At 41.7% G+C, this 105,040-nt stretch overlaps 4 protein-coding genes and 1 long non-coding RNA gene across 8 annotated transcripts; 3 read left to right on the plus strand and 2 right to left on the minus strand.

Annotated features, from left to right (window-relative positions):
- Positions 1-2,864: 2,864 nt before the first annotated feature.
- On the minus strand, positions 2,865-56,694 carry KPNA1 (karyopherin subunit alpha 1). The gene is made up of 14 exons (XM_084501201.1): positions 56,577-56,694; positions 44,864-44,997; positions 42,746-42,853; positions 40,806-40,905; positions 40,126-40,220; positions 38,865-38,996; positions 29,564-29,652; positions 27,395-27,494; positions 26,132-26,295; positions 25,224-25,302; positions 22,662-22,787; positions 10,985-11,112; positions 10,002-10,180; positions 2,865-6,249 (listed from the first exon to the last, which is right to left on the minus strand). The coding sequence occupies exons 2-14, from the start codon at positions 44,990-44,992 to the stop codon at positions 6,062-6,064; spliced, it is 1,617 nt and encodes a 538-aa protein (XP_084357327.1). The 5' UTR covers positions 44,993-44,997; positions 56,577-56,694; the 3' UTR covers positions 2,865-6,061.
- Positions 56,695-58,620: 1,926 nt separating this feature from the next.
- Positions 58,621-73,538, plus strand: FBXO40 (F-box protein 40). 2 transcript variants are annotated; one of them, XM_084501391.1, is made up of 3 exons: positions 58,621-58,744; positions 65,071-66,969; positions 69,470-73,538. In XM_084501391.1, exons 1-3 carry the CDS (start codon positions 58,736-58,738, stop codon positions 69,665-69,667), a joined length of 2,106 nt encoding a protein of 701 aa, XP_084357517.1. In that variant the 5' UTR covers positions 58,621-58,735; the 3' UTR covers positions 69,668-73,538. The 2 variants fall into 2 exon arrangements, with proteins under 2 accessions (XP_084357517.1, XP_084357518.1); XM_084501392.1 differs by having other exon boundaries at positions 58,639-58,744; positions 65,076-66,969.
- Positions 73,539-76,260: 2,722 nt separating this feature from the next.
- TAPBPL (TAP binding protein like) lies at positions 76,261-84,004 on the plus strand. The gene is made up of 7 exons (XM_084501438.1): positions 76,261-76,411; positions 76,528-76,770; positions 77,511-77,792; positions 78,401-78,742; positions 78,923-79,246; positions 79,962-80,054; positions 80,404-84,004. Exons 1-7 carry the CDS (start codon positions 76,363-76,365, stop codon positions 80,421-80,423), a joined length of 1,353 nt encoding a protein of 450 aa, XP_084357564.1. The 5' UTR covers positions 76,261-76,362; the 3' UTR covers positions 80,424-84,004.
- Positions 84,005-88,570: 4,566 nt separating this feature from the next.
- Positions 88,571-91,603, minus strand: LOC311425500. Of its 2 annotated transcripts, XR_014686352.1 has the most exons (3): positions 91,411-91,603; positions 89,613-90,688; positions 88,571-89,231 (listed from the first exon to the last, which is right to left on the minus strand). It is a non-coding gene; the product is annotated as an uncharacterized lncRNA (long non-coding RNA). The 2 variants fall into 2 exon arrangements; XR_014686353.1 differs by having other exon boundaries at positions 88,571-90,688.
- SCNN1A (sodium channel epithelial 1 subunit alpha) lies at positions 91,408-100,203 on the plus strand. 2 transcript variants are annotated; one of them, XM_084501416.1, is made up of 13 exons: positions 91,408-91,516; positions 92,056-92,429; positions 92,851-93,106; positions 93,943-94,130; positions 94,907-95,007; positions 95,678-95,841; positions 96,179-96,277; positions 96,448-96,565; positions 96,852-96,930; positions 97,242-97,299; positions 97,427-97,482; positions 97,998-98,073; positions 98,294-100,203. In XM_084501416.1, exons 2-13 carry the CDS (start codon positions 92,080-92,082, stop codon positions 98,615-98,617), a joined length of 1,869 nt encoding a protein of 622 aa, XP_084357542.1. In that variant the 5' UTR covers positions 91,408-91,516; positions 92,056-92,079; the 3' UTR covers positions 98,618-100,203. The 2 variants fall into 2 exon arrangements, with proteins under 2 accessions (XP_084357542.1, XP_084357541.1); XM_084501415.1 differs by lacking the exon at positions 91,408-91,516 and adding an exon at positions 91,687-91,848.
- Positions 100,204-105,040: the final 4,837 nt, after the last annotated feature.

The raw sequence follows: 105,040 nt of genomic DNA on the forward strand, positions 1-105,040 counted from the left end.
TCTTTGAACAGGGCTAGAAGGTACCTCATCTAGTTTTGTATATAAAACCATTCGGACTCATCCAGCTGGTAAAGCATTTCAAATAAAAATATGTAAAATACCACTCAGAAAGCAGTGCCCAGAGCAGCAATGATCAATAGTTTTACATTTTGCTCAAATACCTATAAGCTTTATGCCCACGTACTCGAAAATTCAAACCCTGGTCCATTAGTTTGACAGAAGCTCCATTTAGTAGTCACATCACATAAGGGTCATAGAATGAATATAAAGACCATATATGACTCATAGAAAGGGTCATAGAATATGACACATAAGGGTCATAGAATGGCTCGGGTTGGAAAAGACCTCAAAGATCACCTAGTTCCACCCCCCTGCCATGGGCAGGGACACCTCCCACTAGGTCAGGTTGCTCCAAGCTCCATCCAACCTGGTGCTGAACACCTCCTGGGGCATCCACAGCTTCTCTGGGCAGCCTGTGCCAGTGCCTCACCACCCTGAGTGAAGAACTTCCTCCTAACATCCAATCTAAATCTCTTCTTTTAGTTTAAAGCCAATCCCCCCTTCTTGTCCTGTCATTGTCTGCCTGAGCAGAATTGCAGAGTACCCCAGAGCTTTTTCCCTGCTGAACATCCCCAGCTCTCAGGCTTTCTTCATAGGAGAGATATATCCTTACGTCCTTTCCTTACATGCCTGGTTATCACCACCATTTCTGGATCTACCATAAAACCTGTTTATCACTGCACCCGTTTGTTTTCTTTCAGCTTCCATATAGCTTCACGGTCTCAAAAACCTGAGCATGGGCTTTGTGCCTTCTCCAGCTCACTCCCAACCATGGCAGTATTTTTTTTTATTTTTTATTTTTGCAAGTAGCATACTAGAAAAATCTGAGAGGGACCATGAAAGTAACCACCTCTTTCCTAGTGTTTCCTAACTTCTAAGAAAGCACTTCTGAACAGTGTTTTAAAAACTTCATCTTTCTGCCTAAATAGCCAGCCTAGCTGACTAGAGAACACCCCACATCACCTGATTAGGTCGTAGCTTTAGCCTACACTATTATAACAGTGCCTGATGAAATGGAATATATTAAGCCCTTAGAAAAATGTTTCCTTTCTCCCCTTTGGCTTGGTCTGCAACACCATTTACATTTATTCTAAGTAGTAAAATTACTAATCCTACACCATATGCCTTATCGCTGTACCTCTTCCAGATGCAACAGATACTTCCCAATGCAATGATCGACCTCACAACTTGAATGCTGCCTCAAAAGACCATGCAGGAGCCCTATGGACACTGTAATAGTAGTACACGGATACACTGTTTATTTTCTAAGACAGGCATCTGAAAAAAAAATTAAAAAAAATTAATGACTGCTAGCTAAAATTGGCATGTGAAAGTACTAATGACATGTTATGCCAATCCCAGAAGAAAATAAAACATACTGGAAGACATGGGGAAGTACTTAAAGCTGGCACAGAGCTGAAAACTGCCCAATGGTAAGATAGCTGTCCCCGCAAATCCTTAGGAAAGCACAGAGGTGCCACACAGGTGCATCATCAGGAGCATCATCACTTTCAGAACTGGGTGGTGGGATTTGGTTCTTAACAATCTTAGCGCTGATGTTACAGAAATGCAGGGTCAAGAACACACGTCTTCCTGGGTCAACGTCTTCCTGTCTTCCCCTAAGATTAACAGAAGGGACTTTGACCAACAGTATTTAGTTGGCTTCAAAGAACCAACACAGAAATATAAGAATGGGTTGAAGTCTCTAGGCAGTAAATGATTGTTTGCCTCCGTGGTGTATTCTCAGGAGCCCCAAACACTGGTCCTGGCTTAGCTGCTGAAATTTTGTTAACTTTCTGCCCCACTATCTTCTGTATCTTCCTGAATCCAAAAGAAGAACCCTGTGTGCAACATTCTACTGGGATCTTTACCAACAGAAAGAATTAAAATTTCTGTTTGCTGCCCCAACAAACACATAACATTTAAAGACATTACAGGTCTGCAGACAGGACGGCTAGATAAAAATACCAGACAATCCTGCATCTTCCTTGCCCTAATGCCCAATGTAAAGTTTGTCACTGTTAAAACCTGACAGTTCCTTAGTGATGCTCCAAGAACAACTCAGAAATTCTTGGTTTTCACGCATCTTCTCACCTTAGCAGCTCACAAGGCTTCTGGAAGTTGCCTAGATGGGGTCTCCACAAGCAGAAACAAATGCATTAACTTCCATTTATACAGTAAGGGTAGCAGAAAAAATGTGAAATCCCTTTTCTTGCATTATACACTGCATAGCAGAGCTAAGAGAAGGACCAAAGATATCAAACAGTTTCCTGGCATATCCTCTGCTTATTAGACGGTGCTGCCTCCTAGCTGTACACAAAACAAGAATAGATCACTGCAAACTGTGGAGGAGGCTACAGGCATTCTCTGAGTTAGTTCCGTCTGAACTGCAACATACTCTTTAGGAAAGCAGAGAATACTGGTTGAAATGTTTCTAACAGCGAACATAATACTTGTTATTCTCGTATCAGTCTAACAGTTATTCTTGAGGGTAAAAAGCGCCTTGTTTCTCATCTGAATTGAACCTCACACCTTTTAACAGTTATTGTTGCTCCCAGTTTCGTGTCTCTTTTTAAGTGAAAATAGCAACACTGAGAATGCTCCTGTAAAAAAAAAAAAGTTTCAACAAAGCTGAACATGAAGTTCACATAATTCCCCATTTCTACTAAAAGATTTCTTTTTATACCTATGAGAATTACACTAGCCACACAGAATCATGTCAGGTAACCAGTATTCAAGTGATAATGTATAATGAACCTCAGATTTTTTCAGAGCACTTTTCCTTCAAAACAGAGTCCTTCGCATGTGGCCTGAATGTCATTTATTAGATGGGTAATGTAACACCACACATTTGGCTCTATCAAATGCAAACAGTCTGATTGCCCTTGGTTTACCAAGTAATTCTGATCAGTCTCTATCAGTAAACTGTTCCTTTCATAATTCATGTGTCTTCTCCCCTCCATACTCATGTAATTTGCAGCGTTTGTTAGAAGTAGTATTTCTTTTCAAGTCATTAATAAGGCTAAGTAAAGCAAGGACAAGAACTGGTTGCTGGAAGATCCTGATGAAAATACACTCAATTAAGCACCATTTAAAATTAAATTGAGACCTATGAGTTAGCCACATTTTAATCCATTTAATGTGTGCCATGTTGACTTCTGTATTGTTTTAGTTTTCAATCAAAATATTACGCAGTACCAGTCAAATGCTTTACACAGTCTAAGTATATATGACAACAATATTACCTGTGTCAAACCAAGCCTGTCACTTCAAACAAACATACCAAGTTTAAAGATTTATACTTATCTGCTCTGAATTCACATATCCACTGCAAAAGTAACAAACACTGGCTAGGCTCCTTACACAGGAAGGCACACCATTCAGCTTAAATGGACTCTTTTTTAATTCACTCATTTAGAGGCAACTGTCTTTTTTTTTTTCTTGGGGGCAGGGGAGGGAAACGCCAATGCACCACATTGTTTTCACTAGCCTGGAAGAGAAAACACTTATATATATATATAGATATATAGATATATAGATATGTATATATATACACACCTACATATTTGTGTGTATATATATACACAGGTGTGTGTGTATATATATGTATATATACACACAAGTGTATATATACACAGAATATACATATATGAATATACAGAATATATGCACACACACTTTGCTCAGATTTGTTTACAAAATATGTAGCATTTTTATACCATCCAATAAGAGGTAAATGATTTTAAACAAATCTTATAGAAATGACATGTTATTGGAAATTTACACGTAAAAAAATCCAGCACAAAAAAATCCAAAAGCTAAAACAAGATTTTGCTACTAATCAGTGCTTCTATCACCCTTCAAGAAAAGAGAAACACAGTTATTTATATGTGATGTAAAGGCAACATTGAGGGTTTTTTTGTTTTTAAATTAACCACCAAATTTAACCCCCTAAAATTACAAAGAATCAAAGTCCATTTACAGATCAAGTGCAGTAAACTAAATGTTCCTTCAGCACAAAGCAGCACTAGAGAAAATAATTGGGAGAGGGAAGGTGGAGGCCATCTGGCTTAGCTAGGGAGGCAGCAGGTGGCTTCTGCAGTGGCCACACAGGTCAGAGTCTCCATCCTGAAGCACAGACAGAACTGAAGACTGTATTTAAATAATGGTCACACAGAGCTGATGTTCAGGCCTTTGCCTAGCTTCTTTCAGCAGTTTGACAAGTGACATTATTTTATTTTATTTTATTATTTATTTATTTTTTTTTAACTCTGAATCCAATGGGCTGGTTTTGCTTTTGCAGTGGCTTGTCACTGAGAGGAGTCATAAAGAGGATCTTGCAGACAGTTCTGCCACTAACATTTACCACAGGTACACGACGCTGCAGATGTTAGTGGCATTTTTGAAATGCTTACACTGGACAAATGTGTGTTCCAAACGTCCCAAATGGCTTGCAAGAACATAGCCCGATGCCAGGGGGAGCAGACAGCCTGGAGAATCCATTGCATTTACAGAAATGGAACTGCCACTTTCAATCACATGGCACCTCCCGATGTGTGACGAGTTTGGTGTCAATGTCAGCTGAACTCAGTGAGGAGTGGCAGGCCTTTGCATCAGATGTCTGTGATCCAAGCAGCTTGCGGAGCCAAGAACATGCTGCTAGCAGAAGAGCAGTCTACAGCTGTGGATAACAGCTGTCATGCAGTCAGCAATGCCTTATAGATGTCACCTGTAGGAACCACGTGTTCCATGCTAATTCACCTGAAGTCCCGTAAACAGCAGAAGGAAAAATGAAATGAAAGGGGCAGGCAGACCTGGGTGTAACATTACTATCTTTTGAATGTAGTGTCATTTTATTTGTTAAATAAAGGGCTTGACCACGAGGACTCTTATCACGTGAGTTGAAGAGGAAGCTCATTTCATGAAAACCAAAGGAGATCTAACACTCCTTACGCTAAGTTTTACAAATTACGATTTTGTTTTCAGAGTGTAATTTTTCAGAAGAGAAATCTGTTCAAGTCAAGCTCTGTATAAATGTAAAGAGGCAGATAGGATTTTTTCCAACCATAATTCTAATACCAAGGACCAGACTCTGAAATATGAAGTCAGGAAGGGCTGGATTTTAAGGTAGGCATGGCCAGATCATACTGTGCTGGCAAGAAAAAGTGGGGGTAGTTTCTCCATTCTAGAAGCTGGTTTGGAAAGTCATTTCTGGGGGTGTGGTAAGAGTGACTTAAATTCACAGGTGATTTTTTTTTTTGTGGATGGAGAGGAAAGACTGGGAAGGTGTACAAATCTCCACAGTGGTCTGCAATCCAGCTTGAGAGCTCAGTGTTGAGAAGGGGAAGGACCAGGTGTGTTCAGTATTCTTAAGAATCAGAAACCACGTCCATTTGGAGCCTGTTGTTGCAGGGGACAGAGAACTCATTCCATTATTTGTAACGTTCTGTATGCCAATAACTCCAGCTGGCACATATAGCAAAGTAGATGCACTGCATGTGAAGATTTAACACATCTCACACAGCCATCCAAGAGGCATCCAGGGAAAAAAAAGAAAAAAAAAGTATGGGAAATTAATTCAGCTATGTTCTCAAAGTCTGAATGTCTCCCTGGGCTGCAGGCACACACTGCAGTAAATACGTGAGAAAGGCAGCCTTACCTTGGATGCCAGGAGTGTGGGGGCTAGTGGAGGAGGAATTACTTTCCTGTAACAGGAGTAGGGAATATCTCAAAGTATAGAAAGGTGCCTCAACTCCACAAAGATGACAGTGGAGAGATTCAGAATCTAGAGAAAAAGGGTGATTCTGGCAACCCCTTGCCAAGAAGGGGGCATCCTGCCACGGAGCCAAGAGTTTTCCGGACGTATGTAAGAGCATGTGCACAAGGCAAGCGAATGAGCGCAAACAGGATTATGGAAAACATTGAGAGAATCACTCCACGGGTGGCTTGTGGCTCAACAACAGGATTGGCTAGGTAGAGGAGCACACAGCACGGGGGCACCTCAGAGCTGGAAGCCTTCCATGGGAGCCTCACACTGCTGGAAGATGTACTGTTGCTGGCCAAGATCCACCTGTGGGGCAATGCTGCTGTCTTCATCCTCTGTTCCAAAGTAGTGCTCAATCAGATCAAAGGCCTTCTGATAAATCTCTTGATTCTCATGGCTTTGGAGGAATTCAATCTTGTCCAGGCCTGCAGAGAAAAGAAGCACATGAAAGTTACAGCTTGGCAAAAGCATTATGGCCATGATCAATTTCAATCTGTTGTGAACATCACATTCCATGGCAATTCTCTCCCACCTTCAGAAAAGAAAGATCCCACTATGGAGACCTTTACAACACTCACACTCTCCACAGCCAAGGAAAATCAGGTTGAACTACAGAATTCCTTTGCAAATGCACAATGTTCCATAATTTGTCTGCCTCTCCCCTCCCACTCCAAAAATCTAATAAATCAATGAATGTGTGAAAAAATAGGCCTCAAGACTTTTCCTGAATAGAGTTTTAGAACCATGTTTCCTGAAAGTGTGTTCTTAGCACTTTTGTTTACAAGGACCATGACCATACAGTCACTTAACTGCAAGTTAGAAGTCATTTTTGGTAATCATCTAGTCCAACTTGCAGCTCGGAGCAGCACTACTAGCAATAGCAGATTAAGTTAGCTGTGCCTTTGTCTAGTAATGTCTTCAAAATCTCCAACAATGGAGACTCCACTACCTACTACACATCATGGGTGTATACAATGCAGTTAAACTTGTACAATCACATTAAGCATGTCGGCAAACTCAAGCCTCATAGTCAGAAAATACGGCAAACGGAACTATCCTTGGTATGTAGGAATGAGGCTATAATGAAATCCAAGTTGTAGCCACCCTAGTAAATCTTTAGTACATGGGGTACTGTAGAGCTTTTCTTGTTCAACTCCTTTTACTGTGCATGGATACTAGAGGAAACAATTATCTGGCACTGTATTGATGTTTCTGCAACACTGATAAAAAGTTCTGTTTATACCTGTGGCTTTTGTTAAATAGGATACATATCAGAGGCTATCCCAAGTTAAGATCATGGTACTGTGAAGAGAACTACTGATCTCACAGCAACTCGTGACAGAAGACAAAGGGACACAAAAATGAATAAAGGAAGGGAGCATCTATCCCATAAGGAGAAGTTGAGACAGGTGGGACTGCTTAGCCCATAGAAGAGAAGGCTCAGGAGCAGGTGGGGCCAGCATCTTATTAAGATATGTAAATATCTGAAAGGAGATGGGAGACAGAGGGATGTGGCCAACCTCTTTTCAGTAGTTTGTGGGGGCAGGACAAGGGGTAATGGCCACAAGATGGAGCACAGGAAGTTCCGCACCAGCATCTGAAAGAACTTCTTCACGGTGAGGGTGATGGAGCACTGCAACAGGCTGCCCAGGGAAGTTGTGGAGTCTCCTTCTCTGGAGATATTCAAGGCCCATCTGGACACCCACCTGGGCAGCCTGCTCTAAGGAACTTGCTTTGGCAGGGGAATGGACCCGATGGTCTTTCGAGGTCCCTTCCAACCCCTACAATTCTGTGATTCTGTGAAGAGTAAGCCAGGCCCTTTTCAGCAATACCTAGTGACAGGAGAAGAGGTAATGGACATAAACTGAAACCCAGAAGGTTCTGTGTGAACACCAGGAAAACTTTTTTTTTTTTTTTTTTTACTGTGAGAGTGACTGAGCACCCGCACAGGTTGCCCAAAGAGGCTGTGGAATCCCTATGCTGTAAATACTCAAAAGCTGCCTGGACATGGTCCTGGGCAATTGGCTGGATAAGATGACCTTCAGAGGTCCCTTCCAACCACGGCCATTCTGTGATTCTGTGAAGTCGTAGGAGTCATGGGCAAGTGCTGACAGAATACAATTCATAAAACACTTGGAAATATATGAGGCCCCACAGTCACTCAAGAAGCAGCAGTGCTGTCCCAATTCTCTGAATGCAGCAGCCACTAATCAAGGCTTCCCAAACCATAAATGAAACCTTTATGCTAGGAACTGCCACACCTCATTCGAGAACCTAAAACATCTCCAAATTAGAATACCCGCTTACTTTTCATGGAAAATCAAACAAACAAACTAGAACCAGACACCAAAAAAAATCTTATTTTGATGCAGCTCTTTCCTGGAAGTGACATATTAATCAAGAAACAATATTCCATGCTACTATCCTCTCCTATACTGCTCTTGACAACCCATTTTTATTTTTTCTTAAAGCTTCAGTGCTGGGCAGCACGGAAACAAGCATAACAAGTCAACTACGTTAACAAACGTCTAAGATGACTGCCTTCAACTTTACCTCTACAGGACTACTCAAGACAAATCCTCTTGAACCTCAGAGTATTTAAGGATATCTCACTAAGGGCTACTCATATTAAATAAAAAAAAAGACCCAGACAAACAATTCCATCTGATACTACTACTTTTAAGGCAATGAACAATTAATACATTACAACTGACACAAAACCTACTTAGCCAATCCACAGAATAATTCTCACCGTAACGCTATGCAAGCTACATTGCATACCGAGATAAAAGACTTATGCTAAGGTTGAGGGAAGAGAATTGGATTTGAACAGAATTCTGGAATTATGTAGGACTTAACATATGCTTAGGGAAAAAGCCAATGACAGGGAAAGGGTAGGATAAATGCAGATCACAGAGAAACAAACATGACAAAGTAGAGAAACTGAGGCAATATTAAGACATTGGTTGCATATGAGTATGCTCATCGAGCCAAAGCCCTGTACCTCATCATCCATAGTCCGCCCTACCTTTTTGTTAAATTCTGTTTTTAGTTTCTCACTGTTCTAGTTTGTTAGTAATAGACAATAAATTATATAAATCACCTTATTCTGAGTCTGTTTTGCCCATGATGATAAATGTTCAGCAATCAACCTGTCCTTATCTCAACCATTGAGCCCTTTCCATTCTGTTTTCTCCCCCTTTCCCTTCGAAGGGTGGGAGTGAGAGAGCAGTTGTGGTGGAGTTCAGCTGCCCAACTGGGTAAAACCACCACAACCATATAGATTAAATATGAATTGTGTGTCATTTCAGTATTTTTGAAAGTTTAAGGGCAGCTGTGAGTTTAGAGACAGAATGTCCCATCAGAGCAGTATGCAAAGAGGACAGAGGATCAAGATTCATAAAGTGGAGAGCAAGCATACTTGCTGTGTCCTCTGTTCTTAAAAAAAAGAGCTATACAGAAGAGAGGAGCTGTCACTGCCTGAACAATGCCTTAGGGAAAAATCCCACAGCAAGGCAAGAGTGTTAAACAGTGAGCAATTTACAGGCTCTCCACCTTCAGACTTCTAGACAGACTGCTAGATAGTTTTACCCTTTCTGACATAAGATTGTGCTTTTCTCAATGATACTTAATTCTACTGAGAAAAGCTGCTGAGGTGAAGAGAGAGATACCACATCAGACAGAAAACGGCCAGACCGAATTGAGAAGACCCCAGGCCTGTTAACAAGGAAACTAACCTTAGGAGTAGACATACCTCAGAACCAGGACTAAATGATGGCAGTGCATGCCATAACTACAGCAAAGCAAAGCCAAAACAAGAATTTGCTGCTGCTGGCAGAATTCTGCAGGGCAGCAGAAAGGGAAAGGAAAGGCCTGAAACCTGAGAAACAGAGCAGAGCTCCTGAACTTTTATCTGCTGCAGAGAAAAGATACTAGGGCTGAATGACATCCAGGTTTCTGCAATGTGAAAAAGAAAGAAATAAAATATTCACACACTATCTCCAACTACATACAGACAAAGGTAATGTGAAAAGCACACTGGTAAACGATTTGTCGAAGAACAGTTAATTTTCAGGTAAAAGTGGTAAGGAAATTAATACAATCTGGTCTTCTGAAACTCTAACAGATCCATGATCACTGCTTTAATCCCTGCCATCCACAGATGTTTTGCTCATACCATATGCTTCCTCAATAAGAGCGCAGTAAGGATTAATGCCAGTGCCACTGCATTTGGATTCCTGCTCTCCAAGCCTCAGGATGTTCTCCAGCCCATTCAGTGCTACTTGCACAATCTTTGAGTCCATTACTGTAAGGAGGTCACAGAGTGGTTTGATGCATCCCAATTCTACTAAATACCTGAAAAACACCACATAGACAACAGTTAATTGTTTGTAAAGGTAGAACCGACATAGCCATTTAAACATTTAGTGTGAAGTATAAAGAACCAAAACAAACATAAAATATCAACTTGATTGCAGAAACTGGAAAAATTACAGACATCTATATGTATCCAGTCAATTCTGCTGAAAGACTGAAAATATCTTTAAAATATATTATCTGTCTACACATTTCTATGTGTAGAAAGATAATGAAATAATCATCTAATTTTGTAACTTTTATTTATAAATTTATAAGTTTATAATGTATGTTATCAGCTGAACTATATTAAATTATAATTTAAAGTATTAACTTTGTATAGAGTTATATATAAGCATAATATACTAGTATAAGTTAAACAGAAAGAACAATGAACGTGAAGCCCTTGTCTTAGGGGCTTGGGAGTACGTCTTTCAGCCATGACTCTCTAGGTTGCATTTTGTTACACTCTGTAACAACCACTGTGAAAAAGTTTAACAAGTTTAATTTGTGGTTTGTTTGCTTTTTTTCCACATAAGAGGAATGGTTCAATTAATGAAGTAAGTATTACAGCTGAAATTCTTGATTTCTCCATACAGGAATGAATGGCTCATTCATAACTCAATCTAAAGATGTCATCTCTCTGGAGACAAACTCTGTAAGCATACAGAATTTTACATACAGACTGTCAAAACTGTACCAACTCTTTACAGAAACATTTTTGAGTTTCTATGTTACTAGCTTGGTTTCTTGCAAAAACACTAATTCACTCAATTTCATTGAAACATTTGTACTATTTCATACTTGATCTGTTCAGCAGAGCCTCCAGATGTTGCATTTGTGATTGCCCATGCAGCTTCCTTCCTCGTCCGAAATTCAGCTGTTTGCAAAATATTTATTAGAGCTGGAAAGATATGGGCATCGATGACTGTCTGCAAAAGAGAAATGACATGTCAAGGTTATAATAAAAATTAGAAATAAATTCCTTGTCCTGAGCCATTTAATGCCTATGCTCAACACCACACATTAAACAATGAAATATTACTTCTCAACAGGCAAAAATCAGTTTACAGCTTTACATTCAAAACCCTAATTATCACCAGTTAGTGTTTATCCCAAAGTAATTCATAACATGTTCAAACTGAACTATCACTATATCTAACATGCAACTTAATTATACCTTGACAGCAGGAGAATGCCGTATTTCCCTTATTTTCCGGGTAATGAACTACTAAGATCTTTCCCCCTAAACGGGGAAAAAAAAGTTCATAAACCTGTTCATCAAATACTGTATTTTGGCAAGATTAGGCAACAGAGAAAAGAAAGAACGTACTGCAAGAACTAAGAACTCCCCAAAATAATATGTTCTTTCCTGGTGAAAAGATAAAGCAACAGATGGTTCAGTAATATGGTTAACTGCATAGCCCATCAAATAGATACAAGTCAAATGAGTACTTAATCAGCAGCACAAAGTTTCTAGTAACAGCCCCTGGAAAAAACCTTTTGCAATAAAAAAATAAAACTGGTTCAGTTACACACCTACCACAAAGATCTGAAACACTTTCTTTCATAAGGGTAACTGAAAGAAACAAGAGCCTAGGGTTGCGTTTTTAAATCAACCATTTAATAAGGACATTATCACTGAACTGGTAACAGCAAACTCAGACAAATAAATCCTTTGCAAGGAGCTCTACAGACAGAAACAGACCACATCCAGCATAAAGTTACAGGCAATTCACTGGCTGGACAATTACCCAGTGAAAAAAAAAACAACCTGTTGACATTTCTTTTATCCTTCCTGTTTATCTGGGCAGCCAAGCTGCATGAATTCGTAAATCCATACTGTGCATTAGTTTTATCAACAGCCTCTTTTACCACAGAATCTGCAATTCCATAAAGGCGATTTGTGGCCCTCAACTAAAAAGAGTGTACGAATTTAAAAGCTATCACAAAATAAAACTCAACAGGAATTGGAAAAGAAAAAACCTTTTCTTACATTTTTCTGCTTTCTAGCATTGAGAGGTTTCATATTTGCATTAGATTGAGGGGAAACATTCACTAAGAGTGACAAGATTCAACATGAACCCTTTTATAATTTTCTGCATCGCTTAGAGGTACAGGGCACCATAGCCAAACTTCACCCTCCCAAAGGAGAGCAACTTAAATAAATAGCAATAGTGGAATATAAGAAACCCAACACTGGGGTTCAATAACTCTCAGGTATGTCTCTTGGCTTCACTGATCATAATGCAACTTTTCTGGAGTCTAGGGCAACATATAGGCTCTCTATAGGTACCTCAAGGGAGGCTGTAGCGAGGTGGGGGTTGGCCTGTTCTCCCACGTGCCTGGTGACAGGACGAGGGGGAATGGGCTTAAGTTGAGCCAGGGGAGTTTTAGGTTAGACGTTAGGAAGAACTTCTTCACTGAAAGGGTTGTGAGGCACTGGAACAGGCTGCCCAGGGAAGTGGTGGAGTCACCATCCCTGGAAGTCTTCAAAAGACGTTTAGACGTAGAGCTTAGGGAAATGGTTTAGTGGGGACTGCTAGTGTTAGGTCAGAGGTTGGACTCGATGATCTTGAGGTCTCTTCCAACCTAGAAATTCTGTGATTCTGTGATATTTTGAAGGAACACATGTACAACTGCAAAGATTGGTACAATAATATTTTAAGAAACCCCTTGTCTTTGCTGCACTTTTTGAAAAGTATCACCTCTTAAGTCCCTCTTCCCAAATGAGAATTTTTACAAGAGGATTATTTACTTATAAAGCATCTTCTCAGAACAAGCTTCTTTAGTAATCAGAGAAAGTTACACAGTAGCACCCAACTAAATCAGCACATCTTAGCCATCAGACCGCAAGTATTTTAACTTTGATCACTAAAAGAAAAATATACCTTAAAATATTTCAATTTAGACCTGTAGGAGGTGAATAGTAGGGAGAATTCAAGAACAAGGGGTACTAGCAATGGGACAGTAACAAGTGGGAAGAATCACAGAAGATCTTAATTCTTTTCCTCCAGGCTTAAAAATTTTGATCTTTTCAATGAAAAGCCTGGTGGATAAAAGCACTCTCCTCAGAGTGGCAAAATATGCCTTTGAACTTTTTCAGAAGGAAATGAATCCAGAAGTCTTGGGTGAATGATCAAATTTCTAAGCTATTGCATAAATGATTACAGGCACCTTGTTCACTTCCCTGCTGTACCACAAATTCAGCCATCCTTACCCAAGAACATGCTAAAAGACCACAACGATTACTACAGCCTTTGGTAAGGTACTTCATGCAAGGAGACTGGCTTGAGAGAAGACCAGCTGTCATTAGACTTTTAACTTTCCCACTGCTTGACATGCGTTAAGTGCTGTCACCACCTCACTCCTGAACAAGTCCCAATTAAACGCATTTAACTACCCCTCTATAGTACAGCACGGTTTTTCAACTAGCAGTCTATTGACAGTTGAAAATCACAGGCCTTGTATTTGTAAAATAAACATTAACTAGATCAGAAAATAGCTTGCTTTGAACTTAATATCTTCACTGAACTTTGCAAGTTCAGTTAAGCTCCAGTGGGGAGAAAACAATAAAACATAATAAAGAGAACAATAAAACGTTGAAGAAAAAGTGCTAGCAGCACTTTTTATTTTAAACTCCATGTTTACAGCCTTTCTTAGTGATTATTCTTGAAATCAAACTAGACTACACATGGACTCCTAGCTCTGACATCTTACGTTAGAATAATTACTATAGAAATAAGTCATGTGTTCCTTTCAATTAAATTTACTTGCACAATAAAATAGTAAGCCACTGAAACAGATTGCTGCTGTGTTTTGTTTTGTTTTTCCCCTTGAAGAAAAGCAAACTTGAGGCAGAGCAACACCCTAAAGGACTGTGGTAAGGTGAGATCCTAAAAGTGATGATTTAAATATTGATTTGAATGATTTTATTTTTTTTTAACCTTATTACCACAGTATGGGCATCTGACTTGTAAATGTGCTGAAAACTCAAGTAATGTGGTGAATATAAAGAATGTTCAAGATTATATCTTTCAAATAAAATGAACACTGTTAAGGGATTTCAGTTTAATAACTTTAAAAAAAATGATAAAAGTAAAAGATGAAAAAATTTCATGGTGTAAACTAAAGACTGACATACGAACATCTCGCTCTGCCAGCTGTTCGAGTGTTCTGCTATTCCCTGAAAAATTATAGGTGCCTTGGCCATTCATGTAGGCAAATGTCTCATACTAGCTATAATGTAAAAGATATTAAAACATTCTTTCTGAGCAGCTGATGTACGGTAATTTTTTTTTTATCTATGCCTTCTAAAGGTGACTGAAATTTTTAAAGGAGTCTGATGACAGCAGGTTAACAGGGTAACAATTTTAAAGAAACACTCCAAGAACCATGTCATTTTTAGCAGTTCACATAGATTTTTCAATCCAAATCACTGTTACAATCACATGTAAGAAAAATATTTTAACATCCTGCTCCAACAGCAATCAAAAGCAGATGTACATGGAAGTGCGAACTCTTCGTGTATTTCAAGTTTTTAAATTCAGTTACAGCAGTGAGTTTTAGTTTGACTACACCTGTAGGAAAAGATATGTGCTCATTTGCGCAGCACCTACTTATTACTCTGCTGTCTCTGCCTTTGATGATCTTGCTCAAAAGCGAAGAATAATTCTTCCCCTTCTTCTTCTTTCTTCAAAGAAGAATTCATCTTCTCAAATGCTGTTCATGTTTCTACAGCATTCTCTAGGTTTCTCTACCTGTCCCTTAGTCTATACAGTTGCACCTCATATAGAATCAAGTTGACATTTTATGGTTCTCCTTACCACCAGTTTCATTTCCCATCATGTCCTCTGAAAACTGATGTATGTTCGGGGCAACACTGAAGATCTATACCAGAACCAGAATAACTTTTTGTTTGCTTGTTCTTTTTATCCCTTTCCTTAAGATTTTAAATATTTATGTTGATTTTAGGCTGCTACTGGGCACTGTAGTAGCATTTTCAAAAATGTTATAAATTGGTTTTATGCCCAAGAGCTAATGCAGAGCCCATCCTTTTAAAAATGAAACTAACACCAAAATTTATGCCCAATTGCATCCCTTCATGTTTGTTGGAACTGAACTCTGTTTTGACTTATCATTGAGTCTTTCTGAAAATCAAACTGAATTTGAATCAAAAACTGAATTTTCAAATTTAATTTGAAATTGAATTGTAATACCCAGTCCTTTAGCAAATCTGGCCCTCGCTTTTGAAGTATTTTGTTTGTTTGTTTTAAAACAGATGGCATTCCTGCAGCTCTGACGCTCCAAGAGGGTTGTCTGTCTCTTCGAAGCACTTCATCCTTTTTATTTCTTTTAATCAAGCTTATTCACTTCATAATATTTGATTTTAAAGAGCTGAGACAGATGAAAACGAATGTTCAGAATTTTATTACATCACCATGCATGCTGAATCTAACTACAATATAGTCATGGTTAGGGAGCAGCTCTTCAGCAGCAGTGTATTAAATTAGTACATGAACTGGCCAATACCAAATTAATTTGCTCCTCTTCTTTGGGTTCCCACAAATAAATCACTTATGGTATGCAAAAACACACATATAGTGTACAAGTGTCTACACATGAATCACCACATGCCTGTGATAGCAACAAAGTCTTACACTGTGATTGTGTTCTGCTCCTGCAAGCTCTCTTATTACCTTTAGCAACTCAAGATTACAGTCACCACCTTATCTGGAAGCTGTGAGTATTCCTACTACTACATTCTCCTCCTCCAGGCTGGGAATTTTAGTTCACAGGGGTTTCTCTGTAACTTGTGATCCAGTTATGCTGTTTACAGATTCAATTTACAACTGCTTTCTAAATGACCTAGCAAATATTTGTAAGGCAAAGCCACTTCAGATGATGGCATATGAGTACAAACCTGCTGCCATATGAGTCAAGAAGGAAGCACTTCAGATCTCATTTCTAATGGGCTTACGTTGTTGACACTGACACTAAATCCATATACTCCAAGCTGTGTATAAAGTAAACTTTATACTAGTTTACACAGGTTGCTATTGCTCTCAGGAAGAACCTGCACTATAATGAACAGCACTGTGTTAAGCTGTCTCCAGATTTTAGGGTCTGCCCTCCAAAAAATATAGTAATATGTACTGATGAGGTTTTCGGACAGAAAAAAAAATCAAAGGTATCCTAGCTGTGCTACCCTCAATATGGTGTGATGTACGGATGCACCACATGTGGAAGCCTAACAACAGTTTTACTTAAACACAAACTTAAACCTCAAAATCACTCGTCTGACTTTTGCTGGTCCACAGACAAAGAAACGTGACATTTACAGCAACACCATACTTTGCTCCTATTTGAGAGGCTTTTTAAAGCCCTGCCACCACAAACAGCATATGAGGATTTGAGACCATCTGTGCAAACTAAGGCATGAACCAAACACATTTTATACTTAAATAATTTGATAGTTTGCCTGTGTAAACTGCAACTCTGCATGTGAACTGTGGTATTCTTTTCCCACGTCCTCAGCCTTACTCTGGCCTTTTTGGAGAAGACCTGACAATTCTCAGCTTGTATCTTTACCCAGTTTGTAAAAATGCATTTCATTCTAGAGTTTCTAGAACTGATAGGCAATGTAGCATTTGCTACACTTGCTTATAGCACATTTCATCAAGGATAGGAAACCCTAAAGAAGAAATGAACGGCACAGATCCTGTTGCTACCACATGTAGCCGTATTCAGGTTTCCAGATGTTCTTGTGAGAATTTAAGGTATATCAGAAAAGAAGTGATAAGTTTCTTAACCTGTCAACAGGAGAGAACTCCTATGATGTCTTCACTGTCAGATATGGAAGATTGTATCTGGTGTACTGCCTTTCATAGCTTTTCAACAGGTTGCGTTTTCTGAGGCATCTGATAGCCTTTCATACCCTTCAGAAGGGTCGACAGTCAGGATTTAGCTTCAGTTGTGCAGTTCTCCTTCTGATTCCCAGGAAGATGTAGTTCCCCTTCTCCCTGACTGGGGAAGCTATCCACTGAAGTACAGCAAAGCTGTATACAAACTAGGAAATTAACAAACAAAAACTATACTTAGTGACAATCATGACTGCATCAGGATATACACATCCATCCCAAACCTTAAAAGCACAGAAATAAAGAGGGGAAAGACTGCTGTATTCCATCACTTTTCCATTGCCTAAACACTGTTGATAACACACTCTGAAAGGCTTTCACTTCCACATTTGGTGGGGGAAAAACAAAAAAACACTCCTGTGTTTTAAACATTAGATACAAACAAAGTTCAGCACACATTTCATGCATGTTAACTTACATTGCTTACCAGTAGGAAGAGTTTACTTGATTGTGTTTGAGTGCGAATCTAACAGTGATAGGCTCCTGTCTTATCTTTTAGAAATGGCAGTGAAAGCCTTTGGAGTGTGCTAACAACATTATAGGCAGTATGAAAGTGGAAATGAATATAGAAGTCCTTCCCTCTAACTTTATATTTCTATACTTCTGAGTGGGTGGATGGAGGAAGTGTAACCCAATGCAATCTTAAACAACACTAAATATAGCTCTGTCTGTTAATATTGGTTGGGTAAATATGCATTAGATTTATTGAAATATTTCATTTTCTTCTTGGAGCGCTGAAGCAATGCTTAGATTATGGTTTGAGCACTACCCAGAACTTCCATGGTATTCAAACATCCTGATGGCTCTGGAGCAACAACCCACTCATTAGATCAGCTTGTAACTTGTAATAATGTACTTACTATGCAAAGCAGATATTTAACTTTTAGGAAATACATTACCATGGAGTGATTTTTTTTTTACTTGATTTCTGGCTAAAGATTGTGCGTGGTCAAAATCCAGTTAATACAGCACAGACTGGAATAGATCTGGTTACAGTCTGTAATCTGCAGTAGGAACTACTGAGCAATTTGGAAGGTCTGGGGAGGAAGGAAAATAAATGACTTAGTTCAGAGCTGCATCTAGTATTTAGAATTCCTTCTGTAATGAAGGGCAATTCTCAAGAACTGACATTTTAATTCACTGCGATGTGTGACGTTACCTTTAAAGTTCATTTCTGCAGAGTAAAAAATGCAACATGGATGAAATAGGTCCATCCATGCACTTAGTAAATTGGATATTCTTCACAGATGGGAATTATCCCTTGTCCCCTCAGCTAGTGAAAACAAAACAGGCTTCTACTCTCTATGCTACATTTTAGCATAGGACCATGTTCAAGAAGAACTTTACCAAAAGCATAGTCCAACTTCAGAAACTATTTTGAAGCATTTTTCAGCTCAAGCATTTACAATGATTGGCATGGAGTAGGAGTTATCTGAAAGAATAGCTCAAAGAAGGAAGTTTGTGAGAAAAGCAGACGTATCCGCTCCAGAATTGAAAGGAGGTTTTATTACACCTTGAATCTCACATGACAAAATCTGTAGTCAGAGTAGACTCTAAAGAATTGGAGCTTTTCTGGAACCATTTTATACATATGTGATGCGACTTGCAGCATCTGATAATCACTGCAATTACACTTGCAATTGATAATAATAATTTCTAAGAAACAGCAGCTTCAAGATCTCCAATCAAACAGGTTGCAAACATTTTCAAGCATCCTTTACTTCACAACTTCACTCTAACAAGCCTCTTTCTTCAGTTCCAAAAACCTAAGCCTCGTGATGGATGTGATTTGCAAAATGTCCCAATTACCCAGATAGTTAACACCTGCTCCAGATAAGAAGCACTGTGTGTTTTTTTAAATCTCAGTTTTACAGCTGACAATATAGATTGTATTGGTAATGCACTTGGGAGAGTCAGTATTTCGCTACATAGCACGTGTGTGCTTAGAGTTCAGAAGTAGCTCAATTGCTCTGAATCGGTCCTAGGGGATTCTTGAATGAGGAACTACAACTTTCACTTTTGAGAATTTTCTTCTCTTTTTTTTTTTTTTTTTTTTTTGAATTGAATGCAAACATTCATTGAAAAACAGGCTTCCAACTTCACTTGTGACGTAGCCAAAGGCAGGCTATACTTAAAGCTGAATTCCTTTAAATCCAAATGCATTTTGGTGATGTGATAGACTCTGTATTTTCTTCCTGACACAAGAATACCGAGAAAGAGCTTCTTCCCAGACAACAATAACTATTTTTCTTTGCAAAGCAAAAGGGTTCTTCTGTACTTGTAAAGGACCACCAGCTAAAATTTAAGGTGCAATATTAATGGCTAATAGCATTAATTTCCCCATCTTTGCCTTCCCCACCTCCTTTTCCCAAGGCATAAGCCAATTCTATTCTGTTCTCAGTAGAAAGAGGTCTCACCTAAACTGGTGATGAGGCGTTTTGAAACCTTTACAAACTACTGAACACACGCAATTTTGTTTAGCTAGACCACCTAACAAATTTGTTTAGCTAGACTAGGCAAATTTTGTTAACTTTAACAAAAGAAATACTACATTATCACTTTTTTTCAAATAAAGTTGAGACAGCAACTGAAGACTCAGAGGTTTGTGAAGGGTATAGTTAAGATTCCACCTACACCTTTACTTTTAGATGTCTGAGCAGTGCGTATCAGGTGTAGAAATAGTGTCTGTCCTTGTTAGCACAGTAACTCCTTCACTTGAACAGAATGATGTGATAAATTGAATACTTACGTAGAAGGCACAAAAGCAAGTGGATTATTGAAATAGCTTCTAGGTGTACAAGAACAAATTACCTCTAGAACTCTTCACAATTTTATCTTCAGTAGATCATGAATACGAAAACAAAGATCCTGAGGTTTTGAAAAAATGCTCTAATAACGAACTTCACTTTCTATTGCCATTTTAGATACTTGTTTCTTTATGGAATGACTTTGTTTCTGATTTTCTCAAGATCATCTTTTTCATAGTTTGCAACACTCCTACATGGTTCTGTATCTTAAAGGACCTCTAACAGAGTTGGGAAATACGAAATTAAATAAATGTGCTGGGCTGGACTGTTCCACAGAACTCTTAGGCTTAAAACTCTTAGGCTCCCCAGAGCCTCTTAAGCTTCCTGGGAAAAGCAAGAATAGCCTACTAGATAGAAAGAAGTATGAGCAATATTTTCTAAGGTAGTAACAGTATGGATAAGGCAGCCAAAAGATCCTTCACTGCAAGAAAAGCAAAGGCAAAAACATTTTTACCTTATTACAAGTGGTAGTAACTACCTTCTCAGCACTGCTAATTGTACAGCAATTAGAATTGCTGATACAAGAAAAAACAGGGATGCAGTTGCTGATTTTATACAGTGCTTTATCTTATATATTCACCTAGTCCACAGATCTAATATGCAAGCGACAGCAAAGCTAGAATTGAAATTCTTGGAGCTCTCCCAACATTAGATCAAGTGACCAAATCCTTCTGAATCTGACAAAAAAACATGATCTTCAGTGGAAAGAGTAAAATCTTGACTGAGAAATGTAAACACAGCTTTAAGAGGTTTGTTTGCTCTCAGTTCCATCTTAGTCACATCCTTGCATCAAATGAAAAAGACGTAGCTTTTCAGCTCATAAGTTGTATTTTCTTGCCTACTTATTTTCTAAGATGAGTACCTCTTAAGTTAGATAAATATTCACACTTAATTACAGAAAGTTTAGCAGACTCTTATCTTCCTGAAAAGTCTCATCTTCATTTCCTATTTTTTTCTGAAAGGTAGATGAAGACCTCTTCAAGATGTTACGACTTTATGTTGCCCCTTCAGCAGATGAATATTGTTTGTAAGGTAGAAGGCTTAACTAAACTGCTGCAAAAACCACCTGCAAAGCACGTATCAGGGCTTCATCAGGGAAAACAATGCAGCTTTTTTCACAATCTCCTGCAAGATTTCTGCAAAAAGAATTCCATCCCTTTGGTGAAGAAGCTTGACCACTTCATGCTAATTCTGATGATACAGAATGAATAATCAAGAGCCATCAGATATAAGAATAACAAGTGTTAGACTGCCTTCTAAGGAAAAGGATATGACAAAAATATCTCTCAGTCACTTCTGCCAACGTAATATGGACTTGGATTGCTTTCTGCCTGGTTACTACGCAGTGACAAAAATACTTCCAAAGCCTAATATTTCTGCTATTCTTTTCTATTCCTCAAAGACTAGATGCCTTCAATTGGACTTCCACACACCCTCTGCAATCCCTGAGAATACTCTCTATATCCTGTGAGGGAGAAGAGCACTGAGAAATGGAACTTCAGAAAAATTAAGTTTGATTTATGCAAGGAACCTTCATTCAACCAGCTTGATGGGAACCTAGTACATTTATCAGATGCAGCCTGGTTTCACTACAATCTTGTTTTTCCATCAGTTCAAAGAATCATAGAATCATTCAGGCTGGAAAAGACCTCTAAGATCATCTAGTCCAACTTTTAACCTAGTACTGAGAAGTCCACCACGAAACCATGCTACTAAGTTCTACATCTACACCCTTCTTGAAGACCTCCAGGAGTGGTGACTCAACTACTTCCCTGGGCAATGCTGGAAAAAAATAAGGAAAGATGTTCTCCTTGAAAGCCAAACAAAAAATTTCTTAGCATGGCTGTTCTTAAAAACTTCACACCCAGGGAAAACAAAAACGTGTTGAACAGTTTCTTCATTTCCTAGTCTAAGAAAAAAAAAAAAAAAAACCTGTAGAGGAGATGGTCAATCTCTCACTGGGAGACAAGTCCCAGGACTTCCTCCTGATGGCTGAACCTAAGTCCAGATTCCGAACAAATATGTGGTCTTTTGGAGGCCTTATTGTAAAGATTGACATAAGGGACTGACTGAGACTTTCATTCGCTTGTGTGTGCTACCCCTTAACATGACAGGATTGCAACATTTGGTACAGCCAGGAAGGACAAACCCCACAGCAACATGTTAGACATCCTCTACTACTGCTCAGTTTAATAAAAAGCATGTTTTTGATTTGGCTAAGCACAACTGCCAATTTTAGCAATTATAAAAATATATAATTACGACTAAAAGTATTTACAATGTAGTTGGTCCATATCTGGTGGTGAAATCAAGAAACATCTAAAGTTATTTGATTCTCAAAGTTTGTAGCTTCCTTGTTTCCTATTTGAGGATTCCTATACCATAATTGTCAAAGGCATGAAGCGAATAATTTAAAGCAAGGTTTTTTTGAGCTTAGTCCACTTTTGTCATTCGTTAGCATGACTATCGCCCCCTCCCCTCCCTCCCATAATCTGTGGACGGTTATGAAATTAAATAATTCTAAATTGCATCTGAGGGATGACTGAGGCATTGAAATATTCTAATTATCCCCAAAATCTGTAATATACTTCTGCTTATAAATAATTATATATTCATATAATTGTGTATATACAATGCAAAAAATAGTTTGTGTTGCATATACACAACATAATTTGTATAGTTTGTGTTGTACCACCTGATATGTTCTTTCTAGCCTGCAAGACAAAGATTACCAATCATAGCTGAAAAGGTTACCTGGATCTGGGCTCTGTTTCCAGCTGTTATATTAGATATTGTCCAGCAGGCTTCCTTTTTGATAGATTCTTTAGGGCTGCTTAGCAAATGCAGTAAGCTCTGCAGGGCAGAACAATTCAGAATTACCTGAATACAAAGGAAAAAAAAAATCAAATCTTAGAGGAAATTTAGAATAGAGAATTACATGAAATAAGGAATGTGTTATCTTCAAAAGCTAGGAAGTATATGCCATCGAGATAATTTCCCCAAAAGCTTTACTTTTTGCTCTATTTTTTAAAATAAATGTTTGCATTTTATATGCAGGAAAGCTAATGAGAAAAACAACTGAGTAGTTCAAATAAGACAACACATCTTCATTATCACCGGAACATACCAAGATACTAACACCATTATGATCAACAAAAATTAGACACCAGTATTTTCCTATATTCTGGTCTTCTGTGCTTCTGCACATCTGGAAGCTCCAGCTACTTCTGTTTCCTACATCAGCTGGCAAAGCGGAGCAGACAATTGCCAGTGTTGTGCCCAATGACATGAGTGGGCAATTCTTGATGCAAAAAAAAAAAAAAAAAAAGTAAAAAATTGGAACTTCACAGAAGAGAAGGTTGTGGGTTTTTTTTTAAATGTTAATTAAATTGCCATATTCTAAGAGTCAAAAATCTGAAGAGCCTACCAAGAAACGCAGTAATTTTGCCTTGAATAGCAAAAGCAGGCAGCTTACAAAGACCATGTGATGCAAAATCTTATTGAGAAATTCTTCAGCCTGCTTGTGAAGGTGAAAAGGATGAGACAGTCCAGCTAAGTAATGGTGATAATTTCTAATCTTGAAATATGTGGATTCCCTTGCTTATCACTCTCCCCCTTTCCACCTACTACCTCCTCTCAGACTCTTTACATATTCTTATAACTTTCCATTGCAAATTAAGAATTTAAAAAAAAAAAAAAAAAAAAAAAAAAGGTTATGGTTTAGGATTTTCTTATATATACATGCCGGGACAAGAGAGGTTTATTTTTTTCTTCATACATGCCATCTTTCAAGCACTGGCAATTATTAATTGTTGCAAGTGAGACATTAGGTAAAAGCAGGCCTGTGTTTTGAGGCTGTACACAAACCTTCTTTAGGCAACTGGTAGAAACGTATTGACTGTTAAAAGCTGGGCTCTTCCTTCTCCCTCCAAGATCTGTTTACATGCAGAGATTTTAGTGTGTTCTGGACCCCTCTTTAGCATGCAACATTGTCTGCATGCAGGATCATCAAGCTATCTTCCTTTAAATATTCTTTAGAATTTTAGGAACACTTACGTATGCTCTTCTTAAAAAAAAAAAAACAAACAAAAAAAAAAAAAAAAAAAAAAAAAAACCAGCATGCAAAGGAGTTGAAACATGTTTTTGAACTGAACTCTAAGATTTCAGTTTATGAAATGCACTATTTAATTATCTCTATTACACATGATTTAGTGATCCCTTGGGGTTTTACTTAGAAAAACAACACTATGAAATCACAAAGCACATCTCATGAGCAATCTGCAAAATAGCCACTGAGAAAATACAAAAATGCCAATGCAGTCTAGCTACCCAACAATCGAAGTAACAATAAAAAAACATGTTGACCTCCTCTAGCACTAGTGACAAGATATTCAAACATTATCTTGCTGCTGACTAACTTACCCTTGTCTCTGACTTCACTGTCAGAGAGCAATAAAATTCAAAAGGATACACTTATACAAGCCAAGAAATAAGCACTGAACAAGCCTCAAGGTGAGGAAATTGAATTTTAACTTCAGCATAATTTACATAGAAGAAGCAGTTCAATGCTTTGCATAGGAAATCTCATGCTTTATGCATCTACACTTGACTGAAAGCATCTTTTTCCAGACTCTTCCAATCATCTCACACATTTAGTTTCTATCACTATCTCCTGGATGTCCATGTCACTTCCTCACTGCACACACCACCTCATTTGCAGCTACCACCACTTCTTGATCCCACTTCTGTCATCAGCGTTAACAAAGCAGCCCACCACAGCAAGCCTGTTTGAGTAGTACGTCTGAGGCATCAGGTTCCTGGCTCCCAGTTTAATCCCAACACAGTGGTGGGAGCCACTGCCTAATACTTCTCCAAGAATGTACCCAGATTGTGTGACATGCTATCCAAAATCTGACCACTCTTTTTTGGTATATTCATCACAGAATATGTTGACACTGTTACTGGTGTCAAACACAACAGGACCTCGATAGCCCCACCATGCTACATCATTCAGCATAAAATTCAGCACAAGAGGAAGACTAGCTTTAAACAAAACAGAAAGGAAAAGAAAAATATCAAAGAGCATTGGACAGCTACATCAGAATCCCAGACACAATTATGTAAGAATTAACAGCAGTTCAGGATTGAAGAGAAAACCTAAGAAAACTAATACATATTTTGAAACAACTAGTGTCAATGTTTTCACTTTCAAACTTCAAAAGAAACAGGACAACGTGCTTGTGAGTAGGTTATATCAGTTTAATCACTACTGAAAAGATGAACAGGGGTACAACACAAGAGAAAGTGAATCCATACCTGGGTCTGGATATCATCTCCTGTGACTATGTTCCCAACAGCTCGTAAGGCAGGAGACACTACTTTGTAGTCGTTGTGCCTAGAATTACCAAAGAAAGACTGAAGTGTTAACCATCCTGAATTATTATCATCTTTACCTCCTCAAGGAAGGAATATGAGCTAGGGGAAAACCTCCTTGCTAAGTCTGACTTAACTCGTCACCTGAAACAACACACATTTTGATTTTGAACTAATGGTAACTGTTTCTAGGGTTACATATCATTTAGCAGCATAAAAATTCAAATATGAGATTAAAAAAATACAAATACCTCAGAATATAGGCATCTTTGGGAAAAAAAATCAACTATGTAACATACTTAATGTAGCGTGCACAAAGGCAAATAATGAGACAGAGGAATACAGCCCTCTGTAAACAATCATTTAACCATATTCTGCCATCATATGCATTCGCCCCTGAACTGCATCTTCCCATCACCATCGTTAAAATCAGGACTGGAAGGAAAAACTAAAGATTTTTTTCTGAAATGAAAACACTTCTTTACAAAAAAACATTATCTTACATAACACATTCTATTCATTAATTCAATGACAGATTTGCTTTAATCTAACAAGCCTTAATTGCATTTTTAATTTACATCATTGAAATCTATTGTTTCTTGGTTTTAGGTAAATGTTACAAAAATGCATCTGTCAGATGTGGGAAAATCTCTTTAGAAAGAACAGAACTAGGCCAGAAGAAGTTACATTCTGTTACTCATGAGTGGAGACAGGTAAAATTATAAAACTCAAATCTTGCTTTTTAGAAAATTATTAAATTTCAGGATATATCTAATTATACTTCCTGTTGAAGCAACCTTGATTTTAGGGAAAGAAGTGATTAATGCATTTGCTTAGAATGAATTTCTTACATTAGCAGTTCCACAAGTCTTCTGCAGACTCCTGCATCAATCACAGCCTGGATTTTATCGTTGGGGCCATCAGACAAATAGGACAAAGCCCAGCAGGCATCAGCTAATACATCTGTATCATTAACAAAGAGCAGCCAGGAAAGCACACTGAGACAAGGTGAAACCTGTAGAACATTAAAAATAGATACGTACGTTACACAATTGAAAGGGCAAGAATATTTATTAATGTCAGTTAATTCTGTACATGGCAATAGAACTATTCACTGGCATCAAAAGAAGCATGGCCAGCAGGTCAAAGGAGGTGATTCTCCCCCTCTACTCTGCTCTCATGAGACCCCACCTGTAGTGCTACATTCAGCTCCCAGCATAAGGAGGACATGGAGGTATTAGAACATGTCCAGAGGAGGACCACAAAGATGATCAAGGGTCTGGAGCGGCTGGAGCACCTCTCTTATAAAGACAGGCGGAAGGGGCTGAGGTTGTTCAGCCTGGAGACAAGGCTCTGGGAAGAACACATAGCAACTTTACAGTACCTAAAGGGGATCCTACAGGAAAGCTAGGGATGGACTCTTTATCAGGGATTATAGTGATAAGACAAGAGAGAATGGTTTTAAACTAAAGAAGGGAAGATTTACATAAGATAATAGGAAGTTTTTCACTATGAGGCCAGAAAAACTGTGGACATCCCATCCCTGGAAGTGTTTAAGGCTAGGCTGGATGGGGCTTTGAGCAACCTGGTCTAGTAGAAGGTGTCCCTGCCCATAGCAGGGATGATCTTTAAGGTCCCTTCCAACTCAAATGGTTCTAATATAGCAAGCTCATGTACTAGGAAAATTGCAGACCTCTGTAGCACTTCTGTGCAGGGCTGTAGCTACACAAATATGGAGGAACGAGTCAGCAGAAAAGCACTATGAAAGTTCTTCAGCCTCTACAGTACAGTATCTGGCAACTTTAACTCATAGTTGTCCACTAAGGCATGTCATACTTTGCACTAAAGCAGCCATGTTGCAGAGTTTTTTGTTCTACTGTGTAATGGGCATCTCTGATATAGGAACAACAACAAATTCACTAGGAGGCAGCAATATCAAAACAGTGGTGTTGTGAATATCTGCCAAAAAGACTAAAACCAGTAGTTGGTAAGAAGCCAATACATTGTATCAAAGCAACTCTGAAATGTTTCTGGTATAGTTTAAGCTTCACCACCTTTATTGATTATTTGGACACCACCACCTCACAACATATTTCCTTTCAGATATTTCTTACCTTGGCAAAATCTGGAGGAGGATTTTTTCCTCTGCAGAGGTTGGATAGAGCCCATACAGCATTTCGGGTCATGGTGAGACGGTTCTGTTTTGAAAGCAATCTAAAACAAACAAAAATTCCAAGTTTTACTTTTTCAAAATCAAAGCCAGGCAACCCAGGAGGGTCAGCTGCCTGATTCATTCACGTGAACTCAGGCTTACATTTTAACTGATGGAAGGGAAAAATACGCTGGATTTTTTTTGTATAAAAATGCATCCTGAGGAAAATTATGCTTGATGGCTGGATACTAATCTACATGCCAGACATGTGAATACTAGTATCCTGGCAAGAACAAATACTATTACACTAAAATCACGTTCATTTAACTTTCTAGATATTGACATGGCAGATCAACAGTCAAGAGGCATAGGAATTGTGACAAAATTACTCTATGTGGAAGTATGTGTAGATAGTTTTGAAAAATACTCTTGTTGAACAGTCATTTACGTGTCAGTCTCAGTCAATCAGCTCTACTATAGACTTTTCTTTGTTAAGCTTACTAGTGACTGAGAATAGAACTTAGAGAACACATACAACCACCTTTAATGTTTCCCAGACGTTTCCAACAGTCACTTATCTCACAGCAACCACAGTTCACAGACTTTCTGTGCATAGTGGTTCCAGTCCCAGCGTAAGTCTTGCCCACTACGTTCTTGTAAGACCAAAAATTCTACAGGTCATGCCAAACCAGTACCTTTCTGCAGTTTTTACAGGGTGATATTCACATACCATCTGCAGGGTTCACCTTCTGCTCCGTAAGACACAGGAATGCCAACAGTGTGTTGTACTGTAATACTGACATCTTTACGGTATCTGCATACCAAAGTCACCCTCTTATGTTAGGACTTCCACATTGATCGAAGTCGCTCCAGTCTCTGGTACACTGTGCATCCCCTCATCTGAGATCACTCCTGCACAACTATGTCTGTGCAGTTGGTTAATTAAGGCAAACAGTGGGAAGCCTTTAAATGAGGCATTTCCCTGACAGCTTAGAAATTACTAGTCATAGTGTTCTTTGGCCTAGGAGGAATGCACTAAGGCAAGGCCTAATTTTTCCACAACTGTAACAAGTTGTTTTCTTTTTCTGATAGCTATCCTATACCATGCCTATGCCTTTGTGACAACAGGGTAGAACCCCAGAGAAAATTCTGATTAGGCATCAGAACACTGTCCTTTCACCATGCCACAGTCAAATACTGCAACAGGTTGCTCTGTGTGGTTATAGAATCTATGTATGATTTTCCAAATTCAACTACTGTCCTGGTTTTAGCTGGGACAGAATTAAGTTTCTTCTCAGAGGCTTGTATGATGCTGTGGTTTAGATTTTTAATGAAAATAGCACCAATAACACACCAATGTTTTCAGTTGTTGCAGAGCAGTGCAATGACCATTTGTGCTGCCCTGCCAGCAAGGAGGCTGGGAGAGCACAAAAAGCTGGGAGGAGACACAGCCAAACCCAAACTGACCAAGCACATGTTTTGTACCAGATAGAATCATGCTCAGCAATAAAAGCCAGGGTAAAGGGGGGGGGGGGGGGGAACAACACTTGGAATAATGGCTTTTGTCATTCCAAGAAACCGTTATTCATGATGAGCCCTCTTTTCCTGGAAGTGGCTAAACACCTGCCTGCTGATGGGTAATGAATGAACTCCCTGTTTTGCCCTGATTGCGTGTGGCTTTTACTTTATGAACTGTCCTTATCTCAACCCATGAGTTCTTACACTTTTACCTTTTGAATTCTCTCCCCCATCCCAGCTGGGGATAGTGAGAGAGCAGCTGCATGACTCCTAACTGCCTGCAGGCTTAAACCATGACTAGTTAAGTGGCTGAGCAACCAAATCTGAGTTCGCCTACTAAGAGGAGAGGATGTGACTAGATGACTTCCAGAGGTCATTTTAAATTATTCTATAATTCTGTAATAGTCCCAGGCACCCACACACACTGTAGAATAAAATAGCTTCAGTTTAGCCACTCCTAACACATCTCCTTTTAGGTACATTAAAAAAGAAGCCCCCATAAAGAAAACTGATTAGTCCACCACAATAAATAATTGTTTTTCAAGGCAAAGCAAACTTCAGTCTCATCAGGCACTTGAGCAAAATTCTGAAGAACATATTAAAACAGACTTACTGCAGTAAAGGGGGCAGGATATTACAGTCCAGTACATAGTCTCTGCACATAGTACTGTCTCCAGCAATGTTGCCAAGAGCCCACACTGCCTGCAATGAAGAACAGAAGAGTAATTGTTTTTATTTTCACAATTCAACCTATTCAGTATATGTATTAGAGTGGGAGATACTCTGTTCTCACTACTAGACCCTAGACACTGTACAACAGGGGAATGCATTCTGGTTAGGAGTTCCATATATATGCACCCAAGCTCAATATATGATTCAGGAATAATAATGCAGATCTAAGAGGAGTACCGAACCAGTCAACAAGTATGTCTCCAAAGACTCTGCAGGCAGACATAACCTTACTCTACCCACAACATGAGAACTTATCTCCTCAGGCTCAGTAACACACTAATTCTACACATCCCCTGCTTCAGAGCTGGTTCAAAGCACAGGTCAAGCAAGTTTTGATCTACTCAGAGATGTGTACAACAGCTTATATTAGTATTTCCTAAGAAGCCATTAAAGCGTGCTTTGTTTACACAGTCACATTAAGAACGCTGATACCAAGAAAGATGAAAATGATGATTTAGATGCAAGATAAAATACTCAAAAAGTTCAGATGGTCATTGTTATATTTTAAGAGAGCTACAGAAGACAGAACCAGTGTTGGCTATTAGACATATGCAGGATAGAATACAAGGACATCTATTTCCTCCCTTGGGCATCAGTATTACTCTAAGCCCTCATCTTGAGGAACAAGATCAAAAATAAGAGAAAATAGATTTCACGCTTCTTTAGTTATCTGTTATAATATGAAGAGAATGAATGATTTCATTAGATTTACAACATTTGGGTCAAATGGTGCTTTTGATATCACTGTCAACTACTACACAAGAGCTATAACAAAAAAACAGGAAGTAGTCTATACAAGTATAAAAGACTTTTACAAATTCCATGTGATTTACAGACATTTTGCCACACAAGAAAGTATATGAAACATTTACGTTTTTTTTGTTTTTTTGGTTTTTTTTTTTGTTTTTTTTTAAGTAAACAGAGGGCTAAATGTCATATCAAACAGAGACATTTATCTGTTTATTAGGTAAGATCTATGCAAAGTCTATACAGCCACTGGAAATACTTCCAATTGAAGTTGCTGCATATTGAGGACTAAAGCAATCCTGTTTATCACGTGCTACAGCAGCATGTCTTTGATAAATTTCTCTTCAGTTGACAGCTATTTATTTCAGTAAAAAGCAGTGTGTAAACATTTAACTGAACATACCTAGATTCCCCACCAAAAAAAAAAAAAATACATTTTTTCTGTCTCTACTTGAAATAAAATATTCCTCTAAACAAATAGAATAAGCCCTATTTGTTATCTAAAAGAAATTCTCAGATAATCTAAAATAAACTTAAGTATGTCAGTTGGTTAACTGCATTAAATTTCTATAGTAACAAGTTTTTAAAAGATGGCAAAAAAGAGGTGCGACTTTAAAATACAAGTGACTCCTCTTCCAGCCTAGAAAATTCTCCTCCAGCCACTCTACAGGTCAAAAAACCACTAGCAGATCTCTGTAAAATTAATAAAGCTGAAGCAAAGTAATAAAATGTATATAAAAGAATCTGTATCTGCATTTTGTCAGCTGCTAGATGCAAAATACAAAAACTGTTCCTCTGTACTATAGATAGATAGACTGATAGAAGTCTCCACACTGCAAGTTGTTACAGACTAGGAGACTGTTGTGGAGAAGGATTAGTTTGCTTTGTTCTCCTAATGTTTCTCAGGCTTCTGTTGTCAGCCACAGTCAGAGAGTACCAGGCTATATGGTCCTATGCTGTGAAATTGTACTGTTACTACTATTCTGGAATGTCCCTCTAAATCTAATCTTCAAAAGAAAGCTTATTTTTCATTTCAATTCTTATTATTTTACAACTGTTGTCACAACAGTTTGTCTGAAATTAAAGTATAATGTTACGTCTGGCAGCCTTGTGGCTCAAGATGGGAGCTACCAGAAAAGAAAAAAAAAAAACCTTAAGAGACAGACCATATGCTAGCTCCGCCAAAGTTTCATTTGTATTATAACTGTAAGCAGCCATGCTCGTTGCTCACTGCAATACTTGTATTTCTGCAGTGATGAGAAACCCTAGGCAGGAATCAATTTCAGATTTCAGCAGGTTCTATACAACCTTGTCAATCACAGTAAAAGCAGGGAGGGGCGGATTTTGCAATAATCTCCTTGTATTGAACATGTGGGTAACTGTAAAACAATGCAGCCTCCTTGTCTGGACACCCTTACACCCACTGAAAACTGATTTCACTCATCTGTAGACTGCCATTATAGTAGTTTCTACTTCCAGGATTGGATTAAATGGCTATTACTGTTGTCAAGCATCTATTCTGACACTAAATGACAGACTGGTTCTGCAACAGCAGATCTCACATCAGAAAATCTGGCAAGTGAAGTCCTAAAACTTCTCTACTGTTTTCCTACTCTTGAGTGTGTAGGGCAAATAAGTCTGACTGAATAGTCTGACACCACAGGATTTGGTAACAGAGGATGTTGAAAAAATCTCATGCTAACCTCCAGTAGTTCTGAGTCTTACACTGATGCAAAGTATCTTTAGTATAACTACAGAGTACAGTCCAACAAGGAGAATATCTTTCCTCAAGGCACCATTTCAAGCCTTCAGATAAATGAGGCACATAAATCAAGCTCATTTAAACTCATCTTATCAGACACTGCTACAAACACAAAGCTTCACTGTGGTTTCCACGAAGACATGTGAACACTGACAAGTGTCTTCAGCTTTTCTGTCTGATTAACATTCAGTGATTTCCATTGATGCACACTCCTCAAGATGCAAATGGCTTGACTGCCCTAACACTTCTGGCTTCATTCTCAAAATCGCAAATATTTTTATCTTCTCTTCTAGATAGCTGTCAAAGTAAGAGGGTATTTAATTCCAGCAAACTTCAGAGTTCATTAAATTTATCAAAATGTCAAGCTTAACAAAATTAATTTCAGTACTTTCCACTAGCCACATCCAGACTTGAATACTAAAAGAACCCATAATTTTAAGATTTGCAGTCTTTTGAACCAATATCAAGTTGTATACAAACTGAGCAAATGCTCCCTTGACAGTATGGATTTTTGTAGAACTGTGTAAGTTTTGATTTATTGCTAGTGATCAAGTGCGTTTTTTTGCAAGCCTCCAGTATATTTTACTCTAGTAAAATACTCTTCACTCTTTAGTCAACTCTAGTGGCTTCTCATGCAATGCTGGACAACCCCTATAGTCAGCAACAGTAAAATGCAAGTTTTCTAGAGTAACAGTGAGCTATATGGTGCATTCTGTGAATAAGCTTGCTTTCTGACAACTCTCCACTTCTCACAGAATAGCTGAGGTTGGAAACAATTTCTGGAAATCATCGGGTCCAACCCCCCTGCCCAGCAGGGTCACCTAGAGCACATTGCACAGGATGGCATCAAGGCGGGTTTTGAGTATCTTCAGAGAAGGAGACTCCACAACCTCTCTGGGCAACCTGTTCCAGAGCTCTGTCACCCTCGCAGCAAAGAATTGTTTTCTCATATTTAGCTGGAACTTTCTGCGTGCCCATTGCCTCTTGTCCTGTTGCTGGGCACCACTGAAAAAGTCTGGCCCAATGCTCTTGACACCATCCCTCTGGATATTTGCACACTTCGATAAGATCCCCCTCAGCCTTCTCTTCTGCAGGCTAAGCAGGCCCAGCTCTCTCAGCCTGCTCTCACATGACAGACACTCGAGTCCCCTCATCATCTTAGTAGCCTTCTGCTGGACTCATTTCAGTAGCTCCATGTCCCTCTTGTACTGGGGAGCCCAGAACTGGATACAACACTCCAAGTGTGGCCTCACCAGGGCTGAGCAGAGTGGGAGGATCACCTCCCTTGACCTGCTGGTAATATTCTTCCTAATGCAGCCCAGGATCCCATTGGCTTTCTTGGCCACAAGGGCACACTGCTGGCTCGTGGTCAGCCTGCTGTCCAGCAGGACTCCCAGGTCCTTCTCCACAGAGCTGCTTTCCAGCAGGTCAGCCCCCAGCCTGTACTGGTGCTTGTGGTTATTCCTCCCTAAGTACAGGACTCTCCACTTAACTTCGTTGAACTTCATGAGGCTCTGTTCAACTCTCCAGTCTGTCCTGGTCTCTTTGAATGGCAACACAGCCTCCTGCTGTATCAGCCACTCCTCCGTTTTGTGTCATCAACAAACCTGCTGAGGGTGCACTCTGTTCACTGTCACCTACTCACTGATGAATAAGCTGAACAAGACTGGACCCAGCACTGACCCCTGGAGGACACTGCTAGCTACTGGCCCCCAACTAGACTACACCGCAAAGAAAAACCATCTGAGCTCTGCCATCCAGACAGTTCTTGACCCACCTCACTGTCCACTCATATATCCCACACCTCTTGAGTGTGCCTATGAGGGTGTTATGGGAGACAGTGTTGAAAGCCTTGCTGAAGTCATGGTAGACAACATTCATTGCTCTCCCCCCATCTACCCAGACAGTTGTTCCATCCACAGCAGGATGGATTTCCCTGGATTCTGAAGGCTCTCAACCACGTATTTCATTACATGTTTGAATACTGAAACCAAGAGCTAAGCCAACCACCAACTGTGCATGAAGCCTGTGCCTTTCTGTGGAGAAGAAATGTTATGAATCAACACTGTTCACTTTTGGCTGCTGACATGGGGAAACAGATCTAACAATGCTAGGATGAAAACATTGAAGATTAGCTTACATACAAATGCAATCGGACTAGTGCACACATGGAAGGATACTAGAGGGCCAAGAAATTACTTCTGCTATGCCCCAACAAAGAAAACACATTTCTTTCAGCCCCTAGGCTGATCATACTTATTACTGGAATATGATGAAAATAACTAGAGAAAGTATCTAATTCTCATGCCTCAACTGTTGTTTTGTTGTTATTTTTCCCAATTTTGATTATTAAGACCTAGTTAGTAGGGCTGCTGATGTATAAGCCAGAGAACAGATCTTGGATACCAGACTCACAGGTCAACTCTGCCAAACAGTAGTTATTGAAAGAAGTGATACAACTAGAAATGGAAAAATATTGAGGGAAAAACAAACTGGTTGTTTTAGCAGAAAACACATACATTCCCAAAGGATAGTAGGGCAGCTGAGCATGTTCCTGCCACCAGCTACCCTTCAGGTGCAAAGCAGAATGACAAATCTGTCACTGAAAGATGATCTCAGGAACCTCAGACATGGAGCATAATGCTTTGTATGGTTTTTGAAGGAAATGCTACGTTCATCAAGGGAACCCAAGCTGACAACTGGGTTTTACATATGCCTGCAGTAAAGGACTTTCAGGATCGAACTGCAGTTAAGACTGCACTGAAACTACATCAACCTTAAAAGCATGCCTAAAGGGCTTTGATGAAGTCCTTAAATACTAATAACTTCAGGCTGGCATCTCTAAATTTCTAAATGCATTTTGAAGGAAAAATAAATTGTGAGAAGTAGAAGAAGGTTAGGAGATATGCAATTGACTAAATCTCAAAAAAAAACAGCATACTGAAAATGGAGAGGGGGTGAAAAGGGATAAGGGTGGGGGAAAAGGAGAGAGAGAGAGAAAGATGTAGTCAAGAAGTTTTTATAAATAATGGAGATGAAGCATCTGCAATAAAACTGTTTTCTTTGGAAGGAAAAGTTTGACCACTAATTAAGGGGAATGTCCAAGAAAGGCTGTTATACAACCTGAACAAGGAAATCCAAGAGTTTAAAGGATGGTAGAGTAATTAAATGTCAGCCTACATAGCTTAATGGGAAACAGATCTTGTAAAAAGATACAAGCTACGATTTCATTAAAATACATATTGTTTAATAAATAAAGTTATAAAGATCCCTCACTGACTTCTGTAAGACCAACCATTTAGTATCACACCAAACTCTGACACTAGCATATGCAAAAACAGTGCAATACATTAGATCTGGCCTACAAATATGAAAAGACTGCTGAAAGAATCATGATTAGATAAGGTGAACTGGTATGTTTTTCTGAACAACTGCTAAGGGAAGTTTCAAATAAAAGAAAAATTCAATGGTGTGAGCCTATTGATGACAAAATCAGTTGATAACGATTAGCCATTAAGACAAATTAAATCACAAAATGAGTTATTTTCAATTTATACTATGATACATATTCAAAACAGTATTACTACTTAGATTTCCTTCTACAGAATTACTATATCACTTAGTGTAAAGAATGATTTACTAAACACAGCCTTCAATATTAATTTTTCTCTTCCTACTTTACTATATGGCTGTATGCATGACTTCTGGCTTGCATGCCCTAAACACAGTTTTATTCTCTGTGTTTTCCTATAAGTCTATAGTTTGTTGCAAGAGTGGATTGCAAAATAATCATCTGCACAGTTCTCCTGTGAGACAATATAAGAATCACGGGATGATTACAGGGGAGAGAATTATGGCCAAAATGGTCAATCCTTCAATTTTGGAAATCTAGCCTGAGATATCCAGAACCAGATCCATTCAAAAAAAAAAATCTAATTGCAAAAGTCACTTGCAAATGTGCCAAGTTACACGTAACTACAAAAAGAAATTAAATATTTTACACAGAGCATTCAAAAAAGACATAACTAGTATCCACTCACTGAAAACTTTTTCAGCATTAGACACTATGTGGCAGATACATTTATCTCAGAAATCTGATCTGCAACCTCCTTAATCATAAGAATCTCTGCCTTTTTCCATCTACTACAATGTGTTCTAACTTTAACAAAAAGTGCACAGTGTAACAATTAAAAGCTTCCTTTACTACTCACTGATCTGTAACTAGGGCAATGATCCATACACATGCAAAATGAGATGTAAGTTATTAAGAAAAACAGTGTGCAGTTGTGTACTTAGTGCTCTTCTGTAATGCAGAAGTACAAGAGCTAACATGTATATGCCTAATGCCTTTATTTTTTATTTTATTATATGTTACAGTGAAGGATTCTTTTTTCTTTTTAAAAGCTGTCAGAAAGAACAGGTTTTTGTTCTTTTTCTTAGCTGACCTGAATTAAACCAAAAGTCAACAGTTAAGCAGGGCTGCAACCTCTACACCTGCAGCACAGAAATCCATTATGAAAAGGTGTAGGTAACATTGCAGCATTAGCTTCTCTAGCAGTTCACTACAAAAAGCAATTTTGTACTTGTAGTCAGAGACTTACTGATGACAGACAGATCATGGACTCAACACCTGAACTGTGCAGAATAATATTTTCCGGTAGCTATAACTGATTCTGCCTGCAATCTGAACTTTAATATATCAGTTTATTAGAGTCAGAGAGGAACTTAACTGTGACCCCCCCAAGTTCTTCTGTTAATTCACACATATCTGAAGGCTGAAAGCTGCACAATTCATTCTAAAGCAGGTTGGATCTTCCCACATGCTCTCTGAACATCAGCAAGGATGACACTAACAACCTAATAAAAAGTTAGCTCTTACACAAGAGACCATTAGAAGTAAAAAATGTAGTAGCCCTTACTACACTCAGTGCACCAACCATTCCGCAGGAACAGCACTTTACAAGTGATGGCTGAATTTGTAAAGTAATGCCACCCCCCTAAAAACAGGCTCTAAAAATTAGTTTTTCTATCATATAGCTAAGTCTGCACTGATTTTCACACAGGCAGAATATGGCATCTCTACCATTTCAGGAAGCTCCCCATCACATTTCTAGTTTCTGAAAAAAAAGAAAAAAAAAAAAGGTGTTTCCTCAAAGAAAGATTAAAAAATGACAAAAAATACTTATTTCCTTGAACATAATTTTCTGGGGCAACCAAACTTTTTTTAAACACCTTTGCCAAAATTATTCAGCCTGAGACAGGCCATTGCCAACTGAAAGTTACAGAGTGGAAAGCTACAAGCAGCTGGAAAAACGTGTCTGTCTTGTGTAAAATGTTAGGCAACCTTAAGTACAGGTGGCACACTCTGTGCCAGCTGTAAGATAGAACAGCAAATTACACAAAGCGATCCAATACTTATGAGTTGGACTCTTCCAATCATGCATCTCAATACAGCCAAATGCAAGGTCAGACATCTATGAAGACAGAATAGAGGGCACACTCACAGGATGGAGAACTGAGCCCTGGAAGTCAGTGACTCTGCAAAGAACAATGGATCACACTGGATAATCAGCTTAACCTGAGCTCACAGCAAGCCTCTGTGGCAAAAGAGCCCTCAAAGACATCTTGGATATTTACGCAGGGAAGAATCAAGTCGAAGTTAATATTAGGTACCACCTCTGCAAACAGCATTGATGGAGCAACACTACTTGGAATAACCAGTGCTCGTTATTTCACCACCGCAAAAAGATACTGAAACAAAGAAACGTTCAGAAAAGGATCACACACACACAAAAAAAGAAATATCCTTAATAAGAATTCAGATTTTAACTTAATTTGCCCAAGAAAAGCTTAAACTATCATCTATTATAAGCTATAGGAAAGAAAACAGAGCTAACACCTGGACCCAAAGCTAGACAAATTTATAGAGATATATATATGTAAAAGCTACAATTATGAATTGCTGAAAATCTGTTCTTCAATATGATTAATATTTCACCATCTTAAGTACTTAAAGCAAGATTAGATGTCTTTTAAAAATCCTACATAGTTCAAACATGAGTTATGGCCCTCAAGTGGAAATTACTTAGTCAAGTGTTTGGTTTGTGCTTTATACTAACCCCTTTGGGCCTTAAAGGATATTAATCTAATTTGTAAGGAAGGCATTCAAGCTGAATTTATGAATAAAGATCACATCTATTCTTTCATGTCAGCCCGACTCCCACAGTAAAAACCATCAGCTTAGTAAACTACATTGCTTCACCACCTTTTTCTGACAACATCCAACCGACCTACAGCATGCTTAATTACACTTTTGACTTCTTTTCCTACATTTCATGAGAACTGATTCCCGTAATGTTTTATCTTCAGGAGTAACACACATATCTTTCCAACTCTAAAGTGATTTTAAACAAGGTTTCTTGAATTCCTCAGTAAGCTGAAAAACACTGACTCGGTAGAGATCAAAATGCATTACCACATTGGCTGTAGTTAAACATATTTCCAGAAAAACAAAAAAGTAACACTTGCATCTTAAACTCAGGCTAGGTAGAAACGGACTCTTGTGCAAAACTGCCAAACAATATACTTTCCTCTAAAGCGACAAGACTTTTATTAGTCTTGTACACCTCTTTGTTTAAAAGAAGAAAAAAACAACACAATTCTTAATCTCTACCTGTTCCTGTACATCTTCAAACTCAGAACTAAGCAGCTCTATGAAGATGGGGACGGCTCCTGCTTGGATCACTATTCGAGTTTGAAGGGAATTTCCCGAGGCAATATTTGTCAACACCCATGCAGCTTCAAACTGGAAAACAAAGTACAGAGAAAGTTTACTGGGACCTTTCTGTGCCACACCAAAAACTAACACTGTGTTGCTTTGTTTTTCGGTTTTTGTTTTTTTTTTAAGTCCATATTTTGCTGGATATTCCATTGTGCTACAGGCTTCTACTGTATTGTCAAAGACTCAGACAGTTTCATGTTCACTAGCATAGAAGAGTTTCCACATTCAATCCATCATACAAACAGCATGTGGGGAAAAATACTTTGGATACATGCTTTTACTTACTGTCTACATACTCCTCAGAAATAGCTAGCAGACCTTCAGAATTCTGCTGGTCTTAATTTGAAAAGTAATTCCTATAATTTATATCTTTATTTTGTAAGAAACGAAAAAAAGGAGAAGTCTTTTTTGCATATTTCCACATACCAAAATTTGGATATTGCATGGCATTAACAAAGTGTTGCCTTATGCCTTTTCAAAGAATATCGCATTAACCATGCCTTTTGAAAGAACACAGATTTAACTTACATATTGTATTTAGCAGTTAACTATTAATACTTTCTTTCATTAGAGGATCAATTTCCTCCCATTTTATACTAGTCCAGAAGAAACATTACTTACCAGAAAAAATGGAGAGCTGGAAAAAAGACAAAGTTCCAAGAAGTAGGTCCAAAACAAATTAACCACAATTGTAGCAGACACAATTTAGTTTTTCAAACCAAAGCAAGCAAGTTGCAGGGTTTCTATGTTTATATTTTAATTTTAACCTTTTTAGAATTTAATGAAAAATTTAAGTCATAATTCTGAAATTTAAAACGGTTTTCAGTTGGTACAAAAGGTTAACAATACAGTTTAGTTTAATAGCTTTTCCTTCTTTGAGGCCACATTTCAAACGATTTTTGTTACACAAGAAAGTCAGTGTAAACACTCCATATTAGCCACCACACAACATAACTCAAGACTTCTTTCTCCTGTCCCTATCAGAGGCCTAGAAATGGAATTTGTCTTGAAGAAACCCTCAATATAAAATAGCTGTGTTATCCTTGTGAAGAACAAGAGAAGTATAGCTCATTAAGCAAAGTACTGACATTTTCTACTTGATTTACATCACCAAATGTCTTCATAATACAGAAAGATAGATATATTCGTATACCTGTAATGTACAGTTTTCTTTCCGTTTGAGGAACTCCACAAACCTTGCCACCACTCCTGGTGTGCTTATGACTTCGTCTATTGGGGGATTTGGTTCTATTTAAAATAAAATGCAAAGTTAAATATATTCATTTCTTTGCTGGGAATTTCCCAAATTACTGCATCAAAATATCAAACAGCATGTTGACTGTTCTTTCCTGAATGTTAGTTTTCTGTAACACCGCCTTGCCTATATTAAAAGGCAATAGATTCATATCTATCACCTAAGGAATTCTCTGGCTTGAATTTTGAAATAATAAGGTAACACAATTCAAAACAGTAATTCATTCAGTAATGTAGGCACATGAACTTAACAGCAGCAGATCTGCAACGTCACTTTGCCACACACATGCAGAGCTCAACTTCTAGAAAGCAGCATATGCAAGCCATAGAGACGCTGCCCACAACACTTTAACTTACATTACAGATCAGAGATCACATCTGCATCACTTAATAGTTTTAAAGATTTCAAGAGCAAAAGCAACTATTAAATACATCTAGTTAGCATTTTGGAAAACAATACTGTTTGGATGAAATTCTTCATCCAGACATTACTGTATGAAACAATCTTAATTGCTATCAAAGTCAAAATATATGCCGTGGACTGTTTTACATTTTTCTGCAAGTAATTTCAGCCCTTACCTTTAGAAAGAAGTTTTCGGAATTTCTGAGTGGCTGAAAGCTGCTGTTCTGGACTATTGGAGAAAATCATTTCAATCATATCAGCCGTAATGACAGCACTCTACAATTCAGGTGGGGGAGAGAATGAAAGCAACAAAGAGAAAAAGAAAATTGGGGATTAGTGAAGGAAAGGTTAGAATATTTGCTAAAATGGTAACAAGTTTCTCTCTTATTGAGCAAATACCTAGATAAGAACCAGTATGGACAATAAATGAGTCATCATACATGTGCAGCTACCATAACTAGAAACACTTCCAAGTAGTCTTTCTTCCTGGAAGCCCAGATTCAGATTTTACTCAAGTTATGACACAAAAAATCTTCTCACAATCTCTCACAGGTATTCTCTCCCCTTTTCTCTTATCTCCCTTTCTCTAGAATAACTGTAAAATTGTCAGCTTTAACAAAAAGTAGTTTAAATTAGAATAGCAATTACTGTTACGCAAGAAGAACACTGATTATGCTATTGTTTGGGTATCTGCAACATGTACATCATGAGCCATTCTCTTACACCAAAATGTACAGGAACTGTCATTTTAGAAACATTGACAAAACGAATGCTTGTCATCATAATCAAATAGAGTATTAAGTTTTTCACAATACTGATGGTTTCCACTAATATGGCTAAACTTAATCAGTGACCTTTCTTATGCCAGTTAGAATCTGACATCATTTCATTTGACCCATTCAAATCCATGAAAGGGAAGTTGTTCTTCTTCCACTTTCTGATTCAAATCCTTCTATAGATCACATCCAACCCCCTAGCACATAGGAAGATAGATGACAGTAATGAAAACACTTGAGCTTTGTCTGTACTTTTACAACCCAGTAATAAAACAGAATAAATCTAGATTTTTGTCACACGAAACAGTTTACAGAGAGTAGGGAAACAAAATATGCAGTACTTTTAGATCTTTCATTTTTCATCCCCAACTCTTACGACCCTGAAATTATTTATATTTAAAATGCTAATCTGTATAAGATTGGCTTTCCTTACTTTTTACTATCTATTTAGTTTGTATTTTCATACAAATAATTAAATGGTATGTAGGACTCATCTGATGTATTAAGATTGTCTTGAAGAATAAAACAATATATTCTATTAGTTATCTACCACATTATAGGCATTTCTCTTGAGTAATTTTCAAAACTGGTCTAACCACCAGCAGTAATCAAAAGCAGCCTGATTTCCATCAAAGCATACTCTGAACACAAAAACAAATACGAAGATCAAACTTTACAGTCCACACTGAGTCCTATTTTTCTTTATCCTCCCTATTACAGCCTGAATCCCTTACCATTTTCCTTTACAGGGAGAAGACTGCAGTACAGAAATGAAAAAAGCAGAAAAAAACAAATTTCTACTAAAACAATGCTTTCCTGCAGGATGAAATTCCAGCTTTGAAAGGAGTTCAAGGACACTTGCAGATAGCTAAACAGGTCTAGCTATGTTTCCAACATTCTGGTTTAAATTTCTGCCACTTGAATGTTTGCTAACGGAGATTTCCAGCCAGCCTCTTTTTACTTTCCAGATTGCAAGAACACATTGACTCATTGGTATTTCCACGTTTCAAGCATTACGAGTTTCATATTTAAAAAAAATACACAGCTCTGGGCAGAAGTTGATAAAATCACCCATAATGGTCAACATCAAAACCAAGAAGTGATCAGCCTGATTGGAACAATGCTATTTCATTTTCTTGAAGGCATATCCACTGAGCAACCACTCGCTCTACCCATAACATAATCTGTTTCAGGTCAGTTCACTGATACAGGTGTTTGCAAGTTGTCCGTCCATACGCTCTTCGAGTTTTCCACGATTTTGTGCAATTCTGCTCCCCTCAAGTCACTGCATGACAGACCTGCTCAGTTTCAATTAACAATAATCCTGTCTCAACACTTACAGAAGTCATTTCCATGTTGTTCATTTGAGCCTCATGGAAGCCACCATCTGACATAACTTCCTCCTCCGCTTCCTCCTCAGCTGTTGCAACATTTCGCCGTTTGAACAACTAAAGAGAAAAAATATTTAATAAAAGCAGTGCTGAACTGAGGGCCAACATAAACATGACATGTCATATTATGCATAATAAAAACTATATACAGTATCACCTGAAAAGAAGCCCACTCACTGCCCACTCTCCACGTTCCAGCTATCTCTAGCTTCCAGGCAATTACTTTCTTGCCCACCCCAAGTTTAGCAGGGGAGGCTCATATTAAAAAACCTGAAAAATTGTTGTGTATAACAAATACCTGTAGAACAGCTACTGAGACTGGGATAATTGAGTTACTGTGGAAAAGAGAAGACTCTGGGCGATAATCACTTGAGAGTAGTCTAAAGATATGATATTGGGATGAACAGAATTTGGTTGCTATCACATAAAGGAGGTAGACAGAGTTGTCAGGAGAAAGAGAGGCTACGGCTTCTCAATTCAGCTGTCTCACTGGAAGAAACATTATGACAAACGACAAGATGGATTGAGGAGTGCTGCATGGCCTGTCAGGTTCCTCCTCTGCGTTCAGGAAACAAGACTCCAGCACTGAGCCACGTCAGATTTGCACCACTAAAGAGGGAAGCCAAGACAGAGCCCTGACACCAACCTGCTGCTTATTTCTCTCAGTCTTCTCTGGAGAAAAAAAAAAAAAAAAAAAAAAAAGTATGCAAAGCTGGTACGTCTACACCAGCCCCAGTTCAGTGATAGGCATCCTTGTGAAGTGCTGTTCCTTCCAGGCTAATGGACAATGTGCCCACCCAAGCTTTTCAAACACTGCTCATACACAAACCTAAGCCAAATTTTACATGTTGGCAGTTTATGCAAAAATTCAGATGCTTGAGATTGTTTTTGTGGGATATAAAGCCAAATGAAAAAAAAAAAAAAGGACTTTGAACAAGCTTCAATAAAGGTCAAAAGATTCTCCCCACAGAGGCTGAAAATGCAAAATCAATGCTAAGACAATAAAACAAAGAATATATTAAAAATATCAGAATACAAAACTGAGTACAAACGAAAACAAGCAAGTCAAAGAGTAAAGCAGGTTCCCTCACATAATTAAACCACAGCTCTAACTAGCAGGTGCAATGTTAGCTCTGTCATCCTCAATGCCAGTCAAGCATCCCACTGACACTCCCATGTGCCAAATACATAAAAATAGAAGTACCTGCACATTAGGTTTGAAACTGTTGCAGTGGTAAAGGAACATAACAAAAGACTGCTTGCAGCTCCACTTCCACTGCACTCTGTCCAGATAGGACCTACAATTTTCTTTAAGAGAATAAAAGTACTACTACACTTTATTTAGCCAACCTGTGGTAATCAGGTACAAGGGAGGTCAGAAGCACAGATAAGAGATTCCTAAAATGACTTCTTCATTTTCCTAATTTAGTATCAGCTTTACAGATAAAACTGAGTACATTCTGTACTACCAGTGGTCTGGAAATACTGCTTGCTGTTCCTAATTAAAACCTCCAACAAGAAATCTTGCAATTCCCTCTCAGAATTCTTCCTGAACTAGAGACTTTCCTTGAAAGTGCCTGGTATTGACACTATGAAAAGGATGTTGAATGGAACAGATTACAGAGTTGACCAATCATTCCAAACCTAAGCACATCACTATCTTTAACTCAACACGGATAAAAAAAATTTTTCATTTCACCTTACCGCTGTTTAAATGAAGATTAGAGCCACCACAACTCAGCTAGCAGAAAATAAAAGTGAAAAAAAAAAAAAGGATTCCTCAACTACCTCCAGCACAAGATCAGACAGCTTTCCAGAAATCACCGTTATTTCCAAGCTGCTCTGGTCAATCTTACACTTGAGTGGATGATGAGCACCCTCACATTTTGTACTTCCTGAAGAAGAGGCAGTACAGTCTGCAAGTGACCAATTTCAGACTGACCACATATGAACTTGACAGGGCAAGAACAATCAAGCAAAGCAGCTTTGAGAGAAGCAAAAAAGTAGACAGTGCAAGACACAAATGTTTAACAACTGGTTATGGTTATCACAACTGTAGTACAGTACCTGCTCCTCTCTTTTTTGCTTCCGTAGCTGAAGACCCTCTTCCTCCCGCCTGCGGCGCATCTCATCAGGATTCAAAGATTTGTTCTTGTAGCTCTTCAGTCGGAAATTCTCTTTTCCTGAGGTCGTCATGATTCCTTTAAATTGCAATTAAAAACAGAATCAGTCAGAGAATGATTACTCTTCAACAACGCATTCGTTTATGGTCCGTCTCTGTAGAACCTCTCCATGCACTTCCAGCCACTGCCTCCCTATAACCTGCCACCTAACTTCCAATAACTTTGAAGGTATAAAATGACTTTACAGAATTTACACTTCAGTGTGCCAGTTTTTCCACATCAGACCACCAATCTTTTATTTTACACTTTGAGATTGCAAGACATAAGTGAACCGTTTTATTAAGAAGCAACTGAGATTCTTCTGAGATTCACTCAGAAGTGAAGTAATCTTAGCTCCTTCTTAGCTTAATTCGCTTTGAAAGTCAGTAGAGGCTTCCCGCACTTCAAATTCACATTTTAAATTAATTCAACACACTCTCACGTTCCTTCAATCCAGACAAGACCTACAAGAAAAATTAAATGGAGACAGACACATTTCAGGCAAGGATGGTTTAACCACTGAAAAGACTTGCTTCTGCAAAGGGAAGTGCCATTCTTACCCCTCTTCCTCACCCCCAGACTGCAATCCTGTTACTGTTTATACAGAAGAGCCTTTCTTGAGTCTATTATTTCCAATTGCCAGTTTTCCTATGTAACTCAGTAGATCAAAATTAATATCAACTCCTGACAATTTTCACATGTACAACGATGCACTTTGGAGTTACTTAGCATAAATCAATAGCTATAAAACTGAATCGAAAGACTACCCTTAAACCAAATGGGCTGTGGATCAGGTCCCTACCCTCCATGCTCCACTCTGCTACTACTTCTGGGGCTGTTCAGCCTAAACAAGAGAAGGCTCTGGGGTGATCTTATTACAGTTTTTCAGGACTTAAAGGGGACTTATAAAAAAGACAAGGATAATGGCAGGACAAAGGGGAATGGTTTTAAACTAAAAGAGGAGAGATTTAGACTAGAGTTTAGGAGGAAATTCTTCACTCAGAGGGCAGTGAGACATTGGAACAGGATGCCCAGAGAGGTTGTTGATGCCCCATCCTTGGAGGTATTTAAGGCCAGGTTGCCCTGAGCAACCTGATCTAGTGGATGGGGTCCCTGCCTACAGCAGCGGGGTTGGAACTAGATGATTTTTATGGTCCCTTCTAGCCTGAGCCATTCTGTGATTCTCTTCCATCCCCCCTTTAAATCCAAACAACATTAGGAATAGAATTCTAAAATCTCTCCATATTTCCATGAATCTTCCTGCAGGTACAGAATGCACAGTATGTTGCAAATATTTGAAGCTCTGTAACACGCAATTTAGGAAACTATCCTACATATAAAGTGGCTCTTCAGGACTTTTAAAGGTCTCTTTCAAATGTCCTAGTGTATTGTATTAGATACTCTACCCACTTCAAATTCCATAAGCACAGAATCACCAGGTGACAAACGATCTGTTGTGCACTTTATTTTAAAATGAAGCAACACAGGTGTACAAAAATTCTCAATAGCTTTGGTTACCTTTTTTTAAAATATATCAGATGTATACCAGAGTCTACTCTAACCTCCTTTCTGTTAGCACAAAGAGTTTTAAGAGATTAAAAACAGCGGCTAGCCAAATGCGTTTCTTATTAGAGCCTCTTTTTAAAGTCACTGATACCTGACAATCATGTATAAAAATCATGATATTCAGAAGAGATGCCAGGTATCCCCTTCAAGCTGTGTTCCACTAGGCAACATTTGAACACTGCTAATAAACACAACACTACTGCATTCAAGACCGGCCAGTCACAGGTAGCACTGAATGCAACATGAAAGCCCAATCACATAGGTAATTCAGCAGCCTAATTCTGCTGTAAGGACTCTTCCTAAAATAGCTTCTTTTTAACTGAAAATCCTACAAAATCACAATCTCAGAACTCCAGAAGTTCCCTACATCATTCTTAACAGCTGCATTCTTCCTAAGTGACTATATTCTTCATGTGTTTAGGTGTCTAAGTTTAAAGTTCTCACATTTCTTTCAATATGCTCGGCAATAACGTTTCCTGTTTTTAGGTTTTTCAAATGGCTACTACCTGCACAGTAAACAGAGGGAGCCCTGAGTTCTTGCTGTTTTAACTGTTAATATACAGGCCAATACTTTATATATTTTAGAGTCGAGAAAATGAACTAAATTACCAGTTGGAAAACACAAGCTAAAAGGACACATCTAACAAGAAAAAAAAAAAAAAAAAAAAGGCTTTGTAGCCACCCTAGTCAATCTGCCCTTGAACATGAACACAGGCACACACAATAGCCCAGATAACATCTCCAGCCTCCTGGGACATTACTAATCATTCCGTGCTTTTATCTAAAACATCTTAAACTCACAAGATTAGATTTGCCTTCGTTGGGGATTTCAGGACTTTGATAGTCCTGTAATCATTCCACATTTTCACTTTCAGTCCATAAAAGCTCACAGTTTATAGAAATTCTTCATTTCTTATTACTAATTTCACCTCATTACTGTTATGCAGTCCTTCCATATGATGCTCTGATGTTTCTAAATACCAGTGACGTAATCCAGCTTCATCGTCAGCAAGTTTCCTTATCATACTCTTCTTCCTCATATATGTTTTTTTTACCTCGTTTATGTCTATCGTACACCTTAATATATCAGTTCCTTTCAAATTTGTTTCTGGCTTTGAGGAAATAACTTCCATTTAGCTCTGTCAGCCTTGTCCTGTTGTGTTATTTATCATCTTTATTGAAAATACAGGCATGGCTTTTATTAGTTTATTATTTGAATTCTGACTTTACCTCAACTGCTCTACCTAAAGGCTTCACATTTTCCCGTTCTCTTTTATGTTTAGAACTTCAGAAACATGACATCCTCTACAAGCTTTAGCTGTAAATTTTGGCTAAGCTTATTTCTTACTCCCAAGACAAAACAAGCCTTTGCTGACTAACCCCCTTTATTTTCTGAGCGATCAGTACACTTAAAATCCTTTCACAAGCATATTGCGTATTATATTGGAGTAAAATCTTCCTACAAATTCCCACCAAATAACTAGGAAGACAGTTTTTTTCCAATTAAAGGCAGAGAAATTAAGCTTCCTTCAGCATTTGGAAGTTCTCAAATTCAAGTAGTAATGAATTCAGAAATTATTTCATAGTAGTCCCTAACCAGCAGCATATCAACAAAGTCCTAACGCGTGGCCATACAACCATTTTATATCTCTGCCTAATTTGTACAGTTATTCAATCCAAAGTTATTTCCTAAAGGGCTCTATAATACCCTCAATAGCTCCTAAATCTCAGTCTGAAGTAACATAGTTCTTCTGTTGGTTCCCACATCTACTGCCAGCATCTTTAGACCTATTCCATGTGAGCACGCTTTTTTTTCTTTAGGAGTGAAAATAAAACAATCTTACATGTATGTTGGTCGTTACAGTCACCCAAGAATTACTTTCTGTAAAGATCCTTTTCCATCTTTCAAGATGTAGCCTTTCCCCCAGACTAAACCAGATAGGGGAATACTTCTTTCTCACTCATCTCCAGCAGCTTTGTTGCAGCTTAACTGAAAATCTTCCAATGGTCACTTTAAATTCACCCATGGCGAGTTCTTCATAGTAAATCCTGGATCTTCTCTGAACTATCAAAATTAATGCTCCCTCTGGTGAAAGTCTGTGGTGGTTGTCATGGAAATGTTCTACGAATCTCTTCTTTCCTAAAGATAGCATAGTATTTTCCACATTTCTCGATACTCCTGTCTATAGATAAAAATCTTTGGTGACCCTGGGAGTTTTCATGATGTACTCTTTGACTTTTTGTGCAGCACCAGCCCAACCCCATATGACCCCTCCTCAATTTAGCTCCCATGAAAAGTATTTTTTTAATAAATGAAAAAACACCATCTATTCCTTAGTGTCTGCATTCACTAAGGAAACAACGTTCCCTGTTTCTTTTGCTATCAAGACAAAGGCCATATCAAAAGTGGAGGTGATCAGAGCAAAAATTTCTAGGGAAAGGAAAAGTATTGCATTTCTCCTCGCTAGTCAAGTCAAAGAACTTCGGTTTGCACTGTGAAATGTCGTCACTTGTTGCAATGACCTGCCTTGTCCCAAGCAACCACCTATACAGGGACAAAAAGGAGCTCCCTGCCTTCTTAAATCAAGTATCAATCATCTAAAAGAGGGACAAAAATGAACTTGTCTTCGTAAACCAGGTATCACTGTCGCAGGAATGCCACATGACTATCACCCTTGGCTATTCCAACCAACAGAGATTTTTGGTTACTCAATGGCTCTGCCACAGGACTCTCTGCACCCTGGAGAAGTGAAGTTTCCTCACAACTGTGCTTCCTAGTATCATGGCAAACACCTATAGCACAGCCTGTACAGGTGTCCTAGCAATTCACTGACTTCTGATTACAGGATGTATCACCTTCTGATGCTCTTAATGAGAGACTGGGAACATATCCATTTTTTTTTAAAAAAAAAAAAGCAACCACCCTGAATGCAGCACCTGACTATTCGTTACTCTCCTCAGCCGACAAATCCAACATTTTGACCACAGGTGTATTTTTTTTTTTACCTGCAAAGTGTTTATTTTAGAAAGCCTTGCTATTTTGCTTTTTGCCAATTTGAAGGCAACAGGTTCAGGATACTAAGAAAATTATTTAAATATTTAGGAAATAAGCTGTCAGCTTTCTTGCAAGTGACAGAAAACTTCCTAGTACACAGACATATAAAGACAGGCGCAGTCTTCATAGTAAAACCATGAATAATATATGGTGTATAATGATACAAATACTACCTAGGGATTAATGCTATTTCCCTGGAAAAACTTTTATGCAGCATCCTACATTTGACATCATGCTAGAGAGATGAAACAACATCCACCAAGTCTCTGCATTGCTGACAGTGTTATCTGAGGAAAAAAGAACATACAGAGTAGCAGTAGACTGACATCTCTCTTCACTGCCACCTCCTGTTGCTTGAAAACCTGACGTTGTGGTGAGGCTGTATCTGCTTCTTTTGTTAAATTCTTGGAGTCTATGGAATGCCCATCAGTAGAAACATAAGGGACAAGGCATTGATTTCTAATTGCCAAAGGTCTCTGACTGCTGTAAGCTCAGGACAACTAGAGGAAAGTATATTTAACTAAGCTTCAAGAAACTATTCTTCAAGCACAACACAGCCAATTTCTAGAACCTTAGCTTAACTTTCTCCAGCTATAAAGCGAAATTGCAAAATATGTCTCACAAGGACTATAAAAGAACCGTTAGAGTATTTGTAAAGAGCTGCAAAGTAACTGTTGATGCTGATAGTTCAAACACTAGCACTAACTAGGAAACAAAATGATCATGTGAAATGAATGTTCTGTGGCTTGGGAAAGCTGCAGCAGCAGACAAGCCCTACTCACTAGAAGGAAGGACAGGCCTCAGCGTATGTAGCACGGCAGGGACGCACACTCCAATAGCAGACTCACAGAGGAACAAGCAGGAGCCACCTTCTGACAGCCAAGAGGTCAAAAAATTACAGGAGTTTCAAATGCAACGTAACATTCATGGTTGAATTTGGATAGAACATAAAGCCTTGAACCAGGGTTCAGAGTCTTAGGAAGCTGTTGTCAAAACATGGAAGTAGTGAGGGGATTTCATCACGGAACTCCCGCCCATCTCCATTTCTTTCAAATCTGCTTTATTATGTACCCATTAATTTGCTTCCACAGAAGCAGAGAATCATTTAGATTGGAAATGACCTTTAAGATCATCCATCACCGGTTAATTCACAATCGCTTCTGTCTTAGCAGCTTTATAAATCTGTACGATAGTAAACCAGGTATTGATCCACTTCATCTACAATAAACACAGCATGTTCTCGCTGTTCTTTGGCCACTTAGCAAGTTTGGCTGCTACTTGCCCAAAATAAGGTCAACCTTAAGTCAATTATAACAAAGCCTGAGAAGAGGCACAATTTCGCACAATGTGAAATTACAAATTATTACAAATTACAGACTAATTAAAAAGCTCAATATTGACTGTTACGCTAATATAACAGACATGCTGAAAAGCAGAGATAGAAAATGGGCTACACTGTAAGAACAATATGGAGAAGACCTGATGTCAAGTCTGTAGGGATGACATGTTTCAAGGATTTCTCATCTTGCACGAGAAGGAAAAAAAAAAAAAAAAAGGCAGAAACAAAATGAAAATGTAATGCAATAAAAACAAAAATACAAAGGTGTTTTTGTGAAACAACTAAACCTGAAGGGTCAATTTAGCATGTTCCCAGGTAGCCTTCAGAAAGATCTTCCACACTCACAAAAGCATAGATGGGGTTGAAGATTTATTTTATTTATTTTTTTAGATGTCCCCAAAGGTAGGCGAACATCAGTTCGCCAACCTCTATTCTTTTATCACACTGAAAAACACACAGAAAGAAACAAAAAAAAAAAATCAAGGAAGCATACTCACGGTTGCAGCAAAAGAACTAACAGAATTACTTGGCACTTGGTGTTGTCTCAGAAGAGATCTGGCGCACCAGCCTGGACTACTTTTTAAGTGCAGAGACACCCATAGAACTGGTCACTTCAGCCAATCTTAAGAAGTTTAATGATTACGTTTTTGTTGTGGCTTTTTTGTTATGTGGTTTTGCTTTTTAAGTAAGCAACACTGGAGAGATTAAATAGTAAGGCATTTCTGAGGTTTATTAGAAAACAGTTTTACTAAACAAGAAAAAACAATAAAAGATAGATGGACGCAGTATACCTAGTACTCCACTGCAGATTCACTATCACCAAGTTATTTCTGATGTGGTTTTAGTCCCGTTTTTTAAAGGTCCATTTTGATTTAATGAAGCAACAGATACAGCTTCCAAAGCTTTGGAAACCTTTTAATTTGAACAAGAGGGCCAAAAAACACTCACTCTTAAAGTCAGGGGAACTTAAAAGGAAAACACCTACAATTTTATTAAAAGGGCCTATCTGATTTGAATAACAAACACAGGTTTTTTCTGCTGCATTCAAAGCCATTGCAGTGCACACAAATCTGTTTAAATGAATGCTGATTTCTATAAACCCAGAGCGAACAATCAACCAAAAAGTTCCCACAAGCCATAAAACAAAGCAGCTAGTGATGGGGAATTAAACTTTTCAACCACATAGGATCACGCTAACATTAAAAAAAAATAACTTTATGCTAACATGACCACGTACATGAAACAACAAAAGTGATTACTCCTATTAATAAATTAAAATGCAACGCTTTTCTTTTAAAGCATAGATTCATTTTTATTTTCATTAAGATTACAGCACCTCCTCGCCACACTTTACAGAACGAGCTGACCCACAACGTATTTTCTGTATTTTCTCTAAAACCTAGGGCATTTGAAAAATAATAGTCCAATAGGTATCTACGTAATTTGACAGTTGTTGTCTGCTGGAAAAAAGTCATCATAAAATTTTTAACGTGTCCTAAACATTCTTTGCAAGACAACAAGCGTGAACCTCTCAGCACTCCGTATCATGAAAATAAGAAATCCCATACAATCTTAAACAAATTAGGTTAAAAAATAAACTAAGTTTGATTTGTAGTTTCAAGCAACTTTTTTTGGGGGTTGTGAATGACCGCAGGCACTGAAACAAAACCTCTCTCTTGTATCCCCTGATGACAAATTTGCCTCCGACAAATTTATTGGTTGCTGTGACTCAGCATTATGAAAGGTATGAAATGTGCCCAAAGCTTTTCCGGGTAATTGGACACCAATGGCAATTTTAACTGCACAAAATAACAGTAAGCCAACATTCTGCAGAATGTGTACGAGCTCTGGACATCAGCAACTGAAAGAGTTGCATAATACAGATGTATCAGCCACACCAAGCCAAAACGCCCAAGAAGTTTAAAGCTTGAGGATGCTGGCTCTGCCTCCCAGCGTTGGCACCTGGCATCCCTCCTACCGACTGCTCCTAAACCCAATGAGTGCAAATCTCCCTTCCAATCATTTAATACAAAAATAATAATAAATTGAGAACATACAGACAGTTAAACAGGCTACCGTGTATGCGTTAGCTACAAAGGAGTCCTACATCTTTTAAGAGGCAACTTCATCCTGCTTCATATTACTTTAAAAAAAATAATAATAACAGTTTAATGATAATGACAGAATTATTATCTGGTATTTCTTAAAGGTACTTTGTGGGTTTTTTTGCAACCAAAAAGTGGTTTGTTCACCAAAGTGACATCTTCATACACCAACAGGTGCACTTTCTATCAGGTGTAACCTCAGCACTGGATTTAGTAGGCTTACAGTGCCTTCTTCGGAGATAAATACATTCAGGATGTTTAGCCACAGGATATTTAATTCCAAAGCCAGCAACTCTTATCATCTCAACATCAAACCCAGATTGTAAAATAAAATAAATCCTCGCTTGTCAAACTGGTTAGATTCTCACAGAACATATGAATTCTCCTGCTGAGCCTGGCGAGCCGCCCAAACTACCAAATAAAATCAGGAAAAGAAAGAATAACTATTCTAGACCATAAAGATAGTTTCAGCAGTTGGTGACTAGCTAAGTAAAATCTTACGAGATACGCTTACAACTCAGTGTGTAACTCCCAGTACACACCCAGGAACACAGTCCTGTTTCTTTCAGTTCTAATGCTTTTAGGTTCTGTCTCCTCGTGACACTGAGCATTAATAATGTTTCAAGAAAATATTAACTTCATCCCAATACAAGATTTATTCTGGTTCCAAACTCCATTTACCCCTTTACAGCATGAATGGATAAATAGAAAAGCTACGTCTGATTCACCACTACTTCCTACCACTTCTTCCTACACCTGCTACTAACATAATTTTTGAACACAAAATTTCTGGTGAAAGGAAATTCACTGTCCATCACCTGCCTAGATGACCCCTACTTTTTCTTTCTTCATAATAAATTACTGAATTCACACATTTAATACAGTTTGAGACATTCATGAGGTGGCATAATATGATTTCCAGTCCTATTGCTCTGCAGCTTTTCTATGTACTAGACGTTTTCACAAAGTACTTTACACTCCTTTTTGCTGTTTTTACAGAGTTCCCCTATGATCTTCAAAACAATTCAAAAGCACCAGTATTCCTGTGAGACTTATGTCTTGCTGTTGCATTTTGTATCATGAAAATCCCACGCTCATGCCTGGATATAAAACAGACCAATTTAATCTATTACTCACTTGACTTCAAAAGTTGTAATAGACTATGGACACGTTTTATTTTTTTTTTGAGAGCAGAAAAAAAATGACGTGCTATCAGATCATTGCCACTTATCTCTGAAGTTTATACGGGGATTTCTTTCTCTATTATTATTGTATTATTTAAACAAGAAGTTATGTTTAGTGTCTTTGCATGAAGCTGAATAATTTTCCTATCAGTTCATCTTTAGTTCTTGTTCTCTGAAAGAAGAGGTGGCCTGGTCTTTCTAACTTGTTGTTTGTCTATGACATCATTCCAGAACCTCCTGTTCAAATATTTTAACCTCTCATAATGTTTTCTCAAATGAGTAATTCCTTTATTGTCTTTTATTTTTCTTGACTCGCTCCTAGCCTATTAGACTGCTGTGCACACTTACTCTCTTTGGCCTTCTGAAATATTTAAACAAATCGACTAAATTTAGCTAGTTACTGCTGCTGTTTCATTTCCGCTCCTGTTTCTAATTTAAATTAGAACCAATCAAATACAAAATAGGTGATGTGAATCATGGTTAACTGTTATATGTTATGCTTTTTCACATAAATTTGATTTTCATTTTTCTGGAGGGCACTGTTTTGGCTCCATTAATCTCACACTTCTTTCCACAATTTTTTCAACCTTTACAGTTGCCTTTAAAGACGGTTTCCTTTTGTGTTCTTAAGGACATGAGTTAGGCCCATTTGCCCCTCCAAGACATGAAAAACATCTGAGAAAAATCCACAATCTCGAGAAGAAAGAAACAAAGACATCAAAGCAAGCCTGCTATATACAAACAGGCTAAAATAAAACATACCATTCTGTTCACTTCAACTTATTCAACAGAAGAAAAAAGAAAAAAAAAAGGAAAAGAAAGAAGCGCTGTAGCACTGTACGGAAACATTGAAGTTGTAATAAAGCTGTCAAACAATCCAGTTAAATAAACATTTACACTTTAGCGTCTATAAAGAGCATTTCAGGAACTTTTACAATATCTGAAAAGTTGAATGCTTTTTGTTGTAATAGTGTCTTTTCTCAGTGCTGTTGAAATAAGCTATGGCTGCCTTTCCCTTTCTAAACTGGAAGGCCTGTGACTTACGCAGTGAGCAGCACTGAGACCAGTGCGCAGACAGGACCACCAAGGCAAGCCAGGTCTGAACACTTTAACACTGGGAATGCATCAGGAAAAACCAATGGGTGGCACACTGATAGCAAAGGGAAACGTCCTGGTACAGAGCTGGAGTTAGAGATGGGATGTGACAAAGGCACTGTTTAGAAACCTCAGGGGGAAGTTACAGTCTCAGTAACAGTGATATTCTCTTGGAGATGAAGCATTACTACAACTGTTTGAAAAATTCTGGCAAGGGACCCCACTGCGAGAACCTCTACCTCCCACATCATCTTACATTATCATGCCTCAAGCTACTGTTCATCTTCCCTGTGCCTTTGGGCACATCTCAAGCACAATTAAAGGTGCAACTGCAGTTTGAGTAGAAACAAAGTTGCTTTGAACTAGCTCGCTCATATGTCAGCACAATGCATTAACGTACCAGAGAGTGCAACATAATAAAAACAACGACGGACATACCAAAGCCTCGTCTGATTCGAACTATTAATTGCCATACCGTTCCAGTATATACAAAAGGGATTTCAAACAGCTAGCTGCTGGGTGTAAAGTCGCAATCCATCTCTGGATAGCCCACAAACGCATCTCAACTTGTTACGTCTGTCATTAACGTTAAGCAGGTAGAGTAGAATATATGTCAGGGAACAAAAAAAAAAACATCTAGAGAAATAGAAAGTTGAATAAAAATAGATGAGGAAACGACTAAATGCAGAATTCCATTTGGGAATTCTGCGAAAGCGGCAGCCCGGCGTTGTCACAGCTCACGCCGCGCACTTCCAGCCTGGAGTTTCAGCTTTCACTAAACGCCCTCAAGAGGCAAAGCACAAAACCGCCACCCCATGCATCCCGCTACGAGGGAGCCGCGCTCCAGGAGTATGAATGGGGGCGAGCTCCCGCCGGGCACGAAGGGAAGACAAATAACAAATAAAGACACCAGGCTGAGGAGACGCGCGGCAGCCCCCTGCCCCACGCGGCCGGCCGCGGCCCCCCTCCCAGCCCCGTCCCCCTGACGGACGGGGGGTGCCGGGGATGCCAGGCCAGGCACGATCGCGGCCGGGAGCCCGGGGCGGGGCGGGGCCGTGCCGGGCCCGGTGGCTGTGGCCGTGCTCCAGGCGCGGGGCCTCCCGCCGGGCCCGCCCCGCCCCGCCCCGCCCCGCCCGCCCGCTGCACGCGCGCACGCCGGGGGCTCCCTCAGCACCGGGCCGGCCCCGCTCGGCTCCCGGCTCCGCTCCAGCAGCCCCGTCCCGTCCCGTCCCGTCCCGTCCTTTCCCTTCCCGTCCCGTCCCTTCCCCTCCTACCTGCGGCCGGCGCGGCCCGGCCCGGCCCGGCGCTGGCTGCTGAGGGGCCCGAGGCGCGCGGAGCGCCGCTCCCTCTCTCCCTCCCTGCCTGCCCGGCGCTGGCTGCGGGCGGCAGTGCGCGTGCGCACGGCGAGCCGCGCAGCTTCCGGCCCCAGCGCGGGGCGCTCTGGGAGGGGGAGGCGTTCCGGCGGGGTAGGCGCTGGTAGGCTGCGGGAAGACTACAAGTCCCGGCAGGCAGCGCGGCGTTGTTCACAGTGCGGCGCAGCCGTAGGAAGGCGCGCAGAGCGTGCTGGGGGTTGTAGTCTGGAGAGTGGTGGATAGGCCATGTCGCGACTGTTGGGTGTGTTGGGATAGGCGCGGGTGCGATACGGGGTGTGTGTATCCCAAGCAGCAGGGGGAGTCCTGCCTCGTCTCTGCCCTGCCCCGTCTCTACGCTGCCCTGTCACTGGCACCATCAGCCCAACAAAGGCCATATTCCATATGCAGAGGAGCATGGCAGCTGGTATACAGCTGTACGTCTGTGTATATACAGTATGAACACGCACATATCTACAGCTACACATCTATATATGTACGGTATGCACATGCACATGTGTATTTACATGCATATGTGCATATACATATCACACAGATAACATACGTTTCATAGGACATCCATATGGCACAGTATTTCCACCCACAAAATTGAGATAAGGGTGAATAAAGCATACATTCAACAGCTTTCTCCAGCAGTATTTGCCTCAAAAAGTAAATAAGTTACTCGTTCTTCTCAGAGAAGTCGCGTTTCTTCCATCCCACCAGCAAGCACACCTGTACTGCAGTGGGAGGTCTGGTTACCGGTTGATGTTCCTGAGGTATCTTGAGTCAAATTAGCACAAGTTACGGTGGCAGCAGAGATCTGTAAGTTCGCCCGTTTTTGCTGAGAGTATAGTTTCAGATGAAGCTGAGCTAATACAAATGGTGTGCTGCAGGTAAAAAAGATAAATTCCTGTTTTCTGTCACCTTCTCTGATGAAATTAACATAGAAGATAGCTTCATTTCTGGGAACAGCTGCTTCTAAAGCACTGAATACTTGTCATCTGGGTTAATTCAGCTGGAGAATTTATTCTTATATCAGTAGCAGAGAATTTTGAGAAGCAGATTTGTGTAAAAGTGAAGCATATGAGCAGTATGTTTTTAAGCAGCCTAAAAAGACAATGACAACATTGAAGAAGCTTCTGTGAGTCAAGGCTGAAGAGTAATTGTAAACTAGGAGGTGAGGGGTTCAAGTGGAAGGGACAAACACATTGGTGATAGTGTGATTGGATGAAATATGGGTTTAGACATATTCCTGCTGGCCCGTTTTCCTGAGTGCAGTGGGATGATACAAAATGGTACCACAGTAATACAGCCCTTTCTAAAAAAGGCCACAGAGCCAGCCTGCTAACCGTATTTAGCACTACTAAATTACAATTGGCACCAGCAAGCCTTGGTTGTCGCCTACTGACATTTCGTTCAACCTAAAAATGAAAACACAGTTGCCTGCACTGTTTCAAACCATCAGCGTCACTGAGGTCTCACAGATAGGGAAAGAGAAAGATAAGGTGGAACAAAAAGCTGTCTGTGATTTAGGATCTCAGAGCTTCCACCACAGCAGCAAGGTGTTCCCCCACCAGGGAGAAGCAACAACTCATCCTGTGTGCGCCCACCGCTGGAGTGTGTGAAAGCAGGAGCAGGGGACGCAGTGACAGCTGCAACAGCAGAGACTACAGGCTGATGTGGGCACTGAGAGGAGCGGCGTGGTTAAAGATGAGAATGGCAGGAAACTCATACAAGGCTCTGGGAAATGCTCTGATCTTTTCCTCTTAACACCCAGGGCAGAGGGCAGGGTTAGTGTCGTCTTACATCCTCTCTTACATCTTCTCCATTAAGTATCACGCCAGTAGTGACAGTGTTAACAAATACAGTGGAAGAGACAGCTCTGAAAGCTGAGCTGCCCAGTCACATGCACAGGTTTTATTTTTAACATCCCCAAACTACTTGATGTTTCTACTTGGGCTTGCTCTGTGTCCTCTCATTCTCTCTTCTTTCTTTGCTTCTTGTTAGCCCTTACTCACCTCACTTCAACCCAGCTGAGCAAAACCAAGAGTGCAAGTGTTCGGTACAAACACAGGGACACTATGATTAAGGTAAGGCTTTGTAAATAGGGCTGGAGCCTTTATTGGTGAAAACTTATGCAATGCGATGGTTACTGTGTCAAGCTATGAAAGCCAAGATGTCTTCAAAACAGTCTTAGTAATTAGGATGAAGTAGAATAATCAGACACAAGATGTCTTCAAGTGACACCTGAGAAAGGAGGCAGCTGGTAACTCTGAACACTTTTGTGACAGGCTGCTCTAACAACAAAAACCCTCCATAACATATTCGGTGGATTAGCCAGGGCTTGCAGCACTGCATCTGGGGTTTTAAAAAACTAACATACTGGCTCTAAAATGGGAACTTCGGTAGTATGACAGATAATAAATCAAAAATTCAATTTATGTAACTTTCAAGAAACTAAAAAAAAAAAAAAAAAAAAAAAAAAAGTCTTAAAATCCAGTGAGTTTTAAGATTCAGACTGCAAACTGCATTTTTAGTCCAGACTAAATAATACAGTGATGAAGTAAGAATTACAAGCATTACAGGTACTATTTACTGTACCTTTTAGAGTTGTGGATGCTTAGCAGTTTTTATTCATGAATCTTTTAGCTTTTGTTTTTATGACTTAGATCTTAACCATGAGCACTCACATTCTTTGTACTGGGCATCTGGGTTTAGCTGGTTTTCTTTTGTTTTGCTTAAATCCATTCACTTGACTATCTCAAGAAGTTTTCAGAAAAGTATGTTAATGAGATTGTTACCAGGGAACAAAAATAGAACCTGAGCCCAAAACAAAACTGTTTTGTTTTGTTTTGTTTTGTTTTTCTCAGGCTTCAACTGAACTGTAACATGTTATTTTAAGGCACTTGGTGAACTCAAATCATAAACCCAGGTGCTGATGCACAGTAAGAGTTTGCCTAACTGTGTCCCTCCCAAGGACAGTCCTTCACATTAGATGCAGAGTGGGTGCCTGTCACAGTCTCCTCCTTTCCCACTCCACTCCTCAGCCCCTGCTGCTGTGCTGCCCGGTGCCACACGTGAACCCAGGGGACCGTATCAGCATGATTTTTTTGGTGGGTTTGTCTTAGATGAGCTGTGACTGTGTTGTTCCAGGTAGGGAGGAGCAAGAAATATTGCTGATCCAGTGCTCAGACAAGTGCTGCGTGGGGTTCCTACCAGCAGTGCCCTGTGTTACCTGTGCCCCATTACTCTGAACCCTCCCCTGGTCCTCCCTCAGCAGCACTGGTGCATTTGGCTGGATAGAAATGGCCTGAGTGAGTTTCTGTGCCTCTTCACTGCACACATGCAGCACAGATTTACCAGGAGAAGGGATGTCTGGTGATGTGACAGCTTATCTTTTACTCCATGGTCCTTCATGCCGTGTTTTGGGAGCTGAAGGGAAGTTGATGTGCTGTTTCAGGAACCTGAGTAGCATGCATCATCTGGAGGAAAAGCACAGAACTGAAGTCTTTGCCTGACTGATGCACTGTGCTGTGGACCTACTCTGTTCCTGCCATTTTAAAGTATATTTCTTCATATAAAGAAAATCCGACATATTCAGCATCTCCAAACCAGTGGTTATTGCCACAAAACATCACAGTCTCAGTCAGCTGGTCTCCAGCTGAAAAATACAGGGAATAGCTCCCTAAATGTCACTTGTCCTTCCATCTTTGGGCTTATCCAATGGGACAGTTGTCTCATGGAACATCTTTTCCATCTTCATCTGTTATATCAGGGACTTGAGGTTCATGAGAAGGATTGCCCTGGCATCAAAGTGCCCCTGTAAAATCTGTATGAACTTGTTCAAGGGTTAAGACTCCAGGCAACTATGCCTTGCACACACTCGATAGAAGTTTGTTAGTATTACTGATAATGATTTCATCTCCACTTTCTATTCTCCCTTTGCACGTACCCTGAGCTGTGCCATATTCACTACCCGGCTCATCTGAAGCCTGGCTGGCAATGTGCTTGTGAGATCAGTCTGAATGGCAATTGCAGAGCAGGCATGCCATGACAGTGACCTGGCTGCGAAGATGTGGGGCGTCACTCACTTAGAGGTCACTGTGACTCCAGATGGTGACATTCTCGGATTTGCTTTTTATTTTGTAATGAAGGGCAGGATGTTAGAAAACTTAGTCTCCTAGGAATTACATAAACATGCAGTTTCCACTGGCATAGTGTTTTCTTCCTCGGCTCCCAGAAATAAACATGTCTGTGCTGTGACTGGAGACCCAAGCCTGATTTCTTGCTGAGGTTGTTCAGGTTGTGGTGACTGAGGAGGTGCACTGCACACAAAGAGAATAAAATCTCTAGTTTAGAGAGGCTTGGATTTTCTAGAAAATGTGATTCTATTGTTGCCTCTGCCAGGCAGGTGAGACATCAGAACCTGGGCATCCCCATGCTTTGCTTTTGTTTTATTTACATAAACTATTATATTTAATTATATTTGCTTTTGTCTTTCTACACTCTAATTCTACATCTGTCAGATGGAAGTACCAATGTCTTTTAACCTCAAGTGCACCTCTAGTACTGCAAAGAAAAATTCATTATCACTTGTGAACCACTCAGATACTACGGTAGTAAATATATTGAAAAACCCTGTAAGGAAATTAGTAACTCTACATTCACCCCAAGATTTAGGTATTATGCTGAAAACAAGATATACACTGTGACTGGGTAACAGGGATTAAAAGAAATAGTAAATAACTGCTATCTGCCCTACATACTTCACATTCCTTTAAAATATTTTTTTTGTTGTAATATTATATGTAACTCTAACATTCTTGGCTCCAGTGTTTGGATGAAAACTTCCCAGAGATTTTTAAGAGATGCTTATCATGTTGTAAATCTTAGAAAGATTGTTTTGTGTTCATTGGTAATCAGATCTCAGAGGCAGTCTGCTAGATAATTGTCTGGGGTTTATGATGGCCTTTTAAAATGGTTTCTTAAAATGGGAGGCATCCCTTGAATCTGCAAGAAGAGTTCAGATATGATGTGCAATTTTAGTATGTCATATTATCAGTCACCTACACAGAACAAATACCAAATAAGGAAACATTTGTGTTGTTTTAGCTCAATAACTGCAACTAAATTTAATATGCATTTACTGAAAATAAATTATAATTGATTTATAAACTACAAGTTATTGTCACTGAACAGATCTACTTCAGACACAGACATATCTGTAGTTTAAAAGGTGGCTGTATATTTTTAAACCTTACTTGATTTGCTGTCATGACAGTCTAAAAATAAAGATTTACCAAAGTGGACAGACTGTGGATGGGAGTTTGCATCTTTTCATTCCACAGCACCTTAAGCATGATTCAAGTAAAAAATTTTGTTCTTTTTTTTTTTTTTTTTTTTTTTTTAAAGCAGCCCTTCAAAAACATTGCAAGTTGCAGTGAAACAAGATGTATGTCGGTTTAGAGAAGTGTTTTATTACCTGACATATCTGTGTGTTATCTGCCTCTGGATGTTAATGTATCACTTACTGAGGCAAGAATTGGTAAATTTTCTGTCAAGTGTTTTGAAAAGCTGTTGTATCTGTATTGACAATGACATCAACAACTAAGAGATGGAGCTAATCATCAGTTAAAATACAGAGCTCATGATTATTGTCTTGTCAGAACAGAAGCATTCAAACCCTAATACATATCAGAAAAATTCTCTCTCACTTCTCCCTGTCTCCTAACTTCACAGATCTGACAATCAGAAGAGAGAGAGAAAAATATTTTTTTCTGACTGAACAGCATGTACAATTTAGAGATGGGGTAAAATGAACGAAAAATGGCAAATCTGAGTAATCATGAAGACTGATTCTAGATGTGAATGCTGTGATGTGGTCATTGTTCACAAGCAAAATGTATATTTCCTTTTTCTCCATGTGATTCTAGTGTGGTTGGTTTCAGCACACAACAGTGTGAAAGCAGGCTCCTCTCCAGAAACTTCACAATCAGCCCTTTTTGTGTTTTTGGAGAACCGTAAGGCCTGCGCTTCAGATGTGTTCTTATTTATCAGTTATTTCTCTCTAATAGCTAGTTTTGCAGTGGAAAGTGTTGTTCATACATTCATGTTTTTGTTTCAGTGTAATGTACCCAGCCTTCCTCTGACCTTACGCGAGTCATAGCTGGGACTATTTTTAGAGATTATATTTGCAGCAAAATGCTACAAGAATGACAGTAGCAAGGATGCTGCCAATGTGAAATAAATCCATCTGCATCTCTTTCTTCCCTGAGCTGCATAAATGTAGATGTCACTAAACAGCCTAAAGCAGGATGGATGTTGTCCTAAATGACATTTATTTAGGGGCTGAATCTGTCTGGGGCCATGCTGACCAGCGTTGTGGTGTCAGCCCTGGGCAGAACCCTGTGCTTCCCAAGACAAGCAGGGAACATTATTATGAACAGTCATGAAATACTGCTTTTCTGCTTTGCTGTCTTCAGTCCCTTGGTGAAGGTATCAGAAAAGACTTGCTCCTTTAGTAGTTAGGATGGAGAGGGAATAGGGTTGATTCAGTAAGGGGATTTAAACAGGTTTTGGTCAGTTTTGGAGACTGTGATGGATGGAATGGAACTGTGTTGAGCTATGGTAGGTCCTACTGCATAGGAAGCATGGTGGGAAGATGAATCAAAGATCTTTTTCTCATTTTCATGACAAATAAATACATAAGCACATAAATAAATAAATAAATAAATAAATAAATAAAAAGCCCTGGCTAACCACCCTTTACAGCAAAGGAAAAGTCAGAAAGCATGGAGTTTTCTACTTGCAGCAGCTATTCTTTGGGCTAAGTTGCTGTTACCAGATCAAGTTATCCAGGGAAGTAGCTCCAAGCAGTACAAGGACTGGGCAGCTTCTAGGTCTCCAGTACAGCAACTGTGGATGCTGAGAGCATATGAAGGGAAAAGTCCTGTGGATCCACAGAAGCTCCTACATGTTCCCCCTAAACAAGGTTCACCTCTTATGAGCATTGTAGAAGGACAGTGCAGGGCTGGATGGACCACTGGTCCGACCCAGACTGTTGTTTGTTATTTTCTTGTTATGTTCTTATTTTTTTATGACAAAAGAAGACATGCCTCATGCTAATGACCATCTCTATTTAGTTGCTGCCAAATTCTGTGCTTCTGTTTTCTCATTTTTAGGGAGGAGTAATATTCTTTGCCTGGAATTCTTGCAAGGGTGGGGATATTATAAGCAAGGTGCACTGATAACTTTTGGAGACAGGCCTCATAAATGTATTATTTTCAGCTAATTAAAGTGATTTAATTGATTTACTGGGAAAGAGTGGAAAACACAACAATGAAACCAAAGCAGATGAGTGATTCATTCTGACACAAAGCTAGTAATATGGCAGTGATATTTTTTTCTGTAAGGGTCTCTGTACTCCATATTCTTGTACTTCGTCTTTTTGCTGTTGGACCTCAGGTAAATGGTATGTCCTTTTCATTTCAACATTTTTAGGGAGAGAAAAGCAAAAGAATACATATATTTTTGAAACCATGTTAATATGGGGGTGTGAAAACTGAAATGCATTCTTCCTTAAGAAAACATTTAGCCTTTTTATATGATAAGGCTGGTTGAAATTTCTGAGACATTTGTTTTGGCATCCTCAACTTGTTCTTTTCATCCAGTCTGTGAGTTGCAAAACATTAAATTAATGGGCCTGCCAGGTGGCAGCTGAATTTATGAAATGGAGTCTGGTTTTGTTTATTTCTGTTCTTGTTGCCTGGGACTGTTCCCTATTTTCTGGGCCGCTGTGGCACCACTAACACCTTCATAAACTGAATCTAAAATATGATCACCTCAGGATCACCTATCCAGTTCTGGGTCTTGTTTGACACTGACTTGTAAGTATATAGGATGAACTAAAAAAACGTAGGGCAGTTGCAGTTGGTTCATTTGTGACCATTCATGTCCATGGTGGGATGAGGAAGGTATGACAAGACGTGGGCCAAATGACCAGCTGATTTTTCTAGGGAGGAAAAAGGAATATCACCTTTCCCATTCAAATCATATCAAGGAAGTGGGGGAGCACCCTCTCTGTGCCTGCAGCAGTATTGATTTCAGCAATAAGCAATAGGCAGCATCAGCACAAATATTGAGGCAGAAAACATCTCATTCTCAAATCTTTGCTGTCTCTGCTGGGCTAAGAGCAAAGAGTGCTGAGGTCTCACTGATATCCATGATGCTGTCAGGGCACACTGTCCTGTGGGGATGAGTGCTTATCAGAGCTGGGTATCATTTACCCACAGCCTTATTCCTGCTAGGAGTGCATGTGAGCATCTAACTCGCAGAAACCAGGCATGGGCACAGGCACCGGTGGTCTGTGTCCTTCCTTGCCCCTCCAAGCAGTAACTCTTGTCTTTTCTACGTCCAGCACAGGGCTCAGAAAACTCCCCCTGGGCAGCACAGGCATTGTGAGAAATGCTTCAGCCGGCACTGCCGCGCGCCGATCGAGCCCTCCGTCTCCTGCATGGTGATCAGCTGCCGCTTTCACTGCGGAGCCACCTTCCACATGTGCAAGGAGGAGGAGCACCAGCTGCTCTGCCCCTTGGAGCAGGTGCCCTGCCTCAACTCAGACTATGGCTGTCCTTTTTCCATGGCCCGCTTTAAGCTGGCAAAGCACCTTCAGGTCTGTCCAGCCAGCGTTGTCTGCTGCTCGATGGAGTGGAATCGCTGGCCAAACGTGGATTCAGACACAACCCTCCACAAGAACATTATGAAGGAGACCTTGAGTGAGGAGTGTCTGGACACGGCATTGGCGCTCAGAGACCAGAAGATACTATTCAGGAGTTTGAGGGTAGCCGACTTGTTTCCAGAGTGGAGGAGATATGATGAAGTGGAAGAGCTAATGGATGAAGCCATGGGTGGGGAAGAAGGTGCTGTGGGAGGATTAGCCTGTGGTTCCCAAGAGGGCAATGACCCAGCATCTGAGCTCAGCCAACGTGAGCGTGAAGATTTGGCAAAGGACAAGGAAGGAATGGATCTGGGGAGTTACAAAACCTGGGAGAACATTTTCAGCAAAGAGCTCTTGGCGTGCAAGGTAACGGGCTCAGCAGCTGGCAAGGGAAAAAATACAGAGGAGGCTTCCAAGAAAACAGCATCAGGACCTTGTGCTGCCAGCTCTGCAGAGAAGGCAAAGGAAACGCCTGGTAATGCAGAAGAAGCTAAAGACCAACAGCCTGAACAAGTAACACCAAATAAAGAAATGACAGGGCTGGCTCCTTGGCAAGAAGGGGTCCTGGAGAGGCTGAAGAAAGAAGTTGGTGTAGCCGATTACAACATGTATCTGGTACATCACGGGGGAATGCTCATCCGCTTTGGCCAGCTAGCTGCTTGCACTCCGAAAGAAAAAGACTTTGTGTATGGGAACTTGGAAGCTCAGGAGGTGAAGACGGTCTACACCTTCAAAGTGCCAGTTAGTTACTGTGGCAAAAGAGCACGGCTAGGAGATGCACTGGGACACAAGATGCCAACTTCAGACAAGTCGGTGGATACCTCAGATTTGGGAATAAGTCCAGAAGAACTGCCTACAGCAAACGTAGTTCAAGCCACACTGCTGTGTGCATTGGAAAAAGAACTGAAAGGCCATGAGATCTCCGAAGCAAGGGGTATCGATGGACTGTTTGTAGACTTTGCAACACAGACTTACAGCTTTCCCCTGGAGCCTTTCTCCTCCAATGCTGTTCTAGCAGATGTTCTGGATGAAAAAAGCCAACCAGAACTCCACGTGGAGCTGTACACTGAATGTGTAACCAGAAGACACAACAAAAGCAGTTCAGCTTTCACATTCACTTGCAGTCATTTCTTCAGGAGAGACGAGTTTGCATCCCACTTCAAGAATGTGCATGCTGATATCCAGTCATGTCTGGATGGATGGTTTCAGCATCGCTGTCCACTGGCCTACTTGGGATGTACTTTTGTTCAAAATCACTTCCGCCCTGATGGACATAAGGCCAAGGTGATATACAGCAAGCTTCTCAAGACATTTGCTATTAAACCAGAGGTTGACACCCTCCTTGCTGAGTCAGGGAAATGCAGTTACACAGTGGACAATCGAGGGAGAAACAAGGATTTGCTGAGCAGCCTCCCACTGGAAGTGCTGAAGTACATTGCTGGGTTCCTGGACAGCTTCAGTTTATCTCAGCTATCGCAAGTGTCAGTGCTGATGAGGGACATCTGTGCCACTCTACTTCAAGAGAGGGGAATGGTCCTGCTGGTCTGGGAGAAGAAAAGATATTCCCATGGTGGTACTTCATGGAAAGCTCGCAGAAAGGCAAGTGACTGCAACACTGGGGAAAGGACAGCCAGGGGGTATCACCAGATAACACACAAGCATAGCAAGTGATGCTGCATATAAGCATGTAGGTAGGGAGAAGGTTCATGAGGTTAAGAATTTGCAGCCCAATGTGTCCTGGGTGGTCGGTGCTATAGAGTGCAGTACATCTAGCAAAGGCAGGAAGGTGTAAGTGGGTATCTACTTCCTAGCTGCAGGTCCCCACCCAAGCTCGTCTTGAGTAACCTGTTTGCATTTGCACCGTATTTAGGCACTAGGAGCTGAGAATTCCTGATACTTAAAGGTCACATAGATGGTTTTAAAGAACTTGCAGTTCACCCTTTTGTTTTATTCTTTACAAGCTGATACAAGAGTACACTGAAGGGTAAAGAACTAGATGTGACTGTGAAAGGAGCTCAGGCATTCACATCAATCCGACAGGGTTTTGGAATCATAATCATAGTAAATAGTTTATTTCTGATGTTTAATTTACATCTATTTTCTTTTAGCTTAAAACCATTACCCCTTGTTTTATCACTACACTCCTTTACAAAGAGTCCCTCCTCATCTTTCCTGTAGGCCCCCTTTAGGTACCAGAAGGCTGCTATAAGGTCTTCCCAGAGTCTTCTCTTCTCTGGGCTAAACAACCCCAACTCCCTCAGCCTGTCTTCCTAGGAGAGGTGCTCCAGCCCTCTGGTCATTTTCGTGGTCCTCCTCTGGACCCCCTCTAACAATTCCTCATTCCTCTTGTGCTGGAGGCCCCAGAGCTGAAGGTAGCACTCTGTGTGGGTCTCACAAGAGCAGAGCAGAGGAGGAGAATCACCTCCCTTGACCTGCTGGCCACACTTCCTTTGATGCAGCCCAGGACACGGTTGGATTTCTGGGCTGCAAGTGCACACTGCCAACTCATGTTTAGTTTTTCATCCACTGATACCCCCAAGCCTTTCTCCACATGGCTGCTCTCCACTCAGCCTGTATTTGTGTTTGGGATTGCCCTGACCCAGTTGCAGGGCCTTGCACTTGGCCTTGTTGAACTCAATGAGGTTCACCCAGGCCCACCTCTCAAGTCTGTCCAGGTCTTTCTGGATGGCATCCCATCTCTCCAGTGTGTTGAACATGCCACAGAGCTTGGTGTCATCAGCAAACTTGCAGAGGGTGCACTGGTCCCACTGTCCATGTCACCAACAAAGATGTTAAATAACACTGGTCCCAATATCGACCCTGAGGAACACCACTCATTGCTGATCTCCACCCAGACATGGAGCCATTGACAGCAACTCTGTGAATGCAACCAAATCCAGACAATTCCTTACCCACTAAGGAGTTGATCCATCAAATTCATGTCTCTCCAATTTAGAGAAAAGGTTGCTGTGTGGAAGTGTGTCAAATGCAACAAGTACAGTGACTGCAAGCTGAATCAGCCAAATCCAAACAGGAGTTAGCCACTGTGACCATTTACTGGAGGATGAAGCTTCCAGTAGCAAAAGGAAGAAATTCCACCTGGTCTAATTAACTCCAGTTCCAATTAACTCCAGTTACTGTTGCACAACTTAAAACCAGCAGTCTTGAATTTAAAGGCTGTCTAAACCCTTTCTTGTCAGCCCTCTGTACTGACCATGCAGGAATCTTGTATTCAGTGCACAGATTCTGCTTGAAAACATCCCATTTATAATTAATCTGAATTTATTGTCTACTTTGTATGATAGCTATGATTATATAGAAACAGGACAGGCTTAGGTAACTTTAAGTGCAGCACATCCACATACTGTCCTTCCACAGAAAGAAACATTTCTAAACTATGACTTTAAAAATTCATTTGATTTAATGGTATACAGGAAATATTCAAGTGACTTATCCACGGTCTTATCACTACATGGTGGTGTATCAGTAAATGACACATGGTAACACTGCAAACAGAATCAGAAAATTTTAATTGCACATTTCTGTTTTTTACAAGCTTGTAACTCTTCTAGGAATGACCTTAACCTTAGATTTTTCCAGGCTTGTTCTGGGGTGGGGTGAGTAACAGCAGTGTTATAATGTTCCTTCCTTTGAAGTTACTGATAAAGACTTTGGAAGGTCTTTATGAAGTCAGGTTTCTTTGAGATACGTATCACACAAGCATCCCGTAGTCACTCTGCCTTATAATTATCATTGGATACACCTATAAGCACCTTGGACCCCACCTCACATGTGATGTTGTGGTGGTCAGCTATCCTGGGTTTCCTCATGCCCAGCACTAAATTGGCACCAAAAACTGTGCTTTCCTGTTAAAAATGGCAGGTGATGACTAAAGCAGCAAAAACAACAAGTGTGAGGTACGTAACAATGCAGACTACACTTGTTGTACAGCCCTGCGTGGTCTGGTTTTCACTAACCAGTACAAGTAACGCATACCCACTACAGACATATATATATTTTTCTGAAAATCCTCTTCTGTTTTTACTAACATACCAGTGTTCCCTCCCCGATTTCTCTCTCCTTCCCTATCGCCACCCAGACCTGGCAGTTCAGCAGCCTCTTCTCCAGAGTTAACAGGTGGAAGCACAGCGAGGTGGCGTGCATGTCAGAGCACCTGAAGAAGTGCCCGTTCTACAAAGTGGAGCACAAGACGGACCCTGTGCTGCTGACTGGCATGTGCGAGGCTCGAGAGCCCGTTCAAAAGACTTTGGTTTCCACCTTCAAGCGCAAGGTCTGAGCAACCAGCTTCTCCTCTGACCCGCTCCTTTCAGTGTCCCTTAAAAGAAGCTCTGGGAAGCTGGATGTAAAGATAGTTGCTTCTAACTCTCCTTTGGAAGGACAAAACTGGCATCTCCCCAGCTGCATTTGGAACATCCTGCGATTTCTTTTTTCCTCCCTGCATTATTTTAATTGTTAAAACTTCATCCAAAGAGTTCTGGCACACTGCTCACTGATGTCTTGTGCTTTCTGTTTATTTTTCTGTTTTCTGCTTAATAAAGCACCCTGGAGAAAGCACTAAGGATATTGTTTGAACACAGCATCTTTGCATCCTTGAAGACAGGCTGCTGCTCCTAACTCCGTGTCCCTGAGAGAAGCAAGAGCAGTTAGTGTACCTAGCTTGAAAAGATACAAAACGCCTTACCTGTGGCTGGAAAGCTGAGCTCTGGGAGCACAGACAGATGCCCTCTCACCTGGCAGACCTAAGGATTGCTAATGTCTCTGGGGACATGGGCAAAGGAAAGACACCCCCAAAATTGCACTCAATTAATTAAAACTCCATTGAAGACTCAGGATAGCACCACACAACCACAAACCATCCTTTAGGCAATGCAAGCTTAAAGCTGAGCTTGTGGCAACATCAAAACCAAACCAAAGCAAACAAATGTGCTCTTTGTTGGAAATAACCAGATAGCAAACCTGGCTGTTTAGGGGCTCAATTGACTTTTTCCTTTTTTTAGTTAATAATTTTTTTGTGTGTGTTATGTTTTAAAGCCATTAAAGCCATCAAAAAATACCTGAAGACACTTTTAGAATGCCTCACCTATTCAGTTTTGCAACTGTAAATTGCAAACTGTAGTCATAAACAATTTGTCAAAGAATGTTTGTTTGTTATGTAAAAGAAAAGGTGTTCAGCAACCCATTCAGCAATGGTGTGAATAATGATTGCTTCAGTTAAATGGTCTGGAGTAAAAAGATATTTTTTTTTTATACAGCAGAAAAGTGATTAGGATTTGGTTGATTTTTTAATAAGTACACCAATTTAAAAATAAAATATGTTTGTTGAGACAATAAATGAGGCTGTTGAGTTGAAAATGGGCATTGATGGATGGAGATATGCTGCACCTGTGATTCTTGGTTTTGATGCAGATGCGGGATAAGGCTGGCCATGCAAAGAGCCTTCTCTTATTGACGGAGGCTGCCATTCATTGTTGCTGATGAACCTGAGCTGGGTGCTGGGTACTGAAGGCATGAGCTGCACTGTCCTTGCAGCTCAAAAGGTCCTCTTGAGATTTTACCTTATGAGGATGATTTCTTCACCAGACACATGCCCTCAGGATAACATAATCTGAGCTGTGGGGATGGTGGGTTGGTCCTGACATCAGGAGGAGGAGTAGCAGTAGTGACAGATTCTTATTTTTTATTTTTAAATCAATTTTCTTCCCCTAGAGATCTTTTTTTAGGAAGTCTCATCATGCTTCACCCATAAACCTGTCTGCACAGGTGCCCTGTAGAAAATACAAGTTGCACCCCAATTTTATGCAACAGAAGCAAATGAACACAGGGGATGCGAGCTGGGCCAAGTGCAGCTAAAGTCAGGTGCTCTGTTCCTTTGCCTTGTGCCTTAACCTCTTTGCAAAAACAAACTGGCCATCCTTTAAAGTTGCTTGCAAAAACACACACCTGTCCTCAGAACATCCATGATACTCACCTTGTCTTCAAAACCCATGAAACGGGTCACCCAGTATTATTGCCCTCTGTTTTAAGCAGGGAAGTTGTCAGAGGTGAGAACATGCAGTTATCCAGCTTTTTTGGCTGCCTTTATAGCCTCCTCCTCCTCCACGTGTCATGTGCCTGATTTTGAAAGAAGCTCAGCACCAAACTGTAGACCACAGCTGTCCAAGAATCAGGTGCCAGCATCTATACTTGGTGCTTAAAAATAGAGGCAGTCAAAATTATGGACAGTTCAGAGAGAAAAAAAAAAAAAAAAAAAAAAAAGACCCTTAAAGGATAGCTTCTGAGAGTAAATCAGTGTTCATGGCTGGTATAAGAGACCACTAAAAAGTCCAACCTATGAACCATCTGATCAGCTACTTAGTTTATGTAAACTGGAGAAATAGTGGTTTATGGTAGGTGTGAATCAGGCTCATTTCACCTCCAGCATTGCTGCTATTCTGATTCTGGCCTACTTCTGTCAATGCCAGTGGGTTTTGCTCTTATATCTCCCTTTTCTTGGAGATCTCGTGATTTAAATTCCAGCCTCATTGCCACTGGCCTTGCTTCTTCCCCAACCAGGAGGTGCCAGCATCAGGTACAGAGAGGATGCAATCTCAGCCAAAGTGAGATAGCTAAAGGTGTGGGTTAGAGATAAGGATGCTGCAACTTCTACCTCTTGGGGTATAGATACAACATCTAGGAAACTAGATATGGATCATTTTCTTTCTAGTACTACTACAAGATACACTGGAGAGACACAAGGTGTTAATTCACAGAGAAAGAGACAAATTCACCCCCATGAATACCCATGTATATTTCTGTAAGCTGTAAATTTGATTGAGTCAACAAGATTCATTTACGATCTTGCCTTAAGCATATACGGTGCAAGCTATAATCTGCAGTGATCTTCAGGTTAGCCTGGTTAATCCAACCCCAGGAGAGGGAAGACAGTACAAGGAGGTGGAGGTCACTTCCAGAACAGCACATACCCAACTAGCAAATGCCAGCTGGTAGCCACTTCATATTTTACCTCTCATTTAACGCTAGAGGAGAGCTGTGGGCTGGTGTCAGATGCAATCAGTTTAATCAGAGGAGGCATGCCAAGCTAGCTCAGTGTTGATAGTCCCACTCATTAGTAGAGTCAGCAGAAGCTTTTGGGGAGCTGCAAGAAACAGAATTTGCCTGAGCATTGCGTGAGCATAATGCTGGCTTAGTGTAAAAAGAGAGGCTATGGTTTGGATTCAGCAGGTCCTTAGGCTCCTAATTTAAGCTTGGAGCTTGACTGATGGAAAGTTCAGATAAATAAGGCTGACAGATTTTGTGGTGTTTCCTCTCGTTGGAAGAATTGGAACTGAAATGATAGCACCATGGAAATCAGAGAGGTCAGAGCAAGGCAAAAAGACTCAGGGCAAGAGAATGGGAAGACTGGAAAGAAGAAAGGTAAGTGGTTTGGTTAGAGGACAGCTGACTAAATGTGGGTGTCATGGGGAGAGGCAAATGGAGAAAGGTAAAAGGGCACAGGAATGGAGGGAAGAGGGATGTGGATGGGGCTTCAAATACGCTAGGAGGAAATGTTTGAATTCAAGAGATGCTAGGAGGATAGGGGTGACATTTAGAGCAGCAAAGACCTACGGGGATATTAAGGGGAATAGAGAGATTATATTATTTGGTTTCTACTGACAAAGTAAGATGAGCCTAGTGAACTCAGTGAACTGCAGACTCTATTTTGAATTGTAACTTTTACAGTGAACCTCACTCTGTGGCACAACCTCTTTTCTGGGTTAGAATATTCAGCCAATGTATTGTTGAAGTGCAAGCTAAGAGGCCACTGTGAAACCACGAAGAGCCTCCAGTTTTGACATTCCTGTGCACTCACCATTTGCTGCCAACAGCAGATTTTCTGGATAAATGCTTGGAGAAGGGGCTGGAAGCTCCCTATCAGTGTTATACATTAACACGGGATGATATTTCTTCAGGGGTGAAAGGGTAGGTTACCTACTGACACGTACATCCAGGCTGGACTGAGAAATTACTCTCCAGGCCTCTATTTCCCAAAACCAACTGAACCCAGATAAGGTGAAGTTTATCTGTACAATGTATGTTATTTTGCAAAACTGTGTAACTCCTTGTTGCTTTCTTAAGAATAATAATAAAAAATATGGTTAAAAAATGCATCAAAATCCATGTCTTATTTTGTTTTCTTAGTTTCATCACAGTAACATTAGCTTTGCTTTCTAATCAGATGTGGTTCCTGTACCCTCATTCATTACTTTCATCTGCTCCATTAGGTATAACTTTTCTGGTTGAAGACTAAGGCTACGTATCAGCAACAAGTATTGTTATTCTTGGCCTCGTCCTCTTTGTACAGTCACTTTATCCTTCCTTGTTAAGTTATTTACCTGTATGAAAAACTTTCTCTTCTAAAAATTAATTTTCTAGATTAACATCACATTATGTCTACAAACAACTGAAGAAGAATTTTCTTTGACAACCTATCTCCTTATTCATCACTTATATTCAATAACGTTGTGACCATTGATCCTAGTAACCACAAAGAGCTTTTTTTTTCCTCCTGGGGTGCAATTTCCATGATCGCTGTACGTCCCTCACAGCAATTCTGGGCTTCTCTCACATCCAGTTCCCTCACTGCTATGGTCCACTTCAAAGACTTCTCTCATTTCCTGTATTTATTTATTTGTTTGTTTGTTTGTTTGTTTCCCTTTTGAAGCAAAACCTCCAAGTACTGTACAGACCTATTTTTATTCAGCTTCCTGCTTCATTTATATGTAAGCAAATTATGATCATGTGCTCCAAATTTATTTTTAATGACCACCTGCTCTATGACTTAACTGCTATTTACAACTAACAAATCTTTTGTAGGCTCAGTGACTGTTTTGTGAAGGAATTTGTCCTGTCATGTTGAGACTTACAGGCCTAAGCACCACTATGATTATCAGAGATTATTCTCCAGTCATTAAACGTGAAATTAGTTTCCCATGGTAGTACAGCTCCTACTGGGATTTATCACCCAGTATTAGCACTCTCTCTACATATCCAATTACGAACTGGAGTTGTTCACAGTTGTCTCTGAGCTGCACCACAAAAAAAGCACCTATTTTGAATTTTTTCCTCAGTTTCACCTAATGCACTATTTTTGTTCTTCATTTCTATCAGTCTGAACAGCAGGATATTTTAATACCAGTGATGACTGGTATCCTACCATATTTCTGTTACCTGCAGGATAGCTAGTTTCCACCCCATATTAGTTGTTCATATTTATTTCATACAGATATCTGGAAGGGAGTTAAAAACAGAATGGAGCCAAAGGCTCCCTAGTAGTAGCAGCTAATATAAAGAAGGGTAATGGCAGCAAGATGAAGCTTGGGGAGGTCCTATCTCAGTGCCCTCTGGTCTCACCCCCTTCCCAGGACTGAACTCAACATACCTTTGGCTGCCTGCCTTGTCTGCTGTGATTCTCTTACACAATTACGATATTCTTCCCCTTGTTGTCTAGACTTCTGCCCATTGATACCTCTTTATCTGTCATGATACACCTATTTAACTGTTTTTGGTATTCCTGTGTACAAAAATAGGTACACTGCTCTCTCCCAGCAGTTGCATCATCGTCAAAGAGATCTTTTGCATGTAATACATACACTGTAAAATTATATTTACTAGCTAGCTCAGTAAGACACACAACATTTTACTGGAGCTGTTTCCTTTACCCAGGCCAATCCAGCATGCAGTGTGTTGCAGCTTTGGAGACTGGAAAAGAGTCCCAGTTTCTGCAGACATCTGGAGGGATTTGATTACACAGAGCTGTCAGGGGTGACTTGCTGCTCAGAAGGACAAACTTTGTCACAACTACTGTGTTCAGGCCACTCTACAGGCAGTAAGCCACGACCCATTTCACAGACACAACTTCCCCCAGCTCCTGGGTGCTATTGGCCAAATCAGCTCCTTTAGGCTTGAAATGCAGTTTTGGCCACACTGGCACAGCAGGGAGAATTAATATTCCTTGTGAGACTTTTCTAAGAGGGACTGAAGTGGTTAATGAGGATGGGGTGGGGATGCAAGGGGTAAGTGCATATCAGGAGTTAATTGGAACAAACTGGGGTGGTTTCACTGTTGAGCAGGTGTCTGTCCAGCACAAATCCTGCCTGGGCTGGGCTTCAGGAAGTTGTATTGGAAGAGATGGAGAGATTGCTATCATGTTTGCTGCGCATGCGTACGCATGCTTATAGCAGGCCACAGCAGGGCTAGGTTGTATTACTGCAGGGCTTGAAAGACAGAGGAGAGGAACAAACCACCAGAGGAAAAAAAAATGTCATTTTCTCTCAGTACATCTGAAAGATGTGAAAAAAGGCAGTAGTTAAAATGTCATCAGAGCTCATCCATTCTCTCTCTAACAGCTGTGCTCTGGCTTATTTTTTTTCCATGATGTTTTTTCCCATGAAGCAAGGGCTGACTTGGCAGCTTGCGGCTCCACAGCCACTGAGCAAAACAGCTCCCGTGTGCTTCATGGCACTTAGAGAAGGATCCACAGGGGGAAAAAAAAAATATATATATATATATACAGCTTCAAGCTCCTAGCCTCTCACAAAGCTAAAGTCTTCTAAAAAGCAAGTGTACAGAGACACAGCAGCTTTCACAGGGTGCTCAGTGAGCCAAGGGTGGTGAGAAAGGCTGACATAGCATTGACTCTTAAAGAGGTATCCAGCAAAAGCAGCCTTTCTTCGGGGTTTGGGGATGCTTCTTAATCCCATTTCCCTGCTGTCTCAAGCCTTCAGCATTATGCCCTCCTGTTAAGACTGCTATGCTTGGTAAAGAAAGAGTTAACAGGTTTAATGGAGTTGTGCTTTTTTTTTTTTTCCTTCTGCTTTGTCAGAGTGAAAGTGAAATTAAAACCACGAGTGCTGCTAGCAGTCTGGGGCTGGGGCTGATTCCTGTAAATTTTTCTATGTTTCAGCCGGCTGGAAGCCCTTCCCTGGGTGCAACATGATCAGAGAGCTCATCCTGTGCTGCTGCGTGCTGGCTCTGCATGCGGGTGAGTCGGGGTCGGATCCTGTGCTTCCACCCCAAAAAGGCTGCACCCTCAGCGGGGCTGGGAGAACAGCCTGGAGGAGGTTCATGCATTAAACTGTTTCTCTTCCCTCCCTGCAGGCCCAGTGGAAAATCCCACAGAAGTGCCTCAGTATCGCAGGGTGGATATCGTCCTGGACTGCTCCTACGTGTGGGATGGAGGACTGCTGCATGGCTTCGGTGCCTCGCTCTCCAAGCACCCTGCTACCCTAGTGCTAAGGGGTATCAGCGTCAGAGATGACGGGAGCTTGGGAGATGTAACTGACTACAAAGTCCCACAGGGAACTCCTGACTCCTCTCCTCCCGTCATCTTTGAAGCCTCAGGTGAGTGGGAGAGCTGGGTAAGAGAGCTGCCTCCAGGGTTTTGACCATTCACATGCACCAGGCCTGCACAACAAATCCCTTGCCAAAAACAACTGAGTAATTATGCCACTATGTGTTGTTATTGCAACGTTGAGCATTCCTATCTTTTGTCATTGCTAATATCAGCTTCTTGGTAAGTGTGCATGAAGCTGAGCTGTCCCTCTCAGGGCCAGCAGCAGGTACTGGGAAGCACATAGGTCACTTAATGGGTGGTCATGTAAGATGCTTGTGCCTACAAGTAAGCCTGTGCTTTGAACAAAAACACATACAGCCTGTCCCTACATCCAGCCACTCCTGCCTTCTTGCCACACTTTCTTTCCTTAATTGAGATGCTTCAGTGTCCCCTTTGCACCTGGATTCAGGCCCCAAAAGAATAAACATTGCAAGTCTTCACCGGGTAGTTCACATATACAGACTACTTTGTTGAGCTAGCTGAAGGGAATCTGTTCTGCATATTCTCCTTTCCTAACAGCTTCTTCTGCTCACAGTGAACTCTGTGCGGGAAAAAATAAAACCAGCAGGCTGAGGGATGTAAAGAAATCACAACTAACCTCTAACCTTTCATATTCTTTACTGGCCTTCATTTGATAAGCCTAGCCTTGCATTTCTGCACCCTGACTGACCCCCACAGCACATCTCATCCATTTACATTGCCTTCCTTTTGGACCTGGATGGCTAAATCTCTCCCTCTCTCCTCACAGCCCAGTCGGTGTCCATCCCACACGCAGAGGCCCTGCTGCACATGGACTGCAATGGGGAGGAGATGAGCTGCGAGCTCTCCCTGTACAGCTCCCGGCAGGACGGCGAGGGGTCCTGCCAAGCCTCCTGGTTCATGGCCACCCTGCAGCTCTCCGGTGGGATCAGCATCGCCCTGGTGCTCAGAGGACCCTGCCCCGGCGGACAGGAGGAGGAGGGACACGATGCAGTGCTGCACCCAAAGCTGGGGATTCCTGTGAGCAAGGAGGGGACGTTGCTGACCACAGGTGACCAGGAGGCCGGGGGTATCCCCACAGCATGAGGGACGTGAAGGAGGGGAGCCTGCTGTCCCAACAGCCCTGTGACCCACCTCTCACCAGGCACTGAGGGCTGCCAGAGGAGTTGCTTAGGAAAAAAACAGGTCGTGCAGACTCGTTTTATAAAGGTTCTTCCTTGGGGACAGTCTTGCCACCCCTTGTGCCTCCTCTCTGAGCTTTCTATGCTCTGGCTCCTGAGGATAGCACAGAATCACACAATGGTTGAGGTTGGCAGGGCCCTCTGGAGGCCATCTGGTCCAACCACCCTGCTCCAGCAGGGACACCCAGAGCAGGTTGCCCAGGGCCATGGCCAGGAGGCTTTTGAAGAGCTCCAAGGAGGGAGACTCAAGCAAGTGCTTCAAGACCCTGGCATGCACTTGGTGTCTGCCTGTTTGTCCACCTATGAACCCCACCGGGCTGGCTTGCTCCATTCTTCAGCCCACATGGCCCCTGGGACACCACATAAGGTGCCACCTCTGCATGAGGACACCACTGCCCATGCATCCCACCTGAGGGTGCCTTTTTTAACCATATCTGCTTAACTCCCCACTTGCTTGTGTCCCTCTTTCTGTTTCTAGTTGAATTTCAGTCATCATCAAACAACACTTCCATGCGCACACGTCTCGGCGGCTCTGTTACCCTCGACTGCCGCTTTGCTTTGGCCCCCAGCTCCACGCTGTCCTCCCTGGAGTGGAGGAGGCAGCACCGAGGCAGAGGCCAGAGCATTTACCAGTACCAGGTGGGGAGCACAGGCCCTGCAACGCAGCCAAAAGTCCATGTGGACGTGGCACAGCTGCTGGGGAGCGGAGACGCATCACTGAGCCTGCAAGGAGCGACTGTGGATGACGAAGGGATGTACATCTGCCTGGTGTCCACCGCACAGCACCAGGCCCAGCACAACATCCAGCTGCTTGTGGCTGGTGAGGAAGGCAAATCCATGGGGGTAACAGCAGTGCTGTGTTCCCAGGCACTGAAACTTCACTCAGCACCCTTACTCGCTTGCTCCCAACACTCGTTGTCACAGGCAGCTTGTGGGTGGATGGCACTCGTGTTGCCTGCTAACAGCTAGTAAGTCTAATCCCTGTTTTTTCCCTCTCCAGAGCCCCCAAGGGTCCGTATGCTTCCATCAGTGGTGTCATTCGAGAGCGATGAGACAATTACACTGTCCTGCATCATTGCTGGCTATTACCCCCTGGATGTCTCAGTGAGCTGGACACAGAGGTCTCCTGAGAATGAAGCAGAAATCCACCTCTCAGACACACGTTTCTCCAGTCACCGGCAAAGCCAGGATGGCACCTACAGCATCACCTCCTACCTCAGCCTCAGCTCTGCCACAGCGCAAGTACCGGCCACCTACACCTGCCATGTTTCACACATGGCTCTGGAGGAGCCCATCTCTGTCAGTGCCCATCTGAAGGCACCAGGTGAGTATAAGGGGTAGAGAAACAAGTCCTTTGCCCTGCCTGGACCTCCTGCCACCTCATTACCCACCACAAAGATTAAAAATTCTGACGCTTGCCTGTTTCTTCCTGCTCTCCTGGTTTCCTCTTGTACTCGTCCTCTCTTCCCATTCACTTTCAATCCCTTAGCCTGCGTCTCAGCCCCTGAAGCTTTTCAGGGAGCAAGTATCTAATTTCCTTGAGGGGAAAAGAATTTTTATGACCAAAAGCTGAGCAAGAGAGCAAAAGTTTGTAGCACATGGGCTGGAGCCCACTTGGACAGACACAAGAGAACAGCCATGACCCAAGGAGTTAGGAGCCTAGCTGGAGCTGATGTTCAGCTGGAGACTGAAGCTTCTCAGGAGCTGTAGTCCCAGCAGTGCAACAAATGCTTCTCCCCCTTGGAGCTGATGTGCAGTTGCTGCTGTTCTTGCTCTTCTTCCTAATGGGTCATTGCTTCTATGTATCCTTCTGACCCAGCAGGGAAAAGCAGGCAATGCTGCCGTTTGACAAATTACGACACATCAGTCTAGCCAGTATAACTGGCCCTGTGTCTGTGGCTTTAGTGCACGTGTTTCATGTCACATTGGTGTATCTGACAAGAGCACGTGCTGTGTGGGCTTCTTGAGCTGTGACAACTCGCTGTCTGCTCAGCTGCTCAAGTGAGTGTAACATCCCTGATCCTCCTCTTCCTCTACAGAGCACAAGGGATGGGAAGGACTGGTGGGGATGCTCATTGCCACTGCAATTTTCATCGCTGTCCTCTTCGCTGTGCTCAGAAAGAAAAGAGCAGGTAGGAGGTTAAGCACTGAGCCACTTGCCTGGTATGGGAGATGGAGCAAGGGACATCTTCCTTAAATTGGCAGCTCGGTGTCACTGCTGGGGAGGTCCTGCTGCCCTCTCCCTTTCCTCCCTTGCCCCTGCAGTGTGCAGGGCTACCATCCCATAGCTGCAGTCTTCCTGCCCTTCCAACACCTCTTGCCAGGGCAAGGATGCAGTGCTCTTCTCCATTCACTTCTGGTGGATCCCTGCACAGGGTGGTGTTCTGTACCAGTTTGGTCTTGCTGAATCTTAGATGTGTTTTTTGTTTTCTTCTTTTTTTTTTTTTTTTTTTTTTTTTTTCTTTTTCCCCTCCTTTTCAGCTAAGCTGAAGTCTGGGTAACTTCTAACAGTTTCGGAGTAAAAGAAGCTCTTGTGTCACCCACCCGCCCTCCTTTGTCTCCCTGCTCTTGACACATCCTGCTCCGGAGAGCCAGCCTTGACCAAATATTGGATGGAAGATATTGGTCTGTATGGGAATGGTAGGACTGCCCTTGCTGAAGGAGCTGAGTGGCCATTCAGAGACAGAGGCTGAAAAGAAACACTGGAAAATGTGCCTTCATCTCAGGAGGGCAACACTGATAGCTCTTTGCTGGGATGCCATGTTAGATGGAACATGCATGCATTTTTAGAAATTAACATTTTTCAATTTCAGGGAAAAATAGTTTATATATATATATGAGTGTTTGTATTACTGTATGTGTGCATGTGTCTGTATAGATGTGTAAGTACATGTACATGTTGTAAATAGGTATGTGTCTGCAAATTTGCATAAGTACTTTTAGGTAATAGTAAGCTTTTTAAGTAAGATATTTATTTTTTATGTATGTGTATGTTTTATCTGTAATGTTGGACAAATAACTAGGTACTTCAAAATTGGTACTTCAAAATGGTTAACCCTCAAACTGGGGTAAGTGATGGCTTAAACTGATTCCATGTCTAGCAATCAGAAAAATACGATGAAAATTCTCCACTGAAAAATTATAATTTTTTTTTAATAGAAATTTCACTGGCAGAAGTTTATAAGGTGGAAAAGATCTGTGGTTCTGTAGTTGTGAAAAAAATAGACTCAATTAAAAACCGTTTATGCCTAACAGGAAATTTGAAGGTAACACTCAGAAATCTTATATATAACCAATGGGAATAAATAAATAAATAAATAAGTAGTAGAAGGAAGGTTTAGATGGAAAGAAGGTTAATGGCACACGAGTTAGAACTTATGGAGCATACACGAAGCATACAAACTGATAAGGACTGCTTCAAATATCTGGGGAAAAAAAAAATGGATTGCTGCAACTGCTAAAGGCTCTTGGAAGATTTTTTTCAAAATATGTTGGAAGCCAAGAAATTCTAGCAACAGCCTCTTAACAGGTGGATATAAGTAAAGCTGTTAACAGAGATTTCAGATGGAGACTTTTTGATACAGAGAAGACAAATCTTTTAAAAAGAAGTATCCAGATTACATGAGGAGAGTAACAACTTTCTAATGTACCTGTGAAATAAGGAGGGTTTTTAACAGCTTTTATTAAGCTTAAGTATTTTCAGATCAGTAGGCCAAGATAATTTGCATCTCAGCATCAAAAAAGATTGGGTTGAGAAGCTGTCTGGTCCAATGGAGCTGGATATCTAAACATCCTGGAACACTAGAGAAATTCCAAGGTATTGGAAGAGCAAGTTGTGCCAGTGTTCACAAACAAAAAGCAAGACAACTACATGACTTGTAAATAGCAGTAGTCATAGTTAAGACAGTGTGAAGTTAATACAAATCAGCTAACAACAGATTCAAAAATGAAAATAACATAAATAATTTCATGTTGCTTTATTTTTTAAAAAGTTGTGAGAAAAATAATTCCCAATTTATTGATTAAATAATACATTTGTTTGATAAAAATACTTATGCAGATTTAACAAACCAATGAATTTGTAAACCAGCAAGACATTCTGAAGAAAGTAATGATACTGTATGTCCGCATCATAATTTGCATCATGTATATTAATTACTGCCTAACAGACAAATGACAAAATTTAATTGTCCAAAAAGAAGTCTCAGTCACTGCTGAAAGTGTGTGCCTCTGCAAGAGCTGATGGTGATCCCAATGATTTTCCACATTTGGATCAGGAGATACAATTATAAAAATGATTGTTGATAAAAGTTGCAAATGGCAAGATAGGTAGCTAATGTGGAAGGAGTCCTTTAGACCCACATGAACCACTAGATGTTCAGCAATGCTCATCTGTTGAGTTGATCATAGTCAAACAAGATGAGATGTTCCATAATGCTGGTGGCATCTCCCTGGGTACTGGACCACCACACTGTCTCAGTGTTCAAAGATCTCAATAATCTATCAGTCACTGTTAGTAACCAGCATGCCTAAGAGTGACCATTGGAGGAAGGTAACTGCTGGCAGAAGCAGCTTTTTCTTGTAGCATTTCCTCTTCATTTTTTTGATGAATACCCTCACTCCCAGAGAGTGCTAATCTGGAGCTTTTTGCACTGCCAAGTGTATTCAAAGCAACCCCCAGATAAGGGATGAGTGTTTGGATGCAGGCACATGGCAGCATAGCCAGGGAGGAAGGACAAAGTGCCAGGAGCAGGAACCTCATTTGGAGAAGTCCCTTCTGTTTGTGATTGAGAACACCGAGCTGGAAGCACAGCGAAACCTGGAGCTGCCACAGCTGTCTGCAGTGCAGGTGCATACATTTAAAAATATATATGTGTTGAAAGCTTGGAGGTGGTACAGAGTTAAATGACAGGAACAATTATGAAGCTCAGAAAATGCTTTCCAGGGAGGCATTTTGAGACATTGCTCTGATCTTACTAAGACAGTTTCTCTTAACTACATTACAGAAGGTAGGGTACTGATGGCACCATAACCTGCAGAGAGATGCAGAATGAGAACCAAAGGCTACAAGTTACATTTAGGCATGTACAGAGCAGAATAAGACATAATGTGCCCAATGGTGAAGAGGATCGTCCTAGCTGCCTGTCAATAAAAATGGTAGACCGTCTCACAAAGTCTTCAAATACAGGACAGATTACTGTTCTGAACCTGTTCTTTAACCAAAACAGTTAATGACCTCAGTTAAAAGAGAGATTGATCTCTTTATTTAATAAAATGCCCAGGCCTGTGTTGTGTGTGAAGTGTGAGCTGGTGATTTCTTTGCCTTTTTGGCCCATAAAACAGCATAAAGCAAAGAAAAAGTAATAGAAAGATGTAGGAGATGCACTGGGAGTGGTTGTATCCCTTGTGAGGAGAAATATACTGTGGCACTTGATTTTACTCCACAGTATTTTCTCTGATGCTCCCCACTTATGTCCCTGTATTACTGTGCCCCTGAAGTTTTCAAGCTGAATTTAAACCACAAAAGTCAGACATACACCCTAAAGGAGAAAAAACTAATGCTGAAAAATAAAGTGATGCTATGTTTAACAATAACGTTCCTTACATTTAAATACAAAATGCTTATTACAGAAAATACCACCGAGAGACTAAAAGTTTGTCAAAGATAAACTTGATTGCATTAGAAGGATATGAATAATTAATACTGTATGTTCTGTGTCTCTGGGAGACAGCCACACTGCCTTCCAAGGTCAAATGTGCAGTGGCCAAGTGCCACGTGGCATCAGTGCCTGCCCACGTGAACTGAGAGGTAGGAATCTGTTCGTCATCTGATTAGCTGCTAGTCAAACCAACCCGCTATAAGGTATGTGTCTATACAAACAAATATCAAATGTAGATGTTTTAAATTAATTCTTTAAGAGAATTGTTTAATGTAAGGTATGAAATTTGATTGGGATTTTGTCAACCTGTAAAATGTAAGATGAAGTTCTCTGCACTCGAGTCAATACAGGACTGCTTTGGGTCTATGACTGTGCTGTACTGTGAATAAAGACAAGCCAAAACTTCTCATTTGGTATTGAAATATTTGTCACTGTGAACAGAGCTGAGCACAAGATTATCACTTCCACATAGGTTCCCCTTGTTCAATTGTGCCTCATTCAATTTAACCTAGCAAAATTGACCCAGAGATCTAACTACATTGGTTTAGATGCAGTTTATGAACATAGCTAAATTTTGGCTAGCATGGATCTCAAAGTGAACATGCATTAACTAGAAGGCATGTGTAAAGTATTTGAATTGACTTTGTGTTCACTTCAGCCTGGCAGTGTACATCATAATCCAGAGCAACTGAGGACATTGCTTCTCTGGAGCCAGACTGCAGCATGGGTGCCCTGTTCAGCTGAAGCCCTTTTCTGGAATATGGCAGACATGGTGTATGAGTGGTCAGTCATGACCCTGAAGGACATGTGCAGGCCCTCACCAGCCCTCTCCAGCCACACAGCTGCTGCCTACATGTCACAGTGTTCCCGTTGCAAGGCGCCACAGTAAGGACAGACTGAGCAAAGGTTGCTTTTTAAATCATGGAGATGTCACTCTTGAAACATTTGAGAACGACATCTCTGGAAATATCAGGAGTCCATCCTCTCTGGGCGGTGCTCATCCTCACTTGTAACCACCAAGGCCATCACAGATCAGGCTAGGAAGAAGCCTTCTTTTTGTGCATGAAGTGTTACAGCTGAGAGAGCCGTCCTTCATAAAGCTTATTTCCAACTCGGAACCAGATGCTGAGGATGAGAATCTTCAAATTCCACCAGTCACCCTGCAGCTCTCGTGGACTCATAACAAAGGGCCTAATATATGGGAATGATTCAGAGCTACTACCTGTCTCCCATAGTCCACCAGTCAATGATGGACAGTACTCATTCAAGCCTAGTGTGCAACAGGAAACAGATTTCTACACTGACCACAGAAACACCAAACTTCTCCACATTTCCCCCAACAAGCTGCAGGTGGGACAAAATATCAGGGCAAGCATTCATGCCCTCCTACTGTACTCGTCTTCCAGATCAGAGGCTTGAAGCAGCAAGCTCTATTCCAGGAACATAGCATTACAGTCCTCATAGTTATTTTCAACAGCTGGACAGCTCTTTTAGTAGAGACGGTCATCTCACAGCTATACAGTGGTGGCTTCCCCTCCCCAGAACTGGCCTTTAGGAAAAATGCCCCTGTGAAACGGCCCTTTCTCTGCGAAGAGCATGAAATGCTGGTCAAAGAAATGTATTCACTAAGGCTGTGTTTTTGCTTTTCTCAGTAAGAGCAGTCTTCTGCATTGATCATTTTCTCTGGTCTATCCTTCACCTGGAGTTCACTAACAGAAGCATGGTAAGGTAGAACAGGTTATGAACCTCCTGATCTCATGTAACATTGCATCCAAAGAGAGGTGGGAAGGGAAGGGAAGGGAAGGGAAGGGAAGGGAAGGGAAGGGAAGGGAAGGGAAGGGAAGGGAAGGGAAGGGAAGGGAAGGGAAGGGAAGGGAAGGGAAGGGAAGGGAAGGGAAGGGAAGGGAAGGGAAGGGAAGGGAAGGGAAGGGAAGGGAAGGGAAGGGAAGGGAAGGGAAGGGAAGGGAAGGGAAGGGAAGGGAAGGGAAGGGAAGGGGTTGGTCTTGTCTTATCCCAAAGCTTATCCAGCTCTTTTACAACCACACCCTAACTTATGTTCCAGGCAAAACACTTCTGCAGATCCCCAACTCCACCTTTTCAAACATCAACTTTCAAAGAAATGACTGCCAGAAACGCAGGGCAGTACTGGACAATGCTGATGAACAGCTGAGGAGAGGTCCAGATAGGATGGGCCAACAATAAGGAGCAGCAAACGAAAGGAAAATGACTGCAAAAACATGAAAGGCAATACTTCATTGTTTTAAGGATTTGTGGAATAACTTCAGTCTTGCCTTCTGTGCTCCAAATTGTCTGGCATGAGTCATCTTCTGGAAGTTATATAACTTGCTAGCATATATTGCAGTATCACTAGGCTCTGCAGGCCTTCCCACCACTACCAGGCGCAATCTGTGGGGGCAGGAGGGCATGGCTTTCTTTTTCTTCTGAGTTCGTTTGTTACATTTCCATTCAGCTCCCTTTTCTATCCTCATGTTCAACTCTGTTTTTCACCATTTTCTTTTCCTCTTTTTCAAATACTTCTTAAGTCATGTGTTTGCTTAGTATTGATTTCTTTATGATTTGCTGTTTTGTAATTCTTGTTTTATACATTTATATATATACAAATGGTTCTCATAGACCCACCCTCCCATGAAATACCATCAATACCCTACTAAGTTCTTAGCATGGAAGATCAATTGCCAATAAATATGCACAGCACTGTATCAGAAGGTGGGCTGCAAATGCTTTGAGACCCTTTACCGGGCATTTGGAGGGCAAAAGGCCCTAGAGTCTGTGAGTTAAGCTCTTTGCCTCATCAACCCTTACAGAGCTTCGCTTCTTTTTTAGACTGCCTGTTCTGCCTGATCTTTTGAGGGTTGGTTCATATTGACTGGGAAGACAGAAAACTTCTCAAGCAGAGGAATGAGCAAGTTCAGACCCCATCTGAACTATTAAAAAGGATTTGGGAAAGGGGGGTGATGTCTTCTGCTCATCCTTTTGTGAAGGGTGTGATGGGATGTGTTTCCTCAAGCCATTTGGCTATGAGATTTGGCCTTACCAGTAAAAGAAACAAAAGATTTATAGATGTGCTTCTTTAATTAAAGACTTAATTTCCTGTGGGTTCCCTTTTTGAGGGGCATAGCTGCTTATATTCTAAAGGAGGAAAGGATCACCAGAACCAGAACAGAAGCAACATGTAGTCCCTGCATTAAAAGTGACTGAGGAGGACACCTGGAGAATTATGTGGTACAGCATCAAAACTGGAGGTAAACATAAACTAGGTTGCCTTAACATCAGCTCAAGCAAAGCTGCAGGTGGGCAGCAGATAGCATCTGTGTCTAGCAAGCAAAACTCTGCTGTACTGTGCCGGGTGCTGTGCTGTGCTCAGATGGTGACTAGGCACAACAGCATGATCCTTGCTGGCTGAGGAACAGCTGGTGTCAAGAAAAACTGGTCTGAGGTGGCTGCATCTGCTTCAGGTTTCCAGGAACAGGCAGAAGAGATCATGAAAAGGGTGGGGATGCAGGCCCAGGGAGTCAGCTGGTTGTTATAATGGTTATATTGTTCTGTTTGGAATGAGGAAATCAAAGATCTCAGCTGAGCAGGAGAACGATGGGGCAAAAACCTCAGGAAATCTCCATCCTGATCTCCCCATTCATCGACAGCCCCTCGGGACACAGCAGACTGGGAACTCACTGGATTTGATCTCACAGACAGGTGTTAGTCTTAGCTATGCCAGTGGGAGACAGTTTTCATACAGCCCTTTCCACATTTGATCCTATTGCAATTGGTTGACACTGAGGTCCATATCTGAGGAGCTGTCAGTCTGGCTGAGTCAGCCTAAACAAAACCCTGGGTTTCGGAAATATGTGGCAGAGGCAGAGCTTGAAGTCCTATTTTCATTTCCCAGTCATTTTCAGGTCACCAGCATTAAAGGCAGCAGCTGATTTGGACTTGTACAAAGCGGTGTGGCTAAGGTACGTACCATAGGGTCTGGTGATTCAGCTGCTTCAGCACCCAAATGGATGCAGTGCTGGCAGGAGGCAATATCCCTCATCCTGCAACACAGACCACAGATGGGAGAGAGCTAAGTATTTCAGCAGCTAATTCAGATTTGTCAGATAACGCAGGGTACGAGCACCTATATAATCTCTCCTCCAGGCCTCTTCAGCAAAGAAAGAGGATCCACACAGGTCTTCTGGGGTTCACTCATGCTAACTTCATCCTCCTAGGAAGAGAGATGCACATCCTTCCACAGAGTTTCCAGAAAGATTTTCTCAGACCTACAATATTAATTCCATGATCTCTACTCTATAATCTCCCACCTCTCATTCTGAGAGAAGGGCATAATGCTCACTGCTTCAGTTTTTCCCACCAGTCTACCTTTTGCATCAACAGAATTGCTCTCTGTAACCACTCTGTTCCTAGAAAGTAGAAATGAATAAACACACTGAAAAGGAGCCTCCTCAGGACACAAATGTGTGGGAGCGAGTACATGGACATGCTCCTGCTGCCTTTGGTACTAGCGTTTTTTTGGAACAGATACCACTGCCAGCTAGCAAAGTTGAATTAGTAGCCAGGAAGAAGGCAGTCAACAGCCCACTAGACTGGTTGGCAAATCCCTGCTGGCTGTTTAATAATGATTCTCTTCTGCTTCAAGTGAGTCCATGGATCCTGGGTAAATAATTCCTTCCTGAAAAGCAACAGCAGTACAAAGTGTAGCCTCACATCTAACCATCTTTACCAGCTACTAGGCTGGTGTTTCTTTGGTCAGATGCTTCAGTTAAACTTATAGCATCATCTGTGCTGCTACTCCTTGACATTTCGGGTTACTAGCTTTAATACAGAAATACATAATCAGCTGTAGATAATGCAGAAATAATCTAGAAATAATTGCTCGCCTCTACCATGAAATGGAAGGAAAAGCATTGTGTGACATTGTTGTATATATACTTACAGAAAAGAACTAAAATGATCAAAGGTCTTTCAAGTAGTTCAAAAATGTGTATAATTTGTTATGGATGCAATCCAGATCAAAGTGGATGTAGACCAAGAACTGCAGAGACAGCCTTTTTTTTTCTCCCACCACAGTAGCAGTGCATTGCATAACAGAAAGTTTGTCTTATTTTAAAATATTGTGTGCATTTCAGATCATTATCACATTCTTACCTGGGCAGCTAGGCGACACACCTGATAAGGAAACATTTCAGATTTGATGCCATAAAAAATGATTCATGTTTACTCAAAGGTTTCTCAGTAGCTATAAAAAGCAATCATGTATTCAGCTTGTGAAGATGTGATATTCAGAAGCACTGTCCACAACAGCGTGCTTCCCATTTCAGCGGAGAAGAACCTAGAGTAAAACACCTGAAGGGAAAGGATCTTCTCATTATAAAGCTCCTTGGATTCAGTACTTTGGTAGAGGTAAAGTATACGTGATGATTTAAAATTTCCAGAAAGAATTTGTAATGCTTGATGGAAGATCATTCATCCTAGAGGAAAACTTGGACCATTCATCCTGTAATTGCTGAGCCTGAATCCTCCTGCAGTCCTCTGAGGTGTGCCACAGCAGCGGGTAGCATCTGGCAACCAGAGCTTCTCACCAGCATGAGATAGGGGAAGAGGAATTGCTTCAATCATGGCTAAGAGCAACTGGAAATTATGGAAGAGCCAACAAATGTTGTTTTTTAATTCTTTAGAAGAAAAAAAAAATAAAATATGTGAAAAAGCCTCCTGAAAAATAAGTATATCTAGATGTGTATGTGTATATTGAGAAACACAGATACATGATGTATGTAATTTATACATATATACATATAAAACATACAACACATACACCCATGCTCTAATTAGTTGTTATTTTTGTCCAAACTGGCAAAGGACAAAAGTTCTCCCAAGAAACCTGATGATAGAGATTGTTTGCTATGACAGATAAAACTGCTTTAGGCTGTCATTTGAGACACCAAATCAGTCGAGATGTTTGAATTTTTAATTTTTCTTCAAGCCAAAAGAAATTTTTTAAATGCCACTTACCTTTGCTTCACAGCCAGCAAAAAGTTTCTGGACTTCCTGTCCTGTGTTTCTGAACTCAACTGCAATGATCAGCTGAATATAGTTTAAAATGCTTTTAACTACTGCAGAAATCATAGAATGCCCAATTATCAGCTCTGCCAAACTGGGCTATAGTTGTTTTGTGAGTGCCACTAACTTAAATTAGCATAAAATGGGCATTTCAGAGGCATTTTTTACATTTTTGTTTGTTTGTTTGTTTTGTATTTATGGCACGATTCCAAAAAGACTGATGCAGTTTTAGAGGATGGTCCGTTAGTGTAAATGAGCATAATTTCAGGAAATTATGATAACGCAAACCAAACAAGTTATAAACACTCTATGAGGCTACTGGATTATAGCACCTGAGGTTACACTGGTTATTTAACTGCTGATGTTCTGTAATTGTTACATGTCTGTATTTGTTCACATATTTTAAGGGAGTGTACAAAGCTGAATCAAAATGCTGATGTGCACTTCTGGGGACTATCCCTGTGTATCTGAGTGCATAAAGCACACAAACGGCACAAGAGAGAAGAGCTCACATCCTTCTCCTAAATGTCATCACCTATTGGCACTGCTAGAGGTGGGATATAGAAAAGAACAGACCGTCAGTCTGATCCAGAAAGGTATTTCTAACGCTCTGAGGAAGCTGCTTTGTAATAGGCATTTAAGAACAATATTCATTCCTTTCCCCCCATCCCTCCCACTCTTTGCAACTCATTTTCCTAATGATAAGAGTTTAAAACAAATTGCTTGGTATAACAAAGTTTACAGTGGCAGAAAAAAAATAAAATACGCTTTTGTTTTTTGACACCTGACGTAGGTAAGGGAAAGCTCTTAGCAGTGGCTATAGTTTTGTAAGAAGAAGCTGTCACGAGGTTGCTCCTGGCATGCTGTCACTTATGCCAGGCTCAGAAGTGTACTCTATGCCGTTTTCAAGCCTGGTATTTTGCAGCGTGGAGAGGTCTAAGTGGCTGTGTCACTAACCAAAGTGCTGCTCATTCCAATGAGGATCAAGATTCGGGGACTGTGAGAGATGAATTGGAGCAAGGACTGATCTGAAGAAAGGAAAGAAAGAAGTGAAAACTTAAAAACTGTGCTAAACTGGGAGAATGTAATTTGGAGAAATTATTGGGAAAGTGGTTCCGCTGCTACAAAGGCAGTGAGTCATGAGGGATTCCCAAGCACATTTGGTTACAGGTGGTCATTTCCATGGTCTGAGGAAACGCTGCAAAGGTGTTAGGTAACAACGAGAGGCCTCGGTTTCCCAAGCACAGCTCAGTGAAACACGTTGCCAGCAGTGGCTGGGCCAGCTAGATCTGGATACGGGAGATTTCTTCAGTTAATGAACCGGCAAAGGCGATGCTACCTCAAGCGTATCGCCTAGCCCCCCGCGAGCCTTCTCCGCCCCAGCCCTCGAGCAAAATTCACCCCAAACTCTCTATCCACCTTTGCTTTGCGAAATCCGGCGCTTAGAGCCTCGCACGAGCCCCGCGGCGCTGATGCGGAGCCCGGCGGTGCGGCGGGGCCCCCCTCGAGGACCACCGCGGAGCCCCGACGGGCCGGGCCCTCGCTCCTCTCTCCCCTCTCCCCAGACACGGTCCTGCCGCCCCCCCTCTGCACGGGGGCCCTGCCTCCTGCCTCCTGCCGTCCCCACGCCCTCGGGACGAGCGCTGCCAGCTCGCTTTCTGCATCACCTCCCCTCGCCGGGACGCCGTGTCCCCGACGGCGGCGGGAGGGGGGAGCTGGGAGGGGGGACACGCCGTTCCCTGCGCCCTACCTGGCCGGGGCAGGGCTGCTGGCTCCGAAATGGGGGCGCAGGGGGGGTCCTGAGGGCACAGCGGGGTCCCGGCGACATCGCCTCGCCCCCCGACGGCGCCGCCAAGGTGACCCCCTCGGGCCGGCCGCGGACACTTGAGAGTTTAAAGAGGCTTTTCTTCCCCGGGAGCGGCGCAGGGGGGGGAAGGGGAAGGAGGGGTGGGCGGGGAGAGGCTGGCAGGGCAGGAGCCGGGCGGGGTGCCGGCTCCAACTGGAAAGGAACCAGTCCCAGCCCAGCCGGGGAGGCTGCGGGCGAGCCGGCAGCGCCGGGCGGCAGCGCTGGGGGAGAGAGACCCGGCCCCGGCCCCGGCCCCGGCCCCGGTCCCGGTCCCGGTCCCAAACCCGGCCCCGGCCCCCGCCGTCGGTGCGGGACGGCCCCGCCATGGGCACGGCGCCGCAGGTGCCGGGGGGCTGCGGGAGGGGGCAGGGGGACCGTCTGCGGGGTGCGAGGCTGGGGACCCGCAGCCCTGGTGGGGTCGGGGAGGAGGGGGGGAAAGCAGCGAGGGTCGGGGTAGGTGGGGATGTGTAGCTGGGTTTGGCACAGAGCGTGGCTTGCCGGTGTTGTCTTGCAGGGGTACCACCAGCTCGGGCTTACTTTGTGCTGCAGGGTGGGTCTGTGAAGACGGGGAAGATGCCAGAAGGGGAGAAGACGAGGCAGTGCAAGCAGGAAGCGGAGCAGCAGCACAAAGAAGATGAGCGGGAGGGTCTCATCGAGTTCTACGGCTCCTACCAGGAGCTCTTCCAGTTCTTCTGCAGCAACACGACCATCCACGGAGCTATCCGCCTGGTGTGCTCCAAAAAGAATAAGATGAAGACAGCCTTCTGGTCCGTTCTCTTCTTTCTCACCTTCGGCTTGCTGTACTGGCAGTTTGGGATCCTCTACAGGGAGTACTTCAGCTACCCTGTCAACCTCAACCTCAACCTTAACTCCGACAGGCTGACTTTCCCTGCTGTGACGCTTTGCACCCTGAATCCATACAGGTAGGAAACAGTCCACCAGGGCTGTCAACTGCCTCTACTTTTGTGGGTGTAGGATAAAAGCATGTACTCTTATTCTCCTCCTGGTCCTCGAGTGTCCCCCTCAGTAGGAGTGCAGGTGGAAGGGACACTTCTCTAGGTCTCTGCTGCTGCAGGGCATTCACGGTAAATTGTGTTAGTTTAAGGTGCTCTACTTAGTGCTGTGTGTTAGTGGCTGCACTGTAAACTGCCACAGGGCAGAAGCAGATGCATTTCCTTATCTCCTAGAAGGAATGGTGGCCTCCAGCAAAGGTGATGAATTTTCAGCTGTCAGCAGGAGTGACCCTAATCACCCCAGCAAACTTTTGCTTGCCACACGTCATACTCAGAGCTGTTTGTGTGTGTCCAGCCCTAAACCTGCAGGCTCCTCTCTCCCCCTGTATAGGTACAGTGCCATCCGGAAGAAGCTGGATGAGCTGGACCAAATCACCCACCAAACGCTGCTGGACCTTTATGACTACAACATGTCTCTGGCACGGAGTGACTGGTCAACGGCGTCCACACGGAAGCGCACCTCAAGGAGCCTGCTCCATCACGTCCAGCGCCACCCGCTGAGACGGCAGAAGCGTGATAACTTGGTCAGCTTCCCAGAGAACAGCCCCTCAGTGGACAAGAATGACTGGAAAATTGGCTTTATTCTGGTGAGATCCCAAGATATCTTCTGTCCTGCCCACGCCAGTCTCTGTCTAGGCACTTCTGTCATGTTAGACACTTGGTCGTGCCCTTCCCCATATAGATGGGCTTTTATTACTGGCTTTTGTTAATGACAGATAAAGGTAGAGCTGAAACCTTTGCTAAACATATTGCTGCTCCCCAAGTCCTGTCCCTGGTCATGTGGGCCACAGGAGACTTGCCCATCTTTTCCTAGGTAAGGCAAGGAAACCTTGTCCTTCCTGAAGGCTACATCAGTCTTTTAGAGCCATTTATTAACATCAACCACAGTGTTGCTCAATAGTAGTCAAGGGGACAGTATTGTATGGCTGTGGGCCATGCAAAATGTGGTCAGGTCGTATTTGCTCCTGGGCAGCATCTCCTTCACCCTAGGGTATCTGTGTTTGCATTTTAAAAGGCACCGAAGGACTGAAGCTAATTGCTTGCCAGTTGTCTGGAGCTCTCAGGGGATCACCTGTTTCTCTGGACACACCCTGAAGGAAGGACTCCCCATGCTAGAATTTAAAGGTTCTGGTTTTATAACACATAGGTTTTAAGTGCAGTAGATTCATAACTCACTACAACTTGCTGTCTCTCACTCAGCCGTGCCCATTGACCTGGTGTTTAAATTCCACCGAGGAGCTGCCCTGGGATTGCTTTTCCCCATGCTATCGGTTGCCTTTTTATTGAGCACAGCAGCCCTACAGAGCTCTTCTGCTCCATTTCCCAGCTGTGCTGAGGGAGCACAGCTGCTTTCTCATGGACAAGACTTCCCTGACACAGATGTTTGTTTTTGTTGGTTTTTTTTTTCCTTCTCTTTTTACAGTGCAGTGAAAACAACAAGGACTGTTTCCATCAGGTGTACTCCTCAGGGGTGGATGCAGTGCGGGAATGGTATAGCTTTCACTACATCAACATCCTGGCGCAGGTGCCTGATGCGAAAGCCCTGGATGAGTCTGACTTCGAGAATTTCATTTATGCCTGCCGCTTCAATGAAGCAACCTGTGACAAGGCGTAAGTGGTGGAAACGTCCCACCGTGTATTCCTAAGGACACCTGGATTTTGTGCCTGGGTCCAAGGAATTCAAGAAACCCAAATAGAGAACTTCTTTCCCAAGGTGGGATTGTCTTTGTCCAGGTCCCATTGCCTCAAGTGCTAAGACTCTTGAGTCTTTCTTGTGGGTTGTGCTCACCAGAGTCACAGTCACTGTTACCTGAAGCTATGGACTTCAGAGGATGGTTTCTCTTCTTTTTCTCCTGGATTTCACACAAACTATACTGGCACAAACCCCAGATGTACAATCTAGGAGTCTGGTATCCGTGCTGAGGGTGATGTGCAGTGGTGGAGTGGTTTGTTTCAGCCCACATGCAGGAGGAGGAGAAGAGAAAGTTTTTACTCAAAGACAGTAAAAACAATATCACACTTCTCTCCTGCTGCCATTATGGTTCAGAAGCCCCAAAGAGGCAGTGAAATGAAACCCATCAGCAAGGGAAGAAAAGGGATCCAGAGAGCTAAGAGCTTTGTCAGTATTAAGAATATAGTAATTGCTAGTACTGCTAAAATCCATCTGGGCTAATGACTGCTCATGATATAAAAAAACCATTGTAAAAGCCTGTCCAGCTCGAGGACATTTTCTACAACATATTTTGATTGTTTTTTCCTGTTCAGGTTAGTTTACATAACAAACACTGCCCGTCTGCTGTAAGCCCCTCTTTGTGCAGGTGAAAAAGAGAATTGTTCCTTTCAGGTCTCACAGCCCGTCTCAACCCGTATTTCTGTTCCCATCACAGGAATTATACCCACTTCCACCATCCCTTGTATGGGAATTGCTATACCTTCAACGACAACAGCAGCAGCCTGTGGACGTCCTCTCTGCCTGGGATCAATAACGGTGAGAGGCACTTTTTGGTGGCACAATTTGGCTGTTTTCCCCATGGGGAGTTGTCTGGCAGGCTGGAGGAGATATGGACAACCAGCTTTGCTTACCTTGGTGGTGGCATATCGCAGCCTTGCTCTGTTTCATCCAAGCTCTGTTTTGACCTGTATGGACATGGCTGTGTCTTGTACATGGCTGCCCTTCACTGCTGCCCCACTGGAGTCTCTTTCCCCCTTTAGTGCCTGATCCTTACGTTCATTGCTCTCTCTGGACTTGCACTGGCCCTTACTGAAGTTCTTTATTGAGATCTAAGAGCTTAGCCTTGATCTCCTCCTTCCCCACTTACCACTTCCAGCAGCTGACCTGTATGTGTTTCTAGCCTCCATTAAGCCACTCTAGGGCCAATCCTCAATCTTTTTCTTCTGTCCAACTCCAAATCTCTCTCTCTGTTCCCAGGTTTGCCTTTTCTAAGCCACAATTAAGAAATCCAGTTTCCTCTGGCCTCTCCTGGATCCTCCAGCCTTGTCTCTGGCCTCTTTCCAGCCACCCTCCCATTTCTGCCCAGCTTAGGTTCAGTCCAGGGTGATGTTTCTCTTCCTTTACCTCTTACTGACATGGATTTAATATTCCTGCTCTCTCTCCTTTCCCACATGATGACCTCCCGTGTTCTTTGACGTGTCCTCAGGTCTCTCTCTGGTGGTGCGCACCGAGCAGAACGATTTCATCCCTCTGCTGTCCACGGTGACAGGAGCCAGGGTCATGGTCCATGATCAGAATGAGCCAGCCTTCATGGATGATGGGGGCTTCAACGTGCGTCCAGGCATTGAGACCTCCATCAGCATGAGAAAGGTGAGGAGGCAGCAGCAGGGGTGAGAGCTGTGGATGTGAGGGTATGGGCTTCGGTGTGGGAGGTTTAACTTGGATAGATGGAGATGGTTTGTCAGGGACTCTATGTGTTTAAGGGAGAGGATTAATCACCTGGGGTGAAGGGAGGGGAAGAACAGCAGTTTACTGGACTAGATGAGAGCATTTGGTTGCATTTTATGGGAGGACAATGAAATGGAAGAAAGCAGGAGGTGTCGGCATCCAGAGCTAAGCATAAGGAGGCGGGTTCTGATGAACAAGCATGGAAGTGTAGAAGGAGGACAGCAAAGTAGTTTTGTGAAATGACTATTTGATGTTCTAGGAGATGACTGTGCGTCTGGGGGGCAGTTACAGCGATTGCACAGAGGATGGCAGTGATGTGCCAGTGCAAAACCTGTACTCATCCCGCTACACTGAGCAGGTAATGCTTGATCACTGCTTCCACGCCATCTCGTTTCCCCATATTCCTGGGATGCTTCAGTCCTGTAACAGGCACACTTGTCCATGGGCACTGTTAATAGGATAATGTGATCCAGGCTACAGCGGCTTTGGTTTCCTTGTTCAACTTTTTCCACATCACCTGCCTTCCAGGTCTGCATTCGTTCCTGCTTTCAGCTCAACATGGTAAACCGCTGTAGCTGTGCATATTATTTCTATCCCTTACCCGCTGGAGCAGAATACTGTGACTACACTAAGCACGTAGCCTGGGGTAAGTACTCAAGGGACAGGAGGAATTATATAGTAAACCTCACACACACCTGAACCCGTTTGCTTCACCTCATGCCCCAGTAACTCTCTTCATTGTATGCAATGAGCTTCCCGACTTTCTGGTGTGGGACATCCAAAAGACACTCTTCTCTTGGATGGTTGGTCCCTCTGAGGCTGTGGAGGGAAGCTTTCTTTGGATTCCCCTTGCTGTTGCACAATACTTTTTTTTTTTTTTTTTTTAAATATGTTTTGTGAACTTATCTGGATTTACTTTCTCTGCTGCCCAGGCTACTGCTATTACAAACTCCTGGCTGAATTCAAAGCAGATGTGCTGGGCTGCTTCCACAAGTGTCGGAAGCCTTGCAAGTAAGTTTGTCAGTCAGACTGGCAACTCTGTACTCCCAGGGGTGTTGGAAAGCATTCAATGATGAGGGCAAAAGATTGAGTCAATAGCTGAAGTGCAAACCTGAATGATATTTCTCCCAACGGGAAGCCAAAATGGCTGAGGAGCATCAGTGTCAGCTCTGGGGTGAGCTCCTGAGGGCTGTGCAGAAGCTCTGTGGGAAGTGGGCAGAATTTCAATATGGCAGGGAGCTTCCAGGTGTGAATAGGCATTGAGAGACCTTGCCTTGTGGCTCTCACAGCTTCAACAGCTAACAGAGTGTCTTGTTTTACAGAATGACAGAATACCAGCTCTCAGCTGGATACTCTCGCTGGCCTTCTGCTGTCTCAGAGGTAAGGAGATGGTTTCCTGGCTCTGCAGCACTGCTCTGACCTCCAGTTTAGTCCTTCCTCAACTGGTTCTAAACCTACAAGAGGTGACTGGGGTCATATAACACAATTTATTGCACTTTCGTTTCAGGATTGGGTTTTTTACATGCTTTCACAACAGAACAAATACAATATCACATCCAAGAGGTGAGAGACCCTTAACCTTAACAGAGCTTTTATCAAAAGCAGAAGTAGCCCTAGTAGATGGGGGGTGGGTAGGGAGGTCATAGTTTAGATTTAATGGCTGATAGGAAGAGATATTGCATGGACCTGTGGACAAGGCCAGTGGATTTAAATAAGTGGAGATAAACTGAGAATTTGCCAAAGACTGGGAATCCAAGTGAAGAGTCTGAACATGATCTAGTATGAAAATAGTAAGCCTCAGGCTGCTGCCATGTGGCTTACACATGTCACAATAAGGGCTAGTGGAAGACTGGGAAGGACTTAGGACAACACAAATGCTAGTTTGCAGTGCAGTTTCAGAAGTGCAGTATAAGTATCAAAGATTGTTTTTCATGCAGGAGGACAGCGGAGATGGAGAAAAGCTTCTGGGTGGTACATGCATGAGGACAAGGGCTGGAAGGGGACAGAGAAAATAAGCTTAAAGAAGAAATGTAAGGACTGCAGATTTAGGGTTGTTCACCCCTATCTTTCCTTAACAGGAATGGAGTTGCCAAAGTGAATATATTTTTTGAGGAATGGAACTACAAGACCAACGGGGAGTCACCAGCCTACACGGTACATATTTTATTTACTATCACATTCACCCGCTGCACCACGATGTCCCTCTGTAGGGGCAGGCATTCATTCCAGCAGCACTGCTGGCTCAAAAATCTCCTCTTGTGGCAAGATGGGAAGAACCCCAACAAGTGCCATCAGGATACTACCAGTGGGAGCAAGCAGGGATGCAAAAAGCTCCAACAAGCAATCTCCTCACTGCCCGTTCTGTCTCTTGCAGGTAGTAACTCTGTTGTCCCAGCTGGGGAATCAGTGGAGTCTGTGGTTTGGATCCTCTGTCCTGTCCGTGATGGAGCTTGCAGAGCTGATTCTGGATTTCATTGCCATCACCTTTATCCTGTCCTTCCGCTGGTTCCGCTCCCGTCAGCGGCACTTGCCCCCAGAACCCCCTCCAAACAGCCACGACAACACTGCCTTCCAAGACGAGGCATCAGGACTCAGTGCTCCGCATCGCTTCACCGTCGAGGCTGTAGTGACCACACTGCCTTCTTACAACAGCCTGGAACCACACAGTCCCAGCAGGGATGGCGAGGGACATGAGTAAGGTAGTGGTAAGGTAGTGGTTTATGCCACAGTTCAGATAGGTGGCAATCAGACCAGAGGCTGCAGTCTCTCTGTGGGACCTTTCTCTTTGGGATGCCCTGCCTGGATCAGAGCAGAGGACTGCACTGTGGTTGACCTATGTTAATTGCTTTCCCTATTGTACGATAATTCTTCAGTCACATAAATTACTATTGCTCTGGGGATCACCAGGGATGACAGTCAATCTAGTGTTTGTATGGGGGAGATGTTAATTTGGTTTACTTACAGTCCTTCCATGTGCACACCTACACGTGCATGCATGCTTTCTTTTCCCTGCAACAAGGATGCTGCCACAGCTCTCATCTGCTGTTCATTAAAAGAGGTTTAGCACATGTGACTGGCCTTCTCTGGAGTATGGCAAGGTACAGAAATGGAGTCTCAGCACAGCTATAACACTTTCAACAGGCTGAGCCTCCTTCAGCTTTCCCTAAGGTTGAAAACTGGTTGCAGTTTCCTGATTTTTAATGGCCAGTTCTGATCCTAAGACCATGCTGCCCTCTCTTCTCCCAGAGGAGGAGCTGCTTGTACAGGCCTGAGAGAGCTGACAGCCACAATCTCAATCCATATGATCAACACTCAAGAGAGGTGGTTGATGGTTTTAGCTGCTCCCAGGTCAGGACAAAAAGGGAGGGCAGAATAAGCTCTCCCTTTTTAAACAGCCCAAATAGCACTGTTAGTTCTCAGCTGTATAGTAGTCTCCTTCCTTGTGATACACCATATACACGTACATCCAGCCATTTGATCATATGCCAGAGGGTTCAGATTGAATTGATCTTTATATTTGCTTGGCCCAAAGGAGGCCCTCATCCTCTGCTGAGGATTATGAATCACAGGAGAAGTGCTGCAGGCTTTAATCTAAGATGCTTATAGGGACCAAATAGATAATCAAGACCAGGGCAAAGGTTACCTCTAAACTGGAGACAGTCCTCTTCTAAAGAACTATTTGGGCATCTTAGGATAACAGCATACATCTTATTTCTTGCAGTAAGTTTATCTTTTCTTCTTTTATTTTTTTAAGAAAAAACTTGTGCTGCAATGATGTTTACACAGCACTTTATGTGGTGTCAAGAGAGCAAGGGTAATGTCCTTAAACAGGATTATCCACTCAACTGGACACAAACACAGCTAGCAGAATTAAAGCAGATAGTTTAGACGAAGACCCATGTGCTCAATCATACTGCAAACACACTCTTGAATTTAGAAACTAGTTCATTGTACCAAAAGAAAAACTTCAGGTATTTTAAAAGTTAAGGTAGATGCACCACCCTTGGGAAGCTAGAGAGTTTTACTACGGTATGTAAACTGTTGCCTAACTTTCCCTTTTGATAATGTTAAAAATGTTTTAAATGCCTGTTATACTGCTGTTGCCTTGATTACCTAAACGAACTTCCCACATCCCAGCAGTGATTTTCTTCCTCACAGACATGAATGCTATACTCTGTTCAACAAATAATTTAAAAAATGATTTCTGCAAATGTGAAAAAAAAAAATCCACTCCATGCTCACGGAAGGATGTAAACAAAATAAAAGAGTAATGAAAGAATGAAATTCCAAAGTTACTTTAATGAAGGGAGTCGTGTTCTGTAAAAGCTCACTCACTGCCTAAGAGGCAAAGTTAAAAGCTAGATCTAGTGACAAAAACAGCATTTTGGTGACAAGTAAAACAATCTAAAACTAGAAAAAGGTAACAAGGACTTAGAATATTGCACGTGCAGCCCGGTTCTTGGTTGTGAATTCAGCATTACAGACTGATGCCTTAGCAAGTCACCTGGCATATGGATGAGCAAAAATGTGACACTGGACACAAAAAGCAACTTCCAAATTAAGGAGAGAGAAAGATCAGATGCAACACAAAACCATCTGTACATCATAAATGTACAGAGATTCATACACTGAACCTGATCTTTCTGGAATACACAGAGATTATGGCATGATTCCTCACATTACACAGTACCTTGTGATAACCATAAAATTGATGCAACCCACTGCATCATGCATAATTTAGTTAACTAAAGGAAGATTAATCAGAAGCATAACTACTGGAAGCGTATTTAAATTCTCCTCAACTTCTTAAAGAAATATTGCTATAGAAGAAAGTGATGCATTCCATAGAGGAAGCTTGCACCATATTCTCTCTTCTATAAAAGCAGTAAAATTTAAAACATCTGTTTTGACTGATGAACTCAAAGAAAGTGATTGCCCCATATTGGGTAGCTGTAAATCCAGAACTAAAAGCCTGTACAAACATGAAGTTGTTATACAGGTTGGTAATTAGATTAGCCCTACCTTGTCCTAAGGATCAACACAAAAATTGCCATTGGGGAGAGATCAGGTAATCCTCCCAGGAACATCCCTATACTTGCTCTAAGCAGGCAACAACGCCAATTACCAGCTCAACAGATGTGCAGTGAGTTTGGCTAAACCAGAGGCAAATCAAGTAGTACTGGAATGTGAGTGCAGAAAATGGGAGTGTTTCACAGAATATGAGAAATACTAGAGAAAAGGGAGGAAAGCGTGCATTCAGAGTGATTCATAGGTCAGTGATGGGAAAAGGTCTGAGCATTCAGTGTAGTGAATTTGTACAACAGGAGAAAGTCAAGTCATTAGTCATAAATGTTAGCAGCACAGTACAGTTATTTGAAGAACATGGAAAACACAAGGAACAACTTCAGGTCATAGGATGCTGAAGAAAAGCAAGTTATCTTTTTAGACTGGGAGCATCTGTCATCACAGGGGAGGTACAGATGAAGGAATACAAGCACCTGAAGGGGAAGGAAGGTGCAAGGGAAAAAATCATTTTGTGGACAGAATCACAAAACCATAGAGTTTGGAAGGGACCTCTGGAGACAGAGTCCAACCCCACTGCTAAAACCAAGTTCCCTAGAGTAGGCTGAGCAGTAAAACATACAAGTAGGTCTTGGATATCTCCAGAGAAGAAGACTCCAGGGCCGAGTACAGGGAAATGGAAAGTAGTATTGGAAGAAGAGGAACAATGCTTCAGCCTGTCCAGCAAGAAGGGTTTGAGAACATGAGTGCAAGACAAAACCAGGGGACAACAGAATGAAAGGAGACTCCACACACTGCTGGAAAAAGTTATGAGACTGTACAGAACACTCAAAAAAAACTTGAATGTGTAGAGTAGCTGAAGTGATAAGAAAAGCCATGGAACTAAGAACGTGTGACAGGAGAGGTTGGGGGAAAGGACAAGGGAGGCAGCAACATTTAGGGAGGAAAGTGTTGCTGGGGAATTTTCAACACAAGTACATATGTCTGGACAAAAGGAAGTTCGGAGAAAGGACAACCAAGAGCACAAAGGCTAGGAAAGACCATAAGGCTTGAGAAGGGCCTTACACCTCTAAGAGGGAGCATAGCATTCAAACAGCTGAAGAACTGTGGAGAGCCCATGTCAGAACTCAAAGCTGGTGCACAGCTACAAACAAATTAATAGAACACAAGATGCATCTCCAACTGGACTTTTGGAGAAGATGGGCAGGTGAGGACATGAAGAGACATTTTGGCCACTGCAACAATTATTTGGTAGGTCTATGAAACAAAGTAAAGGATGCTAAGGAGCTGTTCATATTGGAAGCCTGGAAAACAAGGACGTTCTGAAAAAACTCTGGGGGAAAAAAGAGAATGCTTCACAAGCATGAAGGCTCTAAGCGCAACTTTTATTTGTCTTATGACCAGGACAAGTTTTGTGAAGGGACCCACTCGTGAGAGCTCCTGGGCTCTGCAGTTCTCCATCTTGCAAGAGAAAACATTGCAAGGAGCCCAGACGAAACACTAGACTGAACTCATGTGGGCAGACACGACTGAGTTGCCTATTCTGTGAAATCTATCTGGCTTACCTACATATAAGGTCATAAATATTTGCTTAGCAGTCAGAACAAACCCTCCATACTTCCCCATTAATGCTCCTCTTCAAGTCAAGGCTTCCAACCCCAGCAGATGGGCCCCCTACCACTTCAAAGGGAAGCTAGGTCCATTAAACAACTGTTGATGTCCTATTCCTACTCTAAAGTGAAGTGTTTTATGCCTTCCCCACTATCATTTGGTTACTCCCCAGCTGAAACAAACACTGCTGATAATAGCTACCAGACACGCAACCTACTTCTTTGACCAGTGCATGGAAGCCTCAGCAAAGGCCAGAGCAAAGCCTAGGACATATAGAAACATGAAGGATTAAGATGTAAGACAGTTCATAGCAGTACAGGTAAGGCTTCCCCATCATCAAATCTGAGAGTTACAGATCATTAGGATGAAGTAAGTTGATAGGGGAGCAGAGCTTGGTTTTCTAACTATACATTTCATTGAACCATAGAATATCCCAAGTTGGAAAGGACCCATAAGGATCATCAAGTCCAACTCCTGGCACCGCACAGGTCTACCCAAAAGTTTAGACCATGTTACTAAGTGCACAGTCCAATTGCTTTTTAAATTCAGACAGGCTCGGTGCAGTGACTACTTCCCTGGGGAGCCTGTTCCAGTGTGCGACCACCCTCTCAGTGAAGAACCTCTTCCTGATGTCCAGCCTAATCTTCCCCTGCCTCAGCTTAACACCATTCCTGCAGGTCCTATCACTGGTGTTTACAGAGAATAGGTCACCTGCCTCTCCACTCCCCCTCGCAAGGAAGTTGTAGACTGCAATGAGGTCCCCCTTCAGCCTCCTCTTCTGCAGGCTGAACAGGCCCAGTGCCCTCAGCCACTCATACGTCTTCCCCTCCAGGCCCTTCACCATCTTCATCGCCCTCCTCTGGACACTCTCCAACAGTTTCATGTCCTGCTTGGACTGTGGTGCCCAGAACTGCACACAGTACTTGGGGTGAGGCTGCACCAGCGCAGAGCAGAGCGGGACAATCACCTCCCTCGACCAACTAGCGATGCCGTGCTTGATGCACCCCAGGGTACGGTCAGCCCTCCTGGCTGCCAGGGCACACTGCTGGCTCACATTCGACTTGCTGTCAACCACAACCCCCAGATCCCTCTCTGTGGGGCTGCTCTCCAGCATCTCGTCACCCAGTCTGTACATATAGCCAGGGTTACCCCGTCCCAGGTGCAGGACCCAGCACTTGCTCTTGTTAAACTTCATGCGGTTGGTGATCGCCCAGCTCTCCAATCAGTCCAGATCTCTCTGCAAGGCCTTTCCACCCTCAGCCAAGTCCACAGCTCCTCCAAGTTTGGTGTCGTCGGCAAATTTGCTCAAAACACCTCCTAGTCTTACATCCAAATCATTTATAAAAACATTGAAGAGGACTGGCCCTAACATGGAGCCTTGAGGGACCCCACTAGTGACCATCCGCCAGCCAGATGTGGCCCCATTTATCACAACCCTTTGAGCCCTGTCCGTCAGCCAATTGCTCACCCATCATACATGTACGATGTTTTTGTACACTGGACATTTTGTCCAGTAGGATCCTATGGGAAACCATGTCAAAAGCCTTGCTGAAGTCCAAAAAGATCACATCAGCTGGTTTCCCTTGGTCAACTAGATGGGTGATCTTAAATAATGATCTTATTTAATAAATAAAAGTTAACTATCTTTCAGTAAAGCATTTGTGCACATTTAAACCATGTTTTGTCCATGATACCAAACAGCAGAAGTAGCAAAGGCACAGATGCTTTAAAATATAGCAACTCAGAAGATCAGTTCCAACAAAGCATGGCACATTAACAACTACATGAGAAGGAGCCATCTGATATTATCGACACTGTGACACTTAGTCTTCTGGTTTGGGCACTGCAACAAAAAGGAGGGAGGGTCAGCTTCCTCTCCCAGACAATAGTAATAGGACAAGAGGGAATGGCCTCAAGTTGTGCCAGGTAAGGTTCAGGTTGGAAATTAAGAGAAATTTTTTCTCAGGAGTACTTAGGCATTGGAATGGGTTGCCCAGGGATGTGGCGGCATTAGCATCCCTGGGGGTGTTTAAGGAAAGGTTGGATGTGGTGCTTAGGGACATGGTTTAATGGGTGACATTGGTGGTAGGTGGACAGTTGGACTAGATGATCTCAGAGGTTTCTTCCAACCTTAATGATTCTGTGTATAGGTTAGATATGTAACTCTTTGCAAACCAGCACAACATGACTCATGAGCTGGGCACAACCCCTGAGACTACTTTTTGCCTACTGGGAGTGAGGTAGTGTTCAGACCACACCTTTATGCTCCAGATCAGCTGGCCAGCTTTAGGGAGTGAGCGTGTCTCTAGGTTTGGCTAGGGATTTTGAGTCTGCATCAGTGAACTGGAAATGTGAGTGTTACAAGGTCACATGAAAAAGAGTCCTTCCCACCCTCAACAAAAACAATGCAGAACTGGAAGGCAACACATCTTGCTAGGAGGTGTAGCACAGCTAGTTCACACAGGTTGTACGGGCCTGATCTGTACTG

The sequence above is a fragment of the Aythya ferina genome (genome assembly GCF_964211825.1).
Source record: "Aythya ferina genome assembly, chromosome: 1".
NCBI lineage: Eukaryota > Metazoa > Chordata > Aves > Anseriformes > Anatidae > Aythya > Aythya ferina.

Excerpts from the sequence above, each read along its gene's own strand:
- FBXO40 (XM_084501391.1), top strand. Across the intron at positions 66,970-69,469 it reads CATGGAAAGCTCGCAGAAAG|ACCTGGCAGTTCAGCAGCCT; the intron begins GCAAGTGACTGC and ends ATCGCCACCCAG.
- SCNN1A (XM_084501415.1), top strand. Across the intron at positions 93,107-93,942 it reads GGAAAATTGGCTTTATTCTG|TGCAGTGAAAACAACAAGGA; the intron begins GTGAGATCCCAA and ends CTCTTTTTACAG. Across the intron at positions 98,074-98,293 it reads GGGAGTCACCAGCCTACACG|GTAGTAACTCTGTTGTCCCA; the intron begins GTACATATTTTA and ends TGTCTCTTGCAG.
- KPNA1 (XM_084501201.1), bottom strand. The coding sequence starts at position 44,992 with ATGACGACCTCAGGAAAAGAGAATTTCCGACTGAAGAGCTACAAGAAC. Across the intron at positions 26,296-27,394 it reads CTCCTCCAGATTTTGCCAAG|GTTTCACCTTGTCTCAGTGT; the intron begins GTAAGAAATATC and ends AATGTTCTACAG. Across the intron at positions 10,181-10,984 it reads GGCTCTGCTGAACAGATCAA|GTATTTAGTAGAATTGGGAT; the intron begins GTATGAAATAGT and ends GGTGTTTTTCAG.
- TAPBPL (XM_084501438.1), top strand. The coding sequence starts at position 76,363 with ATGATCAGAGAGCTCATCCTGTGCTGCTGCGTGCTGGCTCTGCATGCG. Across the intron at positions 77,793-78,400 it reads GGGGACGTTGCTGACCACAG|TTGAATTTCAGTCATCATCA; the intron begins GTGACCAGGAGG and ends TTCTGTTTCTAG. Across the intron at positions 78,743-78,922 it reads CATCCAGCTGCTTGTGGCTG|AGCCCCCAAGGGTCCGTATG; the intron begins GTGAGGAAGGCA and ends TTCCCTCTCCAG.